The 144,179-nt window shown below is 41.7% G+C and overlaps 1 protein-coding gene and 2 long non-coding RNA genes across 3 annotated transcripts; 1 reads left to right on the top strand and 2 right to left on the bottom strand.

The window, feature by feature from the left end:
* Positions 1 to 18,310: 18,310 nt before the first annotated feature.
* On the top strand, positions 18,311 to 71,810 carry LOC123586499. Its single transcript, XR_006706836.1, has 4 exons — positions 18,311 to 18,857; positions 56,565 to 56,629; positions 57,103 to 57,254; positions 71,615 to 71,810. It is a non-coding gene; the product is annotated as an uncharacterized LOC123586499 (long non-coding RNA).
* On the bottom strand, positions 36,454 to 42,729 carry LOC123586500. The gene is made up of 4 exons (XR_006706838.1): positions 41,747 to 42,729; positions 37,720 to 37,852; positions 37,518 to 37,587; positions 36,454 to 37,398 (listed from the first exon to the last, which is right to left on the bottom strand). It is a non-coding gene; the product is annotated as an uncharacterized LOC123586500 (long non-coding RNA).
* A 1,858-nt stretch (positions 71,811 to 73,668) lies between the features above and the next one.
* Positions 73,669 to 107,447, bottom strand: LOC123585961. Its single transcript, XM_045454734.1, has 8 exons — positions 107,282 to 107,447; positions 106,611 to 106,724; positions 93,966 to 94,130; positions 90,183 to 90,325; positions 88,647 to 88,771; positions 84,701 to 84,821; positions 76,935 to 77,685; positions 73,669 to 74,125 (listed from the first exon to the last, which is right to left on the bottom strand). The coding sequence occupies exons 1-8, from the start codon at positions 107,445 to 107,447 to the stop codon at positions 73,926 to 73,928; spliced, it is 1,785 nt and encodes a 594-aa protein (XP_045310690.1). The 3' UTR covers positions 73,669 to 73,925.
* Positions 107,448 to 144,179: the final 36,732 nt, after the last annotated feature.

The following is a 144,179-nucleotide window of genomic DNA, read 5'->3' on the forward strand; positions in this document are numbered from 1 at the left end:
TCACAATTTAGTCTATATCTTCTTGGGTTTCTGGTTCTGTTTCTCTGCCGAACTCTACAGTTTGAATCAACAGCACATCCATTACTTAAATTCCATTTAAAAGTCACTGTTTGATTTTCCGTCTTTATTGTTTTGACCATTGAATTGCGGCTTGAATCCTAACTTTTTCATGCCAAAATCACACAGCCGTCAGATAGAATAAGCAGTACAGTTCTAAACTTCCAGTCTTCTTGAGCTGAACTCTTCTTTGCAGCCACCTTTTGAGTGGGAAGGGTTACTAAATTTCTCAGCAACTTGTTCCTTGCTCAGTGTCCAGCGCCAGCCTAGACCCAATGGAACCACACGGACCGGCACTCAGCTTCTCCGTCATTTATATTTCTGGTGCCTGAAACAATGTCCTTAAAATGAAAGGAGCATTCTTGGCAAAAACAGACACCTCCTGTCTGCGTGAACTTGTGAATCCTCCAGTTTCCTTTAACAAAATAAATATTTTTGGGCAGAGCGAATTCCAGGTCTGAAGATGATGGAAGGACAGCTTGTCCCATGGACACCAAGGCCTTCAGGATAATAGAAATAGATGGGCTCTGCAGGAGGGAAGTAGGAGAGAAATGAGAGGGAAGCTCTGAATGAGATCATTGCTTGAAGAAAGTATGGTTTGGCCCCAGGAATGAGAGCTGTGCTCCCTGGATGGATGTAAGAATTGAATACATGAGTAGTTGCGAGTCGCTTCTCAGATGATAATCCTGACTGGAGTCGTTGTGCAAGTTTTGCTTTTAGCAAACAACGACTACACGTGTTTATAAAGTTAAGGGGCTGTCTGTATAGACTGAACATAGGTGAAAAGTATGAAAACAAATATCACTGCCAAAAATGGGAAGAAGGGAGAACTAAAATTTATGATATCCCTGCTATGTGCCAAGTACTGTGCAAACATTATTTCATCTCCTTCTTTCAATGAATGTATAAGGTATCTTATTATTGCCATCTCACAGAGGAAGGACCTGAGGTTCAGTGGCAAAGGGATAAAACGTAATCAAAATTTGAATCCCAATTTGACTCTAAAACTTAGGCTTTTTCTAGTACAGGATTTGGCCTTCCAAACGCTGTTTTATATACGATCATAGTCTTTGTGCTTTGCTGTGATAGCTGCCATCATTTACCGAGCCCTACACTGTGCATTATATATATATATATATATCATTTTTCTTCCCCACAATCCTGGACACACATTTTATTTTTATTATTTTACAGGTAAATAAACTGAAGGATGGGTAGCTTAAGTTGTACTCGGAGGCATAGACAGTGGGCGGAACTCATATCTTGATTCATATCCTGCTCTGCTTCCCTCCAGCATCTGTGCTGGCTTTTTGTTGTTGCTTTTAAAATTATTATGGAGACAGTGAAGTTAGCAGATTATTCTGGACACAATGAATTTTCTGCATAAAGTGACCTTGCGCAATAACACTTTGGGGACCCTGTCAGCCACGAGTCACTGTGTGAGGGTAGGCTGGTTGTATGTTTGTCAAGAATACTTTAGTGTAACCAAAATGCTGATGAGGGAAAGTTTCTTTTTACAGATGTATTTCAGCTAAGAAATGCAATAGTAATTATGGAGTTACGTATTGATCTTTTTTGGACCTTGCCTCAAATAGTTTTATTGTGAAAATGGTAACGACAGCAACAGAGGTAACAGCCCGCAACTTAAACAACTCAAATGGGTCAACAACTGGGTGAATGGATCAACAAATAGTGGAATAATCTTATAATGGAATGGTGTTCAGCAATAAAACGGAATAGATTATTCGTTCACACAAAAACATGGAGGAATCTGAAACTAGTGAGTTTCTGAAAGTAGGTGAGTGGTCTCCCAGAGAAGGAGTAGGAGTAGGGAAGGGGCACACAGAAAGAGTTGCGGGTGATAAATACATTCATTTTCTTGATTGTGGTGATGGGTTTGATGGATATATACATTTATAAAAATGTAACCAGATTTTATACTAAATTTTTTTAATGTTTCTTCATTTTTGAGAGACAGAGTTAGACAGAACATGAGCAGGGGAGGGGCAGAGAGAGAGGGAGACACAGAATCCAAAGCAGGCTCCATCCAGGCTCTGAGCTGTCAGCACAGAGCCCGACGTGGGACTCGAACTCATGAATGGTGAGATCATGACCTGAGCTACAGTTGACACTTAATCGGCTGAGCCACCTAGGCACCCCCAAATTTTATACTATACACACCTGTAGTTAGCTGTATGTCAGTTATATCTCTTAAACCTTTCAGTTGACTTCCTAGCTCTGCTCCTCTAACCTCCTCCTAAAATAGCATTTTTTCCTATGTTTCTAGGCATATCGCTATGCCAAAAATGACCCCTAATTGGTAAATTGGACATGGAGGAACTAAAAATACACTATAAATATCCGATAGGGACACTAAAAACTAAACAAAACAACCCAAAAACCAAAGAACAAAATTCAAGACAAATTTCCTAATCGGTCAAAGACAGCAGCCCTTTCTCTTATTAGTCAAAGTGGCACTATCATTTATTAATGGCAGACATACAGAGTGCTGACTCTGAAATTAAACAAGTCTTCATGATTTAAAAAAATTGACGATATACATTATTTCAAGTTGGATGCATGAAATAAAACTCTATTAATATTTTCGATTACAACATTTTAAATTCATGTTTTTCAATTTACTGTCTAATGTTATTACCATATAAGACAATATGATGAGGGTGATGACAGAAGTAAACTCCAAGTGTTGTGTGTGTGTGTGTGTGTGTGTGTGTGTAGATGAGACAATCAGGAAAAGCTGCCTGGAGATTGTGGTGGAGCGACCAATGGGGAGACCATCTCAGGCAGAGGGCATTATGTAAGCAAAGGAGTAAAAGTAAGAAATAGACGGTGACTCTGGAGAACTAAGACAGCTCAGTGTTGCTGGTGAAAAGTGAGAGGTAGTAAAGAGAGGGGAAAGTTTGTAGAAGTCAGTGCAGAGTGTTTTGTCTATGGTGTTACACACTTAGACTTCATCCTGAGGTTGGTGGGGCCATCTTCCCCTAAGAATCTCCTTGGCTCCCTTTCTCATTCTGCTTTCCCTCAAAGGTCATCCCTGACACTTCTTGACAACTTCTATTCCTTTACCTTTTTCTTTTTAGAGCACCTATCATTTCCTGACATAGTATTACTGATCTATTTCAAAAATTATTTTGCTATTGTATTTTCCAGCAGAATGCAATTCTGTGAAGACTAAAACTGTCTGGTTCACTCTTGTACCCTCAGCTCTCGAGCAATGCCTGGCATACAGAAAATGCTCAACGCTTTGCAAAAGAAATGAATAGGGACTCATTGGTGTTTTTAAATTTTTTTTTTCAACATTTATTTATTTTTGGGACAGAGAGAGGCAGAGCATGAACGGGGGAGGGGCAGAGAGAGAGGGAGACACAGAATCGGAAACAGGCTCCAGGCTCCGAGCCATCAGCCCAGAGCCTGATGCGGGACTCGAACTCACGGACCGCGAGATCGTGACCTGGCTGAAGTCGGACGCTTAACCGACTGCGCCACCCAGGCGCCCCAAGGTGTTTTTAAATTAAGCAATGGCAGTGTTGGATTTGTCAGTTCTCATGCTGGTGGCTGTGCACAGGAAGGACTTAAGGATAACGAAATTGGAAGCGGGTTAGCTAGTTAGGACATGGCGTCAGTAGGGCGGGGAAGATATGCTGGGGGCTGAAATAGGCTGTGGTGGATGGGAAGAGGGAGGAGGATTCTAAAAATATTTCAACTGGAAACCTATGGGACTCAGTGACCAATGGACACGAGGAGTAAAGGAGAGGAGATCATCAAGGATGACTTCTGAGTTTTTAAGGGTAATGTTGATACAGATGACAATGAAGTAAGGAACAATTTAAGCAAAGACAGTGGGTCCGCTTTCAAACCATGGAAGTTAAGACGGCTGTGGTATAAACAGGTGGAGATTTCTAGCAGCAGACGTATAGCTACAAGTCTGAAGTCTTGGGCCAGGGGAGGACTTGGCTAGAGAAATGGACTTTGGGGTCAGCAGCATTCACGTTGTAGACGGCCATAGTAGGGCTTGAGAGTGATGTTGCCAAATGGTCCAGATCTCATAGAAAGGTGAACTTTTACACGAGAGTAGAAGAGTGTGTGAAAGCAGAAAGAGAAGGCTTTAGGCTCATAATATGCTCTGCTGGAGACATAGGTAGGTGTAGAATTCAGTGAAAAGATTATTGTAGCTGTATTCACAACAAGAAGAAGGTGTTAGAAGGATTGTGGAGGGTGATGTCAGTGGTAAGTCAATAGTGGGGGAGCGGGTATGGAGAAAAGCCCACAATGGGTGAGGAATGAAGAGATTGAGAATATAAGGGGTAGGGACGAGTTGGAGGCAAAGTTGGTTTTCATTCATTGAAGGAATGACAGGCCAGTTGGAAATGATTTGTCTTAAGTATCTGACTTTGGCACGTAATGCTTTGGTGCCAAAATGGACTAAGGATCCCAGGCAATAGCACTTGGCCTGGTCTCAGGTAGGGGGACCGCCTTGGTCTGTAAAGCAGCCAAGAGGGCCCAAGTGAGTTTTGGCTTTCATAAATGCATCAGAAACTTGAAGCAAGTGTACATATTCTAGTAATTAATGCATAGTAATAAAATACAAACGATAAAATATTTTGCAAATCTGATGGCAGCCATCTTCCCTCCTCCATTGGCTTGGTATCCTTTCTTCAAAATGCGTCCTTCAGTGATGTGAAAAGACGAGATTACATTAGTGGGATGGGAGGGAATGAGGTGAAATTGATAGTTAATAAACCAACCATCCCCAGGAGTGGTAAGGAGTTTTCCCACCAGTTATTGTGGCCTAATGCAGTCACACTTTGCTTTTGAATTTCTCAGTCAATGCAATGCCACAAATGTAATGTGATACTGATATAATAGAAAACAAATAATGTGATACAATGTAATGGGATGCAAACTCCCTGTGAGTCTGTTATAGACTGTTATATATGTGGTCCCAGTGAACCTTGCCTTCCAGTATCCATGCTTTTCTGTAGCCTCTTCCACAATGCACATGGGCTTGGCCATGTGAATGACTGTGATCTATGGGGTGTTAGCAAACACAGTGCAAGCATAGACTGGTAAAGTGCTTGCACAGTGGGGTTTGTCATCTTGCAAGGTCTTCCTCTTGGAAACTAATCACCATGCTGGAAAGCAGCTCAGGCTAGACTACTAAATGAGACATCATGTGGCAGGAGGCTGTGCAACATGAGAGGTCATTTGGACATTCCAGCCCCAGCTGATGGCCCAGATGAACGAAGCCACGTGAATGACCTTGGATCTACCAGGCAGGGGAGAACTGCCCAGCTCAGCCCCATCAACCCACGGCATCATGAGAAATAATAAATTGTTTTTTTCACTCCCCTGAGTTTGGGTTTGGTATGTTATGTAGCAATAAATAACTGATACTATATCTCTTCAGAGATAATGTCTATGTTATGAAGCCAATCTTTGGAGAACAGGTATCTCACCTACTATGCGATTCCTTTGGATCCTTTGTTGTGAGGATGAATGATTTCTCCTATTTCCTCTGAAGAAGAAGGGTCCTGAAATACTGCTCAGGATGATGTCCATATTTCTGTTAGTGCCCATTCTAATTAATCTTTATAGTCAAGGGTTTGCTATACTTCACATTCATGTACCTGGATACTATTGCTTTTTCCACACGTGTGTCACAGATAGGTCTTAGTCGAATGACTCCTATTTAGAAGGGCCAGAAAGATGTTTCCAGTCTTATCCTAGGGATTCCATCAGTTCTCACTTAATGGAAATACAAAAACAACCCAATGTAAATCCAAAACTCATGACCCACCTGCTGCTACCCACCCTTCTGCCTGCCTTTAACTACCATTGCTCTTCCAAGAAGGACTAGGAATAGGTCAGCCAACATATGGACTTTATAATCTCTGCTGTTTTAGCTTTTTGAAGACTCCCTGTAACATTGGCAAGCAAGTTAGAGCTCCGCAACTATCCCTTTGATTGCAAAACACACAGGGGCTTGCTCCTGACTAGATTATTGTTTTTCCATACACAAACGGCTTTTCTTTGTAAAATGTGCTTAGGGCAAACGTCCAACACCAACTGAATTCCCATGGTTTTGTATCCACTGCTCCTCCCTATGAACGAGAACAGTTTAATATGCAACACCAGGCAAGATTCAGAGATTTCTCGTCCCATCTTTGCCAATCTGGTTGAGACATGTTTATCAGCAAAGGGACATTTGTTTGAGGATAAGTTGAGACTATTTTACTATGTCAGAGAAACACTACATTTCCTATGTTACAAATGCATTTTACCTTTTCTTTTCCCTCAGGCTGAAACTTTTCATTGTACTAGACCTCAAGTATTATCTTTTATATAAGCCAATAATTTCTAGGTTCACCAACTGGAGCAGTTTGTAATTTTAGGTTTGGAATCATCTATTATCATTTCTATCATGCACAAGCTGAGGAGGCTCTTTGCAATTATCCTTTGATATTGTTTAATCCCAGTGTTTAACTCCAACACTTAGCTTGTTGTGGTGGGGTTGGAGATAATATTTATACATTTTTGACCATTTTTTCAGTTCTACTGTTTTCACAGCTCTGATCTATTTCAGAGAGATGAAAACCTTCTTACTGATGATCACCGAGGGTTGTGGCTGTCTATATCCCAAGGGAAATATTTTTTTTCCAGTATGATCCCGCGTTGTCACCTAGCATCATTTTTTTCCAGGAATGGAGATGAATTTACCCTGAGCAGTCATTCAGAGGAGGACCTTATATTTAAAGGCAGCGTATGAGCAAAGACAACTTACCCCAGGACCCCTCTGAAAAGTGTTCATCGGCTCTGATTTTCAACCCCAGAAAATTTCTCTCCTTAGAATTAGTGTTCCAGGAAGAACAGAACTCCAAGTGTTGAATGAATGATTACATTTGAAATGAAGATTTCATGGTTTTGAGTAATTTTTAAGATATTCAGTTTGCATGCATACAATCCTTACACAATCATCTTGCTTGAAGAAACAGATGGTCTCCCACTATTATGTCCTATGGTGGTGTTATTCCTGGAAGAATCTTGGTCCCAAATTAAAGTGGTATTTCTTACATTCTCATATCCATAATGAGGATGTCTTTTTTTTTTAAGTTTATTCATTTTGAGGGAAGGAGGGAGGGAGAGAGCAAGAGTGAGAGAGAGAGAGAGAGAGAGAGAGAGAAAGAGAGAGAGGAGAGCAGGGGAGGGGCAGAGAGAGAGGAGGACAGAAGTTCCGAAGCAGGCTCTATGCTGACAGCAGAGAGCCTGATGTGGGGCTTGAACTCATGAATTGTGAGATCATGACCTGAGCTGAAGTTGGACGCTTAACCAACTGAGCCACCAGATGCCCCATGAGGACATCTTAAAAAAAAAAAAAAAGACTCGTAACAAGAGGGGAGCACCACAATAGGCTTCACCTAATATCTTCATGTAAATATGATCCAAGTGATGGCTAGAACAGTGAGATTCTTGTTTTAGCGATCTTTGATGAATAAACCTGACCCAATTTTGCAGATTGTAAAATTCATACTTAAAATATTCTAAGTGGAATATTGTATGTTCTGTAACTTATCTATGGTGGAAAGCCCTTTCCAACGGCACGATGGATCCGGGAAGATAATTATTAAAGGATTTACAGAAGAGGTTTAAACTCGACTTAGAATTTACATTTGGCTTTGGTGGGTAATTGTAAGTATGCTCTGGCTTTAGAATAATCCAACTTTTCCTGGTTGGTATCTCTATTAATCCAGAGGTCCCCAGAACTTAGTGGTTCCTCAAAATACTCCCAGGTCCTACTTCATCCACACATTACATGGTGTGACAGGATGAATACCAGCATTTTGAGAATGTCTACAAAATGCCAAGTGAGAAAGGGATGCCAAGTGATTGTTTACATGGTGATGTATATTTTTACAGCTTCTAACTGATAAGTAGATTATCAGTGGATGGTTGCTATTGGGCTTAAAAGTAATACCCGTGTTTGTGTGGCAGGGATCCCCTGTATTGCTTAATGACCACCAAAGAAATGACTTAATTCACTGCTACGCTGTAGGGCAGATTAGAACTTTGTCATAGGGGTTTGTAACAGCATAACACTGCTGTAGCCCTGTCTGGAGGCATGGCCACAGGAAACTCCGCGGTCTAATGGGAGAAACACCGGCCTGGGAATTTGGTCTTCTGCTTTTGGGTGCTCATTAGTAGTCCAGAAAATTTGTGGAAGGGCAGCTGACCTTACTCAGTTTATACACACGCGCACACACACACACACACACACACTCACGCACACAATGATAAGTTACTTGCCATCCTTGTTCCACAAAGTTGAGATAATCATTTAGAAATAAAAGTGGACTGAAATGGCCACTCTATATGACCCTATTGTTGATTCTGATTCTCTCCTGTGGGTAGTAGGGGATTGGAGAGAAAGTACCGTGTGTCTTCACATACCGATTAATAACCATCTGCATCTTTTGGTGATGCCTGGATTGAGTCCCTGGTAATTGCTCACTCGGTTTCCAGGGTTGCGGCCATACAAGGATTAGATCCTAATTGTTCCATCCTTCTTTGGGGACTGTGCGGGGGAAAGAGTTCCCTGTGTGTGCATGTATTGGCATATCCCGCTGAATGAGGAAAACCACACACTCTATTGTTATTTGTAGACTACAGTGTGTGTCTTGCCGTGGCATCCTGACAGAGGCTGCCAACCAGTGTGGAGCTGGTAATTAGTTCTTAGCGTCCAGAACAAATGGGAGAAACTCTATTCCAATGATGCACATTCAAAATTGATTTTCCTTTATAGCTGAACGTCAAGGTTTAAAAATAGAATATCTCAGCTTTTCCATAAATGTGAATGGTGAATGAACATCTAGTATCCAAATATACACACACAATTTCCCTTTCCCATAAATTTCCCCTTTTCTGCATCTAGAATGAAAATACAGGCTGCTAGCCATTTGGTGGCAATGTGAAGGCTTTATGCAACATTCTCAGTTACACCCAATTTTCTACTTCCTGTGCAATAGACTAGATAAAATGTTTGTGCAGAGACAAGCTCATTATTGTTTTCAGAATGAAAATAACAAAACATCCCAAGCCCTCATCCTGCTATGTAAACAGTGTAAGTTTCAACTTGAGACTCAACCACACAATTTTGCAAAGAAAATCTCTGTTCTTGGGGCACCTGGGTGGCTCAATGGGTTAAGCCTCCGACTTCGGCTCAGGTCACGATCTCGTGGTTTGTGAGTTTGAGCTCCGCGTCGGGCTCAGTGCTGACAGTTCAGAGCCTGGAGCCTGTTTCAGATTCTGTGTCTCCCTCTCTCTCTGACCCTCCCCTGCTCGTGCTCTGTCTGTCTCTCTCTTAAAAACAAATAAAATTAAAAAACAATTAGAAAAGCACTGTTTTGCCTTGCACCTTCCAATGCCTTGGGTGGCCTGCTTTCTTAGGCTCCCAAACACTCCTCGCTCCCCAACAGGCTGAGCAATTGTTTGTTTGGGATAATTGCTTTCTGATAATAAGAGATAAACATATTTTTGAATTCCTTATAAATCACAGTTACATTTTTGGTCGATTAAAGCAGTAATTTTCTCTCATTTCTGTGGTCTTTAGATATCTTATTCTCGTCTGTTAAACTGTTTGATTTAGCTTCCATGGTTGATTCGTTTATGTGAAATATTTTAGGCAGCAAAAGAACACCAGTCCCTCCTCTGCTGTGTTCTGAGCAGATAATGATTATACCATCAACTCTCTTCCCTCCCCAGTGTAGCTGCTCAGGGTTTTCCAGGGCCACATTCTTTCCTTGGAGCTTCTTTTTCATTCATCTTTCCCAAGACCTTTCTTATTAAATACTATTAAGTGAGCATAAATTGGAAGGGAAAAAAACAGCGTCTGCCAAAATTCTTTATATCCTATGCATTGGGATGTGGAAAAAAATGGTTCTTCATTTTTTCCTCTTATCTTTCCTCCTGAGTGAGAATTCTAAGCAAACTTTCTTTGGAAATGGATCTTGGTTTTGGGGAAGTCTCCTCATTATGTAGGTAAGCTTCATAGCTTAGGGGTCTTGTGGCCCCATTTCAGCATGGTGTTACAGTCAGAGAAAGGCCTGTCCTGCCTTCAAAATAACTGAAAAACAATTTACATCTTGCTGCACTGTTATGCGATTACATCATTTATAAGAAAGGAAAATTCCTTAATATGTTTCCCCTCATTTATCTTGTTCCTAATGTCTCCTACCCTTTCCCGCACCCTGAAATATCTCTCTGTGTTAAGCTTTCCCAAACTTTTACAAACACAGTTATGTTTCTGGCCCCTTTCCTCCTCTTTCTGGATCAATTATTTATTAGGTAAATCAACTTGGTCTCTTGATATCTTTCAATTTTTGTGTTGGAGCTTTTTTTCTTCATTCTTTGCAGCAAAGAAGGTTATAAAAGCTGAGCACAAAAGCAAGAACTTATTTTTTTTTTTCAAAGGCAGGTGAGGGTGGGGGAGGTGGGAAATATGGCAAGCACATACATTTGTATGATTTTTGAATCCCTGTCACATGCTGTCACTATAAATTGGAACACTATGGTTCTTGATCACTGAGCACAACTGAAACTCGGAGATAAGAACCAAGAGTTCCTCCACTCTTAGGAACTGTGGCTTACTGTTCAGTCCCTCACCATTCCCCATGTCCTTGGATATCTCAAACCTACCTGCTGCTGCCCTTAAATGGCTGATTGTTAAGGGTGGAAAGTAGAAGTCATGATTATCTCTCAGCTAGGCAACTTTATTCTCTACACACAGCCACTCATTTTTTTCAATTTCTTTTCTAAATGCCAAGATGGCTATATCACATTCCCTTGCTTGAAACCTTTTATTTTCTGGTGGCTTTGGAATGTATAACATACATTCAGTGCCCTCTGCCACGAGACTCCTTTTCTATGCCATATTTCCCCATTATATTCGACTCTCCAGCCATATTAATTTTATTTCAGTCTATGGATTGCCATGACCCCTCTTGCCCCTGGGACTTTCCCCATCTTGTTGCCTCTGATGAAATATCCTTCCTGCCCCATGCTGCTTTTCGTGGCCATTTCCTCTTCCTGCTTCAAGTCTTGACTTAGCCATTATTTCCTCTAAGAAGCCCTTTCCAGTCTTCCTGGAATGGATTAGGTGACTCTGCTGTGAATTCCTTCAGCACCCTGAACTTATCACCGTCTGTTGTTTGGTTTGTGCAATCTAAATTCTAGATGGTCTTCCTCAGTTGTATTCCACATTGTGTGGCATAAATTAGGTCCTCAACACATGTTTGTTGAATGCTCACTGCTGAATGAAGTAACTAACGTTTTGTTGAGCTAGGCATGCTGCTCACTGATCTAAGAAAGACATCTATGGACTGGGAACATTTCTCCACTGGAGTGACTCTGCCCATACTCCTTGGCGTGGGGTAAAGCGGCTCTGTCCTTACACCCACCTACGTTCCCACTGTGAGCTATTAATGAAGATGATGGTAACGCCAACCCTTATCTCTTACCGTGTGTCAAGCCTTGTCCTAAATGTTTGACATGCATTCTTTTAATTCCCACCCTAAATATTTGTCATTTAGTAGGTTGTGAAGTAGATACTATTAGTATAACTGTTTCTTTGAAAGAGAAAGTTGAAGCTTAGGTAAACCATATAGGAAGATGTAGAGCCAGGATTCAAGCCCAGGCATTTTGGGTCTACTCTGCTAATCTGGTTTCAATGAGTTGAAATTCATTGGCTAACTTGGGCTATGATGATGAATATGATGGCAATTGTTAAGCCTTATCATTACACACATTCTGCACACCTATCTCATTTACTCCGCTGAACTATGCTGTGATCCGCATAAAGTGGTTTTTACTTTCTTCATTCAACTGCTGGTAAAACTTAAGGACAAATATCCCAAACCAACCAGCTAATGAGAAGTGAATGGAGCTCCAGCACCCAGTTGTTCTGACTAGTGAAACATTTTTGCCGGCTCTCTGTGGCCTTGAGAATAAGCACCAAATGCCTTAGCAAGATGATCAGGGCTCATGCTGCCATTTCTAGCTTCAGCTTCGTCCAGCTTTCCCAGTGAACTTACGTTCAACCAACAAGACAACATTCACTACCCACTCGGAGCTTAGCTCTGGATTTATACTGTGTTTTGACACCCAAAAAAGGAAGGTCAGATGGATGGCAGATTTTTAAAAACAGGGAAACTTTGCCTGGATCATTGGAGACAAGTGAGAGTTTATGAGTTGTTGTGATAGTACAATGGGGCAGCTGTGGCGTTGCTGCTTTCTGATCCCCAGAGTCTGAATCTTCATGGCCTGATCATTCCACATATTCTAATTTGTGATTCATTTATCCCGATGGTCACACTCTTGCAAGTGACAAATGGATAGTAACTGTGGGGAAGCACACAGAGTGAAAACAGCCTGTTTCTTTAGTCAATAATTGGAACATCCTAAGCTCTCAGACACATTAATAGACAACATCTGCTAAAATCAAGAGAGAGTGAAAAACAGGATATGAGGCTTTGGGGATTAGAGTGAAGGGTATCCAGTACGAGCAAAGCTCCCATGACTTGGGCAACTGAGGCCAAGTGACTTGGGTAGGCAAAATAAAAACAATTGAAAAGAAACTATTGAACTGGGACAGCATTAATTTCATTCATGTTTCATCAGTCTCTTTTAGCTGGACAGATAATATAGACAGACACAGAATGTTTTTGAGTCAAAAAGAGAGTCAATTTGATCAGTTAGTCTTCAGGGAATTATGTTTAGAGGGCTGGAGTGTAATTCTTTTCATGTTCCCTTTTGAAAGTGAAAAGGGAAGTCAAAAGGGACGGCTTGCGATTAAAAAAAAAAAAGTCATTGAAAACCATGATGGCTTTTCCACAATCTTCAGATAATTCCTAAGCAGATGAACGTTATGTCATGAGATTTTTTTTTTTACTTAATTCTGAAGAAAAACACACACCGATGAAAGCAAGCCATAGTGCTTATAAATACGATTTGAACAAGAGCCATTGGAGAGTTCAATTTTATTTACAGTACGTGATGCCGAGTGCCTTCATGACTCTGCCCTAGCTCCAATATGGCAAAATGATAGGCTTCTACCAGAGAGGAAGTATATACTGAGAATTGATTCTATTATGCAGAATAATGCGTGTGCCTCTGGAAATATATTTCCATCCATGACCATTCAGAGATTGTTTTGTCCATTAAGAGATATCTTTCTCAGTTCCCGAATCAAGGCAATCTTGTTTAGAAGACCAAGCTGTGGCTCACCCAAGGGTCTGCAAATTTTCTCTGTAAAGGGCCAGATACTGAGTTGTTTCTGGCTCCATGGGATTGTATGGTTTCTGTGATCACTACTCAGTTTTGCCATTGTATTGTGAATGAAGTCAATGAATGGGCATTCCTGTTTTCCAATAAAACTTTTTTTAAAATATAGGCAGTGGGGAGGATCCCGGGTCACAGATGGCTGACCCCTGAATTATGCTAAACATTTCCTAATATTTGATAGGAGAAGCAACTTTTCTCTCTAGATTGTGAGGTGGGGTTTAATAATGACTTCAGCCTTTCTAGTTGAATATAGTGGTTTAAGTGGCTGCCTATCCTAACGTGGCCAAAAAAATTGCTTCCTCAGTATATATGATGAAAATAATAAAATGTTACTAGAGGCGGCTGGTTGCTTTTTCCTTTGACTTTCAAATGCCTGCCAAAACCTCACTATAAGGTCTTAATATTGAATGGGATCCAGTCTGAGACAGGCTGATCTTGGACACCGTTAAAGAAAGATTAGGAACCGAAGGGCCAACAGTACCTCATTATAAGGTGGCGCTACTTATCGGGCATGGATCTCAAGGGCGTTTTTTTGTCTTTGCTTTTGTTTTCGTTTGTTTTTTTTTTTTTTTTTTTTTTTTTTTTTGGTACAACAATGTTCCTAATATAGAGGGCTATTTTCTCAGAGGCGTGAAACTTGAGGAACACATTAGTTTTGCTTTCGAATGCCTTTGAGTCGAACAAAGAATAGAGTATATTGTATTTCCAGATCTGCTTCCAGCCTATAATGCTTGGATTCTACTCACACTGGCGATAGAGTACTTTCCTCTACTCTCTGTGGCTGAGTGATCACCTCTTAATTTTTATTTTGCCCTTAGGGATGGGAGTAAGCCCGCCGATTGCCCCCTCAACTCCAGCAAAGTAGCTGGGCCTCCAGATGCTCTTAGGAGGTCAGTAATTCATTAAACTGTCCCTCGTGAGTTTCCTGAAGGAGGTGTGTTCACCTCCCGTATGGCTGCTGTCACAGAAGCCTCCTTTACAGTCACAGGCAGCTTCCCCAGGGAAGAGCAGAGTTCTGAGAGCGTGGAGGAAAGGCAGGTTTTTCTTGTTCTCTCTCCCTTTTGTTCCTCTTCTCCTCTCATGACTCTCTGGGGCCTGGTAACATACGATCATTCCGTGTCATTAATCACATTTTCGTTTCCAATGAAGAAACTGTTAAATCAAAGAGACGTAGAGCCCAGCAACAGACCGGTTGTTTTGCAGCTCATGTGCCACCGTTAAGAGTTGTAAAAGTCTTTATTCGTGTTTCAATTTGGAGTTTGAACCGCGTAGGCTTTCACTGTCCCTTTGAAGTGAACGGTCTGAGAGCTAAGTGACATTAAATCAATATTTTAGAATACAAAACTGTCTCGCTGGCTGTGGCTCACTCAAGGTTTTCCAAGAGGGTGGTATTGTGTATCTTTCCTGCCCAGGGCTGCCTCACCCCGGGGAATCACTGACGCGTCTGCTTCGGGTCCTCACCATGCACCAGTCTGTCTGTCCAGTCCCCTGCTCTTTTTTCCAGGCTCTGCAGTCCGTGGCCACTATTCATTTCTAGGTGGTAATGGCCGTGAGAGGAGCATCCTGCCCCTGTTAGCCGCGGTGACTGGTAAAGCAGTCATCCTTCTCATTGTATTTTTATGGCTAAGTGGTCAAATAATGAAAGAATTGGATGAGATGATAAACTCTAGCACTAAAATTCTCTTTACTTGAGTTTTTTGATTTAATTAAACCAATATTACAGAATACATGATGTGACTGAGCATTAAATTCTGGAGCCTAAAGATGATCAATCATTCCTAAAGAAGCCATATTTCCTCTGGAGACCATTAAGATTGTATTTTCTGAGATGAGCTTTTCCTTTTTTTTTTTTTTTTGTACTCCTATCACTTTGGCTGTACCGGCCCTTGATGGAAGGAGACCCAGATATAAAGGGAGAAGGTAACTGGAGAGCCCATGAATGTTTGTTATTCCCTGTCTGCAAAAGACCCATAGAAGCATCATCTGTGAATATTTCTTTCCTCTTCAATGGAAAATAAATGTCCTATAATTTTCCTGCATGTGAGTTACTTGGTCACTGCCTTCCTGGGCGGATGGCCATGCCACTGTGAAAGCTTTGGTAAATATTTTGTGCCCCAAATTTGGCTTTGATCACTCTTAGGAATGTCCTTTGGGCCTAAATGTAATCAGGAAAGGATTTATTCCAATAAAAGGATAGCAAAAAGTTACAGTTACGTGGTTCTGGTCCTTGTCAGTAGGAGAATGGGCTGAACATTCTCTCTCCTGGGCTGCAGGGTGGTAATCTCCAAACATAACGTTAAAAGGCTTATAGCAAAAAAAAAAAAAAAAAAAAAAAAAAGGGCACTTTTCAGAGAAACTCAGTATCAGAGATGGGGAGTGGGAGTGACCCAAGGAGATTTCCAGTTTTGCTGGAAAAATAATTTTCCTTGTTGAGAGTTTGGGCAAAAGCAACATCATGGGTTACCCCTTGATTACTGAATCCTGTTTTTGTGCCAACAAAGTACAAATTGCAGATATTTCTTCCCATCCTGGTAGTATTTGAGTCAGCAGTAAGTGGGTAGGGAAGGAGCTGCCTTTATTACAGTGCAGCATTTTAGCAAAAAACCGTTAAACGCTCATGCCCCACTCGCTGTAGACTAATGCTAACGAACACTAAAGGTGCAGAATAACGAGACCACAAAAGGGATAAACAAAAACTAAGATTGAGCTACACTTCTTCATCATGAATTCGTCACTTCCCTGTTTCTTTCTGTCTTTCCCTTTTTGTGTCTCCCTTTCTGTGTCTTTACTTCTTTGTCTCTCTCTTTCTCTCTCTCCATGAAACTCTTCTTCTCCGTAGAGACTCTGCAGGTCTCTGTTGTCTTTTGTGCCCCTCATTTCTTTTTTTGTATAAACTTTTTAATTTTGGAATAATTTTAGATTTCTGGAAAAATTGGAAAGATAGTCCAGAGAACTCCTGTCTGTCCTACATTCAACTTCCTCTTGTGTAACATCATACATTTCTGAAAACTAAGAAATTAACCATTGACACATTACCAATAATTAGTTTAGAGAATTTATGCAGCTTTCACCAGTTTTTCCACTAATGCCCAATTTATTTCAGGATTCAACCCAGGACATCAGATTGCATTTAGTAGCTTTCTTATTTTATTTTTGTATTTTCAGGTCCTTTTCTTTTCTCCCAGGTTGTAGCGCTTCTTTGTTGGGAAAGACACGTCTTGTCTCTATGTAATGGGAATTTACTGTATTTCTCATGTCTCCTCTTGAGGCATAGGCCGAAAGCATCAAGGATTTGGTTTTCCCCAGAAGTTAATGCTCCCTAATAACCCTTTCTCATAATTTTCCACTTGTAGGAAGTGTCTTTTTCTCACACACCTTGCTTTCCGTTGTGTTTCAAACCCAATGCAGATCGAAATTAAGATACCATATTTCCTGCTGAGAAAAAGCAGTCAAGTCACATGCAGCTCCAAGGGTGCTGGAGCCCCAGAACATTTCAAGATGTGCTATGTTGGGACAGTAAAAAGTACAAATGATTGTTAGTTAACGGGTTTTTATTACGGGCTTATAATGCGCAGCGAGCTCATGAAAGCTGGTGTCATCGATTCTTAGAATGCCAAGGATGGAAGGGGCCATGGAGAGACCTACTTTACCCCAGTTCTTTTATAGAACTGAAAACTGGGGCCAGGAAAGGAATGGACTTGCCGAGTTCCAGGGGAGGGTAAAAGCTAGAATCCATTTCTTTTGCCTTCTGTTCCAGTGATGATGTCCAATGCTATGGGGTAAGTAGTTGACTGATTAATTAAGTCATTTAAAATAAAGAATCATTAGAAATGATAGTACATATATTTTAGCATTAACATTTTCTTGTATCTTAAAAATACATAAGTGAACACATTTTGAATGCCTTAAAAAAAAAGTATGGCCGTGGCTAATTTATTTTTTCTGAGTATGAGTCCAGGGATTAGAGGTCATGTGTCCTTCTTTATATAAACCATGCTTTCCAGTTGGATCTCTATGTAAAAACACTAATACTAAAACACTGAAAGAACTATGCAAAAACCAATTCAGCTGGTATAAGATGTTCACAAGACAAGTCCCTACAAGGCAAGAGGGATTGGCTGTTTGTGGGCATCGGTTAGTGTGCTCCACAGAGAGAAAAGAGTGTAAGTCAACCTGGGAAGCATATAGATGGAAGATTAGCTGAGGCATGTACTCAGCTTTCCAACATTTGTCGCATCACCAGCAGGAAGGCTTGCCCAGCCATTCTAGCCCACAGATGCCTCTGTCACATCTGGTTTCTTTATCACTTATTCACTCTGTCACCTCATCATTTAACAAAAGCTGTCCCACTCCCTTTCTTTCGTAGGAATATGCTTCATTTTTACCTAAAATATTGTAGTGACTTGAGGCAGATACTATGACATACTTTTCTTGTGTTCCTTCCCAGCAGTTAGCTTAGAGCTGGGCAAAGATAGTCATGAAAAATGTACTTACTGAGTTCAGTTGAATTTGCTGCAGGTGCCTTCTGAGATCACCAAGGGGAACATGTGCCTCTTTTGTCCACTGCCAGTATAATTGTGTAGGTGCTCTTTGAAGAGCTCTTCTATTCATGGCCCTAGGATGGGCACATTAGAGAGTAGCCCAGATAGAATACCATGATACCAGGGTGCAAGCAGGCACTTCATCAGCGAGGAAATCAAGGACCGCTCAAGGCTGTGTTGTGTGTCCTCACTGCCATGGAGAAATACCTGAACTTAACTTGTGGATTTTGATCCTGTGAAGAGGAACTCTCTGCCAGGGAAAGTTGCTAAGTACTAGAATTGATTACCAAGGCAAGCTCTGGGAATACTTTCCCACAGGCATTTATAACAGGATAGATTCTTCTCTCTCTGGTGTCATTGGGCCACAGGGCCCCATTTCTGCAATTTAGCTACAGATGTTCTTTGTTTGTACCAACCAAGACAAAGGGACAACTCTTCTCTTATGAAAGCTTCACAGGGAGACAGCCTCCATAACCCCCCAGAGGAGATCCTTTCAATGCTTTATCACTCAAATCTTGCAAAGACCTTCTTTTGTCCAATGGCAAGCGCTCTGGATATGACTTAAACATGCTTCCTTTTGTTTCTCTATAGACATGGAGTATAATCATTTATTTATTTGATTATTTATAGTGTTTACAGAAGAAATCTCAGTGGACTAAAGAGCTATGCTCAAGTCACTCTCTTCTGTAGGTAAACACCTCCAGTTCCTTTAACCTTTTCTTGCAGTAACTTTCTCATCCCTTTAATCACGTTGGCTGTTCGTCTCTTGCCAAAAGAAGAGAGAGCAGATTAATTCATGCTGGGGCATGAGGAATCTCTGTTGATATGTGCGCTGTGCATGTGACACCCAGCAGTCTGACTTCACGGACAGCGTATATTCCTGGAACATGCAAAGTATGGCAGGAGGTAAGACAAAAGAGAGACAGACCAGGATTACAATGCTTATGAGACGTCTTACAAAAGACTATATAAAAGACTTTGAAAGATGTAGCTCTGTAGGCTTAAATACGGTGTTTTAAAAAATAGATCAGATGGTTTCAATGCGATACTGTTCCTCCACTTTGCAAAAGCTTAGACTTTCCCCTTGAGTATAAAATGTTTCCAACACTGAGTATGGTATCATAAAAATGCAGTTTGTAAAAAAGCATGCTGACATTGTAAAAATTAATAGTTTTCTTGGAAGTGGAGTCTTCTCAATTCTCACAGCGGTAAATGTAGAGAGAAATGGACTTTTTTTCCTTTCCTCTTGTAAAGTTAATTGATTTGCTTGTCTTAGTTTTCCCAAATGGAATATTTTGGATGGCGTGCACAGTGAATGCTCACCACCAGTCTCTTTTAGCTTGTCAGTCAAATGCCAGTCTTGGGTTCTGGAGCTCTTGCCATCACAACTGTTAATGGTTATGTGGGGGGTGGAGGGGGGAGGAGGAAGTGGCCAAACACCCAACACCTTTAGAATAGTTATACAGAGTTTATTCTTTTTCCCATTTTATTAAACGTCATAAGAAATCATGACTGTTGTTTTCTTCCATTATCGGATATATTTGCCATTGCTTGCTTCTCAATTCAATAACTGAAAATCCTGAAAAGAGAGGAGGGATTGGATCTTAGACATTTTAAGAAAGACTCAGAGAATGTGCCTATGCGAAAGGGAGCTGATTACAGGTTGATGAGATACTTCGAGTTCATGCATGGGTTTGTTTTTGTGTTTGAATCTTAGGGAAGGTAATTCCTCCATGGAAGGGCATCTCTTTTTAGAAGAGCCCGAGAAGACAAAAGGCAAGGTAAAAAGCCAGTGACCTTTTTGAAGTTGAAAACTTTATATTGGAGCTTTCCAAACCAGTTGCTGGTATTTATAAATTTCTAAACTCTGAGGAACTCTGAAGGTGAAGAGCTGCCTGGGCCTTGGTGAGGAGAAACACAGAATCTTAGATCCAGAGGCATGTTGAGAATCATCTAGTGCATTGATTTCTGCGTGAATCTGACTTTCAAATGTGTTGGTGGTTGTTTATCGGTCTTCTAATTTATTCAAAGAGTGGTCTTACACTCCCAAAGTCTTTTCATCTTCAGGCTAAATGGTCCCAATTGCTATACTATCAAGTTACTTGGATTCTTCCTCATCTAGATTTCTCTCCACTGGAAACCATTTTAGTTTGCTGAGGTTCCTCTTAGCCTCTGACTCCTTAAATGCACTCTTTGTTGTGCACTTAACCTATGTGTAGATATTTTATACCTAAAGACAGTACTTTCATTTTTCCTCATAACTTGTTATTTTATTCGAACCAGGCATCCCTATCACCTAGTTGATTAGCTTGTCCTCTGATCTTGTTCTCACATACTTTCTAAGGGGCTGAGCTGTTCTCATCCTAGTCATTGATAACCGCATTGGGTAGAACAGAGCCTGACATAAACTAAGCATTGAATATAGTTCAGTGTGGAAAGGAAAAGAATAAAGGCAGGGAGGAAGAAGACACAAGATCACCATGGAAAAGTAAAGAACACAGGGGCCGTGTAGGATGGACAGGAATCCTACCTGCTGGGTGAGCTCAGCGTCTGGTAACACCTGTGGAAAATCAGCTCACCCACCTGGGCAAGCGCTGTCTTTTCTCTGTGAGCTTAGGAAGCCTGATGGGACCTAATGAAAATCTGCTAGAATTCAGAGCCTTGAACATTTGAAGGGAATCTGGACGTTTTATTCATGATTGAGTCAGTTGACAGTTGGCAAAGGCAACTTCCTGTTTTTAGGGGGAAAATGGATTAAAAATGTTTCTGAAAAGATTCAAAAAATCTTTGTGGACACGAAATTGCTCCTGGAAAACAATATTTTGATGATTATGGTGTAAATGGATCAGGATCACATGGGTTATATTTCTGCTCAAGTACACATGGTTTCAACATGAATGGCAAAGTGGTTTTCTCTCTTTCTGAGTCTTCGAGCCTCTTTCCTCCCATCTGCGAAGGACAAAGGAGAGATTGAGAGCTTCACAAAACCTCAAATACACCTGGCTTTCTTCTTGCCACCATTGAAGACTTTATGGATGAGTTTTTATTACGTAAATAAGTGTAGCTGTGGAAAACTAATAAACATTCTCAGCTTCACCAGGTGGGTCTGGTGTCAGAAGAGCACAGTCTGAGGTTTTCTCCATTTCTCTTTCGTTTCCCTATTTGTCCAGCTTTCAAATTTTTCTGGACATTTTTAAAATCTCTCTGTCCTCACATACTCCCAAGTATAATTAAATCAACTCTGCTATTTCCTTTTATAACTTACAACCCTAGACAAGTACTGTCTTAGTTGATAAGGAGGCAGAAAATCCTCAGTAAGTTTAATAATCTCTTTTGCACCTGGAGGGAGGCTCTCGGACCCTGTATCTTCTTCCTACCTTCAGAGCTGGGTTGCAATGCCTTCTTGTACATACTGCTATGTCCCATTGTGTCTTCTAAGGGGCCCTCAGTAATTCATTATTAAGAACGTCTTATGGCTGCTACCACTCAAATTTTAGCAATCATTTCCCCAGTTATTGGGTTCCCATCTTGTTACTAAGTCCCAGTATGGCTGAGTCTCTGTTTTCAGTTACCTCTCTAAGTGAACAAATTTCTCTGCTCTTCCCCATTATTATTGATAAGATCCCTGCATTGTGATCTTAGTCCCTTTAGTGACTAGATACTTATCTGTTAGCCAAGGCCTCCGGGCCTGGATTTATTCCTTCTGAAATCAGAATCCCTATGCTCAGGCCTTCTAGATACTGTCCTAGTATGGGGACATTTGTTTTTGCCTACCATTTGTGAACTCCCATCTACTCTGCAGATTTCCTGCTCATTTGACGCACTCACTCATTTTATTATTATTATTTTCTCATTTATTCATTATATATCAATTGCTTCTTATATTACAGGAATTGTGCTGGTGTTGTGTGAACAAAGCAGGAGTTAGCCAGGTCAAAAGTAGAGTGGAGGGCAAGCATTGTGGGCAAAGGGGATGGTGGTTACGCTGACTTCTGGATGTGACACTACGAAAAAGGCAGAGTCCTTGCCCTCACAGACCTTTCCCTTGAGTTCCTAGATGATAAGTTTCACCTGGAAGGTTTTGTTAAACACACACATTTCCAGATCCTTTCCTTGGAAATTCTGAATTTGTAGGTCTGGAGGAGGACCTGGAAATTTGCATTTTAACAAGTTTTGCAGGTGATTCTTATCAATCAGCAAGTTTGGAAAACTCTGCCGAGTGGGATGTGGTAAGACCCAACGGTAGGATGTGTTTGGAAACTGAGAGGTTCCAGCTGGTTGGATTGTGGGTTGTGGGATGGGAGTCAGTGAGAGATGTGTTGGAAAGTAAGCAGGAGCCAGATCATGAGAGACCTCAGGCACCACCTAAGGGGCTTTGACTTTACCTGAAGGCTGTGGAAGGAAGTGAAAGATCTTTATATGGAGGGCAATGATACGACTATTATGAAAAGTCCACTCTTGGACATTTGGATGGTCAGGAGAGAGGAAGGGGTGGGTGGGGGGGTGGGGTTATAGGATAGAGAGAGAAAGATTATGTCTGTGGATGTTGACCTGCCTCTAAACATTTGGGATAGAGGTGTGAATTTGAAGTCATCTTGACACACATAGTAATCAAACATGTTGGTCAATTTGGATCTTTTTTTGTTTCTTTTTCCCAACACATATATTGATCTCTTGGTTTCTCAGCTTTCTATGTGTGATTTTGTCTCAGACCAACTACCTGTGACCTAGCTCCTATATTCAGGTCCCCAGCTCCTGTTCAGCTTTCTGGGCCTGCCTAAACTTCTGCTCTCGGCTTTCCCTGCCTTAACTAGTTTGACTGGGACCTCGATTCTCAATAGCCATGCCTGGGAAGGGTGACCAGGCTGTATTTCTCCTACCATCCTATCCCATATGCAGAGCTTGTATTTCACTTTGGGTAGAATCATTTCTTCTTTTTCTAAACCTCTGTGGTTTCCTACAGAAACATGGAGTCAGCCTCACCACACCCCCCCCCCCCCCAGCCCCCTGCCCACATGGTGGGAAGCTTTACCTACACTGTGTAATGAGCAGCTATAAGGGTATAGACTAGGACGTCCTTTAGGGTTTTGACTTTAGGATAAGAAGGTTGTTTGGGAAAGCCTACTCGCTCGTCGCATCTCTCTCCCATGACTTTTATCTGTAAAACTAGATTTTTGCTTTGGAAACACTATTTCTATTGATCTTGTGTTGATTTTAGGGTGCTAATCACAGAAACTAGGGTGTTGGAAAAGCATTCCCCATTGGATGCAAACAGCAAAGGATACTATTTTTTTTTCACCCGGCTCCTTTAAACCGAATCTGTGGATTGGTTTTTCCTTTCCTTTGGGTTGAAATCTTGACCAGGTTCCTGAAAACATTTCAGACACTTTTAAATGATAAAAAATACACTAGTCACTTTTAGCCTCAAGATATGCAAATGAAATTTGAAATATCGGGAAATTTCTTGAAATTTGAAATATCTGGAGATTTGAAAATTGAAATATCCGCCCAGTTTAATAGCTAGCATGGCAATACCAAAACACAGTATCGCTTTAGTCTGGCAAGCCTGGAGGGGAAAGGAAGGTTTATGGTAGATCTCTCCTTCCAGATGAAGTTGTCTTTTTTTTAGAGGACAAATAGCAAGCTCTCTGTGTGGGCTTCTTAGAGCCTCTTTCTGTAGGATGGAAATGCAGGAGAAATGATCTTACCTCGCCCCATTCTCCAATAAAAAACGCTTTTTAGAGAAAACCTCTCTTCTCTTCTTTTCAAACCTTGTATAACCTTGAGGTTGGGTAATGGATGAGGGCTGACCTAGCCAGCTTCAAAACCACCTAGGCAGTCTGATCCCTCAGTATGTGATGTGGAGATACTTGGCCTCCAGTGTTTTGTTCTTGGTCTTTCTTCCTTGGCAAAAACTGAGTGAGAAAAAGTCTCCGAGAAAGAGTACGATTCCATCAGCAGGTTAATTTTGGCCAGCACTATATGCTTTGCAGTGTTTTCACATATATTCATTTCATTTGTTTTGTAGCAATTCCATGAAATAAGTGGGACAGAAAAGTGACATCCAGATAGATTAACTGGTGTATATGAGCCCAGAAAGATATTAATGGTGGAGCCTGGATCAAAACCCAAGACTTACAGCTTAAGGCTGGTTTAGGACTTTGCCTGGTAGAGTGGAAATATGAGAAATTTCAAAATGGGCCCAAATCCAGCTTTCCTCATTGCTATTTCCTGACTTTTATGTAAATTTCTTAACCTTTTTTGATCCTTACTCTCCTAATATGAAATAGAGGTCATACCGTATTTATCCACAATTTTGGTGGGGATGGAATGATATAAAGTGACGCTTAGGATCTTTTAAAATGCAAGCCTGGATGGCGCCTGAAATTTTGAATTTCTAACAGGCTCCCAGGTGCTGCTGCTGGTCTGACCACGAACTGCGAGAGCACAATGCTTGTCAAATGTTTGGTTCACCGTAGGCATTCAATAAATATCCGCTTCCTTCTCCCTTCTGATCACCCGTTTGCTCTGCTTTCCGTTTGATTTTAGGACCTACTATAAATGTGCTCGACTTGTCATTCGGCACAGAGTCAGAGGTAACATAAAATACACATTAAAAAGACACCCCTTCCCATAACCCCCTCGTAGCGTCTTCTTTGAATGCAGTTGAGGGAAGAGTGGAGTAGTGTCTGAATTCCGGCTCTCGGCGGTATGGCACCAGCAGCACTAACATGAGAAAAATTACCCAGGTCAGAGGGATTGCCTGATTCCAGGTTCCCAAACAACTGCTTTATCTTCTCTGAGCTAAGAACTGAGTGGCGGGCTTGCCAAAAAAAAGTGTACAAGATGTTTTTGAGAGTTATTTTAAAGAAATTAGATGGTTGTGACAACCACGGAGATGGCTCATGACCACTCACACGATGGCCTAAATCCATAAGCCAGCTATACATTTGACGAAATTTCAACGATCATCTGTTGGGAGGGGAAGGGCAAAACTATACTCACACCCCACACCTAACGTCCACTGCTGAGCACATCCGTTTGAATTCTGGCATGAGAGCCTATTGGCGTTTGTTTCAGCTCTCTGATCTTTAAGAAGATGGAAAGAGATGTAGAAAAACCTTTCTTGCCAGCAAAGGGCTGCAAATTTTGCATTCTGTGTTCAGTGCCTTTGGGTGATAATCAAGTACCATTTTAAACCATTGTCACCAGTTTCAAAGAACAACCCTACGCTGCAAAGGGGAGGCATTTCTGTAGTGGTATGCAATTCTTTCATTGTATTTCCTAAATTTATTTAGGAGACTTGGTATTTCTTTCAGAGTAAAAACACCTCATCTGCTAACACTTTGAACATATGAACTACCGAACTAGTCTGAGATGAAGTAGAATGAATTCCTTCCCTAGATGAACAAAATGAGAGGAGACTCCTGCTTGCCCGGGGTGGCCACGCGTGGTCTGTGGCTTGCGGTGTGTAGGAGGGAACATTGACGTATTGGACACATGCAGTGGAAAAAAAGAACCAACAGGGGTAAAATTGTTTGTGGTATAGAAAGGCACATTTTGTTTATTAATAGAAAAGACTAGAATATGCAGCAATTTTCTTGCAAAAGTAACAGAAATTTATAGAAGCCTGAAGAGGAGAACAGAACAATTTGTTGTCCCTGAATTTTCTTCATTACCAATAAATGCAGACCATAATGACATGTTTACTATTTTTTTTCCACTGCAAAAGTCATAGTTACAAAACAATATTTGGAAATATAGAAAGTTAGTGAAAATATATCCATATTTTTGGCATTGAAAGGCAACCAGGTTTAACGGTTTGTAATGTTTTCTTTTTGTAATGTTTCTTTTGTAATGTTTCTTTTTTGTAACGTTTCTTTTCTGCCTTTTCTCTGCCAGAAAAAAAAAAAAAAAGTGGTTGCTGAAAATGTTTTTGACCATAATGTGTGGGTTGATGGCCTCAGACCCACCAAGAAAGGAGGTAATTGGCCCCTTCATAATAAGATAGTGCTACATGCCTGTAGTTACCAGGAAAGGTAAAGTCTCAGCAAAGCCATTGTTAATGTCTTACACCCCTTGTCAAACAGGGTGCCTCTTTTAGAGATCTACCCGTTTTATGGACAAATACTCTGAGCTCGCTGTAGTGGGTGTTATTGATCACCCCTTTAAAACAGTCTTCCTGAAGCTTCCTTTCTTGAGACTCTTAGTCTGCCCTCCTCCCACCACTGCTGAGAATCATGAGATCCCCCCTTGCTACCTGACTCGGGGAAGAGCTTCCTCCCCCCTTGACCACACACACGAAAGTTCTTGGAAGGGTCTTAATTTGAACTCTTGAATGAGAGCAAACCTGTAATTTTCATGAATTAAAGAACTGGTAATCCCCAGCCTCTGGCTGGTGAGCACCCCTCCTTCCTTTCTGCAATATGAACTTTATAAACAAGGTCACATTTAAACGATTCTGAATTTATGCTGTTATTTTCTACACAAAAAATAAGATGGCATATTGAAGAATCAGCTGCATCATACTCTTAAAATTAATTTTTAGTTGCTCTGACATATGAATATTCCACAATTTAGTTGGCCTCACAACAACGTGTTAGTAAGTGTGTATATTTGTTGAATGTTTTGGGTTTTATTTTTCATGAACCTTATTGAGGTAAAATTTACAAACGACAATATCTTCCAGTTGGAGTCTTGACAGTTGTGTTCTCCTGTGTAACCAACACCGCCATGATCCCGATAAAGGTATATTCCTGTCACTCCGAATTTCCCTCGGTCTCTTTGTGGTCAATCCTCACCTGTACCCCCTACTTCAAGCAATTACCGATCTTCTGTCACTATAGATTAGTTTTGCCTAATCTAGAACTTTATCTCAATAGAATTATCCAGTATGGATTCTTTTGTGTGTGCCTTCTTTTTTTAAAAAAAAATTTTTTTAAGTTTATTTATTTAATTTGAGAGAGAGCAAGTAGGGAAAGGGGCAGGGAAAGAGGGAGGGAGAGAAAGAATCCAAAGCAGGTTCCACACTGTCAGTGTGGAGCCTGTCATGAGGCTCAAATCTAGGAACCATGAGATCATGACCTGAGTCGAAATCAAGAGTCAGATGCTTAACTGACTGAGCCACCCAGGTGCCCCTGTGTGTGGCTTCTTTGGGCTTCTTTGAGATTCATCCACATTGTTGTGTCTTGAAATGTATTGTTGTGTTGTTACTTTTTATTGCTGAGCAATGTTCCATGGTATGGCTATACTACAGTTTATTTATTCATTCGTCTTATTACCCTTCTGATGTATTCAGTGTCTGTTAGTGATACCCTCTTTTGCCCTTCCTGATGTTGGTAATTTGTATCTTCTCTTTCTCTCTTTTTTTAAGTCTTGCTAAAGATTTGTCAGTTTTATTGATTTTTTTTTCAATGAGCCAACTTTTCCTTTGTGTGTGTGTGTGTTCCATTTCTATCTTCATTATGATCATATTTTCCTTAAAATTGTTGTGCATATCTGTATTAGCTGGAGTCTGCTAACTCCATTATCTCTGTCATTGTGCACCTGTTTGTACTGGCTGATTTTTCTTTTGGTGATGGGTCATAATTTCCTGCTGCTTTTCATTTTACATAATTTTGTTAGCATGCTGGATATTGTAAATGTGATGCTGTTGAATGTCTGGATTTACTAGTCTTCCTTTAGAATTGAATCTTGGGCAGAGAGCTAAGTGACTTGCAGCTCAGCTTGATCCTTGTGAGGCGTGGTTTGAAGCTTTCTTAGAGTGAGTCGAAATCATGTTTTCCTTTTGGGCTGATTTAATTCTACTCTGAAAGCACTGCTCCTTCAGGAGTCTCTAGTAAATATTCAGGGCGTTCAGCAAGATTTCTCCATTCTATCTGGTTACAAGTCAACTTCTGGTTCACAGAGCCCAGAAAGTTGGCCTCTTAGAGTATCATCTTATCCATGTATAGCTGGATATTCAACAGAGGACCCAAGGTAACTTTCAGATATATTTCCAGAGCTCTTTCTCTGGCACTCTGCCCCTCATGTTTCAGCTCTCTTGGCCTTCTTGAGCTCTGATCTCCGTTTTCTAAATTCAGTGAGACGGCTGTGCTCTGCTAGGGTTCCACCTCATTCTGTGGTAGTCTCAAGAGTGGCTGCCTCTAGCTAGAAAGCCATGTTGATCCTAGGATGTACCTCATTTCTTCCCCTGTTGTCAGACCTCACCATGTTGTGCTGTGTCTGTTTTCCAAGGTCCCAAAACACTTGCTTATATATTCAGTTTCCTAATCTCTTATAGCAGGGGGACAAATCTGGTATCAGTTATTCAATCACATTCAGAAGTGGCAGTCCCTAAATATGCTCCAAAAATGTTTAGATCTCTTCAGAGTAATCAATGCTTCACTCTTCAGTTTCTCTTAGTAGTTTTTAGGAGCTCCAATCCATTTACTCTCAAATACATAGACAAATCACTCGGAATATTTTAATGTGATAAACAAACAATATTCCTTCTCTGCTTACCATTGTCACCCTGACCTCTCCCCTGTTAAATTAGTAGGATGCATTTTTCTGTGGCCATAGCTTTAGTGGTTAGGGCAAAAATTCAGTTTTCAAATTTAGTGGGTAGGGCAAAAATTGTTCATCCCTCATTTTAGGGGGATAAAATCAAAAGAATGAAGAACAATTACCACACCTAATGTTGCCCAACAGACCCCTAGGTAACTTTCCAGGAAGTTTCACTGAGGATATCTAAAGATTCACTTAGGGATGTCTCAGTGGGCATTTCTTCTTCTCCTTCTTCTCCTTCTCCTCCTCCTCCTCCTCCTCCTCCTCCTCCTCTTCCTCCTCCTTCTTTAATACCATATCAGCAAACTTCTTAATCACATGGTAAGATCTTGGTATTTATCAGAAAGGGATTTGAGCCAAGGTGTTTTAAGTTGATCAGAGTCTGGAGCGAGAAAGATCTCTGCTTTCATGAACCCTTTCAGAAAAATTTCCCCCTGTTTATCAGGAATGCAAAATTCCTCAGATTGAAGTGGATACTCCAGGCACAGTTCAATGTTGCAAAAATAAGTGCCAAGGGGAATGTGTTTCCTGTTCCAACTCCCTCATTCCTAGACTTTTGAATTTTCTCTGAAGGGTACTTAGAAAAACTGGAATTGATAGAGTGATACAGTTTGAATTATATTTTGTCATTGAAAGAGGCAAGTTGGTAACTCATGATTTATTATTATTTTTTTGGTAAATTCGTCCAAGATAACTTTGAGGAGAGCCTCAACTCTTAATATCACATACAAAGTAAGAGGATTACAAAAAGTGTGACGAAAAACTTCCTTTGATTTTCTGAAAAAGATGTCAAAGGCCTGAGAATTAAAGACCAGCTAAATACTGTAATGATGGTTGGGTTCATCAAAGTTTTGATGTGTCAAGTTTAAATATTCTCTAGAAGGATGATCGGGAAATATGTGGAACTGTGTGACCCCTAATGATTTACAAGAAAATCAAAATCATGCCAAGACTGACCGAGAATTGCATTGATATTGGAAACTGTAGGTTTCTACAAAAAAAAAAAAAAAATGTATCAGAAACTCATACTGGGTTTAGACTATTTCAGCTAGGAATCAAACACAGAATGAGATAGCTGATGAGATATTCTTACACTTGATTTTCTCAAATAAATAAAGGCCGTTGTTGATTCCATCAAGCTAATTTTGCCTGTAGGACAATAACCATGTGTTTTTATCTCCATGAACATATGTTTGCAATTGCACCCATACAACTTTTTTTAGGAGGAGAAAGTTTGCTGGTCTCTAAATGAGATTAGTACTTCCATAGCAGAATCCAAAGCCAACAAGATAGGAAGCACAGAAAGCCTTCTGAAAGAATCAGATTAGTGAATCAGTCGAGGATGGTGGGAAACATGGGGGCCGATACACTTGTCATATCCTCTTACAAATGTTCTCACCATCCAAAAAGCACTGTGCCTTTGACTGCTATGATTGGATATGAGATATTACCAGATCCTGGTCACAGAGGAACTTATAGTTTAAAAGGGGGGCTTTTTAAATAAGTACACAAATTAGGAGACTTAATATGCCAGTCCAAAAGTATTGGAGCACAGAAAGATCTAAATTTGAATTTCGGCTCTGTTACATAAAATGTGATTATAGGAATGTATTTTCATTTTAATGGGCCTCAGTTTCTGTCTCAGGTAATAGCATCGAACCTTTCAGGTAGAAATCCTGGGGATTATCCGTCATTTTCCCTCACCCCTTACCTACTATTTAGCAGTAAATCCTGCTGGCTCTACTTTTAAATAGATGTGAACCCTTCTCTCCCTTTTGCAGTTGCTGCCTAAATGCAAAGCGCAGCATGTCTTGCTTAAGTCATTAGCCTCTAAACTCCTACTTTTGTCTTCCCCTCAAACCTTGTCTTCCCTTCTTCTTGGCTGAATACCAGATTGATCTTTGAGGATGCATTGGATCACACCAATGCACTACACCAACTACTCCCAATTACACTCCCCTTTTCTGAACCCTCTAGTTTCTGCCCACTGTACTGGAATACCATACACGCTCCTCTCCATGCCCTTCATAGCTCCCTGGGAACTTGTCCCTGTCTGCCTCATCTCCGGTCACATCTGACGCTCCTTTCCTTCCATACCTGACTCACTCCACTGCAGTCATCATGCCTAGAAACTTGTTAAACTCATTTCTTCCTCAAGCGGTGCTCTTACTGTGTTTCCACATGTGTGGCATCTTATTACAGAAGCTCTATGTCTAGCTCGTATGCTACCATCTTGAAAAGGCTTTCCCCACCCTGCCTAAAATAGTCTTGGTCTCTCTCAGTCCTCTTGCCCTGTTTTTTTTTTTCCTTCATGGCAATCTTGCCACCTGAAATTTTATTATTTTTTACTATTTCTTCCTTACCAGAAGGTAAATTCCAGAAGGATGGACTTTGTCTGTCTTGTTCACTATTCAAAGCACATACGGAATACCCGGTAAATATCTCTGAAATGAATACATAGTTTTTAAATGGGGGTGATGATAAGATATTATCTTTTAGGCTTTGCAAGGATGTACTAAGAGAACATACACATACTTATGCGTCCTTTAAACTGTAAAGTACTAAAATATTCGTTGATCAGAGACCTAAAACTAAAATGGCTACAAGGCACACAAAGTATTGAGACATCGTACTAAGCGTCTCCATGAGCTGAGACTTTGGTCTTATATGTAATTCTAGTTTCTGTCTTCCGAAGAAATGAGTGAATTTTACTCAGCTGGACAAAATACTCATGACTTACTTTTCACAATTTGACTGACGTATTCATTCCTTGCTCACTATTATACTCCAGCAATTACAAAATTTCGAATCCCTCTGGGAGGCTGGGGCACAGTGGAATATTTTGTTTGTAATAATGCTGCCTATCACACAGCAATGTTTTCATCCTTTCCAACAGTTCAACGGGAATAGCCTTTACTCATCATTCACCTCGCCCTACAAACAGCCGCAAATTCTGCAAAGTCCTCAGTTCTCGTCCTACAGATTCTGAAACCACAACTGGGCCTTGTATGAGTCATGAGACCTCTTAGGACAAGTGTGGGAGTAACGGTGTGACCTGCAGATACGATGTTGGTGGTGTGGCCCTTGGATTTGCTGGAACCCTCCAAATTCCTATCTTATTCAAAATCCCAGAGCACAGATCAGCGCGGATAGCACTGCCAGATTTAGCAAATGAAAATAAAGAATGCCCTGTTAGATTTGAATTTCAGAGAAACAAGTGCTTTTCTGGTATAAGTATGTTGGGACATAATTACAGGAGAAAATGATTGATGGTGGCGTCGAAATTCAAATGTAAATGGGCATCATGCATTGTATCTAGCAACACGACAAGTAGGATAAAAGCCAGTGGCATCCTATCTGATGCTATCTCTGGTTCTTTGGTTCAGACCCCAATGTGCCAGCCTCAGGGAAGCGAAGCTAGGTTGCTCAGACTTTTGGATGCATTCAGGTTGTTGAGGTGGTCCTCCTCTCTTGTATCCCAACTGATGAGGATATTTACTCTCTCCCCTTTCATCTATGTGACTTTAATGTATGTTTCCCTTTATTTGAATGGTTTTGAATGGGAAATAGACATCAAGAAGAATTTCCCCCATGATGTATGGCTAAGTCTGAATACTTCTTGGCATTTCTATGGTAAACTTGACCCCAGTAGATTAACTGATCCTTTACTGCTCCCGTGGTCTCTGTCATCATGTAAAGCTAATGAAACTGTGACTCTAGGACCTTCAACTTGCATAGATCTCTTCCAAGACCCTACACCTCGTTTTGTATTCTTTTTCTCAAAATCATCCCCACCCCAAACTGTATAGGTTTCAGCTCCACGAAAGCCTAGATCCTATTCCCCCACACCACAACCTTGTCTAGGGATAAGAAGCCTAGCATAGTGACTCTAGAGAATTGCTGCTTTGGATAAAATGATCGAATTGGCAAGGTAGATGTTTCACACTTAGCCAAGTTGTGTTTGCTTGTCTTAGGTCCCAAACAACTCAATTCATTTTGGTTACCGGCTTATTTCTTTTCCCAGTGCTCACAGCTGTCACATTATGCTCTCAGGAACACAGGGCAGGAATTTAATGGCTAACAGATCCTTATATTTCCTTTTCACTGGACAGCACCTAGTTCAACATCCCTACAACTAACTGTAGTTTATGCTGATTTCACAGCAAAAATTCTGGCTCTCTGGGAGGAAGCTTTTATGCTCTTTGGATGGGATCTTATGTTATCCCTTCATTACTACGTCCCCTAATTTAACAGCTTCTCATTGTGCTTTGCTCCAATACTCGACCCCCCAGTTATGAGAGTAGACATCTTCCACAGTCTTGCAGAATATCAGTGACATGGACACAAACCCTCGAAGTGGCCCCCCAGTTTCCTGAGACCTCCAAGCGTACTGTGAACCCCAGATGGCCCAGGTCCTGTCTCTGGGGATATTTTCAGTTTCCTGTAGAAAGGGCTGGAAAGAGATTATGTTGGAGTCACCCAGGGCCCCATCCTTGCCTTTCCTCTCTATTTTTAGGTACTCTCATTCCCTTGGTGATCTCATCTTTTTGTCACGGCTTTAAAAAGCATCCCAACACTGCCAATTCCCTAGTTTGTATCTGGGAAGCCATTGGAGGGTTGAGGGTAAAGAAGTGATAGGATCCAACACATATTTGAAGAATCAGCTCCGAATTTCTCCCCTGAACTCAAAACTAATCCAACTTCCCACCTGTTCGTCCATAAGCATCTGTGAAAATTAATAAAAGGAAACCTCATTGAGAGTGGAGTTGGGAGGCCAGCAGGAGGAGCTCCCAGGTCCAGCCCCATTTGTCAATTGCAGACCCAAAAGAAATAGACCTGGCAGGTGGCCACTACTTCACTATCTCAGCAGAACCAAGGAAGATTTCTTCTGCTCCTAACAGGGGCTTAGCCAATAAGAGACAGTCACAGCTCAGCCAATGAGAAGCTACTATACTTCCAACTCCCAGTTTACTCCTTTAAGTTTACAACAGCCCCTCCTAACCGCCCCCCCCCCTTTCCTTACAAAAGAGGGTTCCTCCCCTTCTCTGGACTATGGTTTTGCTATGGTTTGCTTGTCGCAGATTGCAGTTCTCAGCTATTCCTGAATAAACCCATTTTTTTTTTTTTTTTTTTTGCTGGTAAAATTACTGACAGTTTTAAGGTTCACACATTTCGGACATAATGTATCCAAAATTCAGCTCCTGATCTTGCCTCCAAATGTATTCTTTCTGTAGTTTTCCATCTCAGTAAATGGCCACTCCATGCTCCTAGATGCTTGGGCCAAAAACCTTGGGGTCATGTCTGACTCGTCTCTTATTCTCCTATCACATGTTCAAACTGTCTAAATAAAACTCTATCTACTAAATACTCTTTGTCTCTACTTTGAAAATATATCCAGAATCCCATCACCTGTCATCAGCGTCACTGCAATACCTGGTCAAAGCCACTTCCCCTCTTAACTTGGCTGTGGTAGCCTCCTACCTGGTCTCCCTGCTTTAGTCTGTACTCAGCGTACCAGCCAGAGTAGTCTTCTCAGCACACAAGTCAGACAGAACGTGCTATCCTCTACCCAAAGACCTCAAGAAACTCCCACATCACTAGGAGTAAAAGGTTATGCCCTATAACACCCCACAAGGTGATACCTCATCAGACACCGGCGACTTGCCTGACTTTATCTCCTAATACTTTTCCCATCATTCACTCTGCTCCAGCCATGTTGACCTCCACGCTGCTTTTCACACAAGATGGGCATAGTCCTTATTCAGTGCCTTTCCATTTGCTGTTCTGTCTACCTGGATTGTTTTTCCTTCGGGTTTTCTTCCTTCCTTCCTCCCTCCCTCTCCTTCTCTCTCTTTCTTCCTTCTTTCTTTCTCTCTTTCCTTTTTCTTTTCTTTCTTTCTTTCTTTCTTTCTTTCTTTCTTTCTTTCTTTCTTTCCTTTTTCTTTTCTTTCTTTTGTCTGTCCTTCCTTCCTTCCTTCCTTTCTTCTCCTTTTTGCATGCTCCATGAACCCTGTCAGGTATTTTCTCAAATGTCCCTTTGTCAATGATTACCCTATTGAAAATTACAACCTCCCTCCATTCTTTATTCTCTGTTTTAATTTGTCTACATAGCATTCATTACCTCTAACATATAACGCTTATTTTATTTTTTTATTGTGTCTCCCTTAATTAAAATATCAGCTCCATAAAATCAGGGATTTTTATCTGTTTTGGTTACTGTTGTATTCTTAGCACTTACAATAGTGCCTGGCCAAGGGAGGCACTCAATAAATAATCATTGAATGAATAAAACAGGGTAGGAAAGCCTGAAACATTTACTGAATGTGTCTCCTCAGTAATTCTTAAAGGGTTCAAAAGCGATCAACTTCTCTTTCTTTTCTGTTTGTTGTTGTTGTTATCTTGCTCCCCCCCCCCCCCCGGCCCCCCGGCCCCTTGCAGCTAAAACTTAATATCTCTGACTTAAGCCTTTAAGGGAATCCTAGATAGCTCTTCACAAATCTCATACTGTATTTACTGGACTCCAGGAAGACCTTGCATTTAGTACCAATGATGGGATATCGTCACTGGTGACAATAGAGACATTTCCAGGATCTGTGTTCACTCATATAGGTTTTGTTCACTGAATACATTTCTAAGGGTCTATTTATCAGGGCACAACTTCAGTCCTCCAACAACTAAAGCGCTCATACTGCAAAGCCATTATTTGTATTTCTCCAAATTCCGGTCAAAGGCAACTCTAATTCAATTAAGTTGACTGATAGTGGTAGGTAAATCATCTCAGCAAAACACTTTCCTGGTATCAAATCTTTAGAACCTATTGAAGATGACTGTCTTCAAAAAATTCCCTTTAAAATATTAACACAGCAATAATAAGGATACAGTTGATCCCCGGCCAATACAGGGGTGAGGGGCACCAAACCCTGCCACCCCTGCAGTGGAAAATCTATATATACCTTTTGGCTCCCCACAAACTTTACTATTAATAGCCTACTGTTGACCAGAAGTCTTACCAATATATAAACAACCAATTAACACATATTTCATATGTTATATGTATTATATATAGTATTCTTAAAGTAAGCTAAAGAAAAAAAATATGAAGAAAGTCAAGGAAAATAATTATAATACTGTACTATTTATAAAAAAAAATCAGCATAGAATTCACAACCTGATATGTTGTGCTGTCCGTCTCCACGTTTCTGGATTCTGAAGGGTTAGAAGTCCTTTCCCTCCAACGGGGACACTTCTGCTCGGGGCATGGCAAGAGTCTCATTTCACTATATTCTATAGCTCTTGTCTGGACGCTTTGGGTTTCTTGTTTTCAGGGACCAACGGACAAGCAGTAGAGTCTTCATCTTGGCAGAGTAGCTGGCTCTGATCAGCAGAGCGGGCAGTGCTGCAGGGAGGAATGTTACGACACCTGGCTGACTCCACTTGGGTGTCTGTTGTACCTTGCTCAGTTCTGATGGTAAATGGACAAGCACAGCAACGCTTGGCTGATGGGGGCATGGTGACTAAGGGCCCAGATCCCTCAGACACGAGGGTCTGGGGCTTGCCGCCAGAGAAGCCATAATACCAGCAGAGGTATTGCCTGTGGGGAGAGGAATCTAGACTGGACAATGGGAAAGGGTGATGGTGAGCACCAGCTACAACTCCAAGACCAGGCGTAGGAGCAGAGGCTGTAGTTCATCCCAATGAATCTCCTCTTCCTGGCTTTCCCCAGGAAAAGGTGCTTGGTGGCACAGTGGGAGAACTCCTGGAATGTATATGAAGAAGTGGATCCAAGTGACACAAAGGATAGGCTGTGGTGGACATAGAGATGTGTGCCCACATCTCCTTTCTGGGAGGATGGGTCTCCAGCTGTGGTATGTTCAGCAGATGGCCTCTACCTCTCAGCATCTTCGGGGGCCACCCCTCCCTCAGGTGGCCCAGGAGGGACTGATGGAGGGAGGACCATAAAGGCCTCTCCATTTTAGCCCTGAGTGGGATAAGTCTGACGAGTTCTGGAATTCCCTGTGGGGTTGGCTGAGCCCGCCAAGTCTCCAGGTCTGGATCACAACCTGTTATCTCCTTTTCCTCAACCCTGCTCTCCTCCTCCCTTCCACAGGTGTTGATCCCAAGGGAACACCCTGTATACTGAACACTGAGCTTGGTCTCAGGTCTGCAGCTGGACAACCGAACCTACAAAGTGTTATATGACTGGGGGCATTTTTGTGGGATTAAAACTAGTCAAGCGTTATAAAAGCCTGGGAATTTTTTTATTTTTTTATTTTATTTTTAGCAGATGCAGTATTCTGAGAAAGGGATTAACATGATTGAAAGTGGTGGCCAAGAAATATGATTCTTGTTGCTGTGTTGGAAGGTCTGGAAGTGTAAGAGGCTAAAATATAAAACAGACTGGGAATCTGTTATGGGAGTCTAGGAATGAAATCCACAGGCTAACCGAGGGTTGTAGTTGGAGGGGAAAAAAATATACCTAAGTTATTTTTCAAAAGAGAATTGGAAAGATTCGATGTCAACCTGGATGTGAGGATGAAGACAAGCCAGCTAGAATAAATATTGATTCCCAAGTTGAGAGCAGAGGTGTCTAAGCACGCCGCTGATGGGAACAGACAAAAATGGAAAAAGATTTAAGCACGAGGATAATACCTAATTTAAAACGTCGACAAGAGATTGAAGTGGAAATTTTGTCATGCTGGGAGGCATCTGAATTATCCAGCCATGGGGAGGGACTTCATATAGCGAGGACAGGCTATAACCAGCAGGAGGGTCTCGCACCCACGAGGGAATGGAGGCGGGGCTCTAGCCTCAGTGGGGCCTCATCTGCAGAGACGCTGGGGTGCCTTCCGTGACTTGCGCAAAAGTATTGTATGAACAGGTCGGGGCTCTGATCGTTGTCCTGAAACCAGAGAGAGATGTTGCGATGTATGGATGAATTCGATTGGAGATGGAAAGTTCATGAAGGAGAAAAGGCTAAGTTAGATTTCAGTAGAGTCAGGGATTAGGCAAATCACTTACACCTTCTGAATCCTATCTTCTTTATATGTGTGGCCGGATGGTTTGCTCCTTTCTACTCCTCAGCGGCGTCCTTATTATACCAAGATATGATAACCAGATGAGATATTTGGCGAAGCAGAGAGTCTTAGAGGTGGAAGCCCTTAGCCTAATACTGACGAGACTTAGGTATGAAGTGATTCAGTTTAGCAGTGGCGACGCTTACCTTACAGATGCTTTAAAGGCAGGCCACTTTTCTTCGTCCTGTCTTTGCACGTGCAGGATCTAATGATTCCAGCATATCCACAGGGGGAGAAGCCAGAGGGAGAAGCCAGATGGAACGCAGAAGTCCGCATCTCCTTCAAGAGGAAGAAGAAGCGAGGCATTAAGGAGCCAAGACACGAAACGTACAGATCAATAGCGCTGCCTTGTAACCACATATCTAAGGAGTCACCCAGGGAGGTCTGTATGAGTTTGTAAGCACTTTTTATTTTTTTTCCTGGTAAGAGTGAGTCTGATGATTTGTCCCCGATCTCAGTCAGACCTAAAAGGCTCTGTAGTTGGGCTGGTTACACAGCAGGACTATGACTGAGTGACCAGCAGGGTATATGAAGTCCAGGCTCGACTCCCGTTGGGCTCACTGGTGCTGATGCATTTCATGCACACATCAGTGGTCCTCAGATCTAGAAAGAAGTGCGTCCTGGCTCTGTTCTCTAAGACGGGACAACTTGGAGCACGAGTCTGGCTCCTCCAGAGCTTTTTCGGATGCATATCTTCGCTTCAATGCTACTGCTATATCGTATCCCTTTCCTGTAACCAACCATACTTTCCTAAACATTGTCATTTTGGATCCTGTCTGTTGCTGTAATGAGTGCAAGACAGAGATAATTAAGTTGCATAAATCAAATAGCTACTTGTTGTGTCCTGTGCATAACTGATGCCCACAAAGTGTCCATTTTTTAACCCTTTTCCCTCCCTTACAATTTCATCATAACTTATTTGTCTCACTTTTTCTCTGAGAGATTCTAACCCTTCTTGCTAAATGGGTATATATAGGAGCAAGTCCTCTTAAGACGCCCTTTGAATTGTGTTGTTTTGGAAAATGTGGGATAGTACAAAGCAAATTAAACGTCTCTGCAATGTCACTGACCAAGTGTAGTCACTAAGAAGGTATTTTCACAAACATTTCCCGTTTCTGTTCTACGAATAAAATTCTCGTGATTCCCTCCCCCCTCACTTGGCTCATGATTGTATAATTTTTGAGGAGCCGTGGTCCCAGTGTGGACTGCAAAGCCTGGTGGACATATTTATAGCAATCATTGGTTTCTTATTGGAAGACTGAGATGGGTGCCTATATCATCTTGCTATAGACTCAAAATTGTTTTTGCTACTCCGAACACAAGGTACTGTATCTCACATCTTCGGGTCTGGGGATATACACGATGGGGTTTTCCATAATGGTGCAGACTTTGTCCTAAATAACAAAGGAAACCAATAGCGGACATAACACTTCCTGTAGATGATTGTGTTTCATCTGCACAGTGCTCTCATGAGGTTGGTATTGTTATCCTCATGTTACTGATGGAGGAACTGACGCCGGGAGAGGCTAAGTATTCCAGTTAAAGCAGCCCAGCTGTTCCATGACTCTGCATTGGAAGAACAGCCAGTCATTGACATCTTCATGGCCATCATGACCACCTCTGTTGGAGCCACCCTAGTCTGCTGTTTGAGGTACTGTGATAGCTCCGTAACTGCTACCCTTAGCCCTTATATCAGGGGCAAAGTGAGCCTTTAAAAAACATAAGGCTGATCATGTCATTCCTCTGCTTAAATCCTTTACTGAAAAATCCCTCAGAGTAAAATCCAAAGTAATTACTCTGTCCTGTAAGACCCTATATGATCTGTTCCTCCTTGCTCCCAACTTTCCCAACCACCCCAGTCTCTGCTCTTACTTCTCCCTCCCCCATCTCTCTCTGTCTTGTTCCCTGGACTCAGTGCCCTTCTTCACACATACCTGATGTGTCTCCACCTCAGGGCCTTTGCACCTGCTGTGTTTACTCTGCCTGGAATCTATCACTTCATTCTTATCCCTGCTTCAATGTCATGTCTTCTTCAAACCCTTCCCTGGCTACCCTATTTATAATATCATAGACTCCAACTCTCTTTATCCTTTACCCTGCTTTATTTTTTTCATAGTGTTTATTACCACCTGACATTTATTTATCTATTTCTTCATTCATTTATTTTCTCTCTTTTCCCGCAAGAATGTGAGCTGCTTGAGAGTGGAAACTTTGCTTTGTTTATTGTTCTATCTCCAGGTCTAAAGCAGGGTCTGGCCCACTAAGGAAAATTTGATACTGAATGATAGGAAGGAAGGAGCCAGAACTCCAACTCATGTCTTTGTCCCAGGCCCAGGCTGTTTCTTCTTGCATTTTGAATACCTCAGAGCCCCTTAAAGGGAGGAACATACGGTAAGGACCAGGGTATTGTAGATATTTCTATTAATCCCCTTTTCTTGCCTCTTGCCGAGAGTAGAATGAAGTAAATCAAGGCAGACTCATTCCTCAGAAGGCCATGCCAGCATTGGCTCTTCTCCCTTCAGGAAATAAGATAACACACAGAGAAAACAACATCTATAATGATGGATTCATAAGGAAGAGCTGAAGGGACCATTTCTATGGTGAAATAACCTGGCCTTTGAGGTCAGGGGATCACAGCTCTGCCGTGTGACTTGGAACAAGATTTTTGTAACCTTCTTAGGCTTGGTTTTCTCATTTCTACAATGGGGTTAATGACCTTCCCCGTAGAGTCATAGAAGAGTCACTTTCTAAGGAAAAAAAAAAAAAAAAAGCCACAGGAACTGTCTTTTCACAAAATCCCAGGAAGATTTGAAGAGAGTCAGATACTCCATCTTTGAGACTGAAGTAGCAAAGCATGACTTTACGAGATCGAAAGTAAAAGCTAATTTAGCGCAGTGGGTTAGCAGGCGGTGGGAGGGCTTTTAGCAGACTAATGGCTTTAGTATGTGGTGGCACCAGTGGTACAGATTTTGCCCCTAAATGGCTGGTCCCAGCAACAAGATGGCAGCAAGGGGAATCCACACAATTTCAGAGGCAATGAAGGTGGCAGGCACCACCTTCACAAATGTCTCCATTTCCGTCTCCATACCCACCCCCCCGCCCCCTTCTCCTCTCCTACCCCCCCTTCTCCCCCATCCCCACCTTCCCCTCTCCACTTCCTCCCCCATCCCCTCCTTCTCCCTTACGCCTCCCTCCTCCTTCATGTAGGTATGAGATTCACTCTCCAGGACTTAGATTGTATTGGTGGGGATATAGACCTAATAAATCAATAACAATATTTTAAATAAAGCATTAAGCACATACATAGCATTTGATATAGAGACTGTCTCATTTAATTGTTATTTAATCTCCCTTAAAGAAAGTATGTTATTCTCTATTGGCCTGGGAGGAAATGAGGCCAAGAAGGGAGAATAACTTGTTCAAGGCCTTGCAACTCATCTGTGATAGTATCAGGACCCGAAACTAGGCCTCTGTGGCTCAGACACTTGTTCTAAAGTCCTGCAGATTTGATGGGTGGGATCAATGGGTGGCGACTGGCCGTGGCAGGGGGCTGGGGCTGTGAGGAGAGGTGGTCTAGAATAATGTCTAGGTTCCTGATTTGGGTGGTCTGTTGGACAGTTAGAGGTGCCTTACCCAGGATAGGGACACCCTGACTCCTGTAAATAGTTCCAGCCTCTAATTAGCATCAAGATCATTTTTTACGTTAAAAACGAGATGCTGGCCAGAGTTACAGGAATTCTTGTTTTAATCCTTCACTTGGTTTTGCCTACAATAGACTAGCTAAATTGTGACCAAGAGACCTCCTATTAATTTGAAGCTGTCTTGAACGCAAAAGAGTCAAGCTATTAAACTAATGAATGAGCCGCGTTCCTGTTACCTTTGTACTCATTCCCCCAGAGCCTTTTTCCCCAACGGTCAGCAGGTATCATGTTATGGCAGTGAAAGCTATTAGGTAGTGCTTGCAGCCTGAAAAGTAGAAAAGTCAGGCATGCTGGAGGAGCCCTGGCCTATTAAGGAGAGAGAAGTCTGGTTCTGATTACTGATAATTATAGATAAGCTGGAGCCGACAGCCATTTTCTGACCACAAACTCAAATCAATCAATTAAAAACTGCATGTAGCTGTACCACGGCTAATCAGTCCCAGGCACTTCAGGATGATCCATTAAGTCCTACCTCGACCATGTCATGGTTGCTGTGTTCCATCTGCTACTCCGACAGTAGATCAAATACACACCTCATTTTATACTCTCCGACTAATCGGGAATGCTGTTAACAGTGTCAGCCTTCCATCCACTTACTGAAATCACCCGCCTTGTACAAGAAGTTCAGGGATTGAGTCATCATTTCCTTTTCTGAAGCCAGGCATGCAAACCTAAGAAAAATGATTATTAGCAAGGAAAAGCAATCGTTGCTGAAGCCTTTGGCTAATTGTGTTGCCCACTTACCGAAAGAGATGAGGGCGGGGCTTCCAGAGGTGGGTGGCTGTGGCAGTGTGGGACACAGAAGGTAGTTGCACAAAGAGGAGATATTTGGGGGAATGAGGTTTAGCTTCAAAATAGGGCATGTGGAAGAGGGTAACTCTTGGTTACTCCAGGTGCGTGGATTCCCAAGGAAGCGGACTTCAATACAATCTAATGAGGAAGGCTTCTATTCAGAGGTTGCAAACCAGTAGCCTGTAAGTTAAAAACCACTAGCAGATGTGGCTTGTTGGACCCCCACAGTGTTTAAGACAAAATGTGAATTCGTTGCCGACATTTAGGATCAAGGAATTGAACAAGATCTTGGATCGATGGCTTCTTCTTGTTGTTGTTGTTGAAAATGTGAAAGATTCAGCAACACTGAGCCCCAACTCCCCCCCCACCCCCAGCCCCAGCTGGAGGCTGTTTCCTTTGGAAAGAACTTGTTCTTTCCAGCTCACCACATTCCCCACAACTTTCTTTGGACCTACCTCGGGCTCCTTCACTCATTTATGTTACTTCCTGGCTCTTGCAGCTTTTTTGAGATCGTGATTCTTCCTGATGACTTAAGCCCCTTGAGAGTGGAGATCACTCTGCCCTTCAAGGGGCTCAGACAGAGACTGGAAGAGCACCTGCTGAGGATCGAGCAGATAGTGTATTCGTGGCAAAAGCAAGTGGGCCCCTGATCTGGGCCCCGTTTTTTTTTTAAGAGGGCCCTGTCTTGGTTCTCCTCTGATTGTGTCCCACCCATGGGCATAGGGGTCCATGTTATCCGAGGGACAAGTTCTCCTGGACCTCCAGACATTCACTCCTCACTCCAGACACCCAAGGTTACCAGATGCTTCCCCTTGTTTGTCCTCCTGAGGATGGGCTGTGCTGCTGGTGTATTGACTCCTAGGTGTGTGAGATGAGCAAGTGAAGGCTGTTCAGTAGGAAGGACATATTTAGTGCTTAGACATGTGGTGTTTTGGGTCCACAGACATGCATGGGAGACCTCTTGCAATGCAGGGCAGGATTCAAGGTGGGTAAAGAAAGTGAGCTGGGGGCCTAGGTACTTCTTCCCAGGGTTTATCCTGAGCTCATATTTAAAATGCTATGTCCCCCAAATTCTCTCATATTCCGGCAATGGCATGAATCCTGTGCCTTGGAAAACACTGGATAGAAGGCGGTCTCAAGAGGAGTAAGTCCACACCACTCTAAAATATGATAGCTTTTCTTGGCAAGAAAAAAAGAAGAAGCATTATGTCTTAGAGTACCTCCAGGCCACTTATATTACTTCTTTTCCTATTTATGAAGTATTAAGTCATAGGATGTGGTACCGCCCTGACTGTTCTGGAACATCTGGCCTTTAAACCCAGACAGCATGGTATTCTCTTTTGAGCATTACTGCTCAATTCTCATAGCTTTCCTCTACTTTATCTGATTATGGGCACCCAGGTAATGCCTATTTTCCTGCTTGATCTAACTCCCTTTGCTGGGACTCCCCACTCTTATGATCATGAGTTTTTTGTTCTAGGACAAGAAGAACCATTTGCCAATGCAGCCTGGAATTTACAGGGTTCCCACTGCTCCTTGTCTTTAAAGAGGCAACCAAGCCCATGACTCCCAGCAGTTTGCCAGATGAAAATGGTTTTCTCGTCCAAAGGCCATTGTGGAGCTGTGGTGTTACCATACCACACGCTTCAGCAAGGGCACTGAATTTTGGTGACTTTTGCATCACCCTTCAGGTTATAATAAGAACCACATTATCCTCCAAGTGAAAACAACAACAGCAAACTGGTCAATCGGGCAGATCTGATTAAATTTGTTTTCATCATATTTAACTTCAAGCAAATCGATGAGATGAATAAATTGGCCAGGTGCTGATTTAGTCAAATCCCGTCAAACTGGTTGGCCTTACAAACAGCCATGGGCTATCAAGGTTACACCATAGCCTACAACTTCCAGAGAGGAGAGCCATGCTCCCAGTGTTCAAAAGTGCCCCATGTCAACACTTTTCCTTTATCTCCGATCATTTTGGCTGTGCTTAAAATCACTACACCATCAAGTAAACTTCAATATTTGGCCACAAATCACAGAGTTGTAGAAACGTTAATAGCAAATGGACTATCATCACTTTCCATAATGAGAGTAATAGAAAACAGATATCTAAAAGTCATTTCTTTGATTGCCAACTTATTCTTGCCGTCTAATTCGACCTTAAGAAGAAAATGCAATCCTGCCTATGGCAGTATTGGCTTATTTGCTTGTTGAAAGCATTGAAACTTGTCACGAATACATAATTTGTGTTCGGGCATTTCCCACAAGGCACTCCTGAAGGAGACATTTTTTTTTCCCCACTCAAAAATTAAAAACAAACAAACAACAACAATAACCCATTTTCTTTGTTCACTATCATTCCAAAAAATGACGTATTTAGAAAATATGTTAGAAATCACTCCAAGTGTCATCGTATTATTTTGCAGAGGCAGGAAATTACTCTAAAAATTACAGAAGGAAGTGTGCTTCCATTCCTCTTAGTTTATCAATTCTCAACCTGGGCTGCACGTTGGAATCATCTGGAAAGTTAAAAAAAAAAAATGCCTATCGCTGGGTTTCCAACCCAGAAAGACTGACTTTATGCGTCTGGGTGTGGCATGGGCATTAGCAGTTTTAAAAGCTCCCCAAGTGATTCTAATGTTCAGCTACATTTGAGAACCCCTGACCTAGTAGAGTCTGGTGATTCTCAAACTTGAAAATGCATGCGGATCTCCTGGAGAGCTTGTTAAAATACAGATTGCTGGTCTGCACGCCTAGAGATTCTGATTCTCCAGGTCTGGGGTGGGGCTTAGTCTCTATCAAGGTGATACTGGTGATGACCACATCTTGAATAGCACCTGGGTAGCTCATTTGTCTCTCCTGCAGGCCGAGCGGACAAAGACCCTTGAGGAAAAGCGGGTTGTCAAATGTGTCCACCAGAGTCTCTTAAAGGGACTTTCTTAAACCCTATAAGGGACACATCAGAAATGTTAGATCATACTGGAGGAGGTGCCAAGCCAGTAAACAAACGCCTGAAACCCTGCGGGATCGTCTTAATAACTGGAATGTCAACACAAAACTTAATTTATGTAGGAAGAAAACTGGAGTCAACAAAAAGAGAAAATCTGATTACACAGACTAACTTTTCAAATTGCTTTCTAATCCAATGACCACTAGAAACAGAGGAAGGAAATAGGATAAGAATAGGAGCGACACAAGGAGGAAATCTTCGTTATACAACCACATGCGAATGTTTTCTAGGTGTCTCCACGCTTGGATTTTGGATCTAAATAGGCGTCAGCTTGATTTTTGTTTGAGAGCGTTAGTTTTATGACCTGATAGGCAGACCGACCATCTCAGTTTGTCCAGGACATCCTCTTTATAGTACCGAAAGACCTGCATTCTGGAAAATCCCGGGCTCTTGCCCACTGGGGCAGTTGGACAACCTTAAGACGAGCAAGAAATTTAATCGCTCTGTAGCTCATTCTCTTTGTTATAAAATGTGGATGACAATACTTACCTCGGGGAGTTGCTGAGATGATTAAAAGCCATAAAGTGTGAAGCACCCTGCACAAACCTGGCTTAGAGGAGAAAGCGAAAATAGTGGCTTCAAGTAATAACTTTTTCCTGGCTCTGAAACTTTGGAATGGGAGACTCCCTACACTGAAAAGCCGTGCCAGTTGCTTTAGGAAGTACCTATTTTGGTCTGATGGAGTGTGTGGTGATGACAAGGGAGAGCAGTTTTCTAGACTGAGCGAGTGTTCGGAGCATATTTGCTAGTTGATGCTCAAAGTCTTCCAGTGATAACTTTCGGTTCTGTATTGGATGAGACATGTACTAAACCTAAAGTTTAACTTTATAGGAGTTCTCTGAGAACTGTGCACACGGTTGCCTACCGTGAGAAAACCCGGTGGCAGAATTCTGACTCTGGATTTGGCGACGTTTGTTCACATTACGAGGATCCTCCTTTCGCTCATGACGGGGTCTGTTTCACTTAGCGACTTGCTCCAGTAGCAGCTTTCTGTGCTGATGGGAATACTCTGTGTCTGTGCTGTCCAGCGTGGTAGCCACTGACCACATGAGACTATCTTTTTTTTTTTTTTTAATTTTTTTTTTTCAACGTTTATTTATTTTTGGGACAGAGAGAGACACAGCATGAACGGGGGAGGGGCAGAGAGAGAGGGAGACACAGAATCGGAAACAGGCTCCAGGCTCCGAGCCATCAGCCCGGAGCCCGACGCGGGGCTCGAACTCACGGACCGCGAGATCGTGACCTGGCTGAAGTCGGACGCTTAACCGACTGTGCCACCCAGGCGCCCCGAGACTATCTTTTTTTGTTTATGTATGCATTTGGAGAAAAACAGAGACAGTACGAGCAGGGGAGAGGCAGAGAGAAGGAGAGAGAGAATCCCAAGCAGGCTCCGCACTGCCAGCACAGAGCCCGACTCCGGGCTTGAACTCATGAACTGTGAGATCGTGACCTGAGCCGAAACCAAGAGTCAGATGCTTAACCTACTGAGCCAACCAGGTGCTCCCCCCACGTGTGACTATTGAGCGTTTATTTGAACGTGGCCGTGGCAACTGAGGAATGACATTTTTAATTTCATTTAGTTTTAATTCATGTAAATTGGAACTGCCTTCCTGGGGTGATCAGTGGCTGTACGGGAGGGAGGGGGGGCTCTGGTACATTTGACAGAGCTTACTGTTGATGATTAAAGAGAACTTGAAAGGTAGAGACACTGATGATTACATGTAAATTAGACTGGAGACTGAGTTGTTTCTGACATAGAATTCAATTGACAAGCATTTATCGAGCAAAAGAATACTAGGGAGTGACTTTTCAGAGTGACTACAGCGTAACCAGGAGCTTCGGTAAAGGACATCTAGAAGAGGCTGGAAGGCATGGGTCTGAGTGCCAGTGGTGGGTCTAGTCTGACCTAACCTGCTGTGTCTCCTTGGGCAAACCGCTCACCCGCACTGGGCCATTCTTCTCTGAGGTCCTTTAAAACGCCAACACCTCTTGAAAAGAGCACCTATGCGTTGTAACTCACTCTTTCTTGGTGGGCACATCTCAAAGCCATTCTGATTCTAGCATTGTTGAAAGACTGGGGAGGGAGGGAAGCTTACGGTCACAAAACTCTTGGCTCTGCAGAGAATCTGGGCTACCACAATTGAAATTCATAAATAATCAGTCTTTATCGACTATGAACACAGTCCCATAAAGGATGGATAAAATAAATTCTCTGCTTTTTGATTGCTTGTAACCTGCTTGGGGAGGGAGGGAAGACAACTCCGTATGACCCAGGGCAGGAGGAAATGAGTCTGTATGAATATCCATACAAACAATGTGGGGAGGGGCCATTAAAGAAGACAGTTCTTTCACAGGGATGTGTGCAAAGTGGGTGGCCTATGGCTACTCAGGTCCGAGAGAAGAGTCTGGCGCCTTCAACGGGGTGAGAAATTAGAGGCGTGACCAAACCCGTTGGTTTAAGGGCACAGAGCATTTTTGTGCACGGTAATTGTTTTTACTTTTCATCACGCTGACGCAATTCCAAATGCATACTTCTAGAGACTAGCATGATTGCTTCTGCTCCTTCTGCTCATTCCATTACACGGCTCCTTTTGTTTACTGTGGACAATTCTACCGTATTTTCCGTGATTATAAACTTACCTGCCAATCCCTTCCCCAGTGCTTCTGTTTTAGAAGAGTCTTCTAGGAGAGGGGAAAGGCTGGGAGATATGAATGATGATTTTCAGCATGTGCACGTTATGATGCAATTTCACTCAGCAAAACAATTTTGAGGGCCTGTGGTGTAGGCTATAATAGGATTCTACCTGTATTTGATCTTGCGACCTGAAGTCAGCGGCTAATTAGACCGTGTATTTATCTTTCTCTTCTTCTAAGTGCCTATTAACACTCAAATGCCCCCACACAAAAAGCCTATACAAACAACTTCTACCTAGGCTCCTGTACCTTCTGGTGCTTTTCCAGACCTCCCTCACACAATTTTCTTAATTATATCTTCCACCGTCCCCAGCTGTACCACTGGAGCAGCTGCCTGCTAATCCTAAATAAATATTTCCTGTTCTCCTTAGAAACAATTAAACGTAGCCTTTGCCAAACCTTTGGCATCGAAGGATCACACTGCTGGTGGTGCAACAGTTGCTCTTTGTCCCTGTGAATTGAGCAGAGACTGATTCTGGACCATTCTTACTGAAGTCCTTTGTCTCGAAACGGAGTAGCGTCAGCTGATATGTCTATAACCTCTCAGTTACGCATGGTGAAGTTGGTGCTCTTAGAAAATCACTCCAGGGAGCATTCTGCCCTCCAGGCACCAGAAACAGGTGGGATATGTGCCGACAGATGTGTGTCCGCTTTGGGGTGAGGGGTGCTGACCGACTCGGCCAGCTTCCGGAGGGCTGGAGCTGATGAGGCCTATGCCAAGTCTTCTTCCAGCCTCTGCCTTTCCAGTGGGTCCTGAGGGCCCGAGGTGCTGCTTTTCAAACTTGCCTTCTCCCGGGTGTCACCTGGAGGGTCTTAAGCATGTGCCTGAACTTATCCCAAGAGAGCGTGAAGGTGGCCCTGGGCATTAGGATGTTTGAAAGGTCTCCCTGGGCGATTCTTTTTTTTTTCTTTTCTTTTTTTTTTTTAATTTTTTTTTTTTCAACAAAAAAATGTTTTTTTGTCTGTTTTTTGGGACAGAGAGAGACAGAGCATGAACGGAGGAGGGGCAGAGAGAGAGGGAGACACAGAATCGGAAACAGGCTCCAGGCTCTGAGCCATCAGCCCAGAGCCTGACATGGGGCTCGAACTCACGAACCGTGCGATCGTGACCTGAGCTGAGGTCGGACGCTTAACCGACTGCGCCACCCAGGCGCCCCAACCCTGGGCGATTCTAACGGCAACAAAACGTGAGCTCCAATGGCTTGAATAAGCACCCCTCACATCCCTGCTGGCTCTTTGGGTGCCTGTTTTCCCTGCTGTGGCTCCCTTTGGTGGTCAGCACGACCAAGGCGGATGAGACTGGACTTTAGACCTTGATCGTAGGCCTGGCTCCGCTTCCAACTGCAGGACCAGCCCAGAGGAAGAGACGATGGAGATCGTATATTCTGCCCCTCTCCAAGCCTGGCCTCTACTTTTCTTTGGCTGGACCGCTCCAACACACATGAGTGCTTCCCGACAACTGACCTAAGAAGCGGGTTAATTCAAAGGGACTCCTAAAACAGCAGAGCAAGGAAACCTTTTCCCCGGTCCCCAAACACAGCTGCCACCGTTTAATCCTGGAGAAGTCATCAGGAGAGGGCGCTGTTTGGCCAGGCAGAGTCCTGTCACGTAACCCCCGCTGAGCCTTTTCACTCGAGTCCCTCAGCTCTTATGTGAGGACTTATCGTTGTACTTTGAAGTCAACTTTAAGAGGCATTTTTCTATTTCCCTTATTAGTATGGAGACACTCTATCCGGGGAGCAATGTAAATTTGGACCGTGTGCAAGCACTGAGACCCTAGTTTCAGGCAGCCCCAGAGAGTCTTTGTCCCAGCATATCCTACAGGCCAACAAGCAGCCACTGGAAAGCCCACTCCAAGAGAAAGAGACCAAATGGTGGCAGAGTGGCAATGCTCTCAAAGGCAGCCCATCCATCATTTCAACTTCGTTCCATTTACAATAAGCACATTCAATTCCTGCTATAATTAAGGAGCTGAAAAGCACATGGCGGGGCACACATATAGTCAGTGTGAGGCCTGGGTAAGATCTCTGTGTCCTTTCCAACAATGGCCACTTGAGTGTTTGGTTTTTCTGCCCTTCCTGTGTGGAGGACGGCAGCGGTTTTAGGAATCACAGGTGGTAACTGTTGACCCTAATAAGTCTCCATCCCTCGTGGAGTCTGTGCTGTCAGTCAGTCAACACCATGTATTGAACTCCCGCTCATTGTCGAGCTGCGGAAAGCTTCGAGTCAATAACGTGTGCATTGAGGTGCACGATGATTCCCGTGAGCCAGGCGGGGTGGGGGTGTGGGGGTGTAGGAGGTGACACCGTAGGCTTCACGCATTCACCGAATCAGCTAGCAGCCTTTGCGTCCCTGATAGGGCAAGTCACTGCTAGAGTTTGAAGGAGATGCGTAAGTGAACAAGATAGTCTTGAGCACCCACGCCAAAATGGGGGAACGGCGAGGTGAGTTAAATGGAGTGAAAACATAGCACTTAACCATGAATGTTCTGGGCACTTTACGTTCTTCAGTGCATTTAAATCTCACAGTAACCCTTTGAAGGACATGCTGCCCACGTACCCCCTTCTTCCCATTGAGTGGTTAAGGAGTTTGAGGCTGAGAGGTCTACCTGAGCTCACAGAGCTCAAAGTGGTGAAGTGGGTCTTACCCTCTCTTTTCTAATCTGGTGCTTCCTTAGGAGTGTCCCGAGAGAGGCAGAGAGAAAGGGAGCACATGAAGAGGAGGGAGACTCTGGAAGTCTGGAAGGCTTGGTTACAGACGAAGGAGTCCAAACTCTTAACTCTCATTAATTGTTGATTAGCCGTGGGTTAGGTAACCTTAGAAATGCCCAGCGCAAAGCAAGAAGGGTCTTGCAAAGGAGAGCAGAAAAGAACGAAGCCAGAAGGTGAGAGAAAGGAAAAGGAGAAATTGGAGCCATGGCAAGTGGAAAACTGGCTAGTGCTAACTGCCATGTGTGTGCTTAGCTGCTCTCCCATCTGAAGTCACTGAGCACTCCCGAGTGGATTTTCCCCTCACCCACTAAGACCTGCCCTTAATCTTTAGATTAGTTTAGCAAACACTCTAATGATAAGGCTGATGATGAAACCTCTTTCCTGAGTACCCTGGAAGAGCTTGGGGGAATGTTTGGGATGCTTGCTCCCTCTCAGATCTCTGAAGGCACAACCTAGGAATTCCCCAGCCAGGGGGCTCCCCACCCTGCCTTGGGGAACTCACAGGAATATCCCAAGGCAAAGAAGCACCTGGGGTTTCTCAAGGAACTTTCCATTACTGCCACGTTGGAAAATGTAGGCCTCCTTCTTGGTTGTGTTCTTTGGTTTGACTTGGAGTCATAATGTGTTTTCACGTTTATTTAAAAACGAAAATGTATTTTTTCATTTATTTTGAATGGCAGTTTCTCGTTATCATTAGCCAAGAAGATTGAAATCTTTCGGCGCTCCCTTCATTTTTCTTAGAGCGCAACCAAAGCCTTCACGATGATCCACGTGCTCTGCACAATCTGTACCTCCTTGCCATCTTTTTGCAGCACTAGACCCTTACCTTTCTTACCTCATCTTCTGCTTTTCTCTTTGCTCTCTCCGATCACCCCGTTGGCCTTATTTCTGTTCCATGCGTATGCCAGGTAGGCTCCTACCTCAGAGCCTTTGTGCAGGTGATTCCCTCTCCTGGAACGTTGCTACTTCAAATGTCCCTGTGGCTCCGCCATCGTTTCAGTTGTCTTACCTTCCTCAGGAGAGGCCTTCCCCGATCACTCTATTTAAAATTCAGCTTCCTTCCCTCTTATTCCTCTTCTAAGCTTTGGTTTTCTCGAGTAGTCATCACCTTCTAATAAATCTCTCTCTCTCTTTTTTTTTTACCTAAACTCCAATAAAATGTAAGTTTCAGGAGGGAAAACCACGGGTGTCTTAATCAGGACTGGGTGTTCTAATAGAGTTCCATGTGCATAGTGAATGTTCAATAAGCATTAAAAAAAAAAAATTCAGCTGACATTAAGAATAGAGACAAGCCACCCCAGCAACAATGATCACACCTAGCATCCAGAGCTTGGTTTCTAACATCATCCTCAAGTAAAAGGAACCAGGCTCTTTGAAGAAATGACTGATTCTAGGACTGGGTAGGAAATACACAAGATAAATCTGGACCATCTTGTAGTGCCAGAAAGTGAGGAAATGCAAAAATAAAACTAAAAATAAAATAAAAGCCCAAACTAACCCACCACACACAAAACAAAACAAAAAATCCTACATTAATGAGGGTATGTCCAGTTGGTAGAGCTCCCAGTGCCAAAGCTAGAACAATTTGAGCAACAAAATGGTGTAGCATTGAATTACAATGCAAAGGATAAAATAAATATCTGTGAGTCCAGGCTGAGATAAGTCATGATGACCTAAATAGATAGGAGAGAGGAGACAAATCTCCCTTGCAGAAAAATTTCATATAATTTATGTAGATATTTTGCCTTCAAGGAGGAAGGACATAACTCCTTGTCCCTCAAGTGTGGGCGACACATACTGATTTCCTTCCAAAGAATACAGTATGGAGAGAGAGGAAGAGAGAGAGAAAGAGAGAACCAGAGAGAGAAGTAACTTCGCAGTGGAAAAACCTGACAAACCCCACCTCACTCAGCTTGCTGTTCAAGGTCAACGTCAACAGTGATAAATCATGGTGATAGTGTGTGTCCTTTAATGATATGATGAAAATGGCACTTTTACCTTTCTAGTCTTCCTACCCAAAACCCAGAAGCCCAGTTTAATTGTGAGAAAAAACATCAGTCAAGTCTCCATTGAGGGACATCCTATGAAATACTCAACCAGTACTCTTCGAAACTGTCAAGGTCACCAAAAATAAGAACAGTCAGAGAAACTGTCACAGCCAAGAGGAGCCTAGGAGACATGACAACTAAAAGTAATGTGATGTCCTGGATTGGATCCTGGAACATAAAAAGACTTAGGAAAAAACTGAGGAAATGTAAATAAACCGTGGACTTTTTGTTGGTTAATAATTCTGTATCAGTATTGGTTCAGTAATTACAACAAATGTAATAGACTCTTGTAAGAGATTTCTAATAAGGGGTATGGGTGTGGGGTATATGGAAACTCTGTAATATATTTGCAATTTTTCTGTAAATCTAAAACTGTTACAAAATAAAGTCAAAAAAAGGAGAAAAAAAAAATTCCACAGAGCCAACTCCAAATTAGTTAGGAAGCCAGAAAACCATTATTGTATCTTGAATATGTCAGCTCTAGTTGGAAACGTGCCAGCTCTCTGAGAATGATTATACTGAGAGCTCTATTAATCTCCTGATACTGGCAATAACCAAACTCCTTTTAAATTTAGAAATGAAGTAAATGGTCATTTTTCTTCCCACCACTTTTTCCTTTGCCGTTCCTTTGCTCTTTACAGCCTTGAGGTAATCTTTAAAAGCACACTTATTTTCCAAAGAATGCAATAATTAATAATTCTGCATCTTATTTCTTAAACTTGCTGTCAGTTACTTTCTTTCAATATCTTTTACTTGGTCAACAATTTATTCTAAAATTGTTTGGTGGTGGTTGTTTTTGTCTCTTGGACGTAAAATTGGAGACTCATTTAGTCTTCTGGAAGGGCAGGTGGCCTCTAACATGACCCATAATCTATACCTATATGTGTTTTTAAACTAACGTGTTTGAAGTAAATTGTCCATAATCTCTCTCTAGGTGAAATTTGTTCTTTTGGAGAATAGTAATAAAATGACATGGTAATTCATATTTTTACTACAGTGCACATTTTCATCTGGAAGAAAATTCACCGATTGAAAAAATAGAATTGACTAAAAATTAATAGTTAGTTTGTTATGTTTTAGATGCTGAACAAAGTCCTATCCAAAAAAGTCTTTGGCTTTGCTTCCTCAGCATGTGGCTGTGACTCAGTGATTCTCCTTTGATCTCCTACCCTTAATACTTTGTTTCTCTGGGAAAAGAAAAAAAAGAGTGTTAACAATATTGGCTTCAGTCAGTTGGGTTGAGTCTCTTTTTAACCATCTATTTTAAGTTCACCTGAGAATGGCAACCTTGGGTTTGCTTGGCTTTTCCAGGATGTATAAACAATGTAAAATAAAAATACCAGAATCCAAATGCAAAATCCAGCTTCAACCCCACCCCTGTGCTGTTCTTGAACTGTGTAACCATGGTCAGGGGATTTAACTGCTCCAAACCTTGGTTTCTCAACTTGCAAAATGGTGACTGAACTGTCTTTCCTGCCCACTTTCCTTCCATGTTTCTTTGGGAGAAACAAGAGAAAAGATACAAAACGTTAATGTAAATCACAAAGCACAAAATAAAGGTGAATGATCATAATTAGAAATATTTTCTGGGGTGCCTGGGTGGCTCAATCAGTTAAGCGTCCGACCTAGGCTCAAGGTATGATCTCACGGTTCGTGGGTGCGAGCCCCACGTCCGGCTCTGTGCTGACAGCTCGGAGCCTGGAGCCTGCTTTGGATTCTGGGTCTCCCTCTCTCTCTGTCCCTCCCCTGCAAGCTCCCTGCGTTTGTCTCTCTCTCTCAAAAATAAGTAAACATCAAAAAATTTTTAAAGAAATATTTTCAGTAATCAACATGTTATTTTTTTCTTACAGTTTTTTTTCAAATAACTTTTGGAGAATTCTTAGAATCATTTTTAACTGGTTTAAAGTGCTTGTATCTGCTGTGCCCGGGCCTTTATCTCAGCTTTCTGATGTCTGACCGTGCTTGTCCCTGCCTGTACTTCCTAATACTTCGAGATCTTCTTTTCCCTAAAATGTTCCTGCCCATCAATTCTTTCCATTCTGTGGACACACCAAGAAAATTTCTTTCTGGGTTCAGATGTTGATTTCACCTTTCTGAGCTTCAGCTTCCTCACCCATCGAATGGGAATAATAATAATAATAATGCTTATGGTATTGGGCTGTTTGGGGGATTAATGAGATGATGTGTTTGAGGTGACAGTATCCTAGGACACTTAATAGATACTCGGCAAATATTTGCGGGATAAATGAATGGATTTCCTTCCACGAATTTCCAGGTGCGTCGTGTCCACTGGGTTGCTTATTTCCCTAGTTCTGATTATGAGCCCAGTTCTTCATGCCCTCCGAGGGGCCGTGGCCTGAGCCCAGAACTGTGTGGTGAACAAGGCCATTTTGATGATCCTGAGAATATGAAATTTATCATGTAGATCTACTCTTGGTCGAGTCTGGTCCTTTTTCTTGTCAGGCTTGAACTGGCCTGCTCAGAAAGAGCATATTGTAAAAACTTACTGGGACTGAAGTAAGGGAGCTGTCCATTTATCCTTCTTCCCTGGCTGTGTCACCAGGTATACAACCCATGTCACAGAGCAGGCAGTGGGTACCCGAGTCTGCCAGGCTCTGCCTGCCTCTGTGGTTACGATGTGACTTCTCCAAGTGTTTCAGCATCTTTAGAAGACCTGACCTCTGGGAACTTCGCTGCTGAAAGTCCTATCAGTCCTCCCTGGCGATAAGTGACTGTCCAAGTAAGACCTGTGTGTGGCAGCCAAACCCCAGAGATAGAGGTGTGTCTGGCCATCACTGTGACGAGAAGGGAGGAGAGGAGCGTGGATGGAAGGAGGAGAGAAAGAACCAAGTGAACCAGTATGTTCTGAGTGTGTGATGTGAGCCAAACACTGGCCCAGGTTCCCCCAGCCTGTTAGTCTTTGGTCTCTCCTGAGCATCTCAGCACTCAAGACCATCTTGTCTGGATTGGTTCTTTGGTGTTCATGCACAGCTTCTGACTGCCTGGCTACAGGAACACAGGGACAGGTCTTTAGTCTGTTGAGGCTTGTTTTTCCTGCAGTGCTCGATCAGGACAAAGCACAAAGGACCTCCAGTAGGGACTTGGTCAACCCTTGAGGACAAGGCGGAGGATACACAGCTGTTGCTGAGATGGAGCCCTGGCTTTGACCATATGGAGCCCACCTGTGCTCTCTCTCCCGGGCAGGCAGTGGGGCCTCAAAGAGCTGTTGTTTCCTTTGTAAAAAAATCTGTTGATGGTGGTGGAAATCTCTGGAGCTTCCAGGAAACACTTTTGGAGGGAAGACTTTTTCAACATTGTCGCTTTTCATTATCTCTGCCCTGTTCGGGTGGGAGTAAGAACTCTTGTTCCCTGTGATCGCTGAAGTTCCCATTCTCTCCAGGGAACGTGAAGCCAGCGGCTTTGTTTCCCTTCCCATCATGGCGTGCTGAGCCATGTCCTTGGTCAGTTCTTAGTCTCCAACATCTTTTCAGTTTGCCACAATTAATGGGCACCCGTGTGGCTATTTGAAGATTTTTCTTGAGGTGGGGAGCCTCCGTGACAGGCATCAATACCTGCATGTTATTTGTGTTACGTGTATGTTTAACTTCTTTCTCTGGAGAACTGCATGCTTATCCAACCAGGTACCATAAATCTCTTCCAAAATGTCATAGCTTGGGTTAAGTTCAGGGCTATTAGACTTTAAGGACTGTGTTAGATCAATCAAACTCTGTATTTGTTTCTCATGTGCCATTCCAGCCAGGAGTGCATTGCGATTTTAAAATGTCCCCCGATTTTCAATATTCTCCTGGCTTTCTGGCTACATCCATGATACTTTGGGAAGTAATAGGGGAGCAGTGATAGCTAACATCAAGCTTTTGGCCAGTAACTAAGTGGGCAGAACATGAGGAAGTCTGAGAAGGCTCATTCCAAGCAGGATGAGACCCAGAGATACCTGGAAAAGAACTTTTAGAAATATTTCTGAATTGAATTGCAGAGTCCAATGTTTGCTAAGCCAAAATGCTTTTTACCTAGAGAATGTCAAAGCATCCGACAGCCAAAAGGTGGCGCTCCTCACCCACCATTCATTTCCTTCCAAGGTAAGGCCATCTTTCGTTTTCTTCTGTTCCTTCTATTAGTTCTTTCATAATAAAATATTATACCCTCATCCTCTCCTGGTAAAACACAGCAATAAAACGGACCTTATTCTTTGGGTTGATCTGTGTTTTGATATATGCCAGTCCTTATCCCTCTGGGTGGACGATGCATAAGGTAAACTGTTTGCATTTTCAGTCGAGCTTGGCTTTATAGCTCTGTGTGTATCTAAGTCTATGCTGTATTACTGAGCACCTTTACTATAAAATCATCTCTGACCAGATCCAAGATTTTAATTTGTCTCTAGAGCTTGCCTCTCTCAATTTCATAAACCGTGCAAACACAGCTGGAGCAATTTACAGGCTGTGGAAAAAGTCTTGAGTATTTTTGCTGAAGTACTAATTCAGGGATCATGCTTTGTTATTTCCTGTTTCATTGTTGTTTGTGAAACTAGTGAATGGCCAATGGACTGTTTCAGCTTTGCCTGGCCCCTCAACACTATTGCGGGCACCTCCTGTCGGGGCATGGCATGAATCGGGTGCAGCATGACGGCAAAATGGCATTGGATTCGAGAAGGAATTCAAGGACACGTCGCTGAGAACGAAATCAGAGCAGCACTTTGGAAAGAAGGTAGGCTTATAATCTCTGGGTTATATGACTGTGGGGCCTGAGGCTTTCAAGAAAGCAAGTCCCGCTCTGTTAGAGCTTTCCACCAACCCTAAATACTTTTGAGATCTACTTCCAGAATGCGCACCACAGAGTAAGGGAGACTTTTGTAGTCTTCTGCCTTATGAATCATTAGAAGCATAGACATGAAACGTGATGGAGAGCAACACGCTAGCACTGAGTCAAGGGGCTGAGAAAGCAAGAAGATGACCCCACTAATGCACCACGAACCTAGAATTTGGAAACCTAGAGACCTGTGTTTAGAACACAGGCACAAAGTCAGACAGAAGTTAAAAGAGTTTCTGAGCGGCATAAAGAAATCGTTATCATCGGGGCGCTTGGGTGGCTCAGTCAGTTAAGCGTCTGCCTCTTGATTTCAGCACAGGTCGTGATTTCACGGTTCATGGGATCAAGCCCCAAATGCAGGGTCTGCTTGGGATTCTCTCTTCCCCCCATCTTTCTCTGCCCCTCCCCCACTCATGCTTTTAAAAAAAATAAATAAAAACTTAAAAAAAAAAAAACAAAAAACCCAAACCTCGAGAAAGTCATCATAAGGTATAAGCACCTTGTTTTGTATGAATGAAACCTAGAGAAGTTTTAGGACTTTGATGCCTGGTATATTACAAGGTAGGTGCTCAATAAGCATTTATGAGATGGATGGATGAGGAATGGCCAGAAGGAGAACTTCAAGGGAGGCATGCTTGCTGAGCTCCATGTTATGAAAAGACGTGAGGGAGGAACAGTGCCTTGCAGTCCTCAGCTCTCTCTGAAGGCACCACCACTACGGCACAATTAAATGATTGAAGCTCTCTTTGTAAACCGCATTTGTTGACAAAACATGGAATTACGTTTAGAATGCCCTGTTCATTAAGATCAAAATGGAGGTGATAAAAATGGTGAGACTTAAAAGCCACTCATATTAAAAGCAACTCATCCCGTTAAAGGGACACGCTTACGTTATTTATTTTGAACATTTACCACCAGCTAAGCATTGAACTCGATTCTAGAATATAGTGGTAAACAAATTATCCAAGGTGTTCACTGAGATTGCCTATTTCGTACCTTTATGGTGTAACAATAATGAGACATTGGTACTTTTTTTTTTTTGAAATATACAAAGAACAAGTGCATTTGTGCGGAACTGATCCAAAATACTTCTAATTCTGGTTCAAGTCCTCCATAAAGCAGTCATCTGAGGAAAATATTCAGTGCTGCATCAAGCTTGATTTATCGTATGGATTTGTCTATGTTGACAAACTAGGAGGACTTTCCTACTGCATATGTTACCCATTAAGGCAAGACAATGAAATCAGGCAAAATGCTGAGAGGTCATGTCCTTCATCACTCTTACCAGCATAAAGAAACAGCATTATGAAAATTACCTTGTTTTTCAGTTTGTTCATGGGCCCAACAAATGTTGTGGCTTCTAGTACTCTCTGGGTTGGGGCGGAAAGTCTCATGCAACTTGGTATGTAGAGGATGAAGTGACATTGTCGGAAGTAAAAAAGCAAGATGACTTTAGTTGCCCTTACCCAAAATGTTTTCTCACCAAGCTCTAGGAGACATTTCTGAGAGGGTTCCTCTGGTGTAGGTTTGAACTGAGGTTTGATTGTTTTACCTTTTTAAATGTGTAGGAATAGTGCCTGCCTTTTATTCTTCAATGCATTCAACCATTGATTTCCCCAGTAATCTTAGCAATACTCTTACCACATCGGTAGTGTTCCTTATTACTTCTATTGAATTTTAGAGGTCAAGTCAGACCGTGGCTGCAAGAGTTTGCATGTTCAGCTTCAGGCCACAGAGTCATAGGGCATGGGATGGTGTGTATCTTTAGATCTTTCACTGCTAGTGCTCAACTCTTCCGAGATTCTGCTGTTTATACATTTGCTAGCTCTAATTCCACATTTTTGGAAACTAAAAGATGCTCTTTAATGTACTGGATTGGTTTTTTAAGTTCAGATTTTTTTTTTTTTTCATCTGTATAGGCTGATGTTGAGTTTCCAGAATGTTCTTTAAGTGGAAAAGTCTGGGTCTTTCCAACATCAACTTATTCTAATATTACAGAAACCCAAGAACCAGTTGCTTATCTAAAATTTTCACTTTCCAATCAGTTTTTATAGTGATTTTAAGATCTAGCCTAATCTCAGGACAAGTCTGATAGATAAGGGATTAGTGTTGTTTCTGCATTGCAGTTCTAGGTCATGCCTCATTTCCAGCGGTTCCAACTCAGTGAGATTCAAGAATGAAATGCCCCTATTCATGCCACCAACTAAATTCATGAGTATGACCCATTTCTCTCTTCAAAGTTGTGTGTATGTATGTGAGTATATGTGTGTGTGTGTTCCATTGACAATGCTAGGTTCAGACACACACAAAGGTCACTCTGACTTCTCTTTTAAACTTACATACTGCCCCAAAAGATTGATGAAGTGCCAAAGCCAAGAGAGTAATAAGCCAAACATAGTTAAACAAAATACGTCTACCTCTAAAAAACTCACATATTGATTTGAAAACCTAAAGAGAAAATTATTTCTGGGTTACTGATTCTATTGGTTGGATTTTATCGGTGGGCATGATTAAGAGTCAACTATATGTATTTTTTCTGAACCACTAGTCCGCCCACACTGTCCAGATTGTTTTTATAACTATGGAATTTTCCACTCAGGTTGCATTTTCCTTGTTTGCTTCCATCGACATTTCTGTGCCCAAATAGTTTCTTTTGTGGCTCATTTTTTCCATCTTTTTAATATAGAGGGTTGATCCCAGCTGTAATTGTGCCTGGTTATATACTGACAACCCACAGAAACAAACATCAACAAACACAGTCCTTTGATAGGATGATGTCATCACAATTTGAGTTTCAAAAGCAAATACAAGTGGGCAACTTGGACACCTGTGCCAGCTCTTCTTGGTTCTCCCTCCCCTCCCCTTGATGATGAAAGAATTATCTTTGCTGAAGGTGGAATGCTCTGCTGACACCAGCTCACCTAGTTTCAACTCGGGAAGATCGATTTCACATCAACTTGTTTAGATTGACACCGAGGCCACCTGGGCCTCCACTGTAAGGAAACCCAGTGCTTTGCTTAAACAGTAGACAGCTATCAAAATAGGGGCAAGGTGGGAGGGGGCGGGGGAGGAGAGAGAGAGAGAAAGAGAGAGAGATTATCAGACTTAATACTGGCTCGCATTAGAGAGCTAGAGAACTCTCTCAGGTCTGCTAATGTTGCCATTACCATTTGTCAGGTGTATAATCAACCAGGAGAATAGGGAAAATGGGGCCTTTGTAGGATCCTGAATCAACATTCCAAACAATTCAAGCACTGTTCGCAGGTTAGAGCCGTACCTTCCTGACCCTTCTCTTCTCAAAGAAACCACCTCCCAGGAGCATTACATCGATCGTACATTCACTTTTCCTCAATATGACAGCTGGTTACGTGACACCATGAGATTCCATTCTTAATAGCTATTGTAAAGAAACAGCTGTTGGAACGGTTTTTCATGTGGTTCAACCTTGTTTCCAGCATCAGAGGATTTAGAATTTGTGCATTTTTGGAAAGACTTTTATCTTTTGTTTTACGTTGATTTCATAGAAAAAGTAAAGGCCATTTATGGTACAAAACAACAACAACAACAACTACAACATCAGGGTCAGGGAGGATAATTTGTTTTTTGAGGTTTATAAAATAATGTTTCTAATCACTTTCATTTCCGCCTTAAAAATGGCGTCTGTCACATGACCTCCTTGACACAATGCACAGAGGACAACGGAAGCTCAGCTGTCATGGCATCTCGTTGGCTGCACCTGTACACTCTCCCTCCGTATACTCAGTTTTGCACTGGCTCTTGCTTTCATCCCATCTCCCCTTTGCTTTTGCTTTTCACATCCCTTACCTCCTTTTTAAACCCTCACGCCAGATCAAGAACTCTCCGGAAGGGATTTGTCTTCTCCGTTCACACTAGGAAGAAAATGGAAGTAACTAAGACAGCAGCATCAAATAAAGGAGTAAAAATCTACCTCTTGAGAGCCCATGGTAGTCAAAAGATTCTCATACTGGGAAGTCCAGGCATGTGATTTCAGCTTTCCAAAGGTAAAAAAACAGAACTAACATTGGACTCGCAAATGAACGAGACATCGCACTCATGTCCTTCCATTGTTTTGAATGTAGCTCAGGAAGAATTTTCCAGAGCCCTCGAACCTTTGATTGGAAAATACATTTAACATGTTTGAGGTTTTTCCAACACCAAGGAGAACAGATGACTTCTTGGCCGGGCTGCATTTCCAGAACACAGTTACCTTTGCCTCCTTTTGGGCTGACGCTTCTGTCTTTTTTGCAAAGGGGACTAGTTCGCTCACTCAAGAGAAGAAAACTTGGTGCCGGTTCCGAAAAGTATTACTTCCACAAGCCTTTCCTCGGTGCTTGGAACGTTGATAAAGATGTTCCTTGCATATTGAGAGATCATTTGCCAACAAATATTCTCTTGAGAAGGTACCTTCTTGACTTAAACTCACATCATGGCACAAATTATATATGTCCAGGAGAAGATAGAAAACTTGAAGGTGCTGGATCCTATATAGGGTGTGTTGTGTATATGTGTGGCTTTTGCCTAAGCCCAGCACTGTTTTGGTTCAGGGGCAAATACTCATAATGAAATAGTGTTTTTGTGGTGCTAATTATTGCATTATGAAAAGATACTTTGGGCTCAGATCTTAGAGGCTCAAAGCCACCAATCTCCCCTGGAGAACACTACAGAGCACCCATTGACTGGAGCACTTAGCAACAAATTTAAATTTATTCACAGAATTTGGTAAATATAGCCAACTATGTCCCTCTAATGCAGCCACGTTGTTAACTGCGTAAATTAGCAACCTGATGACGAACCTAGAAATAATATAGGTAAGGAAATCCAATCTGCAATATAGCCATATATTCACTTCATGAACAGAGTTTTTGAGGGCTCATCATATTTATTTGACAGTGGCAAAAATGGGGGATCCTGGGTGGCTCAGTCAGTTGAGTGTCCTACTTGGGCTCAGGTTGTGATGTCACGGTTTGTGAGTTTGAGCCCCGCGGCAGGCTCTGCGCTGACAGCTTGGAGCCTGGAACCTGCTTCGGATTCTGTGTCTCCCTCTCTCTCTCTCTCTCTCTCTCTGCCTCTCCCCTGCTTGCACTCTGTCTTTCTCTCTCTCAAAAGTAAATAAACATTAAAAAAAATCAACAATGGGAAAAATGACTCATACACTAGAAATCTAATTTTTATTTTGTCTCCTAGGAAGCCCCCGGTTGTTTGATGCAGGATGCATGGAATTCATTTTCTCTTTCAAGTGTTAGTTGCCTCAAGAGAAAAAGGACCGAAAATATGGCATCTCCTTGGGTACTTGATCACCATGCACATGTGACGAGACAGAGAAAGAGCCGGAGAGGCAGAGCACAAGGGGGGAGAGGGAGGGGAACATTGATTCATTATTCAGGTCCTTGGGAGTCTCTTGGTGGTTTATTTATTGTGAGGAGCCAGAAAACAAATCCATTCTAAACTTTCTCCTTCCTGGCAGATTTTTCAAAGCTGAGGTTTCTCTGCTGACTGTGCATGTCCTTTTATCATGTGTTTGGTTTTTCAATATCAAGCCATTTCACAAAGAAGAGAGAACATTTACTTTCAATTAATAAGCCACCCGGCAATTACCCTTTGCTCATAAGCATGTGAATGCTTCTGTGTGCGCAGATGATAGCTTCCACATTAAACAGCTGTCCCCAGTAGCTTCAAAAGGCTGGCCCCCCTCCTCACGGTGTTTTCCAATTCGCCTTCTTCCGGGGCACCAAGGTTATGCCTGCTCACTGGCAGGTCTGCAGATGGACACCCACAGGGCTATGAATACACATTTCATATTCACTTACAAACCAAGAATACATATTTTGTTTTCAATGCCTTGTGAAGATTTTTGTCTTTGACATCTGTAAATTAGGCGACTTACTCTCACTGATCCTAATGGCTGTCTTCTTGTATAAAGTATAATTATGCTTTGAAAAGGAGCAGTCATTGGTTTTAATGAAATGAGTGGTTATTTTGAAGACAATTGGTCCTCTGGCTAATTCTCTTGGTTGTGTCTATGTTTGAAGCTTCAGGACTGTGTAGATACAGAACGACTTGTAAATTCCTTGAGCGCAGTTCTGACTTTTCTCATCTTTGCATTCGCGTAAGAAAACAGTCAGGAATGTAATAGGCCATGATATCCCTATCTAGATATAGGTATAAATAAAGAGGTAATATAGAGAACTATATTTAAGCTGGTCCACCGTCACCCGGAGAGAATGGGTATACTCTTTACAAGGTTTCTTTGGGCCTTTCCCAAACATTCTCAACCAACAGGCCTGGGCACACCTTTCTTTCCTTTCTATTATCCTGGGGAAAATGGTTGAAGAGCTAAACCAGAAGAAAACACATTTAAAAATCATTGTTGACACCTACTGAAAAGCAAGACTCAAACTCTACAAATCTCTGCCAATGTGAATACAGTGGATGCTACTTAAGTCAAATATTGAATATTCCTCCAGGTTGTTCAAAGAGGCTACCTCCAAAATACTTGTTTGTGGGTGATAGAAATTTTCTCAGCACCACCTTGCCAATGAAATTCCCAACCAAACAACTCATGACTACTAGAAATAAGGTTCAGCAACTACAGCAATGAATAAATATGAAAATGAAATCACCCATGTTCCAGCCATTCATGAATCGCCACTGCAACAGTGTGTTGTAAATCATTCTAGTTCATTCTACAGATACATTGAATGTCTATACATCCATCCTTTATCAGCATTGATCTCTACTTAGCCTGCTTTGAGCATGGATTTTGAACTTCATTTCCCCCCCAAACACTACATACATTCGGCTCATCATTTTAATAGCTTTCTAGTATTCTGGTGTATGAATATATTATAATAACCAATAACCTATTCATGGACATCTGGGTGGTTTCCAATACTAATACACGTTTAATACCTGTGTAAAACATTGGAAGTGACACTGGACAGCATAAACAGGAATACGGAAAGTTACTTTGGCTGAATCAGAGCCTTAAAATCTATTTACGATTTAGCATGGTGCTTACACATTAAAAAAAGTAAAATATTATAACTAAAAACTTATGAAGGTTTTCCTTAAAAGCTTGTAGATTAATTGTAGATAGATTCAAGATTATAGATTCGTTATTTTGTCCATCACTGGCTATTAAGTACTTTTATAAAAAATATAATTATAAAATTTATAAATGATGTAAGAAGGTAGCAAAGGTGTTAGTTGATGTACACATTTGGAAAATTGGGCTGGAAATCATAGTCTCTGAGCCCATGTCCATATTTATATTTAGACATTCAAAAATCTTGTGCTGAAAGGCTTAGGTTTATCATTGCCGTTAAAATTCATTTTAGGGTCTACTGATACATATTTTTTCATATATTGGTTTTCAAACGTAGTTCATAAACTTTGCAGCACATGTAAGGATACTAAATGAAGGTATAAAGGTAAAACTAGACATCTCAAGGCCACCATACACTGTTGGGAAGCTTTTACACTCACTGCACAAGAGCACCACAGCGAATGGGGTTCCAATGATATTGCAGCAGTGAGGATTTTTGTATTTATTACAATGATTTTCTAGCAGATGGCAGATTACGAGAGCATTCTGACAGAAATAACGTATCTTGAGTTCTCCAACTGACACTCTCTCTGATTTTCCCTCAAACTCACGCCCCCTGTGCCTTCTTACACTGCTCAATCAATAATGTCTTATGGAAACCCTCTCAGCTGACGTTGTTCTAGACCATTCTGTCCAATAGATGCGTCATATGTCTCATCCAACTTCTATGAAGAAGTTGAAAGGCATAAAGGGATATAATAGTTATTGATTATCAATATTTAGAACAACCACATATATGAAATCATGATTTTAATTTTTGCCATATAATTCCATTGGCTTTTCCATAATTGATGGCTGTATTCATGGCAGAGGGAGGCATTTCTGCTTCCTAAAATACTTCTTAAATTCTCAAAGATTAAATTACATTCACGATTGTCACAGTGTTGACTATTTTTTCATGTTCTTTGAAACTGACAAATCCAATGCTTATATATGTGATTCTTCTTTATTATAATAAATTAAATTACATCATCATACTGGGATCTACAGCTTTCAGAACATCTTCCCACCACCTTGGTATTTGATATTTGAAATTACAACATTGTGAGGCAGGGGGCGTCAATTTCCAAATTTTCCTGTTGAGTGGTGGCTTAGAGAGGGCAAGTGTCTTGTCCAAGGTCCTGTGGTCATAAAGTTATCGAATCGGGTTGGACACTCAGTTAGTGGTCTTTACATGACCCCAATGACCCCATACTGCTTTAGAGGGTGGGATTAATCAGTCCTCACTAGTTTCTGACCCTCCTACTTAACCGTGGTTTTGATTTCTTTTCTTTGTTAGAATGATCCTTTTGTTGTGCGCTCTCCTGAATACATTTTTAAATTTCCATCCTTTATGTTTCTCAGGTGCTATAGGGACATTTTGTTTTCACTTTCCATCCAGTGCACCCATCGCCTTCCTCATTACACACATGCACATTTGAAAGGCTAGTTGAGTCTACCTATGATTTTAGCGATCGCAATGCGATCTAGTAGAACAATCAACTATTAATTACCGTTAATGAATAATATACCTTGGTCCTTCACATCTTTTGTCATGCATCTCTGGTTCTAGCCTAGGCCAAGTTTATAGTTAAAGTGCTCTGCAGCTGTAAGCACGCTATAGTTTATAAAAAACATCTTTCTTCGTTAACATTTAAGAATAAGTTTGTATTGTTGGATTCAATGGACACAACTTAAAAAGCTACACGATTTCAGCTTTTCTGGGGTGGGGAAGGGGGAGTGTCATGTAGAGTCAAACCAGTTCTTTAAGATCCGATGAAATGAAATTGTTTCAGCTCACAGTGGTCTGCTAACATCTCAACGCCACCACTGCCACCGCCACCAAAAAGCAAAGGATTCTTCCTTTTAAGTTCAATAGTGAACAGCTGGATCTTTTTGTCAGGAGCTGGTAGGTTAGGTGACTGTCCTTATTCACATGTGAGCGTTACAGACTAAAGAATAATTTACTGGTCAGAGCATATGCGCTTGACTGTGGCAGTCTGTAAGGATTAACATATTAATTAGTTATTTCCATCCATTATGGTTTTATTCTTTTCCTTGGAATCCTGTGGACTATTTATTCCAACCTTCAAAAGTTGCAGAGCAGGGCTGTTCATTTAGCTTTCTGAATGGCTGAGTAGAACAATAAGATTGTGTAACACTGGGGCACGTAAGTGTCTTCGTCAGGGGATAATGTAGCTACAGAAAGCCCTTTTCATCCTTAGCGAGGGCCCATTATTCCTATGTATCTCTCCTTTATGCTTTGTGAAAAGGTTTGTACAGTAAATAATGACTGACTATGTACTAGTTCTTTCTTCTTTTGCCAAGCTCTTTTTAGCTTTGGCAGCAATTTTTTTTCCCCTGTCATCATCTAATGTCTATTTATTTTACATTGCTACAAAGCCAGTGAAATTCCCTTATAAATCCCAGGTCATGAAGATGAAGCGGCAACCCGATTCCTTTTATTAAATGTCTGCAGTGTCCTCTGCTTTTTCTAATTAGGTTCAAAGTGGTCAGTGGCTTGAAAGGCTCCGGGCAAGAATCAAATCTGTTTGAACAATGCATTCCTAAAGGCCACGCATATTAGATGTTTGGATTTAATTAGAAGACAGGTATCAAAAGTCAGATACTCTCTGGATGTATTGGGGTCCTCACCACAAGGTCCTCATTCCAAGGCAGGCAATTTGACCAAATGGATCCCCTCCCCCTGGCTCTCCCCACCCCACCACATACAACAGACATTAGGTATTCAGAGCCTGGGGCTATTACTCACCACTGGGTTTCCAGGACTGCAGTTTTCTGTGTTAGCGCTGCCACAGCATGAAGGTGAGAACAAGAAGCTCTGAAATTGAAGGGGAAAAGATAAAAGGAAAAGCGTGCAGAAGAAAAGAGAGGCCCTCTAACTGCTCTGTCAACCCACTTTTCTTCTCTTCGGCAACAGGCTTGTTCTGAAGATGGATGGTACCAGAGACCAGCTGTGATCTCCATCTGGGTACCATTTGGTAGCCGATCGATTTTTCAGGCCAAAGTCTCCTCCAATTGTTGTGGTTAGAGAGGGAAAGTGAGAGGTCCACTGTGTTTTCTTCCACTTCCAGACCACTGCCTCTCCCTACGTTGGCTTCTTATCAAAGGGAGGGGAATTATTTGATTGTGGGGTGAAGGGGGTGAGGGAGTTACCCGATGAGAGCTGGTGGAGCTCAGACACAAAGCATCTCATGGAACACATTAAATATTAAATCGACCCAACACATACTTCTCATATTGTCTCTCATTTCCCTCCTTCCAAACTTCGGGGCCATCGGTAAGGAAGGTGCTCTTCTGAGGAGTGAAGTCGATGTGTGTGTGCGCACAGCACCAAAGCAACTGGTTGAAATATGAAAAATTCAATACATCGACTACAGCTCTTTTTTGGTCGTGCTGAGAAACCAGTTTGAATCCTTTCTCTTTACGTCTACGACAGTTGGCCTGGGATGCCTGGACAACCACCTCAGCCAACGTTTTCCATTTTCCAGACAAAACATTTTGTAAAAATATTGTGAACCCGAAGAGGTTTTGTTAAGTACATTATTTGATAGAAACGCTTTAAAAATCCGATTTGCTAATATTTTAAAAATTGAATGTTGGCGCTTTTTTTTTTTCTTCCCAACTAGTTGTATCACTGTGGCATGGGCATTGATTGAATTATTGTTTTGGAGTGAATTTGCCCTCTACTTTGCTGTTCCTCAACTCTTCCATCCATCGTCAGGGGGATCTACAAAAGTTGGGCTAGAGGTTACTTGAATGCTCTTAGAAGACGCTTTTTTTGGGCTGACAGTTGGTGGTTTTTCTTGACGTGAAATTCTTCTTTTCTAAGAGGCAGTACCTATGGCATGCTCCTGGGCCCCAGCTCTTTATGTTATTTGGATTTGGGACCTGAGGTGTTTCACAAGCATTCACAAGAATTAGCCCATCTGATCCAGGGAGAGATTGCGATATCTTTTCTGGCAAACCAAGCTCCTTTTTTCTTGCCAACATGGACATTTTCCAGAGTTGGCACGGGCTCCTCAGCTTTCTTAATGTACTCAAGGTCAGTGTTCTTATCCCTAAGGAGAAGCCATAGCTGAGGGACATGATCAAAGTCGATTTTGTGTTGCCCCTTAGCTTATTACCCTTTTACCTTGAAAAACCCAGAATAATTTAAGAATATGCCGATAAATATGATGAAATTATACCTGATTCTCGCCTTGAGTTCTAGAAGGAAGAATTCAGAGGGTGAGGTGGGGTGGTGTTGATGGAATGAAGTGTGTGAGGGCGTAGCAGAGGTATAACTAGACCATCTGGATCAGTGCTGCTCAATAGAAATGCAATCTTTAAAATCGGGTGTATTTTGCACTCACAGTACATCTCAGCTTGAACCAGCCGCATTTCAAGTGCTCAACAGCCATGCAAGACTAACGACTAATGTACGGGACAATGCAGATCGGAAGTAAATAAAGAGGAAGAGAGTTTTAATTGAACACTTTCTATATGCAAGGCACTGTGGTAGCAGTGAATGTACACTATGGCTAGACTTCACAACCACCCTTTGAGGTGACTACGTTTTAAATTTTACAGAAGAGTGAGGTAGCTGTATAATTTATTGTCCAAACTGGAGCCCTTTTGGAGTAATAGGGCAGCTTTTATTAACTACCAAGGGCAATAGATACAATCTAGAACCATTCCAGGCAGACTGGCATGAATAGTTAACCTAGATGAGGAAACATCACAGAATAAGTTAACTAGTTTGCCCAACATCACAAAGCCAGTAAATGGAAGCATGATCTAAGGTTAAAGCCAGATCTGTTTGTCTCAAAAGCCCATGCTTGGCCTGTGCTTCCTTCTAAAAGGAAGGTATTCCTTCTAGAATCCTTCCTTGATAGTTTAGTTAACCATTCTAAGTTGAAAGCATTGGTTTCAAACTCTGTTGGCAGCATAGTTCTCTATCAGGCAAAAAAGATGCAGGCCTTCTCTGTTTTTAGAAAGGCCCTTCCAAGGAAGCGGAACATATACAGAGGCTGACTACATTCCCGCCATTTTTAACAGAGGTGAGAAGCCAGTTTAGCTATGCTTATTTGGTGGCAGGTTGGGGGTAGGGTGCAGGTCTCCAGCAATTTTCTCTGGAATGCTCTGGCATGCCAAGTCACTATCCCTGTTGGGAAAGCATTATCATTGGAATCTGTTCACAGACATGTAAGAGGGCCAGAAATGAAAACATCGTGTTCTGCTTTCTCTAGGGCTCTTCAGATTTCCAGCAAAATGGAACTTTCTCTTCAGTGTAAATGAGTGGGTTCTCTGATCCTCAGTGTTTCTCCATTTGCTTGTCTGTTCCCGAAATGACGTCTTTCTCAGAAATGTATACATTGCCCCCTTTAAGTGATAGCTAGAAGTAATGTTGGCTGCTGAAAATCAGAACACAGCAGGAGAGAGGACTGGGAATATTTCTAATAATGATGGCTAGCATTTATTGCGCGATTACAGGTATCAGACACTACTTAAATTGCTTCATCTTTATCAACTCACTTAATCCTAACAATAGGACTAGGAGATACATATTATAATTATCCCCTTTTTACAGATAAGGAAACTGGCTCAGGGAGTTTGGGTAATTTTTCTAAACTCACAGAGCTTAGTTAGTGCCAGAGCTTGGTCCCGGACCTAAGTTTGGTTGATTACAAAGCATTCATCTCACATTAAGTAAAAACCAAACCCATCTGCATTACCAAGGGCATTACTTGGAATTAATCTGTATTGTACATCTACCTTGTTGTCCCGTTCAATCTTTGTTGTCCTGAGATTCCTTAGAAATATATTATTAGCAAATTGAATGAGACAGGTGACTTTTTGGTTTGTATTTCCTATAATGGCAAAAGTTCCCTGGTAGATGTTTGTGGAAATATTTTGGATATTGATAAGCACCTTTCTGTCTTGCAGGTTAGGCAAAATCAAGCTGGTTGCTCAGTATGGCTGGAAATCTAATACAGGAGATAAGATCAGCTCCCTTTCTCTCTCTGTCTACTTCTCAGTGATGGCCATTCTTGAAAATTTTAGAGGTTGAGAAGCAGGGCCACTTTTTCTCATCTACCTTCTATGTTAATTTATTTTTGAGAGAGAGAGCACGCACAAACACATGAGAGGGGGATGGGCAGAGAGAGATAGAGACACAGAATCCGAAGCAGGCTCCAGGTTCTGAGCTGTCAGCACAGAGCCCGACTCGGGGCCTGAACCCACGAACGGTGAGATCATGATCTGAGCCGAAGTCAGACACTTAACCTACTGAGCCATGCGGGCGCCCCACATCTACATTCTTCTAGATCATCCACCTAAGTTGTCTGAATACAGATGTTTACCATGAAACTTAATTCCAACTGGAATTAAAAAGAAAATGTGGCCCAACATTTGTTTTTCCCTCCTGAACTGGATCTCGTGATGCAGGGGAATGCTCAGGTGAAGCCGGACACCAGGGAAATGTCTTTTCCCTTTCTGGAATTGTACCTTCTTGGACCCTCTGAAGTGCAAAAGAGAAATTGGAGCACAGATTTTATAAAGTGGGGTTATTGTTTGTATTGGACATATTTCAGGACTGCCTGTGACTTTAATATGAGTGCTTTGGTATCAAGTTCTATGTTCTAACTGGCATTAAAAAAAAAAAAATCATTCTTTCCCTGAAGGCTGAAACAGCCAAGATGTTATCTGTCCCTTGTGTTAATTACTGATAATGAGCATAAGACACACAATGGCAGAGACACTGACCAAACTCACAGATTGTCCTCAGATACAAAAGGGCTGGGTCTTCATTAGACTATAAAAGTAGATTGGATCCATTGACAAGCAGCAGCTAACAGGACGTTTCCAACTCATGTCCCTAAATAGCATAAGGTGGATCTGCAAAATGTTATTGCCAAGTGCCCCCCCGGATCCCCCGGAAAAGAAATGAAATAATTCTTCCCCATGTTCGGTCTTTGTAGCTATCCGAGGGCTGGGGAAAAAAATGCATTTATAGGCCTGGAAAAATAGGGGCGGATTATCCTTTTCATAAAACTGAGTTCTAAACATGAAATTATATTTCTTCCAGATTAACATTTTACTTTATCTTTGCTTGTTAGAAATGATTATTTTTTGTTTCTTTCTTTTTTAGGTTGGTTGAGAAAGCAGTTTGTCAAGCTGCCCCATTGGAGCTTAAATGGACTTATCTATTGAAAAATACTCAGTAAAAATTGAAAAGTGCTTCTCATTACATTCATCTGAGCCCCCCAAGATCACTGCATGTAACTGTCTAGTGTAAAATTATGGGCACGGTCACGTAACCACCTCTGGCCGCAGACTCAACTTTCCGCATCTTTTAGTGCCAAATACGTATGCTTACTTAGATTTTTGCTTGAATCACATTTTTTTTTTTCCTTTTTCTTTTTGGGTGATCCCAATTTGTGAGCTGCTTGGGAAACTTTTGTTGCAGGGGGTGGGAGTGTCTGAAAAAAGGCTGTGGATGGTGGTGAGGGGCAGGAAGGAAGGTGGCCAGGTCTTTACGCCTTTCACGGTGGAATGTCTAGAGACCTCAGCAGCAAACATCTTTGAATGTTTGGTGTGAATATGAATATATGGGTGTGTTACATTGATAAACGAGGATCATTTCAGCAATAAAAAATTACTTTTAGAGTCAGCTAGGGTCCTGTTGGGCTCTTATAAGCATGGCAACTCTTCCCAGAGACTAGAGCATTGATGATTGGTATTTTTTTTTCCCAATTTTTTTCTTGAAGCTTCTCATACCATACCTTTCTGAGGCATTGTAGCCTGAATTGGAACTCTGAATTAGGAAGCTTGATGATTCCTTGTATTAGCAGTGGTGACAATACTAATATATAAAATATTAACAATGATAAAACAATCACTCCCGTTTAGGACTTTATGGTTTACAAAGCATTTTCTTATCCATTATCTCATCTGTGATGACAGTTGGGTCACAATACTACTCCTCCAGAGAGGACTTCCAATACACTTCTTCTAGATCAAAGTCTTCCCCAGCCTCCGGGAGTGCTGGTGAATCTCCAGCATTCTCCAGCTGGAAAGCAAATCTCCAAGGGTAGTAACCTGGCCACCTGGGAGAACACAGATGGAAAAGGAAGGAATCAAAGTGAGAGCAATAGATTTGATGCCATAATGTGAAGGAGCTTTGTTTCTCCCCCATATATTTTTAAGCGAACCTTGGGACTTAGGGAGGTGGTTGGAAGATCACATGCTCTTTGAATGCTGTATTGTAGTTGAAATATAAAGCTGCTCCATAAAAAGTTTGTATTGTGAAATGTCAAGTTTTTGGCACATATCATATTTGTCAAATGAGGTTATGTGAGCTGAGCTTTCCAGCATGGCCTCCCCTTGTCTAGCATTGGAAGAAAAGTTTCATAGGGGAAAGCCCAAGCCATCTGAAGCCAGATTGTACTCAGTTTCAATGTCATGAAAAACTACCTCAAAAAGAAACATCTGTAAAAGAGAAATTACTGAATTCTAGAAAACATACTTGGATATATGGCAACTTCTCATGTTTTTGGACTATCAGGAAGAGGGAGAGTGAACAATCATAATTTGATGTAAATTAAGGTAGAGAAAGGTAGAACCTTTGTTTGTCTTACAGATGGAGCATCAGTTGATTAATTACATTCTTCTTTCTGACTTCCATCCCACCCCCAAGTCATTCAATTGTTTGTTGAATAAATCCCCTAGTCAGAGTTTTAATGGTAAGTTTGAAACAGGGTGCTGTCGAAAAAAACCACCAGAGGCCGAATAGAAGTGAGGCAAGGTTTTATTCACGGTCGGGCCAAACCTGATCTCCTGATCTTAAGGAGAAAAGTGCAGAGAATGGCCCCAAACAAAGGTAGCAGTGAGCTTCTATGGATTTTAGCAAGTCAGAATATGTCATTATTTAATTAACCAATTACAATTTCCAGCATTTCATGGTAGCCAATTATATTGTGACCCACAGACGTTAGTTTCAGTGGGCACCTGTCAATTTAAAGTTCTTTGTCCTAAGAGGGCTTAAAATGACCAATCATAGTTAGACACCTAAGATACTGCGGGGCAGTGAGTTCATGACTTTTTACGTGTTGGTCTTGCCTAGGCCAGATCTTGGGAGAAGGGGTGGGGGAGCGTTTTGCAACCCAAGTTAAATCTATTTAGCAAGCAGGTGAAGTTACAGAAGCGAGATAGGGCGGTTAGTAATTTCCGCTAAGCCTAATAGGGAACTACATAAGCTTTTGTCTCAATTTTTCATGAAAGGTGAGTTTAAGCCGAACTTATATACGATAAGTTTTCTGATATCTTTAAGTTGACCTATTACATTCCCCACTCCTGTTTGGTAGTTATTCAAACCTTTGAATAACCTCATTCTGGCATTTGGGCTAGTGGGACGTATTGGCTATGCAATACCATAAGCTTTATAGATCCTATTTTTCAATTTATAGTAGTTTTATCAAACAGGGTCCTATAGTTATAGCTAGAAAGAGAAAGATAAGGGGTCCCGCAAGGGCACTTAGGAGAGTTGTTAGCCAAGGGGACCAGGAAAATATAGACTCATACCAATTTTGATTAATTTGTCTTTGTCTTTCTCTTTCCTCTAGTCGTTGTGTGATCTGACTCAAGCTCTGCTTGATGATTCCTGAATTACTGACATAAAAACAGCACTGTTGCCCAAGGGCCATACAAAGCCCTCCTTGTTGTAAAAATAACAGGTCCGATTCTGAAGTACCGCCTCAGCTCAAGAGTTTGCAGATTCAGACAGTTTATCGATATTCCTTTCTAATTCTGATATATCCTGATCAATGTGTTTGCTTAGTAATTTGAAGTTCTGATCCCCTGTGATGAAAGTGGCAGTACTTACGCCAAAGGATCCTGTGACCCCCAGTCCTACAGAGAGGGGCACTAAGATAGTAGAAACGGGTTCCTTCGTAAATCGAGACTGGGGAATGAAACCTAGGTGTTCTCCTCCTCCTTCACCTGGAAAGTAGAAGACCTGGGGTAGGAGGTGGACTAGAATGCAGAAATCAGACCTCTTGATTATAAGGTGGAGGTTTAAACAAGGGGTTAAACCCAAGGAGCAAGTGAACCAAGTCCCAGAGGGTGGTACAAGGAAGTAAAGGGTATCCCTCACATGAGTATTATTTGGCAAGTAGATGGTGCTGTTACAATAAGTCAAATACCTGGACTGTTTTATCTGGTAATTTCCAGCATAGAAACAAGTCCCCGTTCCTTCTAGATCTCCTAAGGTGAGACTTGGGTGCTGCCCCCAGGTTCAATGACCATCTGGCCATGGCTCAAATTCCTGACTTGGTCTTCTCTCATTCCCAAAGGGACTGGAGCACCTATTCCTATGTAGTAGGGGGGCCTAGGATCCAAACATAGTCAACAATCCTGAGTGATGTTAGGGTTGCTGGCATTTAAAAACTTAAAGGTATAGTACAAGGCTTTAAAAGTATTGGTCTCTCTTACTTCAGGTTTGTTCCTAGTGGGGGAAGGAGTCAACATAAGGGCAGTAGTGGTGGGCGAAAGGACCATAGACTTAGCTGATGACCAGGCTAGAGGCCTGGGGGCAGTTTTCCAGGGTCAGGGAGAGGGTTAATTACAGGATTGGGCACAATGGGCGTTCTAGGGGTGGCTCTAACTTTAAACCTCTGAATGGTGAACTCAGTGCCAGGATCAAGACCAGAAACATATAATCTCAATCCCCATGTTCTCCCCGTATTCCATCGGGGATCTAAACCATTTTTAATGATGATAGTGACTAGGTGTTGACTCTTGGTTATAGACACTGCTCTTATAGACTGTATAAACTGATCCTTTTCAGTAACCCAGTCAGCTATGGTTTCACAACCCATGAGGCACAGTGAAACTGGCCTTGTCCTTGACAGTTGGGGGGGCCCGTCAGAGGGACAAGCATAAAACTGTACTCCTTTGAAGCTTAGGCAGTCTGGGTTTCTCTGGTAAGGTGACACTCCGGTAGCACTTTGATACCGTGGTGGTTGTTTCCACTCAATGGGGGAACAGAAGACACAGATTAAAGGTCAAGGTGGGGGAAGCATAAGAAGTAGAATTTGCTAAAACCTGTCCCGTAGTGGTTTTGCTAACTATCCAACGGTATTGGACAGAGGCGTGGTCAGAAAATGTTCCTCCAACCAAGGAAATTATTAAGAACAAAATTACCCAGCAGATTCTTTTACCAGCTGGACCTCCAAAGGATTTTCGGTCCATTTGACAGTCCATTGTAGAGGAATGTGGTCGGGGTGTGCTGCTTTAATTTGAGAGCGATGGATCCAGTGGCTCCGGCCGGCAACTTTCACAGCGGATGGAGTGGACAGGATGATCGGATAGGGCCCAACCCAGCGTGCCTCTAAATTTGGGGAGGTGTGACGTTGCACCCAGATCCAATCTCCAGGTCCGAGTCCTTGGTCTGATGGTTCGACTGCAGAGGGCGGTTCTTTCCGGATTTCTTTTACTAGGTTATGGATGGCTGGAAGTGTCCTTTGTAGAGCCTACAAGGACTTAAGTAGATGTTGGTTTGAGATTTCCACCCATTGTTCATCTCCCAATTTCGGAAGCAAGGGAGGCGGTCTCCCAAATAAGATTTCAAAGGGGGTAATGCCTTTTACGTAAGGTGTATGGGGGGGGGGGCAAAAGGAAGGAGCCCTACCCAGTTTTTGCCAGTTTCTGGAATTAATTTAGTCAAGGTTTCTTTTAGAGGTTTCTTTCTACCTGCCCTGAACTTTGGGGTGGTGGGCACAATGTAATTTCCAATTTATTTGTAAGCTTTTGGCCAATATTTTAGATATCTGGGCTATGAAAGCCGGGCCATTATCTGACCCCAGACCAATAGGGATGCCAAATCGGGGAACCAATTCATTGAGTAATTTCTTAGCCACTATCTGAGCGGACTCTGTTCTAGTGGGGAAAGCCTCTACCCATCCAGAGAAGGTGTCCACTAGTACAAGGAGATAATGATAGCCATAGAGTTTTTCCCAATGTTTCCCGGGGTCCTTTCTGGCGGGGTTGAGGCCTTCCCCGTCCTTTGCTGTTGCCTGGGGGTTTTCCCCAGGCTGCTACGAGGACTTTCCTTATTTCCTTCCCTTGCATAATGGCAGGGCTGTCCCTGCTCTGAAAAACTCGCTGGGCTATTTCTACCAACTCTGAAATTACCTTTCCTTTGAATCCTTCTCATTTTTGGAGCTTTTTACGGATGTCGGGGGCTGACTGAGAAACGAAAGCCATAGTGATGGTTTTTCGGTTCTCTATTGCCTTGGGGTCAATAGGAGAATATAAACGGTAAGCCTGGTAAAGCCTTTCTAGGAAGGCTGCAAGCGACTCATTCGGTCCTTGGACCGTGTCATGAATCTTTGTCAGATGGGTGGGCTTTCGTGCCGCTGCGCGAAGCCCTTGTAACAGAATCTGGCGACACTGCAGTAGACGCTCCCTACCGTTATCCGTGTTAGGGTCCCCCTGGGGCAGCGCGGAAGGGAAAACGTGCTCAATTCTGTGAAGGTCTGTGGTAGGCATCCCATCTGGGCCGAGGACTGCTCTCGTGGCTTCCCGGAGCACTCGGGCCCTTTCCTCGGAAGTCAGTAAGACCTCCAAGAGTTGGTGACAGTCTTCCCAAGTAGGTAAGTGGGTGGTGAAAATGGAGCTCAATAAGTCAATTAGGCCCTGGGGGTTTTCAGAGAAAGGCGGGTTCTGAGTTTTCCAGTTGTAGAGGTCCGTGGTGGAGAAAGGAGTGTAGACAAGCGTCGGGTGTGTTGGCTGCCCGTCTGGACCGGGAGCCGGAGCCGTTTGCCTGAGAAGAAGGATGGGAACTGGGGCATCGGAGGACTGGTGTTCTCCTCTATAGAGGGCTCCTGATCTGGTGTGTGGGGGACTAGTCAAAGGGTCTCCTGCGGCTTCTGGTTCCTGGGGAGCTAGTGGAGTCTGAGGAGAAGGAAGTGGTCTCTGAGGATCGGATAACAAGTCCCTCCCTTCGAGTATCTCCTGAAGCACTGGGTAAAGCCTCTTTGAAGGCTGAGTGACGGGAAGCAAGCGTTTGGAGTTTGGAGGAGAACAGGAAGGGGAGTGGGAAAGGGAGATGCCAGATGACAGCTTTTGACCCTGTTTCTGGCACTCTCTCAACCAAGAAGGTGGGTCTTCTAGCAGGTCGACCCAAGTCACAGCATATGGCTCCTGGTCAGGATGAACATCCTGCAGACGGCATAAGCAAGGTTAAGATTCTAGGAGCCCTCTGGGGACCAGTCAACCCCAGAGAACGTTGGCCAGTCCAGTGGGCAATATGTCCGCAGCCAGGAAGGCTTTAGGTTAAAGCCATAGTTCCTTCCTCTTTTTCTGAAACCAGAGAAGTTATTTAGCATGCCTTTAAGGGAGGAAGCAAGGCTCGGACGAAGACTGACCCATGACGGAGGTTAAACAGTGGGTCACACCAGAGATAATGATAGATTAACAGGAAACATTTAACAGGGCACACAGAGCACTGAACATAGAACAAATGGTTGGGGTGATCAAGCCCAACCCAGATGGTCCAAAGACCCAGACGGTGCTGGGGACATCTCCACCAGACACCAGTTAGGGGGAAGTTAAGCTGCATCCAGCCTTCCCTCCTAGAATCAGATCTGGCCAGTAACAGAAAACAGAAAACAGAAAACAGAAAACAGAAAACAGAAAATAGGCACCGCCTCATGTACCTTACTTAAGCCAGGTCTGAGAACGGAAGGCCGGGGCGAGGAACGTCTCTTGGGAGCTGTCCCCTAGCTGTTCCGCTTCAGCCTCCAAATTTCGGGTGGTCATAGACTTTCGGTGGAACCTCCAAATGAAACAGGGTGCTGTCAAAAAAACCCACCAGACACCGAATAGAAGCAAGGCAAGATTTTATTCACGGTTGGGCCAAACCTGATCTCCTGATCTTAAGGAGAAAAGTGCAGAGAACGGCCCCGAACAAAGGTAGCAGTGAGCTTCTCTGGATTTTAGCAAGTCAGAATACGTCATTATTTAATTAACCAATTACGATTTCCAGCATTTCATGGTAGCCAATTATATTGTGACCCACAGACATTAGTTTCGGCGGGCACCTATCAATTTAAAGTTCTTTGTCCTAAGAGGGTTTAAAATGACCAATCATAGTTAGACACCCAAGATACCGTGGGGCAGTGAGTTCATGACTTTTTACGTGTTGGTCTTGCCTAGGCCAGATCTTGGGAGAAGGGGTGGGGAGCGTTTTGCAACCTAAGTTATCTATTTAGCAAGCAGGCGAAGTTACAGAAGCGAGATAGGGCGGTTAGTAATTTCCGCTAAGCCTAATAGGGAACTACATAAGCCTTTGTCTCAATTATTCATGAAAGGTGAGTTTAAGCCAAACTTATGTACGATAAGCTTTCTGATATCTTATAAGTTGACCTATTACAAGTTAGAGAATGGAATAATTGATGTAGAATCCCAAACTGAAAAGAAAATCAGGTAGTGATTTTGGAGAAAAGCACATGCTGGCTGGCTTGAGTTGAGTGTGACCAAAATAGGGTTATAGTAAAGTGAGAAAAATCACAAACAGACTTCTGTAAGAGATCACAGCCTATGTTTCTTCACTTGCTAGGCAGAAAATAAACTCCTGGTTATTCTGGGTTGCATGATTCCCACAGTCGCATGGAGTCGAGATGCTCTCCCTGTGTTTTTCTGCTGGGTCACCTCCACCTACCTCCATTGGCCACAAAGATCTGGGAACCATGTAAAAGCATGAGCTGCAATGGAGATCGCTCTTTAACTGCAGTAACTCACTGTTGTTCACCATTTCCTCAAATCTCTCTTACCTTGGGTCTGACCTAGGTCTTACCCTAGCTACTCTTCCTCCTGTATTCATCCTCACTCTTTGGACTTTCATTGATGGCTGCAGGGCTTCCTCTCAGCTGTCTTTCCCATAACACCCCCGGGCTGCCCTTCTCTGCGCTCTTATTTTGCCCAGCTGAGGCCATCCTCTCTAATGGGAATTTGAACTCTGCGATTCCAAATCCAAGATTTCTGTTACTGCATTTCCCTCCTTTTACTCTCATGGAGAAGAAAGGAAAAAAAAAAAAAAAAAAAAAAAAAAAAAGAAGGCAACTGTCAGTTCCTAGAGGAGAGGCAAAGAAGAAAGTTATAAAAAAAAAATAACATCTTTCTGGTTACAGTTGTTCAGTCTGTTTGTGTATTGCTTGAATAATAATAAACAAAGATTAGGTGATTAGCCATGATGATAGGAGCATATCGTGTTTTGAGGGCACTTAGTAAAGAATGAAGTTGGGCACAATCTAACAGACAGAAGAGATAACATATTGGGTCAAAAATAGGCATGGGGACAGATAAATACAAAAACCACAACAATGAACACTGAGATAGGTGGATTCAGGGTAGTGCTGGTGGACTGGAGTGAGATCAATAATAATGAAGCGATGCTCCCCAGCAGAAGACCAACTTGAGATATGTTTTAAAAGGACCGGTGTGATCTGGCGAATATAAGGTCTCGTGCACCATCTAAAAATCGATTCCACCTTCTCAGTGCTTTTTACGGGGTGTTCGCACTAAAAGTGGTATGGTATATCTATTTTCAAGCCAAATTCAATTTGAAAGCAGGAATAATTGAAAACATCATTTTGAATGACGTGGTTCTAAAAGCTGAATTTAAAAAAGTGTTGACAATCCTGGCGAGCTCTGGCCACTCTTACCTCCTTTACTGCAAGAGTCACTTCTGGAGACTAAAATTTCTTTTGTTATATGAGATACTTTATGATTCTCCTTTTTAAAGTGCACATATGTGCTGAGCTAAGCATGGTTACCTTAAATTCCTCAGCCAAGAATCCAGCCAGTCAACAAATGCCAGATTCTGCCTTCCAAATGCTTGATGGGACACACCCATCAAGAAATTGTCCCATGATATACTTATTGAGCATCTATATGCACAACCATTCCAGGCATTAGGGGACACATAATCACTACTGCCTTGTCCTAATCACAGGAAGGACTTTTGCTGCCTCAGCCACTCTTTTATTAGTGAGAAAATATTCCTGGGTAATGTTTGGCCTCAGTGGATCTAGGACATAAATTACATGGCTGTATTAATAATATCTTTCTCCAACTTTCTGGCAAGCTTTGGGAAATTCTTGAAGCCCTTACCTAAATTGTCTGCCTTCTAGAAGGATGAGAGCTGGTGTACTCATGAATCTTGCCATTATCCAGTTTCTCATGCTAGAAACCTTGGCTTCAATCACGGTATCTTTCTCAGCTAGATTCACGCTGGCCTACTGGGTCCTACAAGTACTACTTTCTTTCTGGCTCTTAATTCATCCCCTCCGTTAATCTGCACTGATGTTGTCTTTATCTTTTCTTACCTAGATTTCTCAAATTACCTTCAAGGTGGATTCTTTCTTTTTTCTAATCCATTACCTACACTGCTGCCCAAGTTTGAAATGCCAGTCTGTTTCAAAGCACCAAACTCCCTATCATCTTTAGAATAAATATCAAACTCTTGAGCAAAGCACGTATGATCTTTCACGGTCTGGTCTTTCTCTAATTCTAAACTCTATATTTTGTCATGTAGCTTCATGTTCTCTTTTATAATTTTTTAACATTTATTTATTTTTGAGAGACAGAGCATGAGTGGGGGAGGAGCAGAGAGAGAGGGAGACACAGAATCCAAAGTAGTCTCCAGGCTCTAAGCTCACAGTACAGAGCCTGATGCGGGGTTTGAACCCATGAACCATGAGATCATGACCTGAGCTGAAGTTGGATGCTTAACTGACTGAGCCACCCAGGAGTCCCCCATGTTTCCTTTTATAAAGCCAGCTGCCACTAATGTGCTTGTCCCTAAAAGGATCGTGTTTTTAGCCTCTATCTGTAACACAACCGTTTCCCATAAAATGCCTCTTCCCCAATATCCTGCCAAACTCACCTGTTTAATTACCCCTAATTGTCCTTTACTAATCAACTCAAGGCTGCCTTTCTCTGAGACACCTTCCTGTATATCCCCATGACAGTCAGGGGCTCCTCCTCTCTGGGCTCCTCTGTGCTCACCCAATATAACATTTACGACCCAATATAACAATATATGACCCAATATAACATTTTCACCCTCTTTGTAACCGTTCATCTCTTATTTGTGTCTTCCTATGTACTTTAACTGCCTTCAAAAAGAGATGCTGAGCCTTGTTTGCCTCCTTACCCACAGTGCCTACCTAGTACTTGGCACAGTAACATAAATATATACAACATGGATAAGTAGATGGTTTGCAGCGTGAGCTCTGGCAGTTTCCACCAAAGAGGGAATTTCCCCATGTTTACACCTTCTGCTGGATGAACCCAAACCTCCTTTGGCATTTGCTTTGGAGCTAAGTCACAGGAGTAGGGACTCTCATCTCCCGCCCTGTCTTGAAAGGCTGGAGTCAGAGATTATGGTTCTGCCTTTAGCCCATCATGACCTCTGCATTTTCATTTACCTCACAGATTTTCACTGAGTATTACCAATTACTTGATTAGTACTTTATGGTGTCAAAAATAATGTCTTTTGCAGATAACATCTCTCTTAATCTTTGCTTTAAACATGAGAACAATGGAACAGATATGTCAATAATTCACTTTTTTAGAAATGACAAAGTGGGGGGCCTGGAAGAATTCTTTAACCTGCTTGAGGTCACACAGTTGATAAATGAGGACATAATGCCACTCCACTGGGGCTATGTATTAGTTTTCTGTTGCTTTGTAACAAATTGTCATAAACTGAACAGTTTAAAATGACGTACTTATCGTCTCTCTGTGTCCAGGGTCAGGAGTCCATGTAGGTTTAACTAAGTCATCTGCTCTGGGTCTCACAGGGCTGAAATCAAGGTGGTGGTTGGGATGTGTTCTCTCTGGACCTCAGAGTTCTTTTCCAAGTTCATTCATCCAAGCTCATCCAAGCTCATTCATGCTGTCGGCAGCATTTATTTCCTTGTGGCTGTAGGAAATGACGTCTCGTTGTCTTGTTTGGTGTTGGCCAGGCGTTGTTAGAGACTGAAAGCCTCTCTTAGGTCCTAGCCACGGTCTTCTCTCCACATGGCAATGTACTTCTTCAATATACTTTTTCTTCTTCAACGTACTTCTGCCAGGAGGAAAGTGTCTCTCTAATCTCACAATGGGAATTTAGAGAAAGTCATCTGATGAAGGGCATGATTAACCCATCATATTCACGTGTCCTGTCCATCATCAAGGCAAAAGAATTATATGAGACATATACACTGGGGGGGGGTGGGGGGCAGGAACTTTGGCAACCATCTTAGAGCTCTGCCTGCCATATGCCCCATTTCATCACTACATTAAAATGCTGAGACTCCCAGGAACTGCCAGTATCCTAGTTGTAGGATATGCCACTAAAAAGTTACCACATGCTCTGTGGTTTCCATTGGATCATTTGTGTCAAAATCATGATTTTGTGTGTGGTGGGCAGTTTTTTTTTATTCTGGGTGAAGTGGAATTCATGACCTGTGAGTCAAGGTAGCCAGAGACCATTTTAACTCGTCTATGTCTAAGGACATCACAACTGGATGTCCCAGACAGTTCCTAAAAATGAATGTCCAGGAACGATCGCGCTTTGGTACCTTATCTTTTCCGCTTCCTCTGTGCAGACTTTAGTTGAACAAACACAGGGGGTCACTGCCAGGCTTGTCCCTGGAACAGAGACCTCTGCTGGGTGGTTAGTTAGCTACGTTGATCCCAAATTGGATCTTGCCATCGAATGAGTGTGAGTTGAGTCCTGAGTCCTGTCAGAGTCTCAGCTTTCCAGTTCATCGATCTTGTGTTCCGGCTGGGAGCTAGCCTCTGGGCCATTGACCCATTAGCCTCTGGGCATTTGTGCCTTTGCTTTTGCGGGGTAATATGTTTCTCTTGCTTCCTTTACAGAAGTCATTTTTTAAGAGTCTCTCTCAGTGTATGTTGCAGGTTTTGTTATGGCGGTGAAGGGACAGAGCGGTAACATGAGATCTCTGGGGGTGCTCACCTCCGTCTGGGCCTATACACCTACGAACGTAGAACAGAGTAAGAGTTTCTTCCCTTTCTGGAGTTCAGCTAACATGGCTCTGCGTACGAAAAGCCAGAGTGGCTGTTGTTTAATCTCTTTCATTAGGAAACTCACCAAATGTTTGGCCCTAAGTTCTCTACTCCCTCGAGCCAGCTGGAAAATCCCAAGGAGTCGCAAGGCAACCCTAACCCACTAAATCAGTCACACACACAGATCTGTGTACCAAGTCTCTCTTGACCCAGTTCTTTCTACTTGCCCCTTTCATTCTACCTTCATCAGGTTTTATTCACTTTCTCAGAAAAATGGAGCCTTTTGAGGACTCGCTTTCATTGTGACTTCCTTCTACACGTATACACCACGCCAAGATGCCAACGTGCTGCAGGCATGAGCAGTCACTCTGCACAGCACCGCAGGCCAGGTGGTGTGGCACAGACCACGCATTAGGGCTCTGCAAACCCCGGATTGGGACCCTTCTGACCTAGTGTGGATTATCTACCTAGGTGATATCTATTAAGAAGTCGCTTACTGAGAAAAGCAATACTGACTGCAAGTAAGACAAACAGCTAGCATTTATTAATTACTAAGTGTGCTTGGAGATCTGTCCAGTGGTTTTCATGCCTCACTTCATTCAAACCTCATACCCTCTAAGAAGTAGGGGCTATTATTTCCTCAATTTTATGTTAAAAGTTGCTGCTTATGTTACCTAAGGGGACACACTTTTCAAGTCTGCTCGTGCATCTGAAAAGTTAAATAAATTTTGGGTGTGATATTTATAAAATATTCTTTGTGTTCATTATAGAAGGTCTTTGAAGGGTTTACTGGCTACAGCACACACTGTGAGTTGCAGAATCACCCCGTAGTTGGTCAGAATAGCCTGCTAATGGGTCCATTTTTTTTTTAACGTTTATTCAGTTTTGAGAGACAGAGAGAGATAGAGCATGAGCAGGGGAGGGGCAGAGAAAGAGAGGGAGATACAGAATCTGAAGCAGGCTCCAGGCTCTGAGCTGTCAGCACAGAGCGTGACGCGGAGCTCGAACTCACGAACTGCGAGATCATGACCTGAGCTGAAGTCGGACGCTCAACCTACTGAGCCACCCAGGCACCCCAAATGGGTCCATTTTTAACCCCTATGTCCGTCAGCTTCTGTGATCCTTTCCAAGCCCACATCACATTCTGTTCTCAACCTACCATCAGAGGGGCTTCTGTAGCTGCAGGTGTGGAGAGCTGTGGCGGATTCAGAGTGTCTGGTCCAGCCTTTTCCCGAGAATTCCTGATAGGAGCATCTGCATAGGTGGTCTTCTGACCTCCACTGAAATAGCAGAGTGTACTAGTCTATTTCGTCAGAAAGTTCTTTGTCTTAAGCCAAAGTTTAACCTTCCATATACCAGTCGTGATGTCTTTCTAATTCTTGGTCAGAATTTTTGCTCTTCTATCATTCAATATTTTAAGGAGGGATAGCATTCCACCTCCCCCCCCCCACTATGGGTGCCCCCCCCCCCCATCCAGTTCCAAATGCCTAAATCCATCCTTACACTCAGAAAACAGCTCAAAACTCAAATTCCTCTCATGGCTTGTCAGTGACAACAATGTGCATGTGAGGGAGAGGCACTTCACATCACATGGGCCCCCTTAAAATTTTTTTTAGAATGAAAGATTTTTTTTTTTTGGCTATTTCATTTGGCCTTTTACAATACGTTAGTGGGGTTCGTCATTAAGCCAAGGGTGGAAACAGAGGGTGGAGTGTGGGGATGAAGGCCTCAGAGGGTGGGGGTGTGGGTGGGGAATGTTAGCGCCCAGGAGGTGAAGTGTTTGAACCAAGGGGCTTATGTATCTGTCACGTGTCATGGAAGAAGCCTCCTGACTCCAAAAATGCTAACAAAAACAAATGGCTGTTTCCCAGTTGAGGTGACAGCAGCAGGATCGCCTGGACAAATGAATCCACTGGGAAATGCCACCAGCCCCACAGCTCCTCGCTTTCACAGGGTGGGATTGCACGGCTGGACTTGTGTTGTGCAATGATTTGGTGGATTCAGGGAGAAGAAAATTGGTAAATTCCATCAGGACTTTCCCAAAGGTCACATTAAGGCATCTGTAACGGCCAGGGGTGCCAGACCGCCATTTACACTGCATTCGCGTTCAGTGTGTAAACATTGGGCTGCAACATACGTTCCTTGTTATTTTCCGCCAGCCCGTCCTAACTGATGGAGAACTCATTGCACAAGCATACAGCAGAAGTGCAAGTGTGTGTGTGTGTGTGTGTGTGTGTGTGTGTGTGTGTTGGGGGCGTGGAATGGAGGGTGAAGAGGACGGGTGTACGCACAATGAGTGATTAGAAGGGCCCAGCCAAAATCAGGAAGGAAGCTGAGTGGAAATAAGAATGGGAGAGGACACAGATCTGGAATTTAGCTCCATTTCTCCTGCTGACCAGCTGGGAGATCCTTGAAAGTTCCTTTACTTCTCGGAGTCATAATTTCTTCATCTGTAGAATGTGGGGGTTGAACTCGCGAGTCTCCCAGGTTTTGCCAGCACCCACTCATTAGAGATAATAAGTCTTATTCTGAATCAGCCACAAGGTCTAGAAAGTTAAGGTAGTTCATACAACTCATCCCTCCCCCGCCAAGTTTAGGGCATGGATTAATAGAGCCTGAATCTAGGGAACTGTTAACTCCTTAGTATTGGCAGAAGCTTCTCATTTCTCACTTCCCTTAATTTTCTTTGTTATTCACTCCTCCTCATTTCTTGTTACTTTTTTTTTTTTTTAATTTTTTTTTTTCAACGTTTATTTATTTTTGGAACAGAGAGAGACAGAGCATGAACGGGGGAGGGGCAGAGAGAGAGGGAGACACAGAATCGGAAACAGGCTCCAGGCTCTGAGCCATCAGCCCAGAGCCCGACGCGGGGCTCGAACTCACGGACCGCAAGATTGTGACCTGGCTGAAGTCGGACGCTTAACCGACTGCGCCACCCAGGGGCCCCTTCTTGTTACTTTTAAGCTTCCTTTACACGTCCTGCTTTTGCTATCTTGAGTGTCTGAGATCACGGTGTCAACAAATATACTTAACACTCTTTACGTGGTCAAGGTTATCGGGATAAAATTCATTAGGAAATTCATACATCTCTCCATTTTGCCTTGACTGAGATTTCTGTGTCTCATTTCTAACCTAAGGTGCTTTCTCTTTTTGTAAGTATTTTTAGAGGCATACCTTAATGAGAAGCCATTCTGCTTTACCTTTTTGAATGTGAGATTATATTAGAAGAAAAAAAAAATAAAGCATATCCAAGAGTAGCAGGGCTTCCAAGAGTGAAATCACCATCCCGCCAAACAAAGCCAGTTGGGTGTGTTTGTGTTCATAGCTCTTGTGCCTATTAGTTTCCTCAGTTCATGTGCGGGTGAAAGGTACACAGGCTTTTTACTACAGTTATTTATATATATTTTAAAATCCATCAAAATTTCACTGAACTAATAAACCCAAGGCAGACATACCGTAGGATCTGTGAGGTAATGAATAGCCCTCCTTGAAAACTCCATCCTGTTTTTCAGGCAGCCCGGAGTGGTCAAAAGTTTTCTAGCTCTCATGTGTGAGAATCGTGCTCTAGATGGACCAAACCTTGCTTTGAGGATAGAACAGAGCAGCTCATTGGATGATTAATGTTCAGTCCTAGGAAGGAGAGAATTCCAGCCCAAATGCATCATTTCATTACTTGATGGACTGAAATTTTTAGAAAAGAAAGATCCTTTTGTCTGATCATTCAATTGCCTTGCGTATACCAGGGTACGAAGCCTCCAGAAACTCTTAGGAGTCGAATGAAGATACTAGAGATCCCAGAGTATTAGTAATTCTACTTACATAGACAAAGAATACGCGGCTCTTATCCATCTTTTAAGGACTAATATATTAGTATGAAAATCTTTAAGTGTAGTTAGAAGGAGACCTATAACATTTCCTAGGCATTTGGCGTCAAGAAGTTGAGGGGCTCACGAGGGTTAGCACCGCAGACCTCTGAAGGCGTATGCCGGTGAAGGCCAATAGCTATTCTGAAGACATTGGAAATTTTCCCAGAACAAGGAGAACCAGGGTAAAATAATGATTTCCCATGTAAGGCACCTTTATTCTAGTGGGCTCTGGATAAAAAAAAAAAAAAAATAAACAAATAAAAAAAAAATAAAAGGAAAAAGGAAAAAGGAAAAAGGAATGTAGGTAGGAAGGAAGGAAAGAAGGAAGGAAGGAAAGAAGGGAGGGAGGAAGGAAGGAAGGACTTTAATAATTGCAAAGGAGGTAACTCCTAGGTCATTTTATGCCTTTCTATTTTCCTGAGAACCAGGAAATGTTTTCTTTTCTTTTTCCATCTTCTTTATTTTTTCTTCAGAAATAGAATTCAGTGATTCCTCACTTACATATAACACCTGGTGCTCATCTTGACAAGTGCCCTCCTTAATGCCCCTCCCCCATTTAGCCCATCCCTCCACCCAACACTTCTCCAGCAACCTTCAGTTTGTCCTCTGTATTTAAGAATCTGTTATGTTTTTTCTCCCTCTCTGTTTTTATCTTATGTTTACTTCCCTTTCCCTATGTTTACCTGTTTTGTTTCTTAAATTCCACATATGATTGAAATCCTATCATATTTGTCTTTCTCTGACTGGCCTATTTTGCTTAGCATAATACACTTAGTTCCATCCGTGTTGTTGCAAATGGCAAGATTTCATTCTTTCTGATCGCCAAGTAATATTCCATTGTATCTATATACCACATCTTTATCCATTCGTCAGTTGATGGACATTTGGGCTCTTTCCATAATTCGGCTATTGTTGATAGCCCTACTATAAACATGGGGTGCATGTGCTCCTTCGAATCAGCATTTTTGTATCCCTTGGATAAATACCTAGAAGTGCAATTGCTGGGTCATAGGGTAGTTCTATTTTTAGTTTTTTGAGGAGCCTCCAGACCGTTTTCCAGAGTGGCTGCACCAGCTTGCATTCCCACCAGTAGCGCAAAAGGGTTCCCCTTTTTCCACATCCTCTCCAACATCTGTTGTTTCTTGAGTTGTTAACTGAAAAATGTCTATCCCCCTTGACCACCCCCTACCTGCCACCATTTTCCAGTAGCACACCTCCCACGGAAAATGATAAACAAACATTGGGGTTAAAGTAGCCTTTCCTCTTTCCAAGAGGGACAGAACCTCCGGGGAAGCAGCATGAAGCTCTTCTGAAGACCGTCTCTGCCTAAGACCTCGTTTGCCAACAACTTGAAACTCAACAACCTACATACAGAACAGACACCAGGAACAATTTTTCTTGAGGATAATAAATACTTGGAACAGTATTCCAGGCCCAACCATAGCAGCACAGAAGCAATTAGATGCTGCCCAAGAAAAAAAGAGCATATTGGAAAGGAATGGCCTCCATGGACCCCACTGACCTTCTCCTGTTCCCTGTGTTTCTTACATTCGTATGAATAATGAGTGAATTTGAGACCACTATCCACCAGGGCATTGATCTTTTTGCTTTTTATGTTCTTCATTTGCTACCTTCCATATGGTAGAGTAATTCTCCAAACATTTAGCCCTGGTATATTAACTGGCCATTCTGGGTGGGAAGGGAATGTTAGGCCTATAAAACAGCAAATAAAAGAGCCTTGCACTGTGCTTAAACACAACATACTCTTCCTGGACCGATAGAAGCAAATGGGATTATCTTGGTGCTGTCTACTTTAAAAGCGAAACTGACTTAATCACTGAAGCTGGGTGCAGGACTCTATAGATTACAGGACAGAGACCATGCTTGTTACCAGTTTGGTACGTAAACTGTTCTCCGTAACTTCTTACCCAGCAAAGAGTAGAACTGCTTAAATATTCCTTCTAAGAAAGCTGGGTGGAACCCACAGGCTTCTGTGATTTCACAGCCCCGGAGCCAAGAGGTCAGTTTCCCAGGATGCCAAACCCCCAGCAGAAGCCAACTAACTCTACAGTCATGACAGAATCAGATAAGATAGAAATAATCAGCCCGACTTCTCACTGTCACCAAACTACTCAACTTCAGGGGCAAAAATGATCATCCCTATCATCTGAAAGCCTCTTCGGGTAAATCAGATTAATAGATATTTTCAGTCCCGTTAATATTTCAAAATGGCAGGACACTGATCTTTTGTGTGGCTTCTCAGAAAATGAAAAACAGCAAACATGATATATTGGCACACTGGTCACTTAAGGCCGTGAAATGGTTTCGCCCTGGTAGTTTTCAGGTCCTCTTGCAAACAGAGTAAAGCCGTTAGAGGCAGATATAATTTCCATTGTTCAGGAAGTTGGTTTTGCCACTGTCTTATCCAAATGCATTTAATTATTAAGATTTTGAAGATTTTTTTTTTTTTTTTTGGCTCCTTACATTGGCTGAGGTTTAAGGCAGAACAATCTAGCTAGAGTCAAATTCCATCCTCTTGAAACTTAGTGTCTCTGTATTTTTATGCTATTTTACGAAGGGATTAACCTCCCTAAGGTTGGAATTTGCCTGTTTTGTATAAAGTAACGCTTCCAGAGGGTTTTCATAGTTTACTGAACGCTATCCCTGGAAACATGGATAGCTATGTGCTGACAATCCATGCTGGCTACTTATGTTTTAAAAGAACAGAGATCAGAATGGTTGAATGATTTGTCCAAAGTCATAGAATAAATCTACCTTTGAGATGATAACAGAAACCAGCTTTTTCGTGTTTTCACTTTTGTCAAATGCTGAACTGATTGGATTTAGCAGGAAGAAGTGGGACCAGATAGAGTGGATTGCAAAGAGATGCCAGCAGGGCCGAAGGCTGCGCTTTGGATCTGGAAAGCAGTCACACAGCTAAGTAGCAGGATCCCCCGAGGCTTTGTACAACTGGACAACCAAGCATTGCCCTGAGGGCACCCGAAGTCTAAAGTCTGAGGGCAAAGCTGTGTTGGGAACTCGAACTCATGGAATTCATCGGAGCCGGGGATCAGTCACAGGCTGACTCAAGTTTCACTCACCGCTGTTTTTGCGGAGGTGGCTCATTTGTATTCACTCAGCCGATCTGGTGACAACCTGGGTCCAGGACACTTTGCAGAGTGCACAAAAGTCTCTGACCAAACCCCACTGAGACTGACTTCCTGTGTGCTTCTGAATGAAGATCGATTTGGCTCACGAAGGTCGCTATAAGGCAGCCATGCAGGAGAAGGCTGCCAAAACCTGAAGATTTGGGTCGTAACTGGATTGAGGAGGTGTTTTTGTTGTCACCGTCTGGACAGACCAGATACAGGGGTGCAAACAGCACAGCTCTCCTGTTGTCTACAAACCCTCTGATGCTGGAGCCATGGTTTTGTTGGAAGCTCCTTTCCTCTGGCAAAAGAATAAATACGTGGATGATCTGAGAGATCATTTTGCATTCTTTTTGCTTAGTTGAAAATAATTCACTGCTGTGTTGTGATGTTATGTTTAACAGTAACTGGTGAGTTTGGTGAGTCTCTCACCCTTTAATTTCCTCTGACTTTTAAGGTTTCCCCATCTTTCCTAAATGAAGTTTGGGGTTCTGTTGAGGGTTTTAAATCTGATTCCCAAGATGAGCCTATTTATATTCCTCTTTTCCATTTAATTCTATCTGATCAGCATCAGAACTGGTACCGAATTAAATTTTCCTATGCATTCATTTAGGGTGACTCTTCAGATGACAGTGACCCAGGTGCAACCAAGTGGGAAAGGGCCTGAAATGTATTTCGGGCCTCGATGGAGAAGAAGCCACGCCAAGGAGGTAATATTTTATAGTTATATTTATTTTATTTATCCTTACGCTAAACACAGGTTTCTGGATCAGAGGCAGACTGAATATTTACTTATGGAATATGTTGGCACCAGTCTTCCATGCCCCATGTCCCCCTGAGGGTGACATGATAAAGGCAGCCATCGGCCAAATGTATGAAACGGCGAGGGTGTCTATAGCCCAGCAGAGAGTCCCTGAAATTATGGATCTTGGGGCTCACAGAGGAGAAACTGCCCAGCTGTCTTTCCTGTCTTCCCGAGAGAAGGTCAGAAACCTTTGCTCTGTAAAGTAAACACACCTCTGAGGAGAGACTGGAAGGTGTTACAACCCTTCGGAATGTGAACAAATGGCTCCAGGGGAGATGACTCCGCAAAGCTCTGCGGGTGACCGATTACCTTTAACTTCCAAGTCTCGGTTGCCCTTCACTCATCCTTTAACCCCGAGTACCCAGAAAGCCCAGAATGTGTAAAAACGCAAAAATATTCACATTGTTTTCTGACACAGGGAGCCCAACAGAAGAGTCCACGAGGGCCATAGATTTATTTATTTATTTAAAACCACTTTTTTTTTTTTTTTAATGTTTATTCATTTTTTGAGAGAGAGAGAGAGAGAGGGAAACAGAGCATGAGCCGGGGAGGGGCAGAGAGAGAGACTGGAGACACAGAATCCAAAGCAGGGGCCAGGCTCTGAGGTGTCAGCACAGAGGCCGAGGCGGGGCTCAAACCCGTGAGCTGGGAGCTCATGACCTGAGCTGAAGTCAGGAGCTCAACTGACTGAGCCACTCAGGCGTCCCAGTGCCAGAGATTTGAAGAGGCAAGCAGGAATTCAGAGGTCGGTGGGAAGGAAAGAAGGAACAAAACTGGTGCCAGGGGAAAGGCCGCTTTCCCTCTCTGCTGGCTGTGGGTGGCCCTAGGCCAGGGGCTGGCAATGAAGTTGGCGGCCTGTGGAGAATCACCGCCCCTGACCAGCAGAATAAGAGGAGGCAGAATTAACTGGTAACTAGTTCCAGTGATGGTAGTGGTAACGTGGTGTTTAGTAGAAAGGCTGTGGAATTAATAGTTAAAAGAGAAAAAAAAGAGAAATAGGGTTTATTTTATCAACTACCTACCAGGCACCGCGTTCTACCTATGTTCTCCTGTTCGATCACACACCCACTAGCCCGTTCTGCTGATGGCAAAACTGAGGCCCGTCCGGGTGAACAGCTTTCAAAAGATGGTGAGCTGCTGCTCAAAACCAAGCCTGCCTGAGTCCCAACTCCGTGACCGTCACCTCCTTCCGTGTGGGGTCTCAATAGGTGCTTGGTCCTGTGCCACCTCTGGGACTTAACACCAATCACTTAACCTATTTTTCAGCCTTAGTTTTCTCATCTGTAAAATAGAGATAAGTAAAAATTGTAAGTTGGTCTGTTTTTTGTTAGGCTGCTTACAAATGAGGCAACGTACTTGCCCAAGTCTTATACATACACGAATTCTAGTTGTTTTTATTATTAACGAAATCCAGTAAAATACTATGATGATGTTAGCATTTTGGAGGTTGAATTGCCTCTAATTTTTCACTGTTATATTTAATGCTCCAGTGAGCATCCTAGTTCATGTTGCTTTTTCCCCTCTCCTATTTAATCATTGTCTTACATGTGGACAAACCGAGATCCAGAGAGAGTAAGTGATTGGCTAGGATCTCACAATAGGTTGGTTTTCTCACATTATTTAAAACTATACCCAGACTGTGAGATTAAGACACTGTTCTATTTAGGAGCAGAGCCTGGGGGAGGTTCCCTGAAAAATTTCGTCTTTGAGCTGGTTTCTTCATTTCAGCTGTTGCTCCGAATCTCTAAGTCCTGGTAAATGGATAAGATCAAAATTGGGGTGGATGGGTATTACTTAGAATTATGTTGGAAGGAAGGAAGGAAGGAGGCAGAACATTCTGGAGGGAACTCCATCTGAACCAATGCAACAAAGATGCCGATCTGCGTCTCGCTGTCTTAATAGTCTTGGCTATGGAGAAAAAAATTAATTCTTAAGTGATGCGGTTGAGTGGACCAGAAAGCCCCATGGGAGATGGGTGTGGAACATGCAAGTAAGTGCTTTTCATAAATTAAAAAAGAGAGAGAGAATATTTCATCACATGGTGGGTTTTCTCTTCAGCCCCCCACATAATTTGTTTCAGCTCGCTTTTCTGGCACCCCGTTGACTCTTCCTCCCCATCTCTAGGGGCTGGAAAAAATTACAGTTTCCAAAAATCACATGCACTCTCCTCAGAGTCATCCCAAGAACCTAGTGAGAAAGAAAAATCTGGAGTGGTTCTCTTCCTGGTTTTCAAAGACAATGAAAATTTCCTGAGCGCTTAAGTTCAGCTGTGGTCTGAAATGAGGAGCCTGGGGCACAGTATTGCAAGGATTTCTTTGCTTGTTTATAGAAAGATTTTTGCAGGAGCAGATGGCAATAAGCAGTGCAAGGACTCTGATGGCATACTGTGCACCCTGGCATGTAAAAATTCATGAGACAAAGGCTTTAGGCTTTTAACATTTAAATCACTGCTTAATTGTATCTTATTATTTAACTCCATATTCCAGCGAATTAAAAAAACAAAAAAAGAACTATGTAGGTCTATTTCTGGTTCTGCCAAAAGGTGTTTAACAAATGGTTGGAAATATGGTAGTGTTGGATGGTAAGAAAATCCACACTCCTTACCGTGATTCACAAGACTCCAGGTGATCTGGGCCCTGTGGTCACCTCTTATCTCCTCCTTTTTATCCTGTTCCTTCCACTGGCCTCCTTGCTGTTTCTCACCTTCGTGGGCTTTGGAATTCTCTTCTGCAAGGCTTTTTTTTTTTTCTTTTTTCTTTTGTTTTTTCGCTAATTAAGAAGACGGTTGTTCAACAGAGTTATCTTCAGAGGGCCTTCCCTATCGTACCAGCTTGACCCAGCCTATCCCAGTTAGTCTCTTTATTACCCTGCTTTATTTTCTTTCGAATACTGACCATTATGTGACCTTATTTTATGCATCTGTTTACATGTTCATTATCTATCTCTTCGGCCTAGCTCTTCTATCCTCCTATGTTTTACTCTCTGCTACACACACAGTGTCTACAACAGGGCCCAGCACACAGTAGGTGCACACTCATAGACGCTGACTAAATGAATAAGTGAGAAGAAAAAAAAAAAGATAGGGAGAGGTTGAAGGAGAAACATGTCAGAACTATTTTCAGTGATATTTAATGACTACTTCAATTTATTGCACTGATGAAAATGGTTCTCATTAGCCTAATTGACTCATTTCTTTTCTTCTTGATGGCTAAGATAGTTGAATTGATTTCACCCCTGCTTTTAATTGTACCATTAGATGCAACCAACCCAGGATGAGGAGTGTTTCATTATCTCTAAGATCACTAGCCTGGTTTATTTATAAACGATTGTTTATTTTACGGTTTCACTTTTTATTAGATTTTATGTTTTTAAGTAAACTCCTTAATCTACTCTGGATCTGTTTGTTTTGGATTCCGAAGTCAACATGTGTGTGGGTTTGGGCATTCAAGTTTGGGAGAAGTTGCTAAGGAGAGCTGAACTGTTTTGCATAACAAGGGGTGGGGTGTAGGGATTCCCAGAAGGAGGGCCAGGTGGGCTGGAGAGATGGCTGGAGGCAATGTGACTCCTAAGCCTTTCCCTATGACCCTCAAATCTTCAACCAGGCTCAGTGTTCTCCTGGAAGTTTTTGTGGACATGGAGAAAAAAAGCTAAGTGTCTGTGTGTGTTTCAATGTTGCATGAAAGACAGGCACCACGGCATGCCTAGAGGAAGAGATGGCTAGGTGAATGTAAGTCCCTGGGAATCTGCAAAACTCTTAGGAGTCCATTGGGACTTCCACGGGGCATGGAATGAGAGCTTCAAATTATGTGACCTCTGGTTTAAGGGCCATGTGAATTCCATGTGTACAAGTGTAGGACAGCACAAAACGACCAAAGGAGACTAGAACTTACACTATCACTTTGACAGCTCCAAGTACCATCTTTAAACCTTGGGAATGGGTAAAGAGGTTCCTGGTAAGACTGTTGGCTACAGTGTAAGCATATTGGCAGATTCTGTCTCTGCCTGGTTGAATAGAACTTAAAAGGAGGCTAGTGTCTGGTCTGACTTGCTTTCTGTCCGTATTATTTAACCTTGGCAAGTATGTCTGGCCTTCACCCCCTTCCTGTGAAATTCAGATCTGTTCTCCACTGTGGTGGAGCAGGCTGACGTTCCCAGCACCAGCTGCTGGATCCAGCTCAGTTTCCTGACTGGACCATGAGCTGCCATCTCCCTTCAGGAACTGCTACTACTTGCCTGCGTTGGTTTTTGCTATCAGGTCACTTGGATCTTGTTACAAATAGAATGGTGTCCCCCTAAAGTCATATGTTGAAGCCCCAACCCTCAGTGTGTCTGTATGTGAAGCTAGGAATTTTATGGAGGTAGTTGAGTTAAATGAGGTCATAAGGGTGGACCCTAACCAGTTTTTTTTTAATTTTTAAAAAATTTTTTTAATGTTTTATTTATTTCTGAGACAGAGAGAGACAGAGCATGAATGGGGGAGGGGCAGAGAGAGAGAGGGAGACGCAGAATCCAAAGCAGGCTCCAGGCTCTGAGCTGTCAGCACAGAGCCCGAGGCGGGGCTTGAACCCACAACCGTGAGATCATGACCTGAGTTGAAGTTGGACCCTTAACCAACGGAGTCGCCCAGGTGCCCCATAACCTGGTGTTTTTATAAGAAGAAGATGAGACATCAGAGCTTTCTCTCTGTAGGCACATTCACAAAAGAAAGGCCACATGAGGACATAGTGAAAAGGTAGTTCTCTACAAGATAGGAAGAGAGCTCTCAAAATGACCCAAATTTGGTCTGCATCTTAAGCAGGGACTTCTAGGCACAGAACTGTGAGAAGATAAATGTCTGTTGTTTAAGGCACTCCAGCCAGTGGTATTTTGTTATGTCAGCCTGAGCTGACGAATACAGACCTTTCCTAGTAGAGTCCTTTGTTCCATTTATTTTACTTTGGTAGGGGCAACATTTCCAGATCCCAATTTCAGTTTTGATCTCCATCTTCCACCGTTCTTTCCTATTGTATCACTCTCCTGATCTCAGTGTCGCCTTCCAGATTTTTCCTGCTCTATATTGTCCACAGACTAACGGTGTACTGGGACATAAGCTTGCTTCTTACCTCTCTTTGTATTTCTAGTGATGAGGAAACTTGGGTTCTAAACAAACACAATCCCATCATGTGACCTAGAATAAAGAAACAAAAGAAGGGGGAGATCCTACAAGTTACTGAAAGCCCACCATGTTCCAACCTGATTACTCCTATTTTACAGATAAGAAAACTAAGGCTCAGGGAAGGTAAGGTCACATGTGAATTGGTGGCAGCTCTAAGATTCAAACTCAGATATGCCTTACTCATTGCCTCTGTTTTGTCATGTATATCATACTGCCTCACTTCATTTAATCTCAAATCACGTAGCCTCTTTTACTTTTCCACCTTGAAAATGAAGAGGTTTGGACTGAAGGGAGGATACGTAAACTCCTTCCTAATTGTAAAACTTACCAATTTTGAAACTTCAGCTCTCAACCTATGGTTGATCATTTCCTGTTGACCACAGATCTTGTCCATATTAGTTGAAGTGGTGTACAGGAAGCCAAGCCACCCTTGGTGTTTTAGACAGAAAGGCATGGAAGGATTGATAGACCAGGGGGACAAGGATCCAGCACGGGACTATAAATGGTTGTGGCCAAGGCATGTGGAGCCTGCTGCGACACCACTGTGGATCCTTCTACTGCTGCAATAACCGCCTTTTGATACCAATGAGACTTCATACTCAACACTGGACACGTGCATATGCCAGCAAAATGACCTCTTGATAGTCCCGTCTCTCACCTGGTTTTCCAGCAGAAACATCTGCAGGAAAATCGTCTCTTTTTACTTATCTCCAAAGCTTAGGCAAATGCATGCATCTAAACGTAGAACCTAATTTGTATCCATGGCCTTCATTGCTAAAGAGTCTGGAAAGTGTAGATTTCACTGCAGAAGAAAAAAGAAGAAAGGTTGAATGGAGCCCAAGCAAACAAAAACATGGTACCCGCCACACTCCTTTGACCTCTAGATGTCATCTGGCTTTCTCCTAGTCTCTGAAACTCTGGTCTACTGCAGGACTCCTGCCCTGTTGCTATCTGATTTCCTATAAAGTTACCTTAAAAAGGTGATTATCCTCCCCAGCTCCCTAGGAGGAGTAACATGTACCCTGAGAGCTGAACAGAAAATTTAAGTATTTGGAAAGGCGTGGTAACCTCATTTTGTCACCAGAATAGCAGAAGGCATATTTAGAATGTGATCATTAGTAAATGATTGGTTGGTCATATCAGCTGTATTAAAATTTTAAAAAATCTATGTTTTCCCTCTGGAGTGACTTTAGAGATCTAAAGGGCTCTCTGGAAGCCTTTTACTTAAAAGGAGAATCTTAAGGTAGGTTTCCTTCTTGGGTCGGGAAATATGCCATTATGATGTGGGCATATGGGATATGTTGCCGTGCACAACCATTCTATCCTCTCTGGGAAAAAAAAAAAAAAAAATGCTGATTCTGCAATTGAGTGTGGCCCGAAAGAGCTTGTCCATGTGGAAGGCACAAGCCTAGTCCTTAACCACTTTTCCCTTTGCACAGCCTTATTCTCCAGGAGGCCACAAGTACAGCATGTTAATTCAATCTTTTCAAAACCATGAAACCACTGAATATCTCAATATCCGCGTGTGGACTCTCATTTGCCTACTCTGTGTTAACAGAGAAACATTTGGTTTTAAACAAGACTTTATTTAAGGGGAAAAAGTGTATAGGATTACACTCGAGAATGTCATTACTGAAAAGATAAACCATATGTCGTAGTCTTTGTTTTACCTCCTTTTCACTAGGGCCTGCTTTTGAGAGTTCATTTGGAGGTGTATGGAAATTGTAATTCTTCTGTAACCACGCTGGATAAGCCCAACAAACTTAGCTTACTCACCAGTCATATGTGTTTACATTTTGATGCAGATACTGCCAAAGTATCTTATGGTCAAGTGATACAGTCTTATTAAAAAAGAGCAGAAAATATTGACTTGGAGATACTGAGACGGAAGGTCCACACCGCCTTCGAACTCTTCCCATTGTCCTCCCATCTGGAGGCTGCAACTGGGGTGGGGAACGTGGTGGAAATGAGTGAAGACTAAAAATTGTATTTTCTGGTTCTTTTGACTTTGAGTGGGTCACGCCCATGGCAGAACACAACAAGCGAAGTGTGACTAGCCAGACTGGACTCACACAGTTGCTAAAATCCATCACAAGTCAGCCAAAATCTTTTACAGAAACAAATTTTGACTTTCAGTAAACAGAGTTTACAACCCTCTCTCAAAGGAAAGAAAAGGTCTAACACAGATACCAATTTCTGGTTGTTGCAAAGTTACCTTAAGTTAACTTGGATATGCACAACTCCTGGGTTATTTTTGGTAGATGAAGGTAATAACTTAAAATGTTTGAGGTTGATAAGGGCTACCATTCCCCTACATCCTTGCGCAGGTTATAATGAAAGAAAGCTTTTGATGAATTTCATGATAGATGTAGACAGTTTTAAACACGTTTTTATGAGTGAGCAAGCACAATACAACCTGTTCTGTGAGCTCAGTGTGGTCCAGGTCTTTCTTTTAGGTTTTTTGACAAATATCTAGCAAGAGAATGTAGCCCAAGGAGAACTAGGCAGCATTTCGGAAGCACACTTCTATCACCTTCTTAGCAGCAACCAGCAATCCATCCACAACCAGTGGCTGGAGATAGATCTATTGCAAGGAAAAATTGTGAGCAACTTTTAAATAGATCAAAAGATGACTAGATTCTTTTAGTGGAAAAGAGCACACTCTTTTTTTTTTTTTTTTAAGTTTATTTATTTATTTTGAGAGAGACAGAGAAAGTGCAAGCAGGGGAGGGGCAGAGAGAGACGGAGAATCTCAAGCAGGCTCTGCACTGTCAGCACAGAGACCCCACGTGGGGCTCGAACTCACAAAACCACAATATCATGACTTGAGCCAAAATCAAGAGTCGGACGAAAAGAGCCCACTCTTGATTATTTGATCCAAAGGGTTACTGCCCTTACTGTCTTTGAGCTATTTTACAACTCTGTTCATCTAAGTCAACCTGTAGAACACTTATGGTAATGGAAATGATACTTGTCTATATACATGCAAGTAACTTCTGCCTAGTGGAGGTTCAACTGGCCTTCCTTTCCTTCAGTGGAAGAAACCAATTTCGCACCTGTTAAGAAAATTCATTTCAGCATTACCTACTGGATGGGCTTATATATTTGCCTCACTTTTGGGGTCCCCTTCGAACCAGTTGTAACTTCTTTTCTAGCTTTCTCATTAATTAAGTGCTCAGTTTTGGGGCCTGGCTAGATTGTTATACACTGTTCACCAGACAGTGAATGAGTTCAAAATATTTCAAAATATTTCCTCCAATTTCTAATCTACATAGCTTAAACATCTTTAACTTAATAAAATATTTCAACAAATCTATGTATTTCCAATACGTTTAAATTTTACTAATAAGGGCCAACTATAACATGTGTCATTATAAATGTTGATTCTGAGAATCTGATACGCATTATTGGTATTCTGAATATATATATATATATATATATATATATTTTTTTTTTTTTTCCAAGTTAACATACAGTGTAGTCTTGGCTTCAGGTGTAGAACCTAGTGATTCATCTCTTACATATGACACCCAGTGCTCATCCCCAAAAATGTCCTCCTTTATTCCCATCACCCATTTAGCCCATCCCCCACCCAATACCCCTCTAGCCATCCTCAGTTTGTTCTCTGTATTTAAGAGTCTCTTACAGTTTGCCTCCCCTTCTGTCTTTATCTTATTTTTTCCTTCCCTTCCCCTATGTCCATCTGTTAAGTTTCTCAAATTCCACATATGAGTGGAATCATATGGTATCTGTCTTTTTCGGACTTATTTTGATTTGTGCTGAAGTATTTTAAGATAAGTTACAAACATCATAACACTACCCTTTACAGACATTAAGAAAAACTCTCAAAGCTGAGAGTCTCAGATCCTATGGCACATTAGTTCATGTAATCATTAAATGCAAAGTAATTTGGTCTTTACATCATGAGAAGATCAAAAGTTTTTGAAATCTCAGTTGTGTTGTCAAGAATCCTATGACTTGAGTAGCATACAGCTATTCACCGAGATCTACAGGAAAAAGTTTGCACATTCAACTTTAATATAAGTGTGCTTTTTTGCAGAGGGAAAGCAAAGAATTATACCAAGTAAGAAGTGATTTACATGTAATAAATAATGCTTTCCATTTATATATACCGTTGCTAACCATTTCAAAGTGAATTTGTGACCCAACAACAGCAGATCCCAAACAGCTAAACAGTAGATTCTCAAGGCAATTCAGCGGTAAGGATAATCAAGATATTCTTCGATGGAACGTCGATAGTGTGAAGGGAGTGAGGGAGGAAATATTTAAAGAAAGGACATTTGAGTAATGGGAGAGAGTATTCAACTCAGAACGTGTTTTCTTTTCACTAAAGCCACGGAGATACCCATTGGAATATGGACAATATACTACAGACCTCCTTTGAATTTTAAAAGGACGTTTTTCTCTTATAGATTCAAGATTATATGGGATTGTGGCAATTAAAAAAAAAATGAGGAACAGGAGTAACAGTTGCAAAAAGAGTAAATGTTCAGTTGCAAATTTTAGGGCAGTCGAAGCTAAAATCCTGGATTTTAGGATGGAAACCGGGAACAGTTGTATAAAGAATTGAGGACTGAGCACTCTGAGGAAAGCGGTCAGCCATCTTGGTTCAATGAGAATTGTGACCGCAGGCAAGTTGGATTGGAGACGGTAGTGAGCACCAGAAAAAAAGGAAATGGCGGCAAAACAATTTCTCTTGACAGCTTGGCTGGGGGACTCACTGATACCCCAGAGAAGGAATTTGACTAATTTCCACCAGGACTATGTTGTTCTTAGATCTACAAGTGATCTGTAATTTGCTGTACGCTTTTATGCTTGAGCTGTTCAACGCTCATGTTGTTCCACAGTCTGCTTTAAGTTTTTATAAACTTCAAAAAGGTAATAAAATTAAAGAAATATAATCTTACATTAAAATAAATCTCCTTAGATTATGTTAAGGAGATGTATTTGAATCAGAAGACGCTCATGGACCATTATAGTGCCTGTCTTCATAGATCTCATACATATCCTTTGTAGAAGATGGTTAGAATAAGCCCATTGCGTTGGATCCGTCGAGCTCTTATTTCCCCACGCGTTGCTTTTCACCTCCTTCCTTTTGCCATGCTCCCCTCTTTGTTTGGAATCACATTCTCCACGCCAGCAGCAGCAACACCCGCCCCACACCCTCCTGTCCACCCACAAATGCCAGGATAACTTCTACTCATCCTCCTAAACCAGCTTACCATTATATTCTTGCTAGAAGCCTTCACTGACCCACACGTATATGCTATCCTGTGTATACCCTTATGATTGTTTTGCCATTCTTTATTTAAATTATGTTTCTGACCCTATATTCCCAACCAGACTGTGTACTTTTGGGGGCAGGAGTCCGTCTGATCCATCTCTGCATCCTTAGCACCTTGCACTGTATATCCAGAACATAGTAGATGTTCAACAAGCACTTGAAGACTGAAGGCATAAATTGTGATTGAAGGTACATCTAATTCAACACCTTCGTTTTACATAATGGAAAACAGATGCTCAACTTCCTTATCTGGCCTTGTTTCAGAAGAATCATCTACAAAATACTTAAAAAAAGGTGTATGGAATATCACCAACATTATTTCCAATGCACAGAGTAACTGCAATTACCACGTACTAAATTTAAGTGGAAGCCTGGAACCAAGTGAAGGGACACCGAGGCTGCCGCTACCTGGGTTTGCTGAATTCTTCTTAATCCAAATGCTGGTTTCGAACAATTAGTTTCTGGGGATTGAGAACCCAGGACAAGACTTTGGGCCTGGGTCAGGGGGCAGTTGGGATGCTTAAAGTCCTGTTTTCCTGTGATAGTGTGGACTAGGGAAAAGTCCTCATAAAAAGGAAATGATAGGGGTGCCTGTGCCTGGGTGGCTCAGTCGATTAAGCATCTGACTCTTGGTTTTAGCTCAAGTCATGATCTCATGGTTGGTGAGTTCGAGCCCTGCATCAGGCTCTGTGCTGACAGTACAGAGCCTGCTTGGAATTCTCTCTCTCTCCCCCCTCTCTCTACCCCTCCCCTGTTTGCATTCTCTTTCTCTCTTTCCCCCCCACCCTCAAAATAAATAAATAACTTAAAAAAAAAAAAAAAAAGGAAATGATAAGGAAGCTTGTCTTTTGATGTTTGGGCTCTGGGCAGAAAAGCAAATTTCCTGAGGCTGTATAACACAGATCTACCCTCATATGGGTTTAGGACCAATTATATGTTACCCGCCTGGTCAGCAAAACCCCAAGCTAAGATACTGATATGATGGCCCATCAGCATCTTTGGGTGTCTGACAAAAAAAAAAAAAGTGGAAATTCCCACTGGAGGGGCAGATTTCAACCATGATGCATAGGCTTGTCAGAGATACACACAGGCTGAACACTAACTCACTAAGCAAAGTTTATACAGAATGCACAAAGAAACAAATATTCATGGGACAGACTTTTTGGGTAAATAACATCAAATGAGTACATTTAAAATGTTTAAAGAAAAACGAGCTCCACTTTGGTTAAATAGTGCTCAGCAAATTTGTGGCAAAAGTCTGAACTATATTATATCCAAGGCTGGTACATAATTTGCATGGTCCAGTGCAAAATGAAAATGCAAGGCTTCTGTTCACAAAGCAGAAAAAACAAGTGTCATTAGCCGTTCTGAAATAAAATGCGTCTTCTTAAAAACACTTTGTTACTTATAAACATACTAGGGATAATAATGATATATGAGTAACAACATAAACTTACAAACTACAGTAACGTATTACTGTCATAATTTTAAACAAAAAACAATACTAATGTGATATCTTCATTGGTCATAGCATTTTTCTGACTCTGCTTTCTGTAATTCATTAGATCATCAACATTTATACATTAGATATTTCATTTTCAATCGATATAATTGAAAGAAGTGTCAGTTCTTTCGGCAAATGCAAGGTTGCAAATGATTCTTGATCATATTCAATTTTATTTTATATTTTTGATGTTTTATTTATTTATTTTTGAGGAGGAGAGGGTCAGAGAGAGAGGGAAACACAGGGTCTGAAGCAGACTCCTGTCAGCACAGAGCCAGATGTGGGGCTCAAACCCATGAAAGCGTGAGATCATGACCTGGGCTGAAGTCAGACGCTCAACTGAATGAGCCACCCAGGCGCCCTGGTAATAATATTCAGTTTTAAGAAGGATCTTTCTGTGGATGCAACTGTTAATGTATTTTATGGACTGTGACAACAGTGGGATAGATTTCTGCCGCATTATTTGGAAATAGAAATTTTAGTACATCTAAAGCCGCTGATTCTTGCAGAACAATTTTTCTAAAAATATTTAACTCTTTCTACAAATCAGTTTTAAGGAAGTCTGAATTTAATTTTAGATGTACATTTTTGCAAGGGCATTTTATTGCGTTTGCTAACATTTCCTGTAGGTTGTGAAGGTCATATTAAGAAACCAAGAGTGGCTTCATGATTTATATACAACTAATAACCCTTGTTTACGCATCTATCACCATATATCCAATCACAAGGAAAACTTAACATTAAAATTGTCTTCCTCGTTGACAGCTGGTTTATCTGAGGCTTCACGTGAGAACAATGGTCTTTTCTGTCGAATGTGACAATCTTTAATTTCTATACCTGGATTTGTGGAGATTTGCTCTGAAACATTGTAGAAGTTTCCAAAGCTGGAGATTCTGAACTCTTTAAAGAGTTTTAGTAATTCCCTCATATGCTTTATTTACAATGTCCTCATGTACAGTTTTATTTTATAAGAATTTACTGGCAAAATGGCTTGTGATAAGCAGTTTCTGCTTGCACTCAAATTGGAGAGTTAATTCTGACAGATGTTACAGAGATGGGCTTTGGGGATGAATGGACATGCGGTCCTCTTGCCACCGGTCTCGGTTCTATCCCCATGGGGAGCCTGTATGCTCTCCGGGCCATGGCTGCTGCTGACACTGTTGATGCCTCTGCCCAGTGTCGATTGTACCCGAGTATCTGAGCCTGCACATGTGAGTGCCGACACTCGGTGTATCTGCTCTGCTCTACTCCTGCTTCACGGTCCCATTAGACCACACCTACAAAGCACAAGTTCCAAGATGAAATTATTAAGAATCTCAAGGCTGGGGGCGCCTGGGTGGCGCAGTCGGTTAAGCGTCCGACTTCAGCCAGGTCACGATCTCGCGGTCCGTGAGTTCGAGCCCGGCGTCGGGCTCTGGGCTGATGGCTCAGAGCCTGGAGCCTGTTTCCGATTCTGTGTCTCCCTCTCTCTCTGCCCCTCCCCCGTTCATGCTCTGTCTCTCTCTGTCCCAAAAATAAAAAAAAAACATTGAACAAAAATTAAAAAAAAAAAAAAAAGAATCTCAGGGCTGTAACAATAAAGCAGTAGGTCAAGTGCGTGGCCCTTTAGAGAGCAGAGCCTGCGTGACTGTGCTGGTGGAACCTGCCTAAAGCTGGTCCTGATTGTTTAATTCCATCTTATTCTCCCAACCACCCTTCAGAGGAGGTGGGCAAATACATTCTCCCTTGCATATCGGAAAACCAAGGTATAGAATCAGTAATTTACAGGCCTAAATTCAAACAAAGTCGTAACAAAGACAAATGTAGAACCGAGGCCATCTGAACTTAGGCTGGAGGTTGTTTCAGACTATTTAGGTTTTCATCTCCATGTCAAAAAGTACCCACATATATTTCCTAGCTGAAATTTGTGGTGTTTACTGAAGCTCCCCTTAGATAATACTGATTCTGCAAGTGACAGATGAAAAAACTTTAAAGATACTTGGGATTTAACTCAACCCGAAAAGTAGCCCTGGGAAATCCCACTTCAAATAATATGCATTTGATGAAACTCAGAAGGATAATTTATTGTTCTCTATGATGAAATGAATTTGTTTTACCCAAGAAGTCAGTAATATTTAGAAAATCTTTCTATAACGAATGGCTATTATATCTGTGTAGATGTGGGTGTACATATACTACCTTGTGAATACATAACATAATCTCTTACTCAAATTAGATAATATATTTTTTAAAATGTTTATTTATTTTTGAGAAGGGGGAGGGGCAGAGAGAGAGAGAGAGAGAGAGAGAGAGAGAGAATCCCAACCAGGTTCTGCGCTGTCCATGCAGAACCCGACACGGGGCTCCATCCCGCTAACCGTGAGATTGTGACCTGAGCTGAAGTCAGACACTCAACTGATTGAGCCACCCAGGCGCCCATATATGATACTTTCTGATATTTCAATGGTAAAGAATGCATATTTTATATGTTTTTTGTGCATATGGAATAATCCAGTATGTGGGTTGGTAAATATTTGAGACATATTTATAAGCTTGGTCCCCAAGCAGTTTCTAAGGAGATTACTTCTTCGATCCTTATATTGGGTCACTCCCCAGTCTTTGCTAATCTCATCACTGCCTGAAAATTAACTGAATCTGAAATTGCTACCAAGAGCAAGTTTAGAGGAGAACTTTGGATTTTATTCTTCGTGATGATTTGAAAGGTATATCAAAAATGGCCTTTGAGAAGCTGCATGATTGAAATGGTTTTCTAATGGCACTATTGGAGGCTTTGGACAGAGCCAGTCAGATGAAAGGTAAACTAAACTCATTCTTTCCAATGTCTCGTCTGTCAGGAAAGAAGACTAAGGGGTATGTCTTCATTTTTAATATGATATGATAAGCAAAGGAAAAGGAACAACATTCATTTTGTTTAATATTCCACGAAGGTATTTGAGCAAGGCAATATTTTATTGTCTGAGAGGATAACAAATGCCTTTGTCATTTCCCAGCAATGAAACATGTCAAGAAATGATCACCGCTTGGGAAAGCGGAGCTCACAGAGCATGCCTTTGCTAAGAAATCACAGAAGGTAACATAATATGGTGTGACTGTGTTAAACAAATAATTATATCTACAAGCGGAATCTGAACCAAAAGGGAAACAGGCACCATTTTGCTTTGCTTTGTACTCCACCCCACACTTGTGCACTCACACACTCATACACGTGCACACACATCTCACGTATACACACCACGTCATGCTTAAAGATCAGGGATGTACTGCTCGATGGCCCCGAGAACCTACACTGTGTGAACACAGTTACTCTGCCCATCATCTTCCTCTGAGTCTCCATGTACACGCCATACTCCAGCCATGGGGTTTCGTAGACCTTTGTGTACTGAGCATGCTTACTCATCCCTAGAATAGAGTAGGGCATGAGAGAATCGACGATGCAATTGGAATAAATGTCAAAAGCCCCACCCCTTGCTCTGATCCCCCAAACCCCATAACACTAACTTTCTTTTTCCTTTTTTTTTTTTTTTTTTTTTAAGTTTATTTGTTTTATTTTGAGAGAGAGAGAGTGTGACCAGAGGAGGGCCAGACGGGGAGAGAAAAAGAATCCTAAGCAGGCTCTGTGCCACGGACCAGAGCCCAGTGTGGGGCTTGAACTCACGAACTGTGAGATCATGACCTGAGCTGAAGCCAAGCGTCAGACGTTTAACCGACTGAGCAACCCAGGCGCCACCCCACCTCCCCCAACACCAAGTTTCAAATTGAGACGCTTCAGGCTTGAGATTTCCATGCCCCTTCCAAATTTTGCTACTTTTCTGCTTTTCTCCCTTCCCGTCATAGTTGAGGAAAGATAAGCCACACCAGTGGTTTTTACACGGTAAGCCCACAATAGTTGTGTATCAGGTAAATATACAGAGATGTTTTTTTCTGAAAAGCAGATGATTTCTTTCTACCCTGTTTACTCTTTGGACAGATAGTGGAGCGGACACCCAAGGAGATCTCTGAATAGATTCGGCCGTTCCTGATTTTGTCCTGCAGGTGCACTTCTGACGTGTTCGTGTCCTCCAAGGCCAGAGCTCCCCGCTCTGAGGTCCAGTGGGGCTGCCTAGGGGAGGTGGGTGTGCGCATGCGTGCTTGGGCTGCGGGTGCGGGGCGGGGACCATCCGCAGCAGGTCTGACAGCATTTTCTAAATGTTATTACTGTTGGCAAAGCCTTATCTTAGATGAGGTGGTAAATTAGTAAACTGCCACGGAGCGGTATGATTTTGTAAAATTAGATGGGGTAGAAAGCAACACAATTAATTCCAGACCCTCAGGCAAGAGTGATGAAGTAACTGGCGTCTTTGTTCTCTCAGATTATCAGATACCCCATCTTTTCTTCTGAGTAATAGCAGGCCCTCTCTGGCTGTCAGTTGACATGCCAGGTATGCGCTTGCAATGTGGACAAGGCCACCCCGGGATTCCATTTTGTTGTCTCTAGAGTGAAAAAGAGTGAATCACTCCTCCAGGAGTCTGTTTTCTCCCATCAACCCTAAACTCCAGTGTCGTGATTTGTCACATTTTAACAATGACCACGGATTGGTTATCAGCACCAAATTAGCTAAGAAGATCCACAATGAAAGCCCCAGAAAACCCCATCAATATTAAATACACTTTAGGTCTTGCGTTTCAAGGGAAGGTGCTGGAAAGATTTTAGAGAGATGGGGACTGAGGAAAGCTTTGTTTCTATTTGCACAAAGCTTCACGTTGAGAAGGAAAGAGGGGAAAAACAAACACGGAGGAACAGGTGCAGTGGTATACAAATGGATGCCCACATTCCATGGGTCACCACTATGTGGGGATGTCATGGGAGTTATTCTGTGCACCACACGAGATCCCCCCTCCATTTGCCACCGGATCTCAGCTCTCTTTGCATTTTCTGAGAAGTTCCTAGGACTTTCATCAGCCCGGAAGTGCTGTGCTGTTAGGCAGTGCTCGCCTCAACATACATGTCATGGATCGCATGGTCTTTCACTCTTCAAAACAACTTAAGATAGAAAACAAGTTGAGTGAAGAGTTAGGAGTATGGGTCTTGGTGGCTAAACATAGTTCAAGCTCTCACACAGTGCTATAGTACCCTTTCCAATAATTTGGTAGAAGACGTCCTCAGAGACACTTGTTAAGAAAAAATAGAAGAATGTGAGGAAATAGGCTTACATAATCATCACTATAAAAATTACTTTGTCTTTAGGCAGAACCTTTCTGCTGAGAGGGAAGATTTACAACTGTACTAATCTAATTCATAATGTACGGGGGAGTCACCAATATGATACCTCAACACACACGTCAGCCAACACTTGACTCATTTCACAAATATTTCTTGAGCCCTTACCGTATGCCAGATGTAGTTCTGAGCACAGGGGAGGTGCAGTAGGCTCTTTAATGGAAGACATGAAATAAATAAGTAAACATGATTGGAGAGAACTAATTTAGTTTGAGTGATGAGGGAAGGTCTTTCTGAGGAGGAGACCTCGACTGAATTTCAAGAACGAGTCAGTCATGTGAAGACCTGGGAAAATGCATTCCAGCCAGAGGAATAAACCACTTGAAGGCACTGAGGCAGGAACAAGTCTGGTGTATTTGAGGCACAAGATGAAGGGCAGTGGGGTAAAGGGAACAAGCAACGTAGTGAGTGGGTGGATGGAGATGAGGTTGAGTGTAAGTCATGGATAGATCATATCAGGCCTCTTAGGCTACAGTTAAAAGTTTGGATTTAATTTAGATGTAATGAGAAGCCTTTGGAGGATTATAATCAGGGCGATTTTGTGGTTTTATGTTGTAAATATATCAATCTTACTGCTCTTTGAATAAGAGGTTATAATAAGGGCAAGAAAGAAAGCAGGGAAACCAGCTAAGAGCATTGAAGTGGTTCAGGTTATAAGTACCGGGATCTTGGATTACAGAAGCAATAACAGGAAATACTTGTAAAATGTATATAGTATGCTAAGCACTGTCGCAGCTCACCGAATCCTTATCATGAGTCCATTTCACAGGTGAAATAACTGAAGCACAGGAAACTTGAATGGCTTGCCCTGGCAGCTGAATGGCAGAGCTAGAATTCAAACACAGGTAGTCTGGCTCCAGAATCTGTGTTCTCAACTGCCCCACAGTTAAGGTAGAAGTAATGGAGATCGAGAAACATGAGCAGTGCATTAGTTTCCTATTTCTAACTGCAACAAATCACCACAATCTTAGCGGATTACACATCATGAACTTGTTATGATTTCATTCTATAGGGCAGACGTCAGAAACCTGTTGTGCTGGGTTGCAATCAAGGTATTGGCAGGCATGTGTTCTGTCTGGAGAGTCTAGCAAAGCATTCGTTTTTCTCACACATTCTGGCTTCTGGAGTCTGTCTGACCTCATCCCTTGACTCAGGTCCCCCTATCACATAGCCTTACCTCCCCTTTATTGTCTGTTTTCACCTTTATTGTCTTTCCTCTCTCTCTGATCTAACTCTGTTCCTCTTGCCTCCCTCTTATAAGGACCTTTTAATTACAGCGGACCTACCTCTATAATCTAGGATAATCTGCCCATCTCAAGATCCTTAATGCAATCACAACTACAATGTTCTCTTTCCATGCAATGTAACACATTCACAGGCTCTGGAGATTAGAATGTGGAACTCTTTGGGGGGACATTGTTTAGCTTACCACAGACAGATTCCAGATACATTTTAAAGGTAATGCTAACAAGATGTGGCTGACCAATTGGATGTGGTGAATGAAAGAAGCATTTATAAATCAAGGATATCTTCTAATTTTTTTTTCTTTTTTTTTCTTGGGCCACATGCTATGGGAGAAACAACTTTCTGGGGGTAAAATGAAGATTCAGTTTTATCCTTGATAAGTTTAAGTTGCTAAATTAAGATCTCAAGTAGTTGGTTACATGCTAGCCATCAGGCATACAGATTCCAAGTGAGATGAAGGAGACAAGGCTAGAGAAATGAATTAAGCATTGTCTTTTTTTTTGTTTTTTTTTTTTACTTAAAACCATAAAATGGGTTGAGATAATCAAGAAAGAAGAGTATTGCTAGAGGGGAGAAGAGATACAAAGACTGGCCCCGGGGTACTTGTCCCTAACACATCTTTAGAGGTTAAGTAAGGGAGCAGGAGTTAGCAAAGGAGACTGGGAAGAAACAGTTAAGAAGGCGAAGAGGGCAACCAGGCAAGTGCAGTGATCGATAATTGAAGAGGAGAGTGTGTGAGGGAGACTGAGTGTCCACCACAATCCATTCTTTCCTTCTTCCATGGAATCAGAGTAGCAGCTGGGCATATGCCCACCCACCGAACCACTGTATTTACAAGCCGTGTGGCACCAAGCTGTGGCCCATGCGATTATGTGGAATGTGAGTAGAATGACATGTGCCATTTCCAAGCTATATCTTTACCACGTGACAAACACACTCTCTCCTGCTCTTTCCGCAACTTCTGTCAGGTAGATAAGGGCAACACACTAGAGCAGAAACAAGAAAGAAGGGCGGGGAACAGAGCAAACTCTGGACTGTTGTGTGAGACAGAAATGTATATCTTTATTCTTTTAAACACCCTATCGTTGGGAATGCAAGTGGTGCAGCCACTCTGGAAAACAGTATGGAGGTTCCTCAAAGAACTCAAAATAGAACTACCCTATGACCCAGCAATTGCACTACTAGGCATTTATCCACGGGATACAGGTGTGCTGTTTCGAAGGGACACATGAACCCCGATGTTTATATCAGCACTATCGACAATAGCCAAAGTATGGAAAGAGCCCAAATGTCCATTGACTGATGAATGGATAAAGAAGATGCGGTATATAAATACCATGAAATATTACTCAGCCATGAAAAAGAATGAAATCTTGCCATTTGCAACTACGTGGATGGAACTAGAGGGTATTAGGCTAAGTGAAATGAGTCAGTCAGAGAAAGACAAAAATCATGTGACTTCACTCATATGAGGACTTTAAGAGACAAAACAGATGAACATAAGGGAAGGGAAACAAAAATAATATAAAAACAGGGAGGGGAGAAACATAAGAGACTCATAAATATAGAGAACAAACAGAGGGTTACTGGAGAGGGTTACTGGAGAGGGGTTGTGGGAGGGGCGATGGGCTAAATGGGGAAGGGGCATTAAGGAATTTACTCCTGAAATCATTGTTGCACTATATGCTAACTAATTTGGATATAAATTAAAAAAATAAAATAAAAAAAAATAAAACACACTACCATTAAAGCTCTTTGTTCTTTAAGCCACTGTATTGTTTTAGCTGTACTTTAGTGAATTCAGACATTAGGACTAAAAGTGGGGTTCTTCCCAATTCAACCAATATACATAGCACTGGCTTCTTGTTCAGGCAGCAGGTGGCCTGGATATGTCAGGAAGCTAGTGACCTATATAATGCTGTGGCAAACACTTGCTAAAGTTGTTGCCTACAACAAATTAGTTTCATCAGCTCAAAAGTTACCTTTGCTGCTTATTTCTAATCACCTCTCTCCACACTCCCTATCTCTGAAAACTACTGATTTATTATCTGTCCCTACAATTTTGCCTTGTCCAGAATGTTCTATAAAAGCAATTACATAACATGTACTATTTTAGATGCGACTTTTATGTAGAATTTTAGGTCTGGCTTCCTTCACTCAGAAAAGTGCACGTAAGATTCTCCCATGTGGTTTTTCTTCCTTTTCACTTCTCAGTCGTACTCTGTGGTAGGGATGTGCCGTATTTTGTTCATTTACCAGGTAAAGGACATCGGGATTGTTCGCAGTTTGGGGTGATGGTGAATAAAGCTGCTGTAGACATCTGCATGTGAATTTTCATACCAGTATGTTTTTATTTATTTTGAGTTAGATTTCTGGATAATATGGCAAGTGTATGTTTAAGTTTATAAAAAGTTGCCAAGCTGTTTTCTACGGCGATGGTACTATTTTTCATTCTTACTGGCAACGTGTAAGGGTTCTAAGTGGTCCGCATCCTTGTCAGTATTTGGTATTGTCAGGGTTTTTGTTGTTGTTGTTGTTATTGTTTTTAATCGGTAATTGTAACAGGTGTATTGTCATATCTCGTTGTGCTTTTAATTTGCATTTCCAGAATTATTGATGATGCTTATTTGCCATCCATATATCTTCTTTGGCAAGGTGTCTATTTATATCTTTCTTCCACTTTTAATTGGGTTATTACTTGTTTTCTTGTTGCTGAGTTTTGAGAGTTCTTTCTGTAGCCTGGACACAAATCCTAGGTCAGAAATATGACTTTCAAATATTTTCCCCATTCTGCGGCTTGAGTTTTTGTTCACAGACACATCTTTACGGCATAAATTTTTTCAACTTTGAAAAATACCAAATTATTGATTTTTAAAAAAATGGATTGTGTTTTTGGTGTCATGTATGAAAACTCATTACCAACTAACCCAAGGTCAAAAAGCTTTTCTCTTATATTTTCTTCTGGGAATTTTATAATTTTATGTTTTACATTTAGGTCTGTGATCCATGTTGAGGTATTTTTCGTAAAAGTTTAAAAAGCAGCTTGAAGCTCATTCTTTTGCATATTGATGATGTGGTAAGCAGAATTCTAACATGTTCCCCTCAAAATATCCCGCCCTAATCCTTGGGGCTGTGAATATTATTACATAATATACCCAGATCATTTTAGTTTACATGACGTGAGGCATTATGCAGATGTCATTAAGGTTACTAATAAGTTGACATTCAGGTTTATCAATAGGACAATTATCTTGGCGGGCTTGATCTAATTTACTAACTAGAGTACAGTATTTGTATGCTTATTTTTGTCTTTAGCCGTACGGTATGCAGATAAAATGCTATCTTTCCCAAGCCCTTTAAGAGTAGAATGTTTTCTCCATCTGGCGGCAAAAGAGGAAGTCCCAAAGATTCTAAGCATGAGAAGGATTTAATATGAGGTTTCTCATGTGAAGATAGAGGGCTGTATGTGACAAGCATTGCAGCCGGCCTATAGAAGCCAGCAAGAAAAAGAAACCCCAATTCTGCAACTTGTGAGGAATTGGATTCTGCCAACAACCACGTGAACGTGAATGCAGATTCTTCCCCAGAGTCTCCAGATGAGGACCCAGTACAGCCATTTCAACCTTGCAAGTTCTTGGACGTATGTGAATATTTTCACTAATACCTTACTGTTTAATTATCAGAGGTGCCTCCCTCTTGCCTTTCCCGGATAAACACTATTTTGTTATGATATGTTAACATTTTTATATATATTGCTGGACTTGATTTTTGGATATTTTTGCATTTTTGTTTATGAGGGATATTGGCTTGTAGTAGGCTTATAGTAAATCTGGAAATGGGATATATGAGTCCTTTGACTTTGTTCTTTTTCAAGTGTTTAAAATTTTTTTTTAATATTTACTTATTTTGAGAGAGCGAGCGAGAGAGAGAGAGAGAGAGCAGCAGAGGAGCAGAGAGAGAGAAAGAGAGAGAATCCCAAGCAGGCTCCATGCTGTCAGCACAGAGCTCTGTGAGGGGCTCAAACTCTTTGATCACGACCTGAGCAGGAACCAAAAGTTGGTTGCTTAACCGACTGAGCTACCCAGGCACCCTACCCCCAAAAGTGTTTTTGCTAATCTAGTTTTTGTGTCTTTCTGATCAGCCTGATAATGTTTACCAAAAAAAAGCCTGCTGAGATTTTTGACTAACATTGAAATGAATCTATAGATTGATTTGAGAAGTAATAGGTTAGTAATATCGACTCTTCTAATTTATGAACATGTGATATTTCTCTACTTCTTTAAATCTTCTTTGATTTCTTTGAATAGTACTTTTACTTTTAAGCAGATAGATCTTACACATTTTATTTCATTATTTAAAAAAATGATTATTTACTTATTTTGAGAGAGAGAGAGAGAGAGAATGCATGCGAGTGGGGGGAGAGGGGCAGAGAGAGAGGAGAGAGAATCCCAAGCAGGCTCCAGTCTGTTAGCATGGAGCCCGACATGGGGCTTGATCCTGTGAACCACAAACTCATGACCGGAGCCAAAAATCAAGATTCAGATGGTTAACTGACTGAGCCACCCAGGCGCCCCTAGATCTTATATATTTTAAAATACATTAATACCTAAAAATGTTGTCTTTTGGGTTCTATTGTAAATGATACTTTTTTTTTTACTTCAAATTTGTATTTTTTTAAATGTTTATTTAATTTTAGAGACAGAGAGACTGTGTGTACGTGCGGGAGAGGCGCACAGAGAGAGGAGAGAGAATCCCAAGCAGGCTCTGCAGTGACAGCAGCGAGCCTGACATAGGGCTCAATCTCACAAACCTGTGAGATCTTGACCTGAGCTGAAATCAAGAGCTGGATGCTTAACCAGCTGAACCACTCAGGCTCAGTTATTGTTAGTATATAGAAATATATCTGATTTGTGTATATTGACCTTGCTTTCTGCAACCTTGGTAAACCCACTTATTAGTTCTATTATATTTTTGTAGATTTTGGGGGCATTCTTTATGTGGACAATTATGTTGTTTGTGATAAATATAGTCTTATTTTTTCTTTTCCAATCTGTATACACTTTATTTCTTTTTATTGCATTATCGCACTGATTGGAGCGTCCAGTATGATGCAGAATATGTTTAGTGAGAGAAGATATCTTTGTCTTGTCCCTGATCTTAAGAAGAAAGCAATTTAGATGTTAGCTGCAGCATGTTTTTGATTTCATTTTTTTTGGATTCCCTTTATCAGAGTGAAGGACATTTTCTTATATTCTTAGAGATTTTTAAGTCACTAATGTGTTGAATTTTGTCAAAGACTTCTACATCTATTGAAATGATTATGTGGGTTTTCTTAATATAACGAATTACACTGATGGATTTTTAAATGTTGAGCCAGTCTTGTATTCCTCAGATAAACAACATTTGGCTATGACATATTAAATTTTTATATATTTCTGGATAGTATTTGCTAATACTTTTTTGAAGATTTTTGTGTCTATGTTCATGAGGGATATTGACTTGTAGTTTTCTTTTCTTGTAATGTCTTTGGTTTTGGCATTAGGGTAATGATGGCCTCATTAAATTAGCTAGGAAATATTTCTTTCCTTTCTGTTTTCCAGTATAGATTGTGTAGAATTTGTATGACTTTTTACTCAAATAATTGATAGAATTAACCAGTGAAATCATTCAAGCTTGGAGTTTTCTTTGTGCAAAAGTGTTTAACTACAAATTCAATTTCTATAATAGACACAGGACCATTCTGATTATTTATTTCTTTTTGAATAAATTTTGGTAGTTTGTGTCTTTCAAGGAATTAGACCCTTATGTCTAAATTGTTGAATTTTGGGGCATAGAATTATTTATAGCATTATTTTATTGTTATTTTGTCTATTGGATCAGGAATGATATGTTCTCTTTCATTCCTGATATAGGCAAATTATAATTATTGCTTTATCTGCATCCAACAAATGTTGTTATGTTGTAGTTTAAATTTTTTTCAGCTTAAAGTGTTTTAAAATTTCTTCCAGACGTCCTATTTGAATCATGGGTTACTTAGAAGTGTGTCCTTTAATTTCCAAATATTTTGAGAGTTTTTCCAACATCTTTTTGCTATCGATGGCTAGTTTAATTCCTTTATGATCAGAGAAGATACCTTGTATTATTTCCATTATTTTAAATTTGTCAATGTCTGTTTTATGGCCCAGAATGTAGGCAATTGTGCTGAATGTTCTGAAAGCAATTGAAAAAATGTATATTTTACTATTGTTGTAAGTGCTGAGTTTTATACAGCTTCAAGTCAAAAGTCCTTGTACAATTTATGTTGCTCAGCATCTTGGAATAGAGAGTTATAAAGACCAAAACTGTATGCCTTTTGGTTGAAGCTATAGTTAGTGGAAGAAACAAACGTGGTTAGTGAGGCAATGCTGTAATATGGGGAAAAGGAAAGATGTTCTTTTCAAAGCGGTCTTTTCCAAAAGCTGGCGTGTGACTGTGTCAGGTTTTCCTACTTTCTACCCAGATTATAACTCTGTTTCTCCCCATGACCAGGGATACCTGACCTCAACTTGTTACTGTCTTCAGTATCGTGCAGGGTCTTGGGATCAATTCTGGCCTAAGGTGATGGCGAGATGTAAGCAGTGTTATCCATCGTGGATTCTGGGCACGGGGGCTTGATTATTGTCGTCTGTGCTTCCAGGAAGTCTAAGTTGTGCTGAGAGGTCCACTGCTGAGCGTGATCACAGTACAGCACAACAGGACCCCAAGGGAATCCTTGATGATGATACATCTCTTGCAGAGGGTGCGCTTGGCACCCAGAAACTGTAATGTCTCGAGTCAGGTAATTAATTAACTTAGCAAAGCCCTCACTGCTTTAAGAACTGGCAACATCTTTGAACAGCAGACAGCACTTTGGAGCGATGCATCTGGAAAACTGCAAGCCCCAAAATACATCTGTTTCCATTGTTATAGAAAGATAAACAGGACCAGATTCAAGGCACTGTGGGAAAAAAGTTCTTGCTTGTCTGCTTATTGTTTGCTGATTTTCTGGAGGAAGAAATGTCAGGGATGTGTCAAATAGAGAGGACAAACTGGTATACAGTACATTCATCTCAAATATTTCCTGTGAAGAATAAAAATGGGGCTACCTCAACATGACAGGAAAAGGAGCAGCTGTTCATTCATTCATTCATTCATTCATATTTGCCCACGTTGTATCAAATTCTAGAACATTAAGAAGCTCACACTTTGCATTGTGGCTTTGGGGCTTTTTGTGTAAAATGTAGCAGTTGTCCTTTTTTAAGTTTATTTATTTTGAGAGAGAGAGAGGGAGAGAGAGAGAGAGAGAGAGAGGGAGGGAGAGGAGGGGCAAGAGAGAGGGAGACACAGAATCTGAAGCAGGCTCCAGGCTCTGAGCTGTGAGTGCAGATCCTGACATGGGGCTTGAACCCATGAACCGTGAGATCATGGCCTGAGCCGAAATCTGATGCTTAGCTGACTGAGCCACCCAGGCACCCCTGTCCTTTTTGATGGTAGTCTGGTTATGCATGTTTTTAGGATATGCTAGCCTTTCCATGAAAAACTTCATTAGGTTGATTGACAATAGATACATCTAATGTTTTTTAAGAACATTTGACATTTTCGACCCACATGATGTATTGGGAATGATTTGGGACTTGCTATTTGCAGAAGCATTTGCTTTTATTTGCCTGAAGATGACTGGTCTGACTGGTTTTTTTGGACTGAATTAACTGGAAGTTTTGGCATGCTGATGAAGTCAGAAATGGCCAAACAATCTAGAAGAGCAACATGATTTTTTCCTTCTGAGGTAAAATTATGAGGTCGCAGTCTGCAAGCGATCTTTCAAATCTTTTCAGCCAGGAGCCATCGGATACATGGAGTTACTGGTTCAAATTGGACTTTTTTGGAAGAGAGAGTGAGTCTTCTCTGTTAACTCAGCTGGCTGCACATTGGCCAAGCCCAGATTGAAGAGCTATTAGTCATGTCTGACTGGAAAGCACATACTGCGTCCATGGTCTTCAAGGTGATGTATGGGCATCCGATATGCTCTTTGTTTCCCCTGACAATTCCCAACACTTACTTTTCACCCAGCGTCAGATAATCAAGGATCCAGGGATTGGGGGCTGCCACTTACTCCGGTGATGGATCTGTCTTAAACCATAGGATCAGCAGGGCCTAATGAATCCGCCCAGGGAAGAATGTTCCAGTTGGAGACAGAGATCCCGACTGCCAACAAAACCACGTGCCGTTCCCCTCGCCCGACCAGCAAGGGCTTTGGGCAAATGCCTCATAAAACCCGGGGACAGCTCGAACCGAGGAGGTGCGTGTGTTTGAAGGCTCTCGTGACAATTTCTCCCCCTTTGAAACTCCGCTCCACATTTGTGACCCCCTGCTTCTCCTGGCCACTGAGTCAGCAGAGATGAAAGCCAGTGGGTTTTTCACCGGCAGGGTAAATAAATGAGGACTCAGGAAAAAGAACAACTTCTTGTGTGCTTTCCCGCACAGCTTCTGGGCATTCAGCACTAAATTGAAAGAGAGTACAAACGATGCAGAAAATATGACCGAGATCACCCTGGGCGAGCAGAGCTTCCTTTTAATGCATGGAAAAGTTGGTAAGAAATATTCCACTAGAGGGGAAACACTTCTCAAACAGACCCAAATTATCTGTCCTATGGTACTGAACCTTTTTTATATACATCCATATATTTACTTATTTGTGGGGAATGCTAAAACCACAGAGTTCCTGTTTGCTCTGTTTCTTAGGGATAAAGTTATTCTGTGGTCAGAGACACCTAAGACCATTAGGCACGCACACTACAGATCTGAAGAAGGTCTATTTACCCGAGCTTCCAGGAAAAATATTGACAAGGCAGTAAAAATACTTTCCTTGATTACTCAACCTTGTATTTTAAACCTAAAATTACAGGAACTTTTCTCTTTTAGTCATTTATTTTTAGCTTCTCTATTTTTCCACCTTTTTGGGTTCTTTTGGCTCACCTTTTAAAACATGGTCTATTTATACTGACTCTGCAAATCGAGGAATAGCAAAGCCTTTACAGCGCTGTCACTGTTTCCCTCTGACTTGTTCTCAAGCTACTCAGGGACAAGTGAATCTCAGCTTCTGGAGATAAAGGGATAAAGGAGGGTTTATTCCAGAGTGGAAAGAAACTTCTGGAAGTCCTTCAGTGATGGCTTCCGGGAGAGACACCACGTTAGCTCTTTCTTCTTTCCCTTTTGACCAAAGGTCGTAACTCATTAAAAGCTGATGGGGAGGAGTTGAGTCTGACTTTATCAATAGCATACAGAAGGACTTCCCTTGACTTGGTTATGATGCTCCAGAAATAAGAGATCCAGACAATTCTGTCTTCCCCGACCACTTGCTACAATACTCCTATCCCGTTATCTCCATCCATGACCCTGTTTTATTTTTATGAATTGCACTTTCTGAAAAATCACTGAAAAAATTCTGAAATTTATATGTGATTCTGAAAAAATCACATATATTTATTTGATGACTCCTTTATTATTTGTGATTTTCGCCAGACTCTAAGCTCCAGGAAGGTAGCCTCCCTGACAGCATAGGGTTTTTTTTTTTTTTTTCAATAAAACATGCTTTTATCATTGAAGGAATACATCAAAGTGTGGTTGGTTGAGTTGCATTTTTAAATCTGTTTATTGATTCACAACAGTCAATGCTTATTTCTCTCTCATTTCTAATTGACAGAGGCTCCTCTCCCCAAATCTGGAAGGTTAGATGGGACTGGTCACAGCTGGAGAAAACTGCTCACAGAGATCATGTCACTGATGCTGAGTCCTGCCTTTGAGTCACCACTGTATGATAAACTTTTGCCGAGTCCTCTCAAGGTTAAGTTCTGTTTTTAAAACTTTCTGGGGCCCCCGATGGTGCTTCTGCTGCTTCAACTTGCTAGTTTATAGTTTATATATTATTGTGTTTGTCTACTTTATATCCTGCCATAGAAACACATACACTTCTGGCTAAGTGGCCATCCAGAACATACAGAGGACCTTGACGGAGTTAAAGAAGAATTGAGTCACCTGATGATGAAACTCAGCTGCTCGCTCCTGGAATGAGTAACTGCTGCTCAGGAGAGATGGGCAGCTAGGTGGGTGGGGAGGAAAAGCGTTGCTACTTAGCATTGGAAAACCCCAAGGGAAGACTTTCTGAAAATGAGACAATGCTTCATTAGCTGTTGGAGATGAAGGCACGTTGTGGATTGCCCACTTGAAAGTTGTATTCTCCAAACCACAGAATCTGAAGTTTAGAAGTGGCCTGAGACCCTGTCTCAATTTCTTCCCATCATGCAGCATATTGTTGGGCTTTTTCCCCTCACTGACGGCTGGCTATGCTTGGGGAATGCCCAACCTGGGCAACATCATTGGGAAAGCAAATCTGGGGCTGCAGGAATTAAAATGCAAGCATAGAATTCATTGAGATGATAAGCAGACATTACTGGGGATGTCTGTCTAGCTACTCTTTTTTTTTTTAAATTTTTTTTAACGTTTATTTATTTTTGAGACAGAGAGAGACAGAGCATGAACGGGGGAGGGTCAGAGAGAGAGGGAGACACAGAATCTGAAACAGGCTCCAGGCTCTCAGCTGTCAGCACAGAGCCCGACGCGGGGCTCGAACTCACGGACCGCGAGATCATGACCTGAGCCGAAGTCGGCCGCTCAACCGACTGAGCCACCCAGGCGCCCCTGTCCAGCTACTCTTATGTATAATAAACATGGTATAAAGTTGATAATACTTAAGTACTAATAAAGAACATTAACTGAGCATTTACTATGTGACATACACTGTTCAAGGTACTCCAAAGCTTTTTCTTACTCACTTCTCACGACATCTGAGATAGATACTCTAATTATTATCCACATTTAAAATGGAGGAAATGGGGGGTGCCTTGGTGGCTCAGCCCATTAAGTGTCTGACTCTTGATTTCGGCTCAGGTTATGATCTCATGGTTTGAGGGTTCAAACCCTGTGTCGAGCTCCTTGCTGACAGCGTGGAGCCTGCTTGGGATTCTCTCTCTCCCTCCTTCTCTGCCCCTCTCCCTTCCCCCTATCCCTCTCCCTCTCTCTATCTCTCAAAATAAATAAACTTAATTTTTTTAATGGAGGATGCGAAGATTCAGAGAAGTTAACTTCCCCGTGACCACCATGATCTGAAACCAAACAGCTTTCTTCAGAGCCCATTGAGGACGCTTCCAGTCCCGACAATGACTGAGGAGTTGTTTGCACAGCCTGTGAAGTACCTTACCAAAATGAGTCATTCTCATTCAGCTTCGAAGATTTGGCCACTTTTCTATTTTCGAATCCACAAATATTATAATTTCCACAAGAAACCTCAGAGGTCCCATTTCTGGCTCAGGAGAGGGTTAACACATTCCGCCCAAGCTCTCCCAGCACTGGGCTTCATTCATGTTCCACAGCGTAGCATGTTCTGTTTATTAGTCTGCTCCACATCGTTAAAGGAAACTCACACACCAAGTTAGCTGAACCCCGGCCATGTGGTGTTGCAGTGACCTTGACCTCATTTCCCCCTTAAACTCTTGGTCTTGATCAATTCCCAGAACCCAAAGTTCTGTAGCAGAGACTAAAACAAATGGGGGTGTTTCAGTGGTTTGCTTCCACAAGGAATCAAGTGCTCTCTTTTGATGTGTCTCTTGACATCCATTCACCAAGCATTAAAAAACGAAACAAAACAAAAACAAATGAAGTTTCCAGGAGAAAATGAGTGGAGTTTTTTTGAATAGCAAATTTATGTGATATGCACATAAAAACTGCATACATTCTATGACTTGAGACATGTTGGGATGAACCTTGCTCCCAGCATATTTCCCTTTTGCCTCTGCCTGATTCCACTGGAGCTTAATGCTTTGGGGATCATTTGGTTCTGCTTTGAGAATCCAAAAGTAAACGCCTCTTAGAGAGGTGATACAGGAAACTGCTGTCAATCTTTAACATCCTTTTGTGATGCGGTTAATTAATCCTAGAGGAGTTGGGTTATAGAATCAGTAAGGTTTCATCAGGAGAGATCGAAACGGAGAAGGAAAAGGTAACTTTGGATCAAAAGAGCTGAGCTGGTGGAAGAGACCTGGCAGAATTGGCCACTGGAGGCTCCAGTCAGTGCCCTTGAGGAGGGTACCACCCACTCGAAGGAAAGGGTTCTTAATGCCCAGGCTTTGGACCCCTTCTGCTGGGCTTTCTCCCTGTTCCTGGTCTCAGCTTTCCTCATTCCTATTTGAATAATGACCTTCAACATGTGCCAGTAGGAAGCTGGGCCTGAAACTTTATTTAACTCGAAGAGAAAGTAGATGAAAGGGGTGTGCCCCTATAGGAGGAAACAGAAATGCCGATAATGTAGCAGATACCAAGCACTAATGTTAGGGAATGAATAGATGGACATAATGGAATAATTAATGGAATAAGAATAAACTCTATCCATCTTTCAACAGGTCCTGCCCTAATTTATATAAACAGCTATTTGTCTGTATTTATTTTCTCTGTTCCTAAGTCTTTCGAACAGGAAAAGATTATGATCTAGCTAAGGAAATATAAAGAAGTCCTTCTTAGATCTGGAGGAAATGTCAGTTGACCTTCAAAGTATTCTATTATTCTTAAAATCCAGATAAATGGAAACTCTCGATAAAGGTATGGTTTTCTTGCCAAATCTGCAGCTTTAGGTACTGGGGGGGGGGGTGGTTCTTAACCTATTAATGTGTTAGGGGGAGTTTGAGTTGGCTGTGACTAGTATACCAAGCACCTGGAACATGGATTCTTTTTTTCTTTTTTTTTAAGTTTATTTATTTATTTATTTTTGAGAGAGAGATAGAATGTGAGCAGGGAGGGTAAGAAACAGGGAGAGAGAGGATCCCAAGCAGGCTCCACACTGTCAACACAGAGCCCGACGTGGGGCTCAAACTCACAAACCAAGAGATCGTGACCTGGGCCCAAACCAAGAGTCCGACACTTAACTGACTGACCCACCCCGGTGCCCCATTGATTATTGATCATTGTTATTTGAATGAATGAATACATGGCAAATAAATCCCTCATTTTGTGGTCTGTCTTTGGGGCTAACTGATCTTGAACTTAATTGTTTATAATGGGTGGGAGAGATGAATGGCAGAGTGCAGTGGATTGTTGGTAAAGATATCCACAAACAGCTAAAAGTTTGTACCCTTTTACCCTCATGCCTTTTTCACTCAGCACCCTCCACCATGCATCTCGGGCAATCACCGACTGAGTTTCTATTAAGACAGCTCTGTCTTTTCTAGAACTGCATGAAATGAAATGATATACCATATCCTCATTTACTTGCAATTTCTTTCATTTGACGTAATGGATGTGAGATTCATTAGTGTCAGTGCATCATCTGTCAGCATTTCTTTTGAGAAAGGGTTTCTTTCCCCTCATTTTAGAGAGGAGGAACTCAAATTCCAAGGGGTGGTGGTTTTTTTTGAAGGTCTCAGTTCATAAGTCAACCAGGCCAGGACTCCCACATGGATCTCATGTATCCTGGTTGACTTTTATCATGATGCTGCTCCTGGTGCTGATCTGAGAGGAAGAGAACACTCACTCCCACTTTGTTGGACATTAACCATGTGACGAAGGCACGCCGAGCACCAGGAGAGAATGTTCTGATAGTCTGATACAGGCGTGACTATTTGGCTACAGGATGAGTACCTGACATAGCAAAGCCAATCAGAATTCTTCACCTGGAGTTTTCAGTGGAAATAAGGAAGAGGGTAAAACCGTTTCTATTGTTAAAAGCTGTGGAGTTTGAAGCCCAGGACTAGCCACCGGCCATGCTTCCTGCACTATGGGAGAAATCTGAACTAAAGGAGAAGAAAGGGGGGCGCCTGGGTGGCTCAGTCGGTTAAGCGTCCGACTTCGGCTCAGGTCATGATCTCGCGGTCCGTGAGTTTGAGCCCCACGTCGGGCTCTGTGCTGACGGCTCAGAGCCTGGAGCCTGTTTCAGATTCTGTGTCTCCCTCTCTCTCCGCCCCTCCCCTGTTCGTACTCTGTCTCTCTCTGTCTCAAAAATAAATAAACGTTAAAAAAATAAATAAATAAAAAATAAAAAAATAAAATGAAAGAGAAAAAAGGGAATGCACAGAGTAAAGCAAAGATAAGGGATACAGAAATAAAGTCTTGGCTTTTTTTGATGCTCTGATTCCACTTGTTTTTGTGGGCCAACCTCTTTGTTCTTCCAATAAATTGGTTATTGAACCCTCTCTTTGGTAACCCGAGGTGTTTCAGTATCGACCAATACATTCCTTCTAAGTTGAGTTAGGTTTCTGTCACTAGCAATCAAAAGAACCCTGAGCAACACAGAGCGCTTAAAAAGATTAAGTTGGAATTCAACATTTGCATCATATTGCCACATCTTGAAAAAAATCCGGTTTTCTTAGTAACTCTAGTTAAAAATATTGCATCTGTATTGTGCCAGGGAGAATGACAACACTGTATTTACCTTTTCAAACAAGTTGTTCATCTGGCACATACAGACGTTGAAATATTAACAGTGCATCCCAGGAGAAAAACCTAGCTCTGTGAGGTCTATGGGTGATAAAATATATTATATAAATACTCTGTGTTGAAGATCAGCACGTTCTCTTCATTTTTTTTCCCTGCTGGGAGTTCCACATTTTTATGGGAAATGACCTGGCCCACTCTAATAACTGTGAGTAAAACTGTTGGGGGATACTGTCTCTGATTCTTCTATCATTTGCAGGTAGTGAATAACGTCTTGTGTGTCTCAAGATCCGATTTTCAGAAGTACAATACTTGCACGTGAGAAAGGCTGGAGGCAATTGATCTCCCCTTTAGGCAGAATATATGTCAACAGCAAAATAAGTCCTCTCTATCTCATGCAAAGAAATTCCCCTTTTTTGAGGACCAGTGCCCAGGAATGCTATCAGTGCCCCCAAGAGAACTCTATGAGCAACAGAAACGAACCGTTGGCTGAGTCTGTCTTTGCTTTGCTTTTCATTATTCTAACTCTTCTTTCCGATTTAAGTCTATCCTTTGCTTAGCAGCTTTTTCCTCCTATCCTTGTTTCCCTTTTCTCTTCCTTCCCTTTCCCCCAGGGCTTATTGAGTGTGGAGACAAGTCTCCATTTCTCCTCATTAAACTCATTTGTGAACTGGAGGGGTGACCTTGCCGCCTGTTCACGTGCAGGGGGAGCATTTAGCAGTTTCCACTTTGGACTTCCGTCCAGCGTGTCAGAACGCTCAAAGGGTAAATGTATGGGAAAGAGAAGATAATTGAATTACAGATTTCTATTGTGTTCAAGATGTTAGCGCTTCACACATGTAGCAATTCCTGATTGCTTAAGAGGTCCCTGGTATGTTTTTGGCAAGTGAAGACCTTTACATGTGCCTGGCTCTGGTCCAGGGGACAGGCACAGCTCTGGGATCACTTAACTACTCATCTGCCTGCATTTTCTCGCAATTCCTTAGAAAGAAAATTGAAAACAAGGAGAGAGAAAGAAAAGGGGTGTTGACCTTGATGACCAAAAAAATTCCTTTTTGATGAATTCCAAGATAAACTTCCAGATAAGACACTCTTCAATGGGATACTTGCACAAAATAAGATCCAACACAGGCTCTCTCTAAACAGAAAATGAACAAGCAAACAAAAAGACTTTGACTTTTGGAAATGGGTGTGTGTGTTCGCGTGTGTATGTTTGATTTCATTTTGTGAACTTAATGGTGATCTTTGATGACTTTCAAATCTGCCTAGGATGAGGAATACATAAATAACACAGAATAGAGGTTGTTTTAAATGATCTGATTTAGAATGCACCTGTGAGGTAAAAAGAATGAACACCAAAGCTGGCTTAAAACGTTAAAAATGATTATCATTTTATCATTAATCGTTTAAAACGATTTTACAAATATAAATTACCATGCAATTTATATGTTAATAGAATACAATATGTATTAATACAATTATGTACATTTTTACATTATTTTTACATTACCATGCAATTTATATGCTAATACAATAGATTTTACAATATATTTTAAATTACCATGCAATTTATAAGTTAATACAATACAATATGTATTAATACAATTATGTACATTTTTACATTATTTTTACATTATTATGTACATTAATACAATTATGTAATTAATACAACATGTATTAATTACATATAGACAAGATGAGAATTCAGACTTCCAAACAGAGAGAGAAATGAGGGGAGAATAGAAGATCCTAGGAAGACGCATGGAATTGTCTGTGTCTTTGGGGATCCAAGTTTCTTGTTTCTCCTCAATAGGAGCCATATCTGCTTTCAGTCTTTTGGGGGGTCTCCCATGAATGGCTGCATCTGCCCCAGGAGCTAGAAAGAACAAGCATTGTGTTCATTTGACTCAGGGCATGCTGTTCCCTTTGCTCTGCAAAAAGAGTGGTTCCCTTCCTCCTTTGCCATCAGGTCACACATCAAGTACAACAGCTTGCACATCAAATTCTAAAAAGAAAAGGATCAGGAACAGTAATTGAACTTGGCGGTGGATGACAAGTGCATGGTGGGATGGACGGTTCCCTGAAGCTGAGAAAGAAAACTGGCTTGTTTTCTCCCCTGCTTTAGAGTTAGCACCCAATCATCTGAGGCACAGTCGTGGAATAATCTTAGAATAGGGTAGAATATTTCAATCTGGACCATCGATGGAAAATTTGAAGGAGAAGAAGGGGATGAAGGTGGAAGATGCTTGAGTCACTTAAAACTTTGTGTGAACTGGCTTAATGGGCACTTTGTCCCCAAATACCTAGCCCAGAGCTTAATGGGTACTTTTCCCCCAAACACCTAGCCCATTGACACTGAGGACATAGGAGGGCTTTAGGGAGAATAGTTCCAAGCGTAAGACATAATTTTGATCATGGAGTCCTTCGAGGTTGGATGGTGTTAAGTGGGTGGTGAAGGGTCCAGATAAAGGCTTTGGAGCATATGCAGATCAGAGACTAAAAGGGGCCATTGAGTTGTAGACAAAGTGGCAACAGCTGAGGAGGAGAAAATAGAACGTAAAGCAGGAGAGTCAACAAAGGAGGCAAAAAATGGCCCATCTAAATCTGCTTGGGTTGCTGTTGCTCTGCTGTTATCCCTGCTGTGGTTACTAGAAAATTGTTCTTTGTTTCCATAAAAGCTTGTTTTACTCTTTCCTCTATACTGAACGTGCTGTAAGGGCTGGGCCATGTGCTGTGTAGGACTTTTGTATTCTGCCGTCATCTCTCTTTCTCATCCATGGCAGGATACAAATTTGCCAGGAGCAAAATGAGTACTCCATAGCACTTAGTAAGGGTTTGACCAGAGAGGGCTAAAGGACCCAGTACCAAAGCGGGAAAACTGGAATGCATCAATAATGCATTTTGAAGAAAACACCGTTTCTCCTTGACCCTATTTTTCAAGGGTATTTTTCTTCAATGCCCATGTGCCGTTAAGAGATGTTATAAAAAGAGACAAAGAGGTAAAACGAATGCTCTTTCTCTAATTCTCGGATACTCTAGAATTTGTCGTCAGTAGAGCCAAGAAAATCATCAGCTTTTTGGGTCAATGGTTCCTGGGAGCGACCTTGCCTTCTCATCTGCTTGTGGACTCTTGCTTTGTGAGCCAGTGTCACTGATGAAAAACTCCTGAGGCACCCCCAGGACTGTGAATGAAACTGTGCCAAAAAGAAGATGTCAGGCAAGGTGTGCGGGGGCCACTTTTTTTCTCTGCACGCGATGTTTTATAAGCCACATAATACTGATCTAGACTGTGATGGAAACTAAGACCTAGTTCAACGTGATAAGGTTCTGAAAACATCACCTCTGACAAAGGGTGGAAATGAAGTTCAACCCTCAGAAGAGCACTGAAGCACCGTAACTGGGCAAGTAAAGAACAGTTGAAGCTGCCCCTCAACTTGATAGTTATATGAGCCTTTTCTCATCAGCCACCAAAAATTTTATGGAGCAGCCAACTTTCCCGGTTGGGGGAGTGACAGACTGGAGGGCACCAAGCACAAGTTTATGGGAGCCATAGAGAAAAATGGTGTTGGGGTTTTTTCTTTCTCTTTTTCCCTCCACCTACCCTTTTTGTTTAGCTTAGCTCATTCTGAAGTGTACCATAGAAAAGGCCTTGATTATCAAATGTAATATTCATGTAAGATTGTGCTGTTCAGCCTCATATTGGGGAGTATACAGGGCTTCAGTGTTCCTTAATAAATTACCTCTTCGTGTAGCAATTAACCCCCTTCTGTGAAGGTTCAGTGTTTCCTTGGGCCTGTGCCAGTGCTAACAGCTATGGCTTAGCATTCTTTTTAATGGGCTGCAATTACTGCTGAGAGCGGGGAAACATAAAATATTAACACTTAAGCATCTTTTACACTTCTTTGAACGTTAGATTATGTTGAAAATATAACTGACTTTTCATTCTTAAACCTGATATTTGCTTAGAATTCCACAGGACCCATGAAAATGTTTCAGTAAGTGGTTTCTGTTGATTTATTAACTCTCGTGAAAGCTTAATGGAAATCCCTTGCCACCAAATATTGAATATGTTTTATGCATGCTTACAAAAGACTTGTTTACCAGTTGAACGGCTTTCTCACATTTTACAGAAGATAAATGACTTGGCACACAACTTGATGTGAGTCCCAGTTTTTCTCCTTCCATGCCATCTGTTGGGGACAGAGGGGAATGAAGCCTCCAAGCATCCAACAATTGTACAGGTCAAGTTGCATTGGGCTCTCCACTACGCATGTATTCACTATTATCTTTGCTCTAGTTACTTTTCCCTTTTATGGTATTGCCTGTTGATACGAAGTTCTCACGAAATAAATGATGCGGGAATGTTAGTAATCTCTATGCTACTTAGTATTCTTTACATAATAAGTACATGTAGAGTGATACATATGTACATCTATATATAATATACGTGTTGTATCATTACATATACTATATATATGGTATATGCACAGAACATATGTAGTATATATACGATACTTGCAGTGTATATGTAGTGTGCATGTTTAGTGTGTGTGCATATATAGTATGCATACATGGTATATATTATATATAATATACACACTACGTATCCTATATAGAGAATAGACACTAATAAGTAATGTACCTATATACAACACATACACATCTGCTTCTAAAACTATGAAATTATAGAGCTAAAAGAGCTATAACTAATTTTAAGAAATCATATGAATTCATTCCGTGATTTCAGATAGTTAAGTCTAAATCCATTAAGATCAATTTATTTTCTTCTTTGCTGTCTCTAGAGATAGCTGTCATATTAACTTTTAATTATAGAAGTAACTTAGGTACTTTTAATGATGGAAGTATATTCCATCAAATAAATAATTTTAATAAATCATCACATAATTTCTCATAAACTGAATACATTTGATTCTGCAATATTTGTTTTATTTATTTATTTATTTATTTATTTATTTATTTATTTTTAATTTGTTTTGAGTTTATTTTTGAGAGAGAGAGACAGAGCATGAGGAGGGGAGGGGGAGAGAGAGAGGGAGACAGAATCTGAAGCAGGCTCCAGGCTCCCCGCTGGCAGCTCAGAACTTCATGTGGGGCTCGAACCCACGAACTGTGGGATTTTAACATGAGCCGAAATCGGAGGCTTCACTGACTGAGCCACCCAGGCACCCATTGTTTCACTTAAAAAATTTTTTTTTTGAATTAATCGAACAGGACTTACATCACTAGGTGTGTATAGATTGGTACTGAGCTTTACTCTGGTTCTTCTAAACATTATTTTCTGGGGGCACCTGACTGGCTCAATCGGTAGAGCATGTGACTCTTGATCTCTGGGACTTGAGTTCAAGCCCCAGGTTTGGCATAGAGCTTACTTAAAAAAAAAAAAAAAAGTAAATAAAGATTATTTTGTGTACTAATATTGTTTCTGAAATACTTTCCAATGTTTAGTTATTCTGACTGCTAAGACAGTCTTCCTTATGAACTACTGAATTATTTTACCACTTCGCAGAAGTCCGTTTTCTCTTAATCATAGTTTAATACAACTGAAAGTAGAAAAGAAAACCATATTGACCTCCTCCCTTTGTAAACACGAGATTCAGGTGTTAATTAAAATTCAAATACATCTATTTTTTTTTCTTGCTTGCAATTGCAGCACTCTTGTAGAATGTCCTCAACGAAACGGGATTGCTTTAGTTCTCCAGCACAGGTTGGCAAACTATGGACCACGATCTAGGTCCATCACTGCCTGTTTTTATACAGAAGTTTTAGTGGAAACAGCCGCCCTCACTCGTTTATGCATCATCTATCGCTGCTTTTGCATTACAATTGGCAGAGCTGAGTAATTGTGACAGAGACTCTCTGACCTACAAAGCTGAAAACAGTTCAGCTGTTTTCAGAGCCTTTACAGAGAAAGTCTGCCAGTCTCCGCACATAGATGGACACTTAGCACCAGTAATTACGCTGCTCTGAAAAGGAGGCGTTCACATGTGATATTGTTTGCTGTATTAATAAATGTACCCAAAGGATGGTTTCAATGTGCATTTTAATATTCCATATAAACATGTTTACATTTAATTGCTTGTTTCTAAGATAATTCTCTTTAGAACTGTAATCTGCCAAAATTTCCTCAAATTCAGAGGTCTTTTGTCTTAACTTGGGACATAGAAATATCACAGTTTACCCAATGGTTAAAAATGTGGCTTTGGTGGGGGGAGCCGAAAAGTCATGATTCACAGCAAAATGTGCCATTTCATGTCTGTTTACACCTGGTAAGTATCCAGAAAAGAGTATATTACCTTGGGCATGACATTGAATTTTCTGAGCCTTATTTTCTTCATTTATAAAATGGAAGTAATGAACATATCCATCTTGTATCTCGTATGTGAAGATTAAATGAATTTGTTATAATGTATTTATGGATTATGGCCAGAGTGCATGATGTATGCCCCATAAATAGTGCTTTTTTATGATAATCAAAGTAAATGTACAATAAAAAATAATAATTATGATAATAGTTATCTCAACTCTTCACTTTATATGTTACAAGTAGCCCTTAGTCTTGTTCCTAAATCAGTGACTCTGACTGCTTCTTTGACTTGTAATAAAACTCAACAGTTCATTCTGAACTATAATGATATGATGTGAGGCAAAACAGAACTCCTAGTTTGTTTACGTTTCTTAATTAACCTCCCTCATTGAGTCTCTCTGTCTCCAGGCACAATTAAAGTGCTATGTGTTTCTCTAACACACCGAACAATTCTCTGTCCCTAGGCACCCTAGAATCTCAAACTGATGAAATGATTAAGGAAGAGGGAAATCCCAGAGGTGCCCAAGGGTGATATCTAAACATGAGAAATTGTCAAGAATGTTCACACGCATGGTGACACGTGGGAATTCCTATGGACCAACCCATGTGCTGGCAATGCCACACCGCTTCAATAGTCAGGAAAGCCTTATTTATCCAGCAGTTTGGAGTGTTTTTACACACTCTTGTACACAGTTGCCATAGAATTTGCAGTTTTACCACTCAAGAGCCATTTATTTGAGGATTCTGTTTCTGCTCACTAAAAAATAGGCAAATAACTTCTTTACGTAGCAAAACTTTTTCCCCAGTGAAAAGCAACTTCTTCTTCCTTTAAAGTTTGCATTTTGCTTGCTACTCTTTCTCAGCATGGTGCAGTTATTTGCATATCAATCGGAAGCACGTTTCCACTCCCTTTCCATAATCGGCAAGAGAACTGGGTGCAGACTAGATAGATATACTCAAATCTCCGTACGGCCCCGGACATGGGCTTGCACACAGGCATTTCTCAAGACTGTTACCAAAATGAAAACTATTTCTTTACTTTCCACAAGGATCTGCCTCTTAAAAAATATTCTTTGTCAGAATTCTTTTACCAGTTAATAAAAGCTATAAAAATATTGATCCAATAATCCCTTCTGCTCTGGACTGGATATTTGTGTCCCTGTTTCAAAATTCATAAGTTGAAACTTCAGTCCTCAATGTGATGGTATTTGGAGGTGGGGCTTTGGAGGAGGTAATTAGGGTTAGATGAGGTCATGAGGGCGGGACTGCATGATGGAATGAATGTCCTTATAAAAGAGGAAGAGACAAGGCCTTTCTCCACTGTGTGAAAAGACAGCAAGAAGGCATTCATCTGCAAGCCAGGAAGAGCACTCTCATCAGGAACTGAATCCGCTCGCACCTTGATCTTGGACCTCCCAGTGTTCAAAACCATGAGAAATAAATGTCTGTTGCTTAAGCCTATGGTATTTTTATTATAGCAGCTCCAGGTGACTAAGTCTGTTGTTTTTTTTTACCATAGCAGCTTGAACTAAGACTCTTTCTTACTGAATATTTATCTTTGGCGGACCCTGTTGTTGGCTGGCTAACTTCATGCCCATCCCAACCCCTGTCTCTCTTACCTACTTCTACGTATAGAATCTGCCCCAGATATTGCAGCCTGGTGTAGTTATGTGGCAAATAGGGGCAGTAGGATATAAGAGGAGACTAAGGGGACTTGGTGAGAAAGCGTTCCATTTTTTAACAAAAAGGACAGATGTCGCTGGTACAGCCTTTCCCCTTCTTCCTGACTCGAATGTAGACCGGATGGCGGCTAGCACACTTCGAAGACAGCACTGCTCTGTGTTGAGGATGGTGGATGGACAGGAAGAGCCTGGGTCCTTGATGATGAGTGGGTGCTCAGTGGCCCAGCTACCAAGACTACTCCAGCAGACAGTTACCTCAAACTTCATGTTCTATCAGACAGTGAACTTCTCTCAATTCATTTCAGCCATTTAGCTGCATTGAATGCTGCTTACAAACGCTGGTGAACAGATGATTAAAAAATCCAGCAAGATTCCTCTAAAATACTGTTAGAAATACGATTTAAAATGCTACTGTAGTATAACCCATCGTATACTGGGTTATACTACAGTATATATATGTATATATATATACATATATATATATATATATATATATATATTTATATATACATATATATATATACCCTTCAGAATAAGGATTTAGTATTGGGTCCCAGCCCTACAACCCCCTACTAGCTCACTTAGGCAAATGATTCCACTTTTCCCAGCCTCAGTTTCTGTGTCTGAAAATTGGGTGAGATTATGTAATAAAAAGACTATAAGAATTATGTGTTAAAAATGCATGAAAAGCACTTACTTGGCACATCTCACAATAAAGGCGAGATATTTTATTATTTATAATCTTATAGATGAAGTCATGCTAAAGAACTTAATTCCATGGGCTCTGTTAGGCTTCGCTGAGGTTCTACTTTATAGCTTTTCAACTGTTCAGACGTTGGGATGCCATACTGCCCGGCTTCAGTTTGACATCAGGAAACGAACTCACTTCGACTGACCACGTGTTTCAAACAGGATAGGTGAGGCTATCGTACAAAGGTTGGGAGATATTATTTCCGTGTTCGGGTATCATCTTACTGTTATTTCTATAACAATCACAGTTTGTTGCGATTCAATTAGTGCCAAACCAAAGGTTCATTAGAGTTAGGTTTGTTAGGATTAATATCTCAATTGCCAACGTTAATTTGAATCACCCCATCCATTCACAGAATTCTGCTTGTTTCTCTTGCCCGTGCAATGTTTAAAGATTTTGTTTGCCCCGTTTCAGATTACAAAGCAAACCCTTAACAGGTTGCTGTTGTTTTATTTTTCTCTCTCTCTCCTCAGTTTGGAAGAGGCCTTCTCCCTGGCGGCCATAGCCAAACCAGGAGACAGCACAGGGAAGAAAGGTATGATTTATATGAGGAAGAATGAAAATAAAAATCACACCCCACTTAAAGGAAGAGCCTGGGACCGAGTCAAAATAGTCAGAGATGAAAGCTTAGCAACTTCGCACATTTTAAGCGCCGCCTGGAATTCTGACTGATGGGATATTCTGGAAGAAGGCTTAAGCAAATAAATGCGCTAAGAAGAACACTGAAGTTGTTTCATGCCGTGGCTGTTTTAATCTTTGGGCATGAACTAGCAATTATTTTCATAGGGTGTGGGAGTAGAAGTAACCAGGGGATTTCTGAGGCCCATAACGGTCTTCTGTGGTGTGCACTGAGAATCGAATGTTACACCACAAGATTACAGGCTCTCTATCTCTTCTGACCAGTGCAAATTCTCGTCCACACTCCAGCCTCAATGTGTCATCCCAGCTGGAGTCTGCGGAAGGGGACGTCATCTCGCTGCCTGGGCTTTGGATAAATAAGATGGTATTAGCCGTCGTCTTAGAGGTTAGATGAATTCATGGCTCTTGAGGAAGTATACATGGGATGCCTTCATAGTCTAAAGTCTGTCTCTGTCAGGTACCTCCAAGTGTATGGGATTAATTAGCCAAAACCGATGAAACCTGCCCCCCCCCCCCCCACCGAGTTTCCATTTATGAGAAGAAATTATAAAGCATCCAGAAAGATCAAAAATTAAAAAAAAAAAATAGCAGACTTCAGTCAGTTACATTCTTCTTGGGCCGATCATGTATTTTCAGATGTTTTTTATTAGTAACAAAGGCCAAGATATCTGAGTGTGTCCTCTCTGATAGAACAAACTCTTTGAGGACAGCCTTCCCGAAGCTTAACCCACTGTGACATGGCATAGATCCGAACCCCTTGTGCCCAGGATATTAACATCTTCTGTAGTGAAGGACGAGAGGCAGAAAAATGCTCGAGTTGCTGGGAAGGCTCTTTAATACACCATTTTGTTATTCTTTTCTTTCCAACACCGGGACTACCTTTCTCCCTAAACCTGAACATCATATAAACATCATCTAATTTCTCTTTATCTCCTCATTGCAGGCACAGGATATGAAAAATAATAATGTCATCCTGAGGCTTACTGGTTTCAAAAAGGAAGTTCTGCGGCTCACATATTTGGTGGGCATTTGATTGGGAGAAGGCCGTCCAGGTTGAGTCCTGTCCCTCGTCACCATGATTTCCTTCACCGTGAAGCTAGATTAATCTCCAACAGCATTATCTTTGTTGTGTCAGAACTGAGCCCTGGTTCCTCTTGTCCGTGGTGCAATCCTTCTGTAACCTGGCCACTCTTGACTGTCAAGTCTCATCTCTCCTCACGCTTTTGCTTGAACTTGATTTGAAGGTCCAGGCAAATTTGGTTACCAATCATTCTTGCAACACTCCATTTGTGCTCGTTTGCTGGTCTTCTCTGGAACACTCGTATCGTCTGCCCGTGTGTCAATCTAGTTCATGCATTGTGGCCTTCCTGGAAGAGGCCTGTTGTGGTCGCTGCAGGTCTGATATTTTCCCCTTCTAAACCTGTGCCACTCTTCCATTTGTGCCTCTATTAGGGTATTCGTTACTTATTGCCTTTTATTAAACTATTTGAAAACCCACCTGCATTAGTTCAAGGTGCATTTATTGATCGTCCTGTGCATATCCTTAAGTGTTCCGGGAACAAGGGATACCATAGAAACAAAATAAATGTGCGCCCTATAGCTCCAGGGTATCTCTTTGATTAAATTGTAAATTCTTCAAGGACATCCAATTCAGCTTTATAGTTTACATAAGACAATGCTTTGAACACGGAAAGAAATTACTAATTTGTATTAAATAACTAAATCAGTGCTTTCCAACCCTAAAGGCGCCAGTGGCCCTCTTCTAGGCAATATTTTGCAATATGCCTTTATAATGCAGAAAGAAAAGTAACAAATAGGATCATCTATCTACACACATAATTTGAGAAAAGTTAATATCTATAAATAATAAATAAATAAATAATAATAATCAATAAATTTAACACCCTTAAAAAAGGCAGTTAAAGAACAGCAATTTGTCCGGGGCGCCTGGGTGGCGCAGTCGGTTAAGCGTCCGACTTCAGCCAGGTCACGATCTCGCGGTCTGTGAGTTCGAGCCCCGCGTCAGGCTCTGGGCTGATGGCTCAGAGCCTGGAGCCTGTTTCCGGTTCTGTGTCTCCCTCTCTCTCTGCCCCTCCCCCGTTCATGCTCTGTCTCTCTCTGTCCCAAAAATAAATAAACGTTCAAATTACTCCACAACTTTATGTTACTTTAAAAAAAAAAAAAAAGAACAGCAATTTGTAACAAAATGATATGCATTTCACTTATTTAAATGCTTGGGCTTGACTGCTTGGAAGACGTGATGAAGTGGTCCCATGAGTTCGTTTGGATTCTCAACAAACAAAAAGAGAAGAGACCATTCCCTATGTGAAAAGCAGGGAAATGAAATTGTAGCAATACTAGCGATGCTAAAATAGAAACCAGGGTTTGGATAGGTTATAACCTAGACTCATTCATGTCAAATAAAGAGAGAAATAACCTTAATTGAAGTTGGGAAAACATGCCAAAGAAAACTTGCAAACTAACAAAGTGGAGAAATGAAGCAACACACTCCGACAAATGAGCTGTACCTTACTTGTAAGGGGAGGGTCAAAATAATTCATATGGAATGACCTAGGGCAGAGTAGTGACAGAGCAGCACAGAAAACATATCTCCTATTTTCAATTCCTGCCACGTGTTGGGAAATACTTTCAGTTTCTGGTATTTCTTAAGACTTTCAAGGCCAAATATTTTGGCAGGTGGTAGGGGGCAGAGGGTGGATTAAGAGAGAAAAAAAAGAGTAATACACTCAGGAGGCTGTAGAAAACTGTTTTACGATATGTTTCTGGGGGAAGTATAAGAGGAAAATTAGAATTAATAGGCAACTCACTTCTGCTTCCGGTCACGACAGAGGAACTAGCATTGGGATAGCCTTCCTGCTGTAAACAACACGTATCTGCGCAATATACAGGAAACAAATGGGTTCTGATGTTGGACAAGAGCCAGCACCAGAATGGGATTCCCCAGAGATGGGAAAGAAGCGTGTCATATAATTGCTCTGGTTTTCAGTCCGAAGCCGTGTTCTGGATCACAGCACCGTGAGCAGGAGCCTACACAGAGCACCACCATCTTAATGAACTAGAGAAACAGAATAGAGCCTAAGGAGGCTGAGAGAGCTAGAATTTGCAGGACAGAGCCCCAGAGAGAAAGAAGAAATACAGAGAAAGTTCCAGAAATCTGCACACAAGTCCCCTTAGATCTAGGATGGGATTCTGTGACTTAGTAACAAGACTCAAGAGAAATTAATCTACAGGTAGTTTAACAACTGCTGGAGCAAACCTCAATGCTCTTGAAAGGAAGACAACAAAATCGAGAACAACATTATAACATTCACTATTCGGAATCTGGTCCAGCATGCTCATCATGTAAAAGTGGATTCCTTGTTAACCATTTTGTAAAAGGTGTAACAAATGTGTAAACTGGGATCCCAGGAGAAGAGAGGAGGAGGATAGAAAAATATTTTAAGAAATAACGTTCAAAAATTTTCACAACTTGATGAGAATTATAAACACACGGGTCCAAAAAGCCTACTGAATTCCAAACAGGAGAAATTCACACAGAAACACAAAGGGGCACATTATTATCAGATTTCTTAAAAGTGTGACAAAGAGAGGAATCTAAAAGAGAAAAAAAGACACATTATTTCCAGAAAACAGAGATAACAATTACCACTGACTATCAGAAGACAAGAAATGGCGTTTAAAAATACTGGAAGGGGTGCCTGGGTGGCTCAGTCGGTTAAGCGCCCGACTTCGGCTCAGGTCATGATCACATGGTTCGTGGGTTTGAGCCCCGCATCGGGCTCTGTGCTGACAGCTCAGAGCCTGGAGCCTGTTTCAGATTCTGTGTCTCCCTCTCTCTCTGACCCTCCCCCGTTCATGCTCTGTCTCTCTCTGTCTCAAAAATAAATAAGCGTTAAAAAAAAAAAAATTAAAAAAAATACTGGAAAAAACAAACAAAAACAAAAACAATTCCAAAATGCGGTAGCAAGAACAAAACTCCTTCTGTTTATCAAGAAGAACATTCAGCAAGAACATCCTTCAAAAATAACATTTTCACAGCAAACACAAGCTGAATTTGTTCACCAGGTATTACAAGAAATTGTTAAAGGATGTTCTTACGTCTAAAGGAGAAAGATACCAACCACTTCAAACCCCCAATCTTTGGCCCCTCCATACTTTCTTAATCAGGAAACTGCCAATACTGGCTCATGTCCTTTTTCCATTTCAGATAAATGAATCCCACTGAATCACTAACGGAAATTCATTCAGATCTTCAACCTTTTTTTTTAAAAAAAAGTTTGTTTATTTTTGAGAGAGACAGAGAACAAGTGGGGGGAGCTGAGGGGCAGAGAGAGAAGGAGACAGAATCCAAAGCAGGCTCAACACTCTGAGTTGTTAGCACGAGCTGCATGCAGGGCTGGAGCTCAGGAGCTGTGAGATCATGACCTGAGCTGAAGTCAGATGCTTAACTCACTGAGCCACCCAGGCGCCCCATTCATTCATATCTTTACATCTCATCTTTTCTAAAAGCCAAATGAGTAATATATCTCCAAATCATTATCATTACATTTAACCTTATTCAACAGTTGGACAGAAGCACTCTGAAAATGCTCAGTGACAAAGGTTATTTAAAGAAATCTGTTTCTCGATAGTTCCTGGGAACATTCCTTTTACTTTAATGCAATCAGTGTCATTTCCTTGTATCTCAAGGGTCATCTCTTTGCTTTTTTATCAATAGCTCAGAGAAGTAGGTACATCATTTTTCAATATTTTAATTTTGGTATTAAATATTCACTAATTTTCCATTGAATGAAATAATTCTACAACAGTATGAAATAGTGCACACAATCTTTATAAGCAATTTCCTTTGAGAGCTAACGCAAATGCAGGATGAGATTATCTTTTTTTTTTTTTTTTTTTAAGGTTTATTTATTTATTTAGAGAGAGTAAGCAGGGCAGGGGGCAGGAAGAGAGGGAGAGAGAGAGAGTCCCAAGTAGGCTGTGTGATGTCAAGGCAGAGCCCAACATGGGGTTAGGTTCTAACTCACAAACTGTGAAATCATGACCTGAGCAGAAATTAAGAGTCGGTTGCTTAACCGCTTAACTGACTGAGCCACCCAGGTGCCCAAGGACAAGATTACTTATTATGTCAGATAAACCTTTTAATATCTTGGTTATTCTATAGGTTTCCAAATAATCTGTCATTCAAAAGATTAGTCTTAATTTTAATTACTCTTAATTAGTGACTGATGCAAGTATTTACTGATTTGTGAAATGTTTCACCCAGATACTTGTCTACAAGTTATCTGTGAAAAATAGAATGAACTGCTAAAATGTGGTGATTCTTTAAGTTGTTTTTAAAGCCTTGTTGATAAATTGTAGCTGGTCTCGTTATCTATAGAGCAAATGATAATATTGGAAGTGAGATTTTTTTTTTGTAAAAGAATTTCAGTGACTAACATCCTTATTTTATTTGTCCTCTATCAGTAAGTTTGAAAAGAATAGTTTTATACAACTTTTTCTTTCTTTGCAAATCTTATGTATGTGAACAGTAGATCTTTATCACATAGGATGCTCTCCTACACTTGTCATAAAAATGTGCTTGTTGTAGGGGTGCCTGGGTGGCTCAGTGGGTTAAGGGTCTGACTGCAGCTCAGGTTATGATCTCACTGCTCTTGAGTTTAAGCCCTGCATCAGGCTCTGTGCTGACAGCTCAGAGCTTGGAGCCTGCTTCAGATTCTGTGTCTGTTTTTTTTTTTTGCCCCTCCTCGACTTGTGTGCTCTCTCTCTCTCTCGCAAAAGTAAATAAACATTAAGAAAAGGTTTTAAAAATGTGCTGATCGCAGCATATTACTTGGGGCTAATTTTTTAACACTGTTTGCCATCTCGTCAATTCTTCTTGAAATAATATCATTGCTTGATGAAAAAGTAAAAGAAAAAATTACTGTATTTATTTTCCTTTCCATTGTCATTCTAGTAAATTCGTGTACAGGTAGTTAGATTAGCTTTCCTCCAAGATTGTGTAGCTTACCACATTTTGCAATCATTTGTGCTACTCTCTAAGATTTGTTCTGTTTTGATGAAAAGACTATTTATAAACATTTCAGGGGCAAGATTCCTTGGAAATGTAGCATACCTTTGACAGATTTATTAGGATGTTTCTTAGTAAATTTTTTTTTTTAATATTTATTTTTGGGAGCACGAAGTGGGGGAGGGGCAGAGAGAGGAGGGACAGCCGATCTGAAGCAGGCTCTGTATTGATAGCAATGAACCCGACGTGTGGCTCGAACTCACCAACTATGAGATCATGACTTGAGTCGAAGTTGGATGTTCAACCGACTGAGCCACCCACATGCCCTGTAATTTTTTTTTTTAAGATATTAATGATTTTGTTTCTTAATTTGAAAAAAAAAAAAAAAAAGACCAAATAGGGATTAAGGGCACATTGGTGGCTTTTATGGGCAAAGCAGTAAAACTCAATTTCAACTTGATATTGTTGTCATTTTCTTTTATTTCTGATATTTTGAAATAAGATATGAAGAAATATATTCATACATAGGTTTAGTTATCATAGAAGGAACGACTACGAATATAGAGTAATACACATGTTTTGTGTTAGAAACGCAAATTTTACGACTTCAGTTTCTTTTACTGGTACTGTTTTCCAAAACGTTGAGAAAATTTTTGCAAAGCAACAAAATACAGTTTTCTCTTGATTCACACAGTAGTTGCATTTTTGCATAATTTAATAGAAGCTGTTAAATAAATTCCTTAATTTATATACATAAAGGAATTAGGGTCAAGCCTCAGGTAATTGTATGAGTTAAAATATATTTTTAAAAAGCTGCAGAAGGTAGAACCATTATCTGCATATTAGAACTTCCCTGAACTTTGTAAGACATCTAACATACCTGGTCCCTTCTCGCTAAATGCTAGAAACTTCCCAAACCTTGTCTCAACCAAAACACTATGGCAGATTTCAGAAATGTTCCTTAGACATCTTCCATTGAATGACACTATAGTAAAAGAATAATTGTGGGGCCTCTGGGTGGCTCAGTCAGTTACACGACCGACTTCGGCTCAGGTCACGATCTTGAGGTTGGTGGGTTCAGGCTCTGTGCTGACAGCCAAGAGCCTAGAGTCTGCTTCGGATTCTGTGTGTCTCTCTCTGCCTGTCCCCTGCTCGCACTCTCTCTCTCAAAAATAAATAAACATTAAAAGAAAAGAATGTGAATAGTTTGTGGGCGATTCCTCAGGGCTGCACAATTAGGTTATACATTTTACACACTCCCCATAAATGTCCAATAGAGGGAGTACGGGGGCCCCAAGACCCACTGTATACTCAGTGCTTCCCAAAGGAAGGGGCAGGCACCGTCTCTCCTTAAAAATGCATCTTCTTCTTCCCAAGGAATGGTCCAGAAAGGTCACCTTTTCCTTACTTGTACAGGGTACAATAAAAGCAAATTATGCACAACAGAATAAATTGGGATGTTCTCACATCTAATGAAATATATATAAATATCCAGCAAGCAAGCAAGCAAAAAAAAAAAAAAAAAAAAAAAAGAGTTCTGAAGTGGAAAAATGATTTGCCTAACATGTTTCCTTTATTTCAGCATTATCATAATAATGTGTATTATAAATGTATATTATAGCTGCTGACTGGTCATTTCAGAGGTATGGAGGTCAGGGGGTGAATGAAATTGCACTTACCTATTTTTTGCCACGGACTCAGATCATCGTCCATTCTTCATCTGTACTATATTATTGCTGCCTTTTTAGTGAAAACACATGGTTTACTAATTGTTAGTAGTTTGGGGACAGGTTGGAGATAGGGATGGAGATTAATCCTACTGAAATATGTGAATAGGTTGTATTTTGTTTATATATTTCTCTACCAAGGACACTAGATGTGTTTTAGTCCTCACTCTGGTACTCGTGTCGATTATACTCTCCAAGGAGTCCTCATTGGCGGCCACTATAGACACCTCTCAGCTAGAAGGACTGAGTCAAAGCTCTAGCTTGGGACAGAGAACGGCGTGCGTCTGGTGTCTCCTCTCAATGGCAAGTACAGCGGCTGCAGAAAACTGAAAATAATACGGGTCCAACTCAGGACGAGAGAGCACCAGAGAGGCATTGCACCTCAAGGACACTTGTCTGAAAATATCTAGGTGATAAAAAATATTTTTAAAGATTGTCTTCTGAGTCATTATTGCCACTGAAAAATAGTAGTAGCAAGCCACAAGAAAAGTTTTATTTGGCTGAAGTCCCCACCCAAGCCCAGCTGTGACGCTACCAAACATTCTTGGTAACTTGGCAACAAAATATCTTCTATTATGGAAAGGCCATGTTTTTGAAGACATGTTAATTCCTCTCATTGGTGTCTGGGGCCAGTTAGCACACAAAGCTCTTGGAGCCCACACCGGACTCCACTTCCTACCTGGTTTAGTTCCTCTGTCCCAGCTCTACTCCCTGGCCCCACTCCCACCTGTGGACTCTGCAGACCCCTCTTTCTCTGAAGAACCTTCTCACTGCCTCTGCCCCGCCCCTGTGTCGCCATATCTCTTAGCCAGAAAATGTTCCCGGGGCGGAGGATGGCGGGCTGTTTTCCAAGTTGCAATTAGGGAAGATGAGGGGGTTCTCTTCCTTGAACAGCGTCCTTGCCTTTTGAGGCATCCATTTGGAACTTCTGGGGCCGTTGTGTCATTGGTTAGGCAGAACCCTGAGGGGCTTCGGAGTTTGTAGGCTCCTGACTGAGAGAGACTTGCATCAGAATCTTAACTCTTTCGCTATCAGTGTGAAAGAACTTTCCGAAGTCTCCATTTCCCCGGTACCTCAGACATCCTTAAGATCAATTAGAACCAAATGGGGCTCGGCTACCTATTGCGCAAGCAGAACAAATGAAAACATTACAGAAGAAGAAATGTTCTGTGATTTTATGGAATTGTCAGGCACTAACTTAGTAGCTCGAATCCAGGCCATTCTAGTTTTTGTGAAGTAGAGAACAGAACAACAACAACAAAAAATGACACCTATAGAACAGAGCTTTTAAAGTGGAATTAACATACTTTTGGTTGTGGCTCCTTAGTGGACTTAAAGTGCTGCTTTTATGTTTCTTTTCTTTATCTTTTCCTTTCCTTTCCTTTCCTTTCCTTTCCTTTCCTTTCCTTTCCTTTCCTTTCCTTCTTTCCTTTCCTTCCCTTCCCTTCCCTTCCCTTCCCTTCCCTTCCCTTCCCTTCCCTTTCCCTCCCTTCCTCCCTTCCTCTCTCCCTCACCCCCTCTCTCTCCCTCCCTTTCTTTCTTTTGTTCTGACTGGGCTTGATGTGGAGGATGAAATTCTCTATCAAACTGAAAACAAGTTTCCTTTTCTTTGAGAGTGCATGCACAAATATAAAGGCCTGATCAACACATTCATTTGGGGGACAATAAATGCGTTACAATGGGTCTCCTTATTAGAATAAGGTGGATTATTTTGCTAATTGTCTGGCACCATGAATCACCTGATGCTAATCCTTTGATGGGGGGGGGTTGGTGGTGGCACCTGGCAGTTCTCAGCCTTGCTTGAGAGTTTGATTGAATGGCATGAGGCCTGGGCTCTCTGCTTCCCGCTGCCCCCCCACACTTTTGTGTGGTTTGAGGCTGCCTTTATGAGACAGAGAGATTTTCTTTCAGGAAAATATGGTGAACTAAAAAGTCCTTTGTATCTTCCATAACCTGGGGAGAGGGGTTTCAAATCCCCTTAGTCTGGAAGGCAAGGGTGGCTGAAAGCTAACAAAGGAAACCATTTTAAGCTTGATGAGCTGAGAGAAGGGAGACTATTTGAAGCGCTGGAAAAATCCCAAAAGGTTGGCTTTTCTCCCTTTTAATATAAATGTGTGACTAGACTCTAAGAGCCCATTTGATCTGCGTGCTCCTGGTTGGTACTGCTCTTGAAGGCTGCTACTGTTAGCAGTTAAGGACCATACTCACCCTCTTGAGATCCAGCCAGCGATGTGGCTGAGTGAGGGACAGGTTTATGCAGGGAGCAAGAATCACCTTTAGAATCACCTAATTAAACATATCATAATGTCAGCTCATGGTGCAAACACTTTCTCTTAGAAAAATATAACATTCTGGAACGGGACAAGAAATTTTTTCTTTTTTTGCATTTAATATCAACATGTTACAAAGCTTTAAAATTTTATTTGAAAATTCTGCCTTTTTGTATTTTCCCAAGGTTCTAGATTAATTTTCAAAGTGTGGAAAGAAATCCTGGGCTTCCCACCTCCTGCCACTGCCTCCCCACTCCTACCTTCACTCTGGAGTGCAATCATGCCGTCCTAACACTTGGAGGGGGATGCTCTCTGGACCGCTGCTGGGACCCTGGGGACTTGTTGGTTATTTTTGCAAGGGGTGGGGGTGGGGGGCATTAAAATGCCAGCCATCGATTTGTGTCTCCTGGTGAAGATATCTCTACACGGAA

The sequence above is a fragment of the Leopardus geoffroyi genome, chromosome C3, assembly GCF_018350155.1.
Source record: "Leopardus geoffroyi isolate Oge1 chromosome C3, O.geoffroyi_Oge1_pat1.0, whole genome shotgun sequence".
NCBI classification, from domain to species: Eukaryota; Metazoa; Chordata; class Mammalia; order Carnivora; family Felidae; genus Leopardus; species Leopardus geoffroyi.

What these genes read in the sequence shown, in the direction of transcription:
- LOC123585961 (XM_045454734.1), bottom strand. Translation starts at nt 107,447, where the DNA reads ATGCGCACACCCACCTCCCCTAGGCAGCCCCACTGGACCTCAGAGCGG. An exon ending in CTACAGAAGCCCCTCTGATG is followed by an intron (nt 77,686 to 84,700) that starts GTAGGTTGAGAA and finishes TGCCGTCTGCAG; the next exon opens with GATGTTCATCCTGACCAGGA. An exon ending in GGACCCTAACACGGATAACG is followed by an intron (nt 74,126 to 76,934) that starts GTAGGGAGCGTC and finishes TCAGTAATTCAG; the next exon opens with GAATCATCAAGCAGAGCTTG.